This window comes from Lygodium microphyllum, chromosome 3 (assembly GCF_053477565.2).
Source record: "Lygodium microphyllum isolate KBCC chromosome 3, Lygodium_microphyllum_v1.1.10, whole genome shotgun sequence".
NCBI lineage: Eukaryota > Viridiplantae > Streptophyta > Polypodiopsida > Schizaeales > Lygodiaceae > Lygodium > Lygodium microphyllum.
Genome location: NC_141137.1, coordinates 131,443,725 through 131,587,903, shown reverse-complemented (window position 1 = coordinate 131,587,903; position 144,179 = coordinate 131,443,725).

Here is a 144,179-nt window from a genome sequence, read left to right as displayed (position 1 = left end):
ATACTTGGTAAGGTCCCCATAAGATCCCCTAATCTGTTGTCCGTCACCCTTCAGCATGGTGGAGATGGCATCTAGGTCGACTAGTGTAGTCTTTCAAGTTTCCATGTCTACTCTTACAGCCTCTATTCAATTGCCTAGGAAGATAAGATCATTGCCCCAGTCTTCTACGACTCTGGCATTGCGCATCTAGGGTAGGCCTAGTAGGATTTCGTAGTCCACTCCCTTCATGACTATAAAGTCAACCGAGAATTGGATTCCTACAATCTTCATTGGCCAATTTTTCAACACTCCGAATGGTTTCATCTTCATTTTGTTAGCCAATGTGATGTTGAGCCTAGCAGTCTCGATTGATGGGTTACCCCAAGTCTGGAGTACTGCATGGCTTAGTACACTCACTCCTACCCCTGTGTCTACAATCCCCTTTCTTGTGACATCCCCCAAGGCAGTACTGCATACATTTCCGTGCCTTCCCAAAAAGCATTGACATACATGGAATGCAGCATCAGACTCGGTATTTGAGTTTCTACATCGTGCTTAGGCAAGTCTGTGGTAATTGGCTCATTTGGTTCTTTGACGCGCTGTTTCAGCCCTAGCCATAGCATTGGATGCCGCCTAAGTAGGTCGCCCAAGCTTAGAGTTACAGGGGTGGTCACCAGTGTATTGAGGAGGTTGCTAGTCATTTGCCTCTTTCCTAAGTTTGGGGTTCTTGGTCAATGGCCTTGATTGTTTTGCTGGCTCAAAGCATTTAGCCTTTGTCTAGGCGGCTCTACTTGTGGTGTTATCTCATCCCTTGATTTTGGTCGTGGTAGAGAGATAAGCACACTTATGCTTGAGAGATCATCGATCTCATCTTCTAGTATGGGCTCGGTAACTTTTAGGTGCTCCTGGGGCCTCCTTCACCCAATCTTTCACCTTCTTAATGGCTTCAAATTGGCACTTTGGGTTGGGGTACTTCCCAACCTTAGCACTTCCCCTTTGAGCCATCCGTGGAGCTGACATTTCTTCCTCTATGTCAATGACTTTCCTTTCCACAGGTAGTGTTGTGGCACTTTCGATTTTGAGGCTGACCTTAGCATCTAGTCTTTTCTTCCTTCGTATCCGACTCTTCTTTCCAAATAAGGTTGCATCAAGGTTGCTAGGCCTTGGCAATGATATGCTGGCATGCTTCGTCTATGTATGGGTCATGACATGCAAAGGGATAGGAGTGGTCTCCCCATTAAGTGTCTCGACGCCAAAAAACCCCAATGGAACGGATGGTTTGTTCCCCAAACTAGAGGATGGTCTTCGCCTAGGGGAATTGACAAAGAGATGAGTGATTCTACACTCAGGTTAGTCTTAGCTCTATTTGCTTGCTTCCTCTCAGGGCAGCACGAAGAAATGTGTCCTAGGTGACCACAACTCCAACACTCGATTGGCTCTTGGGTTTGTGCTCCTAGGCCTCTGCCTCTCCCCCTCCCTAATGCCATCACAGGCACTCGTCGATAGTCCATAAGGATTGCATTGCCTTCCTCATCGTACGACACATATGGGTATACATAAGGCTCATCGTCGCTATGCTCGTCCACATAGTGGACTAGAGTATCACTCGGTGGGTGGGTCACATAGGGTTCAGGTGGTCTAGGGATACCTGTAGGATTTATTTCTATCCCAAGGATGGGCAGCTTAGCATCATTAGGTGCCAGGAGAGCCAATGGGGCTCCCCTTCCAAAGAAGTTTGGTGGTCTGTTTGCAAGATAGGGTTGATCGTAAGGTTGCGGGTATGGGAGTCTCTGAGGTAGTCATTGGACGTGTGGGCGCATTGGTCATCTCATCATCTCTAGTAGTTTGGTTATGTCCATCCTAATCTCGGCTAGCTCTTGTCCCAAGCCAGTGCCCTTCCCTATGTCTTGCAAGCTTGGGCTACTCTCTCACTCAGTATTGAGGCCCTCTTGTAACTCTTGGTGCTGAACTCTTCTCAATTCAAACATTTGGAGCTTCTTTCCTTGAGCTGGTCATCCACTCTAATAGCTTTCTCAAAGACCCCTGCCAGTGCATCTCGCTGCAAGCTTGAGTTACCAACCAAGGCTTTGTAGAGCTCTTCACTTTGTATTTTGCTGATGAATACCATGGATACCACTCTTTCGGTTGGTCTCTCGTACATTGGGATTCTCTTGAAGAGGCTCCTCACCTATGTCACGTAATCTCGAATATCCTCTTTCTCTCTCTGCTTGACATTCATAAGTCGCACTAGTAGGTTGTTAGAGTACCCAGGTTCAGAAAATCTCTTAATGAAGAGATTTTTCAAGCCACTAAAATTGGCATGCTCTGCAACATCCAAACTTGTGTACTAAGTTCAGTCCTTGTCACCTAATCATAGTCCAAAGGCTTGGGAGCGTTGAGTAGGATCAGTGAGGCCATTCGCCTCGCAAACCTGCTCAAATTGTTCCATAAAGTTGTATGGGTCTTCGTTAGCTTGGTATTTGTCTAGTCGCTTCGCCACCACATGAATTTTTGATTGGCTCTTAGAGCCTTGGTTAACCCCTAACCTTGCTAGCAATGATGTTGCTAATGCTTCAACACTTTGCTCTACTGCCGTGTTATCTAGTAGTCGCTTTGTCAAGAGTTCGCTCAGTGTGAGGTCTCCTTCTAGCGCCCTCTTGCTCTCCGACCGATTTCTACATGCTAGGGATAGTACTCTCTGAATCTCTCACATTTCTAAGCTCTGGCGCAAACTCCTAGTTTTCTGGTCCTAGTTGTACACAACTAGGCCTTGCAGAGCCCTACATGCCAGCTTCCTCTCCTCCTCAAGATATGCTAAGATGTCCTCTACAAGTCTATCGCGATACTCTAGCCGGGTTTGAGCATTGTATTTGCTCGCTAACTGCTAGACAGCCTCAGGAAAGCCTCCTAGGTTAAGCTCCTTGTTGCTTCTACGGCCTGAGCTGCCCTCTTCCATGTCTAAGACTTCCTATTTTGCCAAGTTGTTGAATAATTCGATAAGACCGGGTAGATCCACTTGCACATTATTGTATGTCCTTATTGCATTCAGATATTTGGATGTGTTCACCGCTTGGTCCTACTTTTGGGAATTTGATCACCCTTCTATGTCTTTGGGTCTTCTCTTACTGGTGGGTTCCTTCAAGTTCCTAAGTGTGGGTGTGTTCCTTGTTAATTACAACCAGTCCTGAACTTACCCTCTCTCGGTGCATGTGTGTGTGTGTGTGCTCTTTTCTGTGTACTATGCAAAATCAGGCTTTTAACTTTTCTCAATTGTGCTTTGAGGGCTAGAATTCAGAGTGAGTGAGAAGACAAGTGCCTAGACGACTCTAGAACTCTCGTCGTGGGTTTAGCCTGATAGGCTTGTATGCTCAATTTTTTGTCTCAATTTTTGGCCAACCCTGCTGGTTTATAGGGTTCTCTATTATACCCTCTGCTCAATCATAATTTATTAGTATCTTAAGACTCCAATCGATGTTGTTGTCAAGTTGGATCGCTAGATGGTCAACTAGTGTCACCTCTATGTCCGATTCTCGTTGATCTCTTTGTTCCTTGTGCCAGAAGGCCTTCTCGAGTATTTGTATGGTCTTCACATGTTCATACAGTCGGTGTCTAGGTGGTCTCGTCTAATTTTCAAAAACATTCTTGGAAATCAGACTCGGCCCAACAAGTTCAAATTGCAGGGGTTGAGTGACTGATTTGGACAGGCCGAGTGCAAGTTGGTTTGAGTGACATTCGGATGGGCCGAGCGGTTGGCATCTGAGTCGAGAGGACCGAGGGCCGAACACAGGCCGAGAGCTTAATTTCTACGAGTCTGAGTTGACTGGGCTGAATGGTTGAATGGGAGTGGGCCAAGGGCCGAATTTCTATGAGTCCAAGTCGAGTGGGCTGAGGGTCGATTTTGGGAATCCATGTAATTTTGATGGCCCAAACGTGACATTTTTTTTTCGAGTCAACGTCAAATTTGCTGCACTGAGTGATTGTGGCCTCCACAATACTAGCCGAGCACCTCCAGATCCTACCTATGCATGAAGGAGAAGGTGTGAGTATACCTATAGTGGGCAACAAACTCATCGGCGATGCAATTTAAGCGGATCCATGCAATGGATCTCACTCTCCCTCTCTCTCTCTCTCAAACAACTAGGGCTTCAAATGAGACCCCTCTTGGTCTCTTGGTTATTAAATCCATGTTTCACTAGGTTCTTGCCATTCCTACCCCTTCACTTGTCAACCTCAACCCCCTTCAGCACTCCTTCCCATTTTTCCCAGATCTTTGGCTTGTTTTACAGTAGCAAACCCTACACTTTTCCAACCAATTTCCTAACCTTAACCTACTCTAAATGTAATAAGAACCGAAAGGAAAGCACTGAATAGATTTCTCCTACTCAACTAACCATCCAAAATAAAAAATACTTACTTGTAGCATGGATTAAAGACCCAAAACCTCTTATCTATCTCAAGCTCTGGTTCGGCGATGAAACCCTTAGTTCAATGCTTGATTTGAAGTGCGCAAGTGCTCAAGATTGAATCCGTTGGTCCCAGAACAGAACCAAAATGTAGAGACAAGCACAAGCTCAACCACCAAGACCCACGGACCACTTATTGTTCAAGTGTTTCAAGCGAGCACTAGTGGCTACCTCTCACATAGCTGATACACTATCCCTCTCTATGAGTGTAGTGAGCTTACCTTGATGCCCCGATTAAGTTGATTCCTTTCTCAAGCACTCTGATAGCTCCACGATTCGTTATGCAAGTTCAAGCATCCTCAAGCCTCTTCCTCCAAGCTCCATCCTCCATAGCCACGTGCGATACAAGAGAATAGAAGAGAAGAAGAAGAGAGGAGATGATTGAGAGTTTCACCTCCAAGATCTCTCACTCTCACACACTCACTGCCTCACTCACTCACACTCCCTCCCTCAAGCACTCACAAGCAAGCAAGCGAAGAGAGGAAGAGTGTCACAACTCTATAGAAATAGAATTTGTATCCTTTTTCATTAATTTGTCTATATAATGATTTATTAAATTTATTTTCTTTGCACTAATTAGATATAAAGAAAAGTGCATTGGAGCTGGCCACTGATGAGTGGTCACAGGTTATGGTGGACCCACGCGGTGGATTAGAGAAATGATAGTTCACACTTCCATCTATATGACCCGATTGGGCACCTGTGACTAGAACTCACGCATATCAGGGTTAGACTCGCACACAGAAAGGATTGATGCCTTGAAGTGTGGGCTAGATCCACTAGAACAAACAGTTACAATCAACAAGATGGCATGATCATGAAATGCTTGTATAATGTGCATGTGTGGGCTGAAAGCTTGAAATGCACATCTCTTTGCATAGGAAAGTCACATGAAGATTCGAATACCATTTTTGCGATGTACACGGAAAAATCTTTCATATGACACCCATATTGGGGGGGTCCCTAAAATTTAGGAGATCCCTAAATTTTAGGAGGTCCCTAAAATTTAGGAGCCTCGAATTAGCCTAAAAATACTAGTCCTAAAAAATAGGGATGTCATTCTAAAAATAGTAAGTTCTGTACTCTGACTGTGCTTACTAAATTTGGTTGTTTCTATTCTTGACAGTATTCAACCCAAAAAGGAAGGCCATAGAGAAGAGACAAGTGTCAAGACACTTGTCACACAAGTTTCCAAGTGTCCCACCACTTGTCACATCTCATGACATGTGGCTGGACACTTGTCTTGTGCTACTCCACTTTCCCCTTTTGTACTAGCTCTCCCCTCTCCTATAAATAAGAGCTCGTTTTTCTTCATTCAACATCATTTTTCTTTGCTGTAAACTCATGTACAGCACCCACAGATAGCCAGAAACTGGCCCCATCCATCCCCATCATCATCCCCCACTTCTCCATTATCAAATTCCTCCATATTCCCTCTTCTATCACTGCTGTTTTACAAGACAGCAAGCTTGTAAATTCATTACAACACCTCCTTCTCGAGCTCTTTCTTCCATTTTAGCTACAAGAAGCAAGCCCTATCCATGTACTGCTGATCAACGATGGAGAAAGGCTGAATTCCCCTTTTTCTTCTCTCATACTGTAAAGAAATAAGTTCTTATCATTGCATAATAGATAATGCATGTGTGTTTGTACATCTTTGTATGATCTTGTGAGAGTGAGAATTACTTCTTCTCACTCTCAGGTTGATTGTAACTGAGCTCTTCCCTAAGGGACTTGGGTTGAGCAGAAATACATTCCTTCGGGGGGGGGGGGGGGGGGGGGGGGTTGCCCATCTTCAACCCTCAATCTTGTCTCCATTACTTTTACATTTTCATGGCTGTAATTTTGTGAGTAATTTTCATTTTCAGCTTTACATGTTCATTCTCTTTTATATTAAATCTTGAAAACAAGCGAATATCATAATTGTTAAGCATACTACGTTGTTCGGGGCGTTTACAGTGGTATCAGAGCTTTGGCTCGGTCCTCACCCCCAACACTGGTAGTGCTTACAACTATAAGTTTGTTTGTTTTAGCCCTTGCATTGAGTGCTTGAGCATATTTTTTTTCTTTAGTCTCAATGGATCAATCGAGTGCTATCCTTCAAGCCATTCAAAGTCTTAGAGAGGAGAATCAGCAAATTCGTGAGCAACTTCTCAAACTAGAAAAAATTGAGAATCCCAAAGAATTCAAGGAAATAAGCCCATCTACTTCAAGGAGACAAAGCCATACCAATGAAAGGAGCCGATCAAGAAGTCCAACTACTTCTAAGAGGTAGTCCCATTCTACTTCAATACAAAGAAAGAGATCGCGTCGAAGCTCATCCTCTTCTTCAAAGTCATCTGGCGCCTATTCTGATGGATCCTCTTCTAGTAATGAAGAGTCACACCCTTCTCGTGGAAGACCTCATCATCGTCAAAGGCATCGACATTCTTCACCCTCGTCTCCATCTTCATCCCCATCAAGCACTTCATCATCTTCAACCTCAAGATCCGAGCATGGACGAAGGCATAAGAAGAAGAAGAAGACTAAGTCACTATCTCAACTTGAAAAGAAGATCAAGTTCAGTATGTATGATGGTTCCCGAAATCCTGATCTTCTTCTGAAGTTTATGTCAGGATTGTGGGAGAGAAGGAAGGAGTCTCACTTGTAGCTTTCTTGCTTGCACAATGGGGGAAGACACACAAGGGTGGAGGCTGAAGACTGTTTTTCTCTTCTTAGTTGTGTAAGCCAAAAGAACTCAAGTACAAAGAAATAGAAGAACCCTATATATGGGTCTCAAACCAAACTCAACTAACTAAGGTCGCATACTAACTGAGCCACGAACTAGAGTAGATAAGGATAGCTATCATGTAGCTATTATTCATGGGCGGTGTACCAACCGCGTCTGCAACTGACAAGTCGGTGACATAAATACACAACGGTCACCCTGGCGTATCATGAGTGGAGCTCGATATCTCAACACTCCCCCTCGAGCTCAATCCCAATTCCTGCACACCAAGCAGGTCTCTGAACTTGCGCAGCTTCTCTGCGCCCAATGCCTTCGTGAATATGTCAGCTACCTGATCCTCTGTGCTGACATAAACTAGATCAATAAGACCTAGTAAAACCCTCTCCCGCACATAGTGATAATGCACCTCAATGTGCTTTGTTCTAGCATGATAGACTAGGTTATTTGCCAAGTGTATACTACTCATGTTGTCACAATAAATGATAACTGGCCCATCTGTAGACTGATGCATATCATAAAGTAGCTTATGCAACCAAGCTACCTCACATGCAGCCATTGCTGCACCCCTGTACTCAGCCTCTGTGCTCGACAAGGCAACTGTAGGCTGTTTCTTGCTGCTCCAAAAGACTGCAGCACTCCCAAAAGAGAACACATATCCACTGGTAGATCGTCTATCAGAAATACTACCAGCCCAATCAGCATCAGTGTATCCATGCAGCTGTATCTGAACCCCAGTCTCATAAAATAGTCCATACTGCAATGTGGACTTCACATACCTGAGTATGCGTCTAGCCGTATCCAAATGCGATTTCCTTGGAGCCTGCATAAACTGACTTACCAATCCAATAGCATAGCTCAAATCTGGCCTCGTAATAGTCATATAAATCAAGCTTCCTACTATGCGTCTATACATAGTAGGGTCTTCCAGAAGCTCACCTGCATCTGTGCTCAGCTTCACATTCTGCTCCAAAGGAACTGAAATAGGTTTATAGCCTGTCATCCCATATTTGGACAGCATGTCCAATCCATACTGCCTCTGCAAGAGCTGTATCCCACTTGGTGATCTAATCATCTCAATGCCCAAGAAATAACGCAGCTCTCCCAAATCCTTCATCTCAAACTTCTGCTTCAATAGCATTTTCACATGAAGGATATCTTCATCACTGTCACCTGTCATAATAAAATCATCAACATAAATGACAAGTAGCATAATACCTTTCTCTGTTTTTCTCACATAAAGTGAGAAATCTGCCTTGGAAATCTGAAAGCCAATAGTGACAAGATACTGTCCTATCTTGTCAAACCATGCTCTAGGTGCTTGCTTCAAGCCATACAAGGCTTTCTTCAACCTGCAAACAAACTCAGGATGAACAGCATGCACATAACCTGGTGGCTACTCCATATAGACCTCTTCTTGCAAATCACCATGCAAGAAGGCATTCTTTACATCCATCTGATGTAAAGACCATACCTTTGATGCAGCCATAGCAATAACTGCTCTTACGGTTGCCATCCTTGCAACCGGACTGAATGTTTCTTCATAGTCAATGCCATATGTTTGTGCATATCCCTTGACTACTAATCTTGCCTTGTATCTGTTCACAGAACCATCTGCATTGTGCTTCACCTTATAAACCCACTTACAGCCAATTGCATTTTTACCTTTAGGCAAAGGTACCAATTCCCATGTAGCATTTACTTCCAAGGCATCCATTTCTTCATCCATGGCTTTCTCCCATTTTTCTTTTCCCATGGCTTCCTCAAAAGAAGTGGGTTCTGGTTCCTGTATCACTTTAACCATATATGCATAGTGAATGGCTGTAAATCCATCATATTTCAGCCTATCCACAAGATACCTAGCTCTCGTAGACCTGCGCAAAGTAGGTTCACTCCCAGGTGCTCTCAAAACATCCCTGGTCTTCCTTACTCCAGGTGTAACAATAGAAGGAATACCCAACTCATCATCAATGCTCTGTTCTGAGCCACTGGATTCACCATCCACATAAGAGTGACCTGCATTCACATCAAACATGGGCTGATCAACCTTCTCTTTTCCTTTTTGTGATACCTGCATACCACTATCTGCATTGCTTTGAGAAGATTCTCCTGATCTCAATCTGCCTGTCCATGGCGAAGAATGTGAACCACTGCTAGAGGACGCTCCAGGTCCACTAATATTTTGTGACTGCTGCTGTGAATTCTGTGCAGCATTACCATTTTGTGCATCTACATCATCAATCACATTTACTGGTTTATACCAGCTACTCATCTCATCAAAAACAACATCTGTGCTCACTGTAAACTTACGAGTAGAAGGGTTATAGCATCTATACCCTTTTTGCTGCAGAGAGTAACCAATAAAGATGCACTTCTCAGCTTTTGGATCCAACTTGGATCTCAGCTCATCTGGCACATGTACATAGGCAATGCAACCAAAAAATTTCAAATGAGAAATATCTGGTTTCCTACCAGTATACCTCTCCTCTGGAGTCATTCCATGTATTGCTGCAGTGGGAGTCCTGTTCATTATGTAGACTGCTGTAGCAACTGCTTCAGCCCAATAAAAATCTGGCAAGTCTTTTTCATTGAGCATGGCACGAGATACCTCTCCAATATGCCTATTTTTCCTTTCTGCAATTCCATTTTGTTGTGGGGTATAACTGCATGAATATTGCTGCTTTATGCCATGCTCCTGCAAGAACTTTGCAAACTCATTTGAGAGGTACTCTCCCCCTCCATCTGACCTTAGGCATTTTATTTGCAGGCATGTTTCTTTTTCAACCATAGCTTTAAGGGTTTTGAAATGCCCAAAAACTTCACTTTTCTTTTTCATAAAATACACCCAAACTTTTCTGCTATAGTCATCAATAAAACTGACAAAATAATGACAGCCTCCAAGAGATGCAGCTTGAGTAGTCCACACATCAGAGTGGATTAATTCCAGTGGCTTCTCACTCTCTTGAACATGTCTAGGAAATGGTTTCCTTGCCTGTTTTCCAAACTGACAGGCTTCACATACCTTATGCATTTCTGCAACCTTGAATTTCGGCAAACCTGCCACAATATTTTGGGCCTGCATTGATTTAAGTCGTTGTACATTAACATGACCAATGCGTTTATGCCAGATATCAATATCTGCAACTACACCGGTCCCATGTGCAAACATTGCTGCACTCAATTCAGACATGTCTGCATCCAACGTAAACATTCTGCCCTTCTTCTTTCCTTTTGCTATCAAGCGACCTTTATTTTTCATATCCTCAACAAAGCATCCATGAGGATTAAATATGACCTGCAAGCCCTGCTCAACCATTTGACCGACAGAAACCAGATTCTTGGTGATATTCGGGACATGAAATACATCGGACAGGTATTTCTTTTTCCCATCCTGCATAGACAAGGGAATTTTTCCAATCTGCACAATAGGATGTGCAGTATCATCACCAGTCTCCACAAATCCTGGTTTTTCCATTTTCCTTGCATCCTCCATCCATTCTGCATGACCTGTCATGTGGTTTGATGCACCTGAGTCAACATACCATACATCGTTGCTTTCTTCTGCACTTGTCATAGAATTGTTCATGTGCTGCACCATAAACAGATGCTCATTTCTGACATCACCCTGTCTACTAGAGGATGCATAATTTTCTTGTTGCAGTTTTCCATTCATGATGTCATTCTGCTTTTTATAGCAGTCTTTAGTCATATGACCCATTTTACCACAATAGTAGCATTCAACATTACTATTTGCATTTTGGCCTCTTTGCCATCCATCACGACCTCTTTGGCTCCCCCTGCCTCTAGAGTTACCACGTCCTCCTCCATAGGACTGGTTTTCTTGAGTTTGCTGCATATTCTGATTTCTACCACGACCTCCATATCGGCCTCCTGTACCTTTGCCTCTACCTCTTCCAGCATTTGAGTAGAAGACAGCTTCTTTTGAAGTTCCTCCTGAAGAAGATGCACCACCATTTCTTTGCTCCTCAGAAATTAGAAGAGCAATCAGCTCCTCAAAATCAGGAAATCTTTCACGAACTGAAATGGATGTCCGAAACTGTGCATAATCCTTTCCTAGACCATTCAAGGTCACAGAAACTAAATCATCATCTTCCACTGGCGATCCAATGAAAGCAAGTGCATCTGCAATCTTCTTCACCTTCATGTGGTAGTCATTGATGCTCATATTTTCTCTTTGCACATTGTGCAACTCTTGCTTGAGCTGCATTTTCCTGGCTTGCGTATTTGTGCTATACATCTTTGACAGAGTATCCCATGCCTCCTTTGGCGTACTTGCATCCTGAATATGCACAATCATAGAGTCTGAAATGTTGATAGACAGCCAGTACATAACTTTCCTGGCTCTCTCATGCCATGCTTTGAATGCCTGCATTTGCTGTTGATTGGGAACATCAGGAAGAACTGGTTCTTCTTCATTTCCTGCAACAAATTTCCAATATCCTTTTCCCATAAGGAAATTCGTCATTCTAAACTTCCATGCTTGGAAGTTGTTCTTGTCAAGCTTTTTAGTGACAATCTGTGAAAGAGAATCAGATGCCATTATAGAACACTGCAAAAAATTCTGTCACTACAAAAAACACAGCTTCACCCTCACAAGGGAAAATCTGCAAAACTGACGAAAGTGGTATTTGACCACACAGTCACTTCCTAGTGACAATTTTGCATCAACAGGCAACAGGGATGATTCTGTAACTCCCAATGTCTCTGCGCACAAGCATACGATGCAATTTCTACAGTAACTTTTCACCGACATGTAGAACAGTGGCTGCACAGCATAAAACTGGGCCTTTTTCTGAGTGCGTGCAGAGAACTTCCGCCTCCAAAACAGGCCCCAAAATGGCCTCAAATAAAAAAAACAAGGATGCCAAGGGCTAAATCCCTTTCCCGCAGCATATACTGCCCTCTTGCTTCACCACGAAGGGCGTCTCAACCTGAGACAATACACTCCTGCACTTTCCGGCTGTGCTACCTGCAGAGATCTGCTCCCAAAACAGAAAATGAAAGCAACACTGCTCCTCTTACCAGAACACTGCGAGCTTGGCTTGCTTTCTTGAGCTCCTTACCACGAACAAGGCTCTGATACCATGTCAGGATTGTGGGAGAGAAGGAAGGAGTCTCACTTGTAGCTTTCTTGCTTGCACAATGGGGGAAGACACACAAGGGTGGAGGCTGAAGACTGTTTTTCTCTTCTTAGTTGTGTAAGCCAAAAGAACTCAAGTACAAAGAAATAGAAGAACCCTATATATGGGTCTCAAACCAAACTCAACTAACTAAGGTGGCATACTAACTGAACCACGAACTAGAGTAGATAAGGATAGCTATCATGTAGCTATTATTCATGGGCGGTGTACCAACCGCATCTGCAACTGACAAGTCGGTGACATAAATACACAACGGTCACCCTGGCGTATCACGAGTGGAGCTCGATATCTCAACAGTTTATTCGTCAATTTCAAATTTTGTATGGTCGTGACAAGTATAAAGAAAAAGAAAAGATTAAGTTTGCAGCTTTACATTTAACCGACTTAGCCCATACTTGGTGGACGGGGTTGGAATATGATCATGCTGCCCCAAAATCATGGCGGTCCTTTGTTTGCCTGATACAAAGCCAATTTCTTCCTATTCATTTCAAAAGAGATGTAAAAATGGAATGGGATCGGCTTTGGCAAAGGAAAAATGAGTCACTTGGTGACTATGCCAAGAGATTTTGGGAGCTACTTTTGAAGGTCCAACATTTCAAGAAGATCAGCAGTTCGGAAAAGCTTAGGAAGTTTCAAGGAGGTTTGCATTTTAAACTTCGTACTGCTCTTAATCATTATCATTGTTCTAGTCTCAGGGAACTCATTGACCATGCTGAGACATGGGAAATGGAGCATAATGGCAACAAATCATTCCAAAAGAATGATAAGAAGAGAGTAGCTGATGATGAGGAGTATTCAGCCCCAAATGAAGGACAAAAATAGTGGCAAAAGCAGCCATCAAATCAAAAGAAGATGAAGCCCTATGGACCTCCTAATGCTCCTCAATTTCGCTCCAATCTATACCCACAAGCAAAGCAATTTTCTGAAGAAGAAAAGCAACGCTTCATGAAAGAAGGGAAGTGCTTTAAATGTGGACAAACAGGCCACATAGCGAAGCAATGTCCAAACAAGGGACAAAGCAAGGTTTCTGATAACAAGCCTAAGTCGCCAGTGAAAATCAATGCTATCAGTGATGTAGTTGCAAACACAACTCACACTCCAGAGACGCGCAAATTATTAAAAGCTTGGAGACAGTTGCAAGGTAAGCAAGCACTATTCTTGATAGATCTTGGGGCGAATGAAAATATCATTTCCTTGCAATTAGCTAAAGAGCTTGGATTAAAGAATGAAGAGATGGACACTCCAGCAGAAGTTCGCCAAGCTTTAAATGCTGATGAAGGTGATACAGTGAAGACTGTGATACCCTACATTGGCAAGCTCAAGTTTCAAATTCAAGGCTACAGTGACGAAGATACCTTCTGTATCGGAGACCTTGATGGTTGCGATGTGATTCTTGGCATGCCCTGGAATCATAGAGTAGATTCAACCATCTTCTCTCAGAAAAAGAAGGTAGAACTCACCAACAAAGGCAAGAAGTACGAGATCCAAGCTGGAGTTTCTGGAGACACCATACCTATGGTAAGCCATATGCAAGTCTCTAGAGCAATTAAGGATTGTGTTCAATGTTGTCTGCTTTATGTCACTGATGTAAAAGATAATATGAATGCTGAAAACCAAGAGCGACTTCAGCTCTTGGAAAAGTATAAAGATTGTTTTTCGGAAGATCTTCCTTATCAACTTCCCCCAAAAAGGCCAGAAGACCATCATATTGATATTATTCCAGGCAGTTCTCCTCCTAATATAGCACCATACCGTGTGAGCCGTCCTCAACAAGAAGAAATCAGAAAGCAAGTCGAAGACCTACTCAACCGTGGGCTAATTAGGCCAAGTAGCTCACCATTTTGTTCACCGGTTCTTCTTGTTCAAAAGAAAGATGGCACATTCAGGATGTGCATTGATTATCGAGCCCTCAACAAAATCACTGTGAAGAATCAGTTTCCTATTCCCAGAATTGACAACATTTTGGATCGTCTAGGAGGCTCAAAGGTTTTCAGCCGCATTGATCTAAAGAGTGGTTATCATCAAATTAGGGTAATACCACAAGATGTACACAAAACTGCTTTCCGCACTTCATACGGTCTTTATGAATTCTTGGTGGTTCCTTTCGGATTAACCAATGCACCAGCCACCTTTAATCGAATGATGGAGCGCATCTTTAGAGAGCATCGACAATATGTCGGTACTTTCTTTGATGATATTCTTGTCTTTAGCAAGAATGAAGAGGATCATCATCAACACTTGGAAATTGTTCTACAATTACTACAACAAAATCAACTCTTGGTAAATGGTAAAAAGAGTGAATTTTTCATGCATAAAATAAATTACCTTGGGCATGTCATCTCTTCTGAAGGGATTCAGATGGGTCCTGAAAAGATCAGGATAATCCAAGAATGGCCTCATCTTCGTGATGTACATGAGGTGCGATCGTTTCTTGGCTTATGTTCTTATTACCGCCGCTTCATCAAGCATTTTGCACATATGGCTTCTCCACTTCATGACCTTACAAAGAAGAAGATCTCTTTCCAATGGAAGGAAAAAGAGAAGGCAGCCTTCACAAGGCTGAAAACAGCTCTTACTTCTGGACCTGTTCTTATCATTCCAGATCTGGTAAAACCATTTGTGGTGGAAGCAGATGCTTGCGGTGATTGTATTGGTGCAGTGCTAAATCAAGAAGGCCATGCCGTAGCCTTTGAAAGCCGCCATCTAAATGATGTGGAGAAAAGGTATGACATTTATGAAAATGAGCTCTTAGCAGTGGTTCATGCTTTAAAGATATGGAAACATTATCTTTTAGGCAATGAATTCCTTATTAAAACCGATCATCAAAGCTTGAAGTATTTCAAGACTCAAAAGCATTTGCAGGAGAAACATGCAAGATGGGAAAATTTCTTGTCTATGTTTCATTTTCAAATTATGTACACTCCAGGGAAACAAAATGTAGTTGCTGATGCACTTTCTAGAGTGCCTCGCATTGCAACTATTACAGTGGCTCATCATGAAGATTTTCAAACAATGAAGAATACTTATGATGAAGATACTGATTTTGCAGCAATTTGGTCAAATTTACAGCAAGGAGGTTCTCATCCAGATTATTCCATCAAGGACGGTTACCTTCTCATGAACAATCGCCTTTGTGTCACTCTTCCTGTTCGACAAAAGGTGCTTAAAGAAAGTCATGAACCCCCTTATGCATGGCATAGAGGAAGGGCAGCCACTCTAAGTGCAATTGAGCGCTACTTTTATTGGCCAACATTACGAAAAGATACACATAACTTCATTGAGGCTTGTCTGGTATGCCAAAAATCCAAATATGATAGGCAGAAGATTCCAGGATTGTTACAACCTCTTCCAGTGCCCAAAGATCCATGGGAATCTATCACAATGGATTTCATCTCAGGTATTCCAAGAACACCTCAAGGTCATGATATGATTTGGGTCATAATTGATAGATTCAGCAAACAATCACATTTTATTCCATGTCATAAAACATTGAAATCCGCACAAGCTGCAAGACTTTTCATTCAACATATCTTTAGATTACATGGTATGCCTTCTGAGATCATTTCAGATAGAGACTCCAAATTCACAAGTAACTTTTGGCGTGCTTTATTTGAGAATTTGGGAACCACTTTAAAGTTCTCCTCATCTTTTCATCCTCAAACTGACGGCCAAACAGAGGTGATGAATCTCACTCTTTTGGATATGTTGAAAGCTTATGTTAGTGAACATAAGTCACAATGGGAGAAATATCTTCCATTATTGGAGTTTTCTTACAACAATACAGTGCACTCATCCACAGGGAAAGCTCCAAATGAAATAGTACAGGGGAAAGTGATTCCTCCTCCAATTATTCGCACTAAAGATAAGATTTTTGTTGCTGATGAGTTTGCTTCAGATTTAAAAACCGCAATGGATCAAGTTCGAGCCACTATCAAAGTTGCCCAAGAGCGACAAAAGAAGCAAGCAGATAAACGAAGAAGACCTTTGGCTTTTGAAAAAGGTCAATATGTCTTGCTAAAGTTTGATAAAAGCAGGCTCAAACAAGGTTCTGGTCAAAATTCATCTTTTCCAAAGCTCTCTAGTAGATACTTTGGACCCTTCAAAGTGATTGAGAAAATAAATGAAGTTTCTTATCGACTTGAGCTTCCTGCTCATTGGAAAATACACAATGCTTTTCATGTAAGTTTGCTAAAACCTTACATAGGACCAGAACCAAAGGAACCCATTACTGAAGATCCCCCAGAAGTTGAAGAAACAGAGCAACTCTTGGAACCTGAAAAGATTTTGTTTCTCAAGGATCGAACCACGAGAAGTGGCCTTGTGACACGAAAATTCTTACTAAAATTCAAGAATCTACCCACAACAGATGCACAATGGGTAGATGAAAGATTCATGAAGGATTACCCAAATATTCTACAGCAATATCAACAAGCTTTTCAGCTGAGGACAGCTGAATAAAAGCCAGAGGGCTGTCACAACTCTATAGAAACAGAATTTGTATCCTTTTTCATTAATTTGTCTATATAATGATTTATTAAATTTATTTTCTTTGCACTAATTAGATATAAAGAAAAGTGCATTGGAGCTGGCCACTGATGAGTGGTCACAGGTTATGGTGGACCCACGCGGTGGGTTAGAGAAAAGATAGTTCACACTTCCATCTATATGACCCGATTGGGCACCTGTGACTAGAACTCACACATATCAGGGTTAGACTCGCACACAGAAAGGATTGATGCCTTGAAGTGTGGGCTAGATCCACCAGAACAAATAGTTACAATCAACAAGATGGCATGATCATGAAATGCTTGTATAATGTGCATGTGTGGGCTGAAAGCTTGAAATGCACATCTCTTTGCATAGGAAAGTCACATGAAGATTCGAATACCATTTTTGCGATGTACATGGAAAAAGCTTTCATATGACACCCATATTGGGGGGGTCCCTAAAATTTAGGAGATCCCTAAATTTTAGGAGGTCCCTAAAATTTAGGAGCCTCGAATTAGCCTAAAAATACTAGTCCTAAAAAATAGGGATGTCATTCTAAAAATAGTAAGTTCTGTACTCTGACTGTGCTTACTAAATTTGGTTGTTTCTATTCTTGACAGTATTCAACCCAAAAAGGAAGGCCATAGAGAAGAGACAAGTGTCAAGACACTTGTCACACAAGTTTCCAAGTGTCCCACCACTTGTCACATCTCATGACATGTGGCTGGACACTTGTCTTGTGCTACTCCACTTTCCCCTTTTGTACTAGCTCTCCCCTCTCCTATAAATAAGAGCTCGTTTTTCTTCATTCAACATCATTTTTCTTTGCTGTAAACTCATGTACATCACCCACAGATAGCCAGAAATTGGCCCTATCCATCCCCATCATCATTCCCCACTTCTCCATTATCCAATTCCTCCATATTCCCTCTTCTATCACTGCTGTTTTACAAGACAGCAAGCTTGTAAATTCATTACAGCACCTCCTTCTCGAGCTCTTTCTTCCATTTTAGCTACAAGAAGCAAGCCCTATCCATGTACTGCTAATCAACGATGGAGAAAGGCTGAATTCCCCTTTTTCTTCTCTCATACTGTAAAGAAATCAGTTCTTATCATTGCATAATAGATAATGCATGTGTGTTTGTACATCTTTGCATGATCTTGTGAGAGTGAGAATTACTTCTTCTCACTCTCAGGTTGATTGTAACTGAGCTCTTCCCTAAGGGACTTGGGTTGAGCAGAAATACATTCCTTCGGGGGGGGGGGGGGGGGGGGGGGGGGTTGCCCATCTTCAACCCTCAATCTTGTCTCCATTACTTTTACATTTTCATGGCTGTAATTTTGTGAGTAATTTTCATTTTCAGCTTTACGTGTTCATTCTCTTTTATATTAAATCTCGAAAACAAGCGAATATCATAATTGTTAAGCATAGTACGTTGTTCGGGGCGTTTACAAAGAGAAGAAAAAGAAGAGTCTACTTTTCCACACACCAAAGAATGAGCTCTCATGCACTTTTTGAACTTTCTATACAAAACCCTCTTTCCCTTGTGTGGTCACCTCCTTTTTACATGGCCGGTCATAGCCTAGGCCCTTTTTTCCATTGTTCTCCTATCTTCCTAGCTTCCTTCCTACCACCCATCTACCTTTACAATTTGTATGGGTCAGAGCCAGTGCTCTTAAAATAAATCATGGTGCACCTTGCGCTCTTTTACAAAAGTATTGACTTGCACTTTTTCTTGTGTGCCTCTCCTTGATTTAGAACTTTTTACACTTATTGTGTTTTCCAATTTTTCTTGGCGTGCCTTCATCCTCCATTCTGCTTTTTCCTTAGCCTTGTCTTCTGGTTTAGATTTTTTAGATTTTTCACCTTGTTCATCTTAGGGTTAACAACATTCATCGGTCCATTCAAATATTATCATGAATTTGTATAGGGGCCTAGCAATTAATGCATAGTCCAACACAAATCGTCGATAGTACCCTATATGACCTAGGAAGCACTGAACTCCCTTGTAATCTGTTGGTGGTGGAAGATCAACAATAACCCTAAATTTTGAGAACTCGGTGGCAATGCCATTCTTTGAAACCACATGCCCTAGGATGCATCCATGCTTTACCCAGAACTAGCACTTCAAGGGGTTCAACAATAGTTTACATATTTCAAAGACTGCTCGGAGCTTGTCTAGGTGTTCCTTCCAATTAGAGTGAACACATAAATTGTCAAACAATGAATACTTCTAACTCTCACCTAAGCATGTCTTTGAAAATGGTACACATGAGCCTCTGGAATGTGGCTGGTGTGTTCGTCAACCCAAAGGGCATGACTATGTAGGCAAGCATGCCCCACTTGGTAGCGAATGATGTCTTGTGCCTATCATCAGGGTGCACTTGCACATGATTGTATCCAGAGAAGCTGTCCAAGAAATTGTAGGCCTCTTTACCAACTACCCTCTCGAGCATATGCTCAGTGTATGGTAGTGGATAATTGTCTCTCTTTGTAGTAGCATTGAATTTCTTGTAATTGATGCACACTTTGATCTTCCCATTCTTCAACTTATCGATTTCCTCTTTGACAACATGAGCATGTTTGGGATTCATCAGATATGATTGTTGCTTGACCAGCATTGCATCAGGTGTCATTAGGATGTTATGAGTCACTACACTCGGATCTTCCCCTTTTAGCTCATCAAGGGACCAAGTAAATATGTTTATGTACTCTCACAAGAGAGCAATGAGAGTTTCCTCCTCTTCCTCAGTCAAGTCATTGGCCATGAAAACAAGTCGAGATGTCTCCCCTTCCTTAGCTAGATTAACCTCCTTGACTTTGGCAGGTCCTTCTATAGGCTCACTTACTTGCCCTTGTCTTTTGGCTCCTAGCAAGTGTTAACCCCAAGCTGAGAAGGCAGAAGAACGAATGAAAACGTAGAAAGAAGATGGAAAAGGAGCAAGGACACGCAGGCAATCTCCAAAGCTAAGCTGGGGCCAAAAGCATAGTTTTAAATAAAAGGTGCCTCAAAAACTCCAAAAACTCTTGTAAAAGAGCGCCAGGCTCCCTCCTGTGCCACCTATAAAAGAATAGTCGAATATAGGCCTAGGGCATGAAGCAAAAAGAGGGAATTAGAAAAAGGGACCTTGCCACAATGGACGGTCATGTAAAAAAGGATGGGTGCCCATGGGGTTTTAGGGTTTGTATATATAAAGTTCAAAAAGTGAATGGAAGCTCATTCTTTGGTGTGTGCCCAACAAGAGCTCTTCTCTTCTTCTCCTCTCTTTGCTTATGTGTGCTCTTGAGAGAGGGAGTGATTGTGAGTGTGAGAGATCAAGAGGGTGAAGCTCTTCACCATCTCCTCTTCTCTTCTCTTCTCTTTCCTTCTCTTGCACGCGCGGCTATGGCGGTTGGAGCTTGGAGATGGAGGAGGCTTGAGTATGCTTGAGCTAGCATCTAGGATCGTAGAGCTATCGGAGTGTGCAAGAGAGGAGACAACTCATATCAGCATCAAGGTAATCTCACTACACTCGTAGGATCAAGGGCGTGTCGGCTATGTGAGAGGCAGCCATTAGAGCTCGCTTGGAATCCTTGAAACAATAAGTGGTCCATGGGTCTTGGCAGTTGAGTGAAAGCTCCCACATTTTGGTTCTGTTGCCGGGACAACGGATTCAAGCTTGAGCACTTGTGCGCCCCATATCAAGCATCGAAGTAAGGGATTTTTCTCCGAAACGTAGCTTGAGCTAGGTAGGAAGGTTGGGTGTTTTGATCTTCAAAACAAGTAAGTATTTTGGGTTAGTTAGTTTGTTTGATGATTGGAAAATAGGGAGAAATCATTTCAGTTTGTTGCTTTCGATTCTTGTTGCATTTAGTATAGGATAGCATTAGGAAATCGAATCCGAAAAGGGTAGGGTTTATTGTTGCAAACAGGGCAAAATAGGGCATAAAACATACAAAAAAATGGAAAAAAACTAGCTTGGGATGCTTAATGTTAGCAAGTGAGTGATTGAGAGTGTTAAAGACCTGCCCGAGAAGGGGTTTAAGGGCCAGGAGGCCAAGGGAGAGCTTATTTGCAATCGTTGCATTGAGAGAGAGAGAGAGAGAGAGAGAGAGAGAGAGAGAGAGAGAGAGAGAGAGAGAGAGAGAGAGAGCCCACAAAGATTCGATTCGATCGCGTCATCGGAGAGCTTGGCTCACCCTAGGTATACCAATCACTTCCCTTGGTGCCTTAGCCAGGATCTGGAAGTTTGTGCTGGGGATGATTGCCTGGCTAGGGAGATTCGATCAAAATCGTCATTGCACGGCATTCGTCGCACCGCGTTTAGCCCGTCCGAACAACCCTTGTTAGGCCGAGTCCCAGATTCGGTCCTCGGACCCGATACTCGATTCCGCCCGTCCGAGATACTCCACTCGGCCCTTTGACCAAACCGACACTCGGCTCGGGACCCGTCTCGACCCTCAGTCCAACATCTCGCTCGGCCCGTTCGAGTTACTCCACTCGGATCTCGGCCTATGAAAAACTTTTTGCACTCAGATAGGCGCGATTCCGCCCGTCCAAGTCACTTGCTCGGCCCCTACAATTCGGACCAGTTGGGCCAAGTGTGTGCCTAACTCAACCTCAGAGATTCGACTTGACCTAACTGGAGTTCAACAGTGCAACCTGTTGTAAGCTCTCCTGACGTTTAGAGCCTGATTTTGGCGCACTGAGTAGACAAAATCGTAAGGCATGGCCGCTTAACAGTTTCAGTGGGCTGTTGCAATACCTAGAAACCTAGAGACCTAAAGGTAACCCGCCGAGCCATAAAACCTTGATCGAGCCCAAAAAACGGCAAGACAACGTAGCCGAAAGGCCCTAAATCCTATCTAGACAGCTAGAGAATTGATCTACAAAGCCTATCAGGCCCAAGGGTGCATGAGACGCTTAGAGGCTATTTGCCACACTCACCTTGAATTTCCACACTTGAAGTGCACTTAAGAAAAACTGAAAGCCTGATTGAATACATGTGCACCAAAAAGAACACACGCACGGAGTGGAGATAACTTGAGGATTGTATTTAATAAGTCAAGGAACTCGCTCAGATAAGCCACTCAAGGAACCCATGAATAGGAGAGAACCCAGGAATAGAGACAAACCATCAACACGTAAAGTAGGACCAAGCAAGCAGAGCAAACAAAGGGGATTTGACAAACCCACTTAATTCGATTGATAGCTTGGCGAAGCACGAGAACTCGACTATGGCAGAGGAAAGCTCGGACTGCAGGTCTAACGAGGAACTCGACTTGGGTGTCTTCCCAGAGGCTATTCAGCAATTGTTCAGTAGCTACGATGTGCACGCCTGATATGAGCACCACGATTGGACAGCAGGTGCTATCATCGCATACTTAGAAGAAGAGAGAAAGCTAACCCATAAGGCATTGTAAGGCATAGCCACGTACAATAGAGACCAGCAGGCCAGGAGTCAAAGGCAAAGCACGGAGTTGCATGAGGTACAGTGAGCGCTAAACTTAGCTGGCAGAAACTGAACGGATCATGAGAGAGCCTTAGAAGGAGACTTAACGCATGCTGAGAAAACTTCTTATGAAGCGATTGTTAGACAACACCGCAGCAGAGCAAAGTGATGCAGAATTGGCAACCTCACTACTGGCAGGGTTAGGAGCAACCCAAGGCTCTAAGAGCCAGTCTAAAATCTCGATAGTCGCAAAGCAGCTCGATAAGTACCAACCCCATGACAGCCCATATAGCTTTGTAGAGTAGTTCGAGCAAGTTTGTGAAGCCAATGGCCTCAGTGACCTGACTCAGCATTCTCAAGAGTTTGGACTCTACTTAGGTGACAAGGGCATGACCTAGTACACAGGCTTAGATGCTGCAGAGGGGGCAAACTTCAATAACCTCAAGAATTTCTTCATTAAGAGATTTGTCGAGCTTGGAAACTCTGACAATCTGCTAGTATGACTGATGAATGTCAAGCAGAAAGAGAAGGAGGACATTCACAATTACGTAACCCACATAAGAAGCCTCTTCAAGAGAATCCCTATAGGTGAACGACTGACTGAAAGAGCAGTTTCAACTGTGTTCATCAACGAAATTCGAAACGAGGAATTTTATAAGGCTTTGGTAGCTGACTTGAGCTTGCAACGAGACACACTAGCTAGGGTTTTTGAGGAAGCTATTAGAGTTGATGATCAACTGAAAGAGAGGAGCTCCAGGAGCTCCAACTTAGAAGAAACCATATCGCGAGGTCTGGAAAGAGCACCAACCTCTGGTGAGTGACCAGCCCCATCATACCAACCTCTGGTGAGCAACCAACCCCATCATCCCAAGATAAGGGGAAGGCCATTGAGACAAACCACGACTTGGCTGATGTCAAGATGGAGATAGTCAAGCTGCAAGACCTGTGGAGACGACCAACATGGCCACACATCCAATGTGTGTACTATGGCAGAAATCATTTGCCAACCGAGTGTCAAGACCCTTGGTCGAGACCTTGTGCTAACTACGGCAGGTTCAGTCATGACGCTATGCACTACAGATTGTCCCAGAGACTTCTGCACTCCCAACCATATGGTTACCCTTACCTACCAAACAAACCATAGCCACTTTACGGAAGGGGAGCCCCATTGGCCCTTCCTGTGCCTAATGACATTAAGCTAGCTGTCCCCAGGATGGACATAAACCCTACAGGTATACCTAGGATGCCTGGTCCCTATGTGACCCATCCAGTGAGTGACATAAACCCTACAGGTATACCTAGGATGCCCGGTCCCTATATGACCCATCCACCGAGTGACGCTCTAGTCCACTACATGGAAGAGCCAAATGAGGAAGAGACTTACTTATACCCTTATGTCTCTCATGACGAAGAGGGCAACGCTGTCCTTATGGACTATCGACCAGTGCCAGTGATGGCGTTAGGAAGAGGACGAGGTAGAGGCCTAGGAGGGTAGACGCATGATAAAATCATCTGTTGGACCTGTGGTCACCCAGGCCATGTCTCATCACGTTGCCTCGAGAGGGAGTAGCAGAACCAAGACAAAGCTGACCTAAGGTGTGTTGAGTGTGGAATCACCCATCTCTTCGTCGATTGCCCAAAGCGAAAACCTTCTGCAAATTCAATCGAAGTACCATCTATCCCATTGGGACTGTTCAGCGTCGAGAACCTTGATGGGAAGGCCACATCCATCATGTTGCGGGTCATGACCCATGCCCAGACAAAGCAGGCCGGCATATCACTCCCAGGGCCCAACAACCTTGATGCAGCCTCGACAGGAAAAAAGAGCCGCAGGCGAAGGAAGAGGAGGCCGGAGGCTAAGATCGCACTAAAAGCTGAGAGTGCTACAACTTTGCATGTTGGAAAGAAAGTCGAGGACACAGAGATGGAAACTTCAGCCCCAAGTCAGTTGAAAAGGGAAGTGCCAAGGTACGGGAGTACCTGCATCCGAAGCGCCAGCTCGAGGTCATAGAGAAGGTGAAGGACTAGGTAAAAGAGGCCCAAGAGCACTTAAGAGATGCTGAGCCCATCCTAGAGGACAAGAGCAAGGATCTCATCAGCATGAGCATGGAAGACTCACCCCCTCGACCAAAGTCAGGAAAGGCAACCGCACTATAGACAGTACCCCTTAGGGCAAGCCTTGATGTTGTAGGCCCACAAATCAATCACGGCCATTGGCCACAACAATTCAGCATAGGAGAGGGACGAGCAGCTGACAGCCTCCTCACCAGGCTAGTGACCGCCCCATTGACATTAAGCCTAGGAGACCTGCTTAAGTAGCACCCCACCCTATGGCAAAACCTCAAGCAGTGGGTCAAGAAATCACGAGAACAAGCGTCGGATCTGCAGGATCAGGATGCAGAAACACAAATACTGAGTCTAACACTACACTCTGTTCCAAAATCCTTGCACATTAATGCTTTCTGGGAAGGCACCGAGATGCATGCAGTGTTACCAGTCCTAGCCTTAGGAGACACAACAAGAAAGGGGATCGTAGACACATGAGCCGGGTTTAGTGTGCTAAGCCATGTAGTACTGTAGACCTGGGGAAACCCACCTATTGAGACCGCTCGGTTTAATGTCACATTAGCAAACTGCATGAGGGTGAGGCCATTCGGGGTACTTAAAAACTGGCTAGTGAAAATCGCAGGTGTCCAGTTCTTTGTCGACTTTATAGTCATGAAGGGGGTGGACTATGATGTCCTCTTAGGCCAGCCCTGGATATGCAATGCCAGAGTTATTGAAGATTGGGGTAACTGCTTGATATTCTTAGGCAACAGGATGGAAGCTGTGAGGGTAGAGATGGACACTTGGAAAACCTCACCAGTCAACTTGGATGCCATCTCCTCGATGCTCAAGGGTGACAGTCAGTTCAAGAAGTCTTATGGGCCCTTGACTAAGTATATCCCATGTCCAGAAGATGAGCGGGATTGGATGCATGTCCTTGCTACAGTCGACCTGACATTCTCAGACCAATAGATGCATGAGCAAGCCATCAAGATGATGGGCACAATCGACAGCACGCCCTCTAACCAGTGTGCATGATGGAAGGAACCAAACTTGGGAGACCTAAGACCGTCACCTTTCGAGTGCCAGGCAACAAGACAGAACTCTAGGAGGCCCTGGAATACTTAACAGACAAGCTGGCTGACAACTCAGTAGCAAACCTCACAACACTCTAGGATCTCTTAGGTGAATCCGAGTGGCAATGGACTAGGGTGCATGACTTGAACCTTATGTACAACTGGGCCTTAGTCCCTGATCGGTGATAAGAGATGTACCAAGCCCTACGGGACGAAGAACCGGCTGGCGCAGAGGACTCTGACAACGAGTACAAAGACTGTCAACCCTTCAGTGATGGAAGTGAGGGCGAGGTGGATTCGGTAGAATACGACACGGAGGGACATGAAATAGAACAAATAAGGGCAGATTCCAAGCCACAAAAAAGAAGTGCCTACAAGACAGAGCGAGGACTCATGTACATCAATTGTGACCGTGCCTGGTTAGAACACATAGCAGCCATAGACCTTGAGCAAGCAGGCCTAGCTCAACTAGGAACGACACCAGTGCTTAGAGCAGAATCACCATCTGAACGGTGACCACTAGGGAAGACCCCCTCCTCTAGCGAAGATAGCAATTTTGACTTTGAGTCAGTGGTGAGCTCGGATAGCGACCCAGAAATACCTAGGCTGCCCAAGACCCGACGCACAACCAAGGACTTACATATCCACCTGAGGCGCAGATGATTGAAGCAAGGAAGAGCAAACCAACCCAGGGACACCCAAACAGACGAGCAACGAAAACCACGGGACCTTCCAAAATGATTTACAAAATTCAAGAAGGGAGATAGGGTAGTGATCTTGATGGGTGCCAAACGACAAGGGCAAATGAGCAAACCGATTGAGGAACTAGCCAGGGTCAAAGAGGTGAACTTAGCCTAGGAAGGGGAGATACCCCGACCAGTCTTCATTGCCGATGACTTGGCTGAGAAAGAGGAAGCGAGTTTGGTCGCTCTCTTGTGAGAGTATGTGGATGTGTTCGCATGGTCTTTGGAAGAGCTTAAAGGGGTAGATCTAAGTGTAGTGACTTATAACATACTCATGGTCCTTGGAAGAGCTTAAAGAGGTAGATTCAAGTGTAGTGACTCATAACATACCCATGATACCAGACGCAGTGTCGGTGAAGCAGCGACCGTACCCAATGAATCCTAAGCATGCTCATGTTGTCAAGGAAGAAATTGATAAGCTAATGAAAGCAGGATTCATCTACGAAATTGAGCACACGAATTGGGTATCAGCCATAGTCATTGTGATGAAGAAAAACGGAAATATTAGAGTGTGCGTCAATTATAAAAAGGTGAACACTACTACCAAAAGGGATAATTATCCATTGCCATAAACCAAGCACATGCTTGAAAGAGCGGTAGGCAAGGAGGCCTACAGTTTTCTGGATGGCTTCTCAAGATACAACTAGGTGCAAGTGCACCCTGTTGACAGGCATAAGATTGCCTTCGCCACCAAGTGGGGCGTCTTTGCATACATAGTCATGCCTTTTGGGTTGACTAATGCCCCTGCCACCTTCCAACATGTCATGTGCACCATATTTAAAGATATGCTTTGCAAGGAGTTAGAAGTCTTTGTCGATGACCTCTACATTCACTCGACCTAGATGGAACACTTGAACAAATTCCAAGCAGTTTTTGACCGGTGTCACCTATATCGTCTCTCCCTGAACCCCTTGAAATGCCAGTTTTGGGTGAAGCATGGATGCATCCTCGGCCATGTGGTGCCAAAGAACCAACTACAAGGGAGTTCAATGCTTCTTGGGCCATACGGGATACTATCGATGGTTTGTGTTGAATTATGCATTGATAGCAAGACCTCTATACAAGCTGTTGATTGTCTTCGAATCGAGTGAAGCATGCCAACGTGCATATGAAGAGTTGAAGAGGGCTCTAACCACAGCACCAATTCTACGAGCCTTGGATTGGACCATAACCTTCCACATGCATATCGATGCTTCTAAAATCACTATGGGGGCAGTGTTATGCCAACCTGGCGAGTACAACCTAGATTATCCAGTGAGCTTTGCTAGCAGACAACTCACGGAGATGGAAATGAATTACTCGACGACGGAAAGAGAGGGCCTGGCCATGGTATTTGCTGTGAATAAGTTCCGGCATTATTTATTGGCTACGCCCTTTACCTTCTTTGTAGACCATCAAACCTTGCTATACCTAGTGAACAAACCTTGTGCTACAGGATGCATAGCTTGGTGGCTCCTTTTGCTTTTGGAGCCTGACTTCTCTGTGGTTGTACGGAAGGGGAAACAACACTACATGGCTGATCATATGTCACGCATCCCCACAGGGGAATCCACTGGAGGAGAAGGTATTATCGATGAATTGCCAGACGCCTACCTCTTTAACCTCTCTAGCGGGAGGGATTTATTCAAGGCCGATCTAACACCATATTGGGCAGATGACATAGTCCAACTGCTTGAGCACGGACTGCCTGAACAACCAATAGAGAAGGCAAGACTGAGGTGACTTATTCTCAAAATCCAACCCTACCAGTTGATAGCAAGCCAGCTATATTGCTTAGAGCAAGATGGATTGCTGCGCAGATGCATGCGCAAACATGAGATGCATGACGTGCTCTCAGAGGCACACAGTGGGATTGTTGGTGGATACTTTTGCGGAGACACAATGGCCCGCAAGGTGTTGCAGTCTCAACTATGGTGGCCAACACTGTTTTGTGATGTTGCACGATTTGCTAAGCATTATGACAAATGTCAGCAGATGAAGGTCTCGATTCGCAAGGATCAGATGGAGTTGACCCCAGTCATTGCACAACAACCCTTCGAAAAATGGGGGATTGACTTTATGGGACCCATCAGCCCTGCTGCACAGTATTCTCATGCCAAATACATCATTGTGGCCACAGACTACCTAACGAAGTGGGCAGAGGCAAGAGCAACTTGAAAGAACGATGCTCAAACAATTGCCAAGTTCTTGTGGGAGCAGGTGATCTCATAATTCAGATGCCCCATCGAACTAGTCAGTGACCAGGAAACACACTTCATCAATGAAGTGATAACTCATCTCCTATCCACCTTCCTAATTGTCCACCGGAAATCCTCTCCATACTACCCTCAAGCAAACGACCAGGCAGAATCCACAAATAAGATTCTTGTCAACGTCCTAACCAAGGTAGTCTTGGCCTCACGCAGCGACGACTGGGATAACAAGCTGATGGCAGCCTTGTGGGCTTACCGCACAGCTTATAAAATGGCTGTCAGACAGACCCCCTTTAGGCCGACCTACAGAACCGAAGCAATTCTCCCCGTACTATTCTTCGTGCCTAGTCTACGAATTGCGCTTCAGGAGCAATGAGAAGGAAAGGAAGCATGGACGCAATGCCTAGTAGAGCTAGAATGCCTCTCTGAGACTCATCTTCTAGCCACTAATGCACTCATATACGAGAAGGCACGACGCAAGAGCTGGTTTGACAAGCATGTCAAGCAACGCGACTTCGAACAAGGCGACCTAGTGCTCCTATACTCAGCCAAGGGGCACAAGCAAAAAATGAAGTTTTGGGGTCTTGGACCTTTCAGGGTCCGTGCGATCAGCCAAACGAGCAACTCGAGCTCGAGACGTTAGCCGACGAAGGAATATGCTTCTTCAATGGCAGCCGTGTCAAGAAATACTATCCCCCTATGCATCCTTTGCATGAACCACCAATGTTGGAAAACACCAGTCAACGTTCAGTAGCTACCATCACCGAAATGAATGACGCGGATGAGGAAATCGTGGAACCTGCATACCTACACATCACGGTCACTGCCAAGTGAACATGCATATTCAATGCCTTAATTGACAAGGGAGCGGACTTCAATGTCTTGACTCATGATCACTGCCAAGCGAACATGCATCTTCAATGCCTTAATTGACGCGGATGAGGAAATCATGGAACCTGCATACCTACACATCACGGTCACTACCAAGCGAACATGCATCTTCAATGCCTTAATTGACGAGGGAGTGGACTTCAATATCTTGACTCATGATCATTGGACCCAACTTGGCAAACCACCACTACAACCCAATAATGCCAGGATAAATCCATATGGGGGCCGCTCCTATGCACTCCTTGGCAAGTGCCCTAAGCAACCTAAGATGTCAAGAGAACTTTAAAATAAAAGGCAAAAAGTTAAAGTTGAAAGGGAAGGCTCCACATTGGATAGGATTTTAAGGATTTCATTCAATAAACACATTCCTTTTTAGTCTATGATTTTTTTTGTGAATTGTTAATTTGGAAGCACTAATGGAAACTGGGGTTTATGACAGGAATGAAAGATGTCGCAAAAAAACTCTGCCTACCGACTTCCATTCACGGAAGAGGAAAGAGCGCAGTACAGCATCACTTTGGAGAGCCACGCTTACAACCAGCTAAAGTTCCGAACCATTCACAACATAGAAGGTTTGGTGGCCAAGGAGGAGGCGGCTAGGAGAGTCATTGAAGAATGCAACTTCACCAAGTACTTGGAAAAATTTACGCAAGAACCTGACCACACAAAGTGTGTGGAATTTCTCAGGTCTTACGACCCCGATAATGAGTGCGGCATCATCACAATAGGAAGGGGACAAAACGCCAAACAGGTGCAGGTTTGCTTAACCCCCGCCTTGGTGGAGAAGGCATTGGGAGGACTGAAGTCGAAAATAGAAAAGAAGAAGAAGAGAGATGTGTACGCCATGTGCTGAAGATGAGAAAGGAGGACGTGCTGACAAATGACAGCATCAGCATCTAGGATATCCCTGATGCGAAAACCAGATTGCAGGCAAAACTGGTACACACGCTCTTCTCCAGCCAGTGCTACAATGCATTGATGCACATAGCCTATGCTGAAGAACGTAGCAGCTCATACCTTGCACAAAGTTGACTGGAATGGCTATGTGCACAAAACTATCAACTAGGAAGCTAAAGCACTAGCTTTAGGAAGCACACCCGCACAAGGAGAGTCTCTAGCTTCTAGGGCCACAGAAAGAAAGAAGGCCTCATTCATTGCCTATGGAAGCATTTTAAATGCGCTCATGTAGGAGGCAGTGAAAGAGACGCAGAATGCAGAAGAAGGGGAAGGAGAAACGCCCGACAGGTCACCCCCTCATCAAGACCAAGAGAGGTCCAGCGAACAGGACTGAGACTGATAAGGAAGGACAGGGGAAAGAAGAGTAATCAAGCAAAAAGCAGGTCAAGGAACCCAAGAAGAAGATAGCACAGAAGAAAAAGAAACTGGGTGAAGGCCGTAGGAAGGAGAAAGAGGATTTGGAAAAAGCAAAAAAACAATTCCTCAAGGAGGTCGAGGAGAGGGAGAAGAAGAGGAAACAGGAAGAGGAAGAAACAACAGAACAATTCAAGAGGGCTAAAAAGGCGTCAAAATAGGAGGCTGAGAAGAGAAAAAGAGAAGAGCAGGAGGAAAAGGAGAAAGTGAAGGAAGAGTACAGGAAGGTCAAAAAAGAAAGGCAAAGAAGAGCTGCGGAGGAAGAAGAGGAACTAAGAAGGAAGGAGGAGGAGGACTTGGCCGAAGCCACATGCCGGTCCATTGAGCAACAGTGAAGGGCTGATGATCCAAGAGCCTGGAGCTAGCTGAGGGACAAAGGGCCTAGCTCTAGCACGCAGATACTAGAAGTCGCATCGCCTGCTGTCCCGGAAGGCAAAGGCAAGGCCCTCCTCCATCCTATCCCCACCCTCATAGCACCCTCCACCGAACCAACTATCCTCACCCCTAGCATCCCCACCAGCATGGAAGTTTCCAACTTCGTGGCCTAGATGCAATATTTTATCAGTAAAGAAATTGCTCAAGGAAAGAGCACAGAAACCACGGCCACGGGGTAAAAGAGACCAACCATAGATGCTGAGTCGAGGTAGGACCAAAAGCGTCCAAGAGTGGAGGCCTCGACCACCCCAACCCACACAACAATGACGCCACCAGCCAGTTACGACGAGTACGTCGCCGAGCTGCTCTCCCAATTGGAGAGGGCGAAGGAGGAAAAGAGAATGGCTGGCTGAGTTGGTGGCAGAAAAGGAGTCAGTAGCCTCCTTCCAGCTTGAGAAAACCCTCACAATAGCCATGCAACAACGACAAATCTTTGACCTCAAGTAGGAATTAAAGGCCAAGGAAGACATGGAAGAAAGCTACAAACAGCGGCTCGAGGAGGAAAATCAAGAACCAGTGCAGATGCAACAGGAATTCAAGCTCCTCTTGATGCAACATGGGAAACTGGAGGCGAAAACCGCCAACATCGAGCAAATGTTGGATGAACTAAATGCCAAAGAGGAGGAGAGAAGACAAGAGAGGAAGTAGCAGCGACAGGAGATCGAGTCTATGACCGATCAACTGCACCTGGGAAGGAAAGAGCACGAGAATATGAGCAGAGAACTCAGAGCCTAGGAGCAGAAGCTCGTAACCCTAGCACAGAAGCAGCAGGAGAGCATGGAAGGAATGAACAAAAGGATAGAGAAATGGGCCGCACAGAATGAGAAATGGGTGGACACTGGCATGGCACCTCGCTTTGGTGGAAAAAGAAAAACTCCTGGCAAAAAGTAAAGCAGACACCGCCTAGATAGCCTTCAGTGCCCAACAACAGGCCTTCCTCAACACATTACTGGACACGACCCAGCCAGAGGGAAAGGAGTCGTTGGAGGTGGTGCAGAAGAAACTGAGCATCGCACGCAGGACCCTGCATGTGGGGCTATAGATGCCACCCCAACCTACGGAGGTTAGGCTGAGCTTAGAAGAACAACGAAAGTACCTACTATTGGTCGGCCTAACTCCCCAGGAGTTGGGCGCACTCGGCTTTGAGGAAGGAGCGCAATTAGAAGACCGACAGGGGGAGGAGCCTGACATTGAATTCGTCATAAGGAGAACTAGTGAAGAGATAATCCGACAACCCCCCTCGCTGCATGATCAAGAATAGCAACAGATTGATTTTCCCTCAGAAAAACAAACTGCGCTCAGGGAGCGATGGAGGAAATTAGTTGAATAAACTAGGAGGCAGTTAAGAGCCAAACCACCGCACCCCTCCCACCGTTCCCCGATGACCTCCTTGCGGGATTCCATACAGAGCTGGTGATTTGGAAATGGCAAGAAAACAAAAAGGACCCTTTCACCTTTAGCTTCCTCATGCCTAACAACCTGCGCAGGATCCTCCACTAATGGAGGAGGTGATCACGACTAGCAGCCGACTGGGCCAAAAATGGCTGGAAGAAAGAGAGAAGACCCCCACTCTATGGGGCATAGAGGAAGCAGAGTTTTGGCAAGACAAGGTGTTTGAAACACCACATACTGTAGAGGGCTACAACTGCCAACCTCTTTGGAGGAGGCGAGTGTTCAATATTAGCATGCTCGCTTGGATGGTGTTTTACAACACCCTGTCCTATGAGAGGAACAACCCCACATTCATGGTGTATTCTCATAGGGTAGGTGTGGATTTTTTTGCCACCCTCCACGGGCGGCATGATTTCCCCATCATCTACAACTCCAACGCGGCCTCCTTCGAGTATGCCCTCCTTTTTTACTTAGGAAGCCTAAATAATTCCATGATGCGCTTTCTCATGGACTTCTCCTCTTGCCCTGATCCCACCTTTATAACTACCTGTAATTACCTTAGGCTACTTAAAGCTATTACTCAAGCAGGACCTGACCCCACAAGAGCGTGGCTTGCCTCCCCTCTTTTTTGATCCCAACACCATTGACAGCTACGCCATGGCACACCTAATGATGAGAGCTAGCCTCCTTCCCTCCTTTTGCCTCACTCTCCTAGAGGATATGAACGACAGTCAGTTTACTAGGTGCAACCATCCCTTCCTCTCCACTACCTCCCTTCACATCCGCATGAACCTCAAAGGGTACATACAAAGCCATCAATTTTTGAGCAAGTCCATTCGACCCCCTTCTCTGCCTCAATCAGACAAGGAAGATTAGGTACATGCTGTCGTTCTACTAGTGTAATACAAAAAAAAATGAAAGAAAGAAAGAATAGAGAAAAAACACGTAAGCAGATCCTTATGCATGGAATAACCAAAAGAACTCACTTACACAAGCACACAGCACCACATAAAGCACAATCACCGCACCTAGGGGTCCTCAAGTTAGGCGTGCCCGATGGCTTCGGTCGGCCGGCTCCGCTCCTAACCCCCTAGCCCTTTTTGCTCCCCCATTTCATGCTTAGGGCCCATCAAGGGCAGGACATACCTAGGGAGGCCACTCGCCTATGGTTAGACCTGTCGCCCTAAGCTACTTGCACTACACCTCTAGCACAAATGGGGCCCCCAAGTGTGAGATATCACCCAGGCTACCTTATGGTTAAACCCAACTCCCCATTCCACCAGCACGAGCACAATGCACTCCACACTATGATAGACACCCCCCTCCTTAGGTGGAGCACCACACCCTGTCTTTCCAAGCATCACCAATGTGCCCAACCACCAACTTCGGAGGCCCCCGTCAACCACTCCCTATTCGTTACTTCTCCAACCAACCTTACTACCACGCTTCCACGAGCACCCAAGTCTACACGTTGCCTTGCCTCCCTCACATGATTGCTCTACCAACTGCCTCTTAAAACACCAACAGTCGACAAGAGTGCCATGGGACTGGCACCCATCTTAGAGGGGGTAATGTTAGCCCCAAGCCGAGAAGGCGGAAGGACGAATGAAAAAGAAAAAAGAAGATGGAAAAGGATCAAGGACACGCAAGCGTCTCCAAAGCTAAGTCGGGGCCAAAAGTGTAGTTTTAAATAAAAGGCGCCTCAAAAACTCCTGTAAAAGAGTGCTAGGCTCCCTCCTCTGCCAGTTGTAAAAGAATAGTTGAATATAGGCCTAGGGCATGAAGCAAAAAGAGGGAATTAGAAAAAGGGACCTTGCCACAATGGCTGGTCATGTAAAAAAGGATGGGTGCCTATAGGGTTTTAGGGTTTGTATATATAAAGTTCAAAAAGTGAATGGCTCTTCTCTTCTTCTCCTCTCCTTGATTGTGTGTGCTCTTGAGAGAGGGAGTGATTGTGAGTGTAAGGGATCAAGGGGGTGAAGCTCTTCACCATCTCCTCTTCTCTTTCCTTCTCTTGTGTGCACGGCTATGGCGGTTGGAGCTTGGAGATGGAGGAGGCTTGTGCATGCTTGAGCTAGCATCTAGGATCGTGGAGCTACCGGAGTGCGCAAGAGAGGAGGCAACTGATATCAGCATCAAGGTAAGCTCATTACACTTGTAGGATCGAGGGCACATCGGCTATGTGAGAGGTAGCCATTAGAGCTTGCTTGAAACAATAAGCGGTTCGTGGGTCTTGGCGGTTGAGTGAAAGCTCCCACAGTAAGACCACTACCCTTATCACCTTTCTTAAATCTTGTGAATCATTTCGACAGGTCTTGTGGCTTCCTTTTCTCCTCAGCTTGCGAATCCCTAGATTTTTTCCTTCTTTCCTCCTTCAACCTTTGGTGCCTTAGGTGGACTAGTAGGTTTTGGTGCGTTTTGGTCTTAGGTGGTTAGGGTATCTGAGGATCACTGTATGAGCTTACTTCCAACTTGGAATCAAAATCTTCATCTTTCCTAGAAGAGGGAGTCTCTCTTGGAGGTCGTAGCTCAAATGGTGATTCTGTTGTTTTGAATACTAGTGTGGCACTTGGTTGGGCAAGATCCACTCGTTCATAATCAATCACTCATATGTGCTCCAACTAGGTGTGATCACAATCCATTCACATGACTCCTTTCTCAATTCTAAAGATGTTCTTCTTTTTGTGGTTTGGAGTCTACCCATATTTGTTCAATCACATGTCCCGCAGTGTCATACTCTATCGTGTCAATCTCTTCTTTGCTCTCATCATCACTAGAGGAACAGTAGTCTTTGTACTCATAATCTAAACTATCCTCATCCGACTGCTCGTCATCTCCTAAGTCTTGATACTACATTTCCTTGTCTCATCGTTGACTAAGGCTAATTGTACATCAAGTTTAGATCATGCATCTTGGTCCATCACCACTTGGGTTCATCCAAGAGATCCTTGAGTGGTTTAAGATTTGCGACTAGGTTACTAGCTAATTTGTTTGTCAGGTGCTCTAAGATCTTGCGGAGTTCTTGTTTGTTGTTCGGGACATGGAATGTGACAAAGGTGTGCCACCCCATGCGAGCTTCTAGGCATCATGCAAACTGATACTGAGAACGTGTCTCTAGGTTTACTGACTACCTTAGCAGCTTTCTCGTATTCTCCATTATCCAAGAATGGCAGATTGATTGTGGCTAGCACATGCATCCAATCTCGCTCATCCTTGGGTCAAGGGATATACTTGCTAAGTGGTGTGTAAGATTTTCTAACTTGCACATCACCCTTCAGCATGACTGAGATGGTGTCTAGGTCAGGTATAGCATAGTCTTCCAACAAGTCTCCATCTCTAATCTCACCACTTCCATTTCATTATCTAGGAAGATTAGACCATTCCCCCAGTCTTCTATAACTCGTGCACTGCACATCCAAGGTCTCGGCCAACCTAAAAGAATGTCGTAGTCCACTCCTTTCATGACTATGAAGTCCATAAAGAACTAGACTCATGTGATCTTCAATGGCGAATTTTTTAGCACTTTAGATGGCTTTACTTTCATTGTGTTATTCAATGTGATGTTGAACCTAGCATTCTTGACAAGTGGGTAACCCCAATCCTAGAGTACTATACGACTAAGCACACTGACTCCAGCCCCTGTATCTACAATCCCTTTCCTCGTGGTATCATCTAGAGCTAGGCATGGCAAGACTGTGTGCATCTCTATGAGTTTCCAAAAAGCATTAACATGAAAGGACTTGGGCATTGAGTGCACAGTCAAGCTTAGTATTTGTGTTACTATGTCATGGTCTTGCAAGTCAATTCTCATTTTCTCTAGCGATCCTTCCACCCATTGCTTGAACTCCTGCCATAGCGTTGGATGTTGCCTAAGCAGATATCCTAGGCTTAGATTTACAAGGGTGGCCACTAGCATTGTGAGAAGATTGCTAGCCACTTGCTTCTCTTCTAATTTTGTCCTCCTTGGCCAATGGCCTCGACTGATTTTCTTGCTCATAGTGTTCAAGCTTTGTCTAGGTGGCACAACTACAGTGCAGATGTGTCCCTTGGTCGTATGGGTGGGACTGGTGTACTTACACCAAAGAGATCATCAATCTTGTCTTCCAATATGGGCTATGTGTCCTTTAGGTGTTCTTGGGCTCCTTTGACCCACTCCTTGAACTTTTCTATGGGTTCGAATTAGCACTTCTGGTTGGGGTACTCCCCTACCTTAGCACTCTCTTTCTTAGCAGTCTTTGGAGCAAATGTTTCTACCTCAACATCAGTGACTTTCTTTCCAACAGGTACTGTAGTTGCATTCTCAGTTTTCAACGTGACCTTTGCTTTTCTTTTCTTCTTTCTTTGTCTACGACTTTTCTTTATAATTGAGGCTAGCTCTAGGTTACTAAACCTTGGTATGCAATGATATGCCAGCCTGCTTTATCTACGCACAAGTCATAACATGCAATGAGATGGGTGTAGCCTCTCTGTTGAGTCTTCGTTGAGTGTCTCAACATTGAATTGCCCCAATGGAACTAATGGTACAATTGCCAAACTAGAGGATAGTTTTTGCCTAGGGCAATCAGCAAAGAGGTGGGTGATTTCACACTCAATGCATTTGAGATCAGTCTTTTCTTGATTGGTTTGCTCCCTCTCGAGGAAGCTTGAAGAAATTGGCTCTTGGGTCTACCCTCCTAAGCCTCTATCTCTCCCTCTTCCTAATGTCATCACTGGCACTGGTCAATAGTCCATGAAAACTGGATTTCCCTCTTCATCGTACAAGACATAAGGATTTGTCAAAATATGCAGGATCTAGAGCATGGCAGATGCGAAAGCTATGGAGGTTGAAACTCATGAAGACATTGACCCTGACAAAGACAAATTGTCACATAAGTGAATTTGGTTCAAGATTGAGGCTTGGAATCAAACACAATCTTTTGTATTGATAATGACAAGGAACTTTACTGGAAAGAAAAGAGTACTATTATTGCATTAGAAAAAGAGTGCAAGTACAATGGTTTATAAGAATTGAGTGGTGGTACTTTCTGTTAGTGTGCATATGGGATTCTAGTCATGAGCCCTCACTGATCCTTACAAAGGGATTGAAGTAGGTGTGATTATAATCTCAACAAGGTTCACATAAGGCTCCTCATTGTTGGTTCCTCCATGTAGTGGACTGGAGTGTCGCTCATCAGTGGCTGGGTTACGTAAGGTCCAAGTGGCCTAGGTATTGCCTGTGGGATTGATTTCCATCCTAGGGATGACTAGCTTTGCATTGTTAGGTGTCGGAAGGGTCAATGGGGCTCCTCTCCCTAAGAGATTCAGAGGCCTATTCCCTAGGTAAGGTTAGTTGTAAGGCTATGAGTATGGGAGTCTCCTCGGCAGTTTGCAGTGCATGGCACCATGGCCACGAACCTATGCAATCCATACAAGGTCAGGACCTAGGGTTTCGACACTCAGTTGGAAGGTGGTTTCTACCACAATATGTGCATTGGACATGTGGGCATATAGGTCTTCTCATCATCTCTTGTAGTCTGGCTAGCTCCATTTTTATCTCTGCTATCTCCTGACAATCAACGCCCTTCCCTTTGTCTTGGTTACTAAATTTCTTAATGAAGAGACTCTTGAGGTTATTGAAATTGTTGCGCTCCTCTGCAGCGTCTAAGCTGGTGTACCACATCCTACCCTTATCGCCCAAGCATAGGCCAAAAGCTTGTGAGCGCTAAGCGAGATCGGTGAGGCCATTAGTCTCATAGACTTGCTCAAACTACTTCATGAAACTATATGGGTTGTTGCTCAGCTGGTATTTGTCCAGCTATTTCGCAATTGCAAGGATTTTTTATTGGCTCTTGGAGCCCTGGGTAACTCCTAATCTTGTAAGCAATGACATTGCTAGTGCAATTGCACTTTGTTTTGCTAACGTGTTGTCTACTAGTCGCATTGTGAGAAGCTCGCTCAGTGTTAAATCTGCCTTTGGTGCTCTTTTCCTCTTTGTGTTTGGTCCTATCGCAATCTCCTAGTCTATTGTTGCTGGTTGTATGCCGCTATGCTTTGCAAAGCTTTTTGCGCTAGCTTTCTTTTCTCCTCAAGGTTTGCTATGATGTCTTATGACGGTCTACCACCATGGTGGTTCCAACCTAGTTTGTGTGTCATATTTATTTGCCATCTACTGGATTTTGATTGGGAAATCCCCTAGATCGAGCTCTTTGTTTCGACGGTTTATCCTAGTTTCTACCATATCTACATTCTCTTGCTCCACCAAGTTGTCGATGAGGTTGATCAAGTCGGGTTGTGTTGCACTCCCAATGGTGTTGATCATTCTATATGTGTCTCGCTTTCTATGTTGCATCTCTCACTTGGTCCTACCAATTGGGGCTCTTGATCATCTATCTAGATTTAGGGTCGTCTCCTATTAGTGGGTTTGTTCTGTTTATTAAGTTTGAGTATGTTCCTTCTTATTTACAAACAACCTCAATTTATGTTCATTCAGTGTGTGCATGGTGCTCTTTTCCATGCACTATGTGAAATCAGGCTTTCAATTATTTTTTTCAAGTACACTTCAAGTGTTGAAAACAATGTGGGTGTGAACACGAGATGATAAATGTAGTTTCTCTACTCTGGTCTATGTTCTCGGCCAAATAGGGCTTTAGGCTCAGTCATTCGTTGCTCTCACTGGTCTCTAGGGTCTGTGCTAGGTCATTTAGCTTGATCAATGTCAATTAGAGCCTACATTGTTAGAATATCAAGCTCCCATTATTCTCTTGTTAGTATGTATGATCGACATTAGCTGTGTCCAGCTGTATCAGCAAGTGTGGGACATTAAATAAGTCGGTGGTCTTAGACCCAGTGTGAATGGTCCTACGGACCTTAATACTATTGTATACACTTATGTTATGTGTGTGGTCAATGTGATAATGAAAGTAGTAGAGAGCACTCAATTCTTCACTCTTGTCTATGTCTCTGATTGTTAACATGGTATCAGAGCACCCATGACTGGGCTCTGTGGAGTGCATATAGGAAGAAGACCTGAAGATTGACCTGCCAAGGTTGAAAAGAGAAGAGGGATGCCTGTCATTTCTCACCATTGCTCACACAGGGTATGCATTGTTTTCATTTGGTCTTGATCTTGCTCAAGAGTTGTTCCTGGCTTGGTTGGAGTCTTTCAAAGGCTCTATTGAACATCTTGGAGAAGGCATTGAACATCATTGGTGAAGAAGATTGTTGCTATGAACTTCGAAGGCTACCAGTGTGTTTGCGCCAGGTCAGAAGGTTGCCTCTGTTGGCTGAAAATCAAGCCACTGATCATCTACAAAGTGCTATAAAGCATGTTTGCACACTTTAGAAGGTACTTGAACACTACAAGAAGCTATTGCTTGGGTAGGATCTCTGTTATGAGCTGGAATCAGAGTATACAAATTTGCAAAACAGTCCTGATCATGGACACTTTGCTACGTCTAGTCAAGCAGATGATACTTCAAGAGATAGATTGTTTGCCATGCAATATGTAAAAGACAGAGTTGCTGAAAAATCCACTGATGATGCAGTTTGGTATATTGATTTAGGGGCATCGAACTGCATGACTCCTCATGGTGATTGGTTCACTGATATGGTGGCTGAAAAACATGGCTATGTCTGTACAGGTGATGACACGCAGCATAGCATTGAACATAAAGGCAAAGTGCCTCTTGTGGTTCATGATGGTAGAAAGAAAAATTTGCATGATGTATTGTATGTTCCATCGATTACAAAGAACTTATTGTTTGTTGGTCAGATTATGGAGCAGAACTTGCAAGTTAGATTCAATAAGCATGGCTGCTTTATTGAAGAGTTTGGCAATGGATGCAAGTTGATAGCTCTCGGTCACAAGAATGGCAGAATGTTTACTCTTGATGCTACCTTGCCATAGCTGAATTCAGCTATGTTTGCCCATGGTTCTGGCACTATCAGAGATTTGGAAATTTGGCACACGAGAGTGGGGCATGTGAATTTGCAAAGGTTCAAGTTATGCAGAAAAAACAGCTTCTTACAGGTTTACCCAAGTTCTAATATTCAGATATTGGTCATGTATGCGATGCTTGCCACTTTGGTAAGCAATCAAGGTTGCCATTTGTCTGGCATGTAAGGCAGAGTACACGTCCGTTGTAGTTAGTGCACTCTGATGTTTGGGGGCCATCCCATAATCCATCCATGGGAGGCTCGAAGTATTATGTGACATTCATTGATAATTACAGTCGCTATACTTGGGTTTACATTCTGAAGACAAAGGATGAGGTGTTTTCTATTTTTCAGTAGTTTAAAAAGTAGGTTAAAAAGAAATTTGATTGCTATATCTCTTGCTTGAGATCAGATAGCGGTGGGGAGTATGTGTCAAATGATTTTGACAACTTTCTGGCTGAAAAATGGCATACGCAGGCAGCTTCCCTGTAGCTACACTCAGCAGAATGGGGTAGCTGAAAGGAAGAATAGGGTCTTGATGGAAGCTGCTCATGCCATGATGAATGAGAAGATAATGCCGCTCTATTATTGGGCTGAGGCTGTTATGACAGCCATGTATATCTTGAATCGGACTCCCACTACAGGTATTCATGAGATGACACCGGATGTAAGTCACATGAGAAGTTGTATGACTATAAGCCGGATATAAGTCACATGAAAGGCAAACAACATGGACACTTTGCTACGTCTAGTCAGGCATATGATACTTCAGGAGATAGATTGTTTGCCATGCAGTATGTAAAAGACAGAGTTGCTGAAAAATCCACTGATGATGTAGTTTGGTATATTGATTCAGGGGCATCGAACTACATGACTCCTCATGATGATTGGTTCATTGATATGGTGGCTGAAAAACATGGCTATGTCTGTACAGGTGATGACACGCAGCATTGCATTGAACATAAAGGCAAAGTGCCTCTTGTGGTTCATGATGGCAGAAAGAAAATTTTGCATGATGTATTGCATGTTCCATCGATTACAAAGAACTTATTTTCTCTCGGTCAGATGATGGGGAGCAAAACTTGTAGGTTAGATTTAATAAGCATGGCTGCTTTATTGAAGAGTTTGGCAATGGATGCAAGTTGATAGCTCTCGGTCACAGGAATGGCAGAATGTTTACTCTTGATGCTACCTTGCCATAGCTGAATTCAGCTATGTTTGCCCATGGTTCTGGCACTATCAAAGATTTGGAAATTTGGCACAAGAGAGTGGGGCATGTGAATTTGCAAAGGTTGCAAGTTATGCAGAAAAAACAGCTTGTTACAGGTTTACCCAAGTTCCAATATTGAGATATTGGTCATGTATGCGATGCTTGCCACTTTGGTAAGCAGTCAAGGTTGCCATTTGTCAGGCCTGTAAGGCAGAGTATACGTCCGTTGTAGTTAGTGCACTCTGATGTTTGGGGGCCATCCCATAATGCATCCATGGGAGGCTCGAAGTATTATGTGACATTCATTGATGATTACAGTCGCTATACTTGGGTTTACATTCTGAAGACAAAGGATGAGGTGTTTTCTATTTTTCAGCAGTTTAAAAAGCAGGTTAAAAAGGAATTTGATTGCTATATCTCTTGCTTGAGATCAGATAGCGGTGGGGAGTATGTGTCAAATGATTTTGACAACTTTCTGGCTGAAAAATGGCATATGCAAGCAGCTTACCTGTAGCTACACTCAACAGAATGGGGTAGCTGAAAGGAAGAACAGGGTCTTGATGGAAGCTACTCATGCCATGATGAATGAGAAGATAATGCCGCTCTATTATTGGGCTGAGGCTGTTATGACAGCCATGTATATCTTGAATTGGACTCCCACTGCAGGTATTCATGAGATGACACCGGATGTAAGTCACATGAGAAGTTGTATGACTATAAGCCGGATATAAGTCACATGAAAGGCAAACAACATGGACACTTTGCTATGTCTAGTCAGGCATATGATACTTCAGGAGATAGATTGTTTGCCATGCAGTATGTAAAAGACAGAGTTGCTGAAAAATCCACTGATGATGTAGTTTGGTATATTGATTCAGGGGCATTGAACTACATGACTCCTCATGATGATTGGTTCACTGATATGTTGGCTGAAAAACATGGCTATGTCTGTACAGGTGATGACATGCAGCATTGCATTGAACATAAAGGCAAAGTGCCTCTTGTGGTTCATGATGGCAGAAAGAAAATTTTGCATGATGTATTGCATGTTCCATCGATTACAAAGAACTTATTTTCTGTCGGTCAGATGATGGAGCAGAACTTGTAGGTTAGATTTAATAAGCATGGCTGCTTTATTGAAGAGTTTGGCAATGGATGCAAGTTGATAGCTCTCGGTCACAGGAATGGCAGAATGTTTACTCTTGATGCTACCTTGCCATAGCTGAATTCAGCTATGTTTGCCCATGGTTCTGGCACTATCAAAGATTTGGAAATTTGGCACAAGAGAGTGGGGCATGTGAATTTGCAAAGGTTGCAAGTTATGCAGAAAAAACAGCTTGTTACAGGTTTACCCAAGTTCTAATATTCAGATATTGGTCATGCATGCGATGCTTGCCAATTTGGTAAGCAGTTAAGGTTGCCATTTGTCAGGCATGTAAGGTAGAGTACACATCCGTTGCAGTTAGTGCACTCTGATGTTTGGGGGCCATCCCATAATGCATCAATGGGAGGCTCGAAGTATTATGTGACATTCATTGATGATTACAATCGCTATACTTGGGTTTACATTCTGAATACAAAGGATGAGGTGTTTGCTATTTTTCAGTAGTTTAAAAAGCAGGTTGAAAAGGAATTTGATTGCTATATCTCTTGCTTGAGATCAGATAGCGGTGGGGAGTATGTGTCAAATGAGTTTGACAACTTTCTGGCTGAAAATGGCATACGCAAGCAGCTTACCTGTAGCTACACTCCTCAGCAGAATGGGATAGCTGACAGGAAGAACAGGGTCCTGGTGGAAGCTGCTCGTGCCATGATGAATGAGAAGAAGATGCCGCTCTATTATTGGTGAGAGCGGAATTTTGATGCCGAGAAGTGCTTAAAAATAGCTAAAAATTACGAATATCAAGGGAAAAATATTCAACATCGAAGGCGGCGGCTCGATCTAGGACGATTTTAAGCGTCAAAGTGCTCTAAGGACACATGTGTAACACTTGTGGATTTTTAGTAATTTTTCCGTGCGCCTGTGCAAGTGACAGAAGTTGCCAGTCAGTTCGTGGTCTCAAGATGGTCACGCAAGATTTTTCTAGGCTCGAATTGGACGCCGGACACAGGAGATATATGGCAAAACCCAGGAGGGTGCCCAAAAAAGGGCCAAGAATGAAGGGGTGGCCAAGTAGGGGCCCAAAGGGGGTGCCTCTTGGTACCCCCCACTCAAAAAAAAAAAAGTGAAAGGAGGAGGGTGACGGCGGCTGATTGGCCGCACGGAAAAAAAGCCGCCCCCCCCTGGATGAGTTTTTGGGTTGCAAGTAAGCCATATCAATGGCAGGCCAGGGTTAATCCACTCCTTCTCCGCTCCATATCGCCTCCTCTCGCAAAATGGTGGACTGTAGAGAGAGAGGGAAAATCAGTCTTTCTCTCTCCTCCCTCTCTCTCTTCTAAGGGCAGATTCATGTGGTGAAGAAGAAGAAGACGAATGGATGACGGATGCTTGTCCAATGAAGACCGGATTGCTCCGTGGTTCAAGAGGAATGAAGATTGCTGATTCCGGACTGTCATGAGCATTAATGGCTGCTGGAAATCAGTCCCGAGATATGGCAAATAAAAACCCGCAACCCGCAAAGAATGGTAATTTCATTTTTACAAAGGAAATTGATGTTTTATGCAATTTGCTTCATGAATATTTGTTCCCATGGGATGATTATGCATTATGATGTTTCTTGCTATGAGTTTGATCAGTTTATGCTCATAAAATCAGAAAATCATAAGTGTTGTTGACTGAAATTAATAGTGTAAAACCTGTAAAACACGCGAAATATGGGAAAATTGGGTGTTTTAGATATATAAATGGAAAATATAATAAGACACACCAACTAAATTTGTGTTTTTGCTGCAAATGAACCTAAGGGCCACATCCCGCAACTCATTTGTATTTTCAGTTATTTAATATAGCAAAAAATACAAGAAAAATAGGAAAAATAGGGAAAATTAAGGGAAAATGGATTTTGAGTGCCGAAAATTAAGGAAAAATAAGATTCATGTTTGTGGATGTATGGGGGATCTGAAGCATGAGATTTAGCCTCAGTTTAGCCCTACCTTTATGTTTTAGTGAGTTTTTATTGCTTTTCATACAATAAAAACATGGAAATGAACCCTAAACCGATCAATAATGCATAACCTAAACGGGTGAGGGGATAGAGTGTATAAAAGGTGTTTAAATGCTGAATGAAATGATGAAAAGCTTACTGGTTTTTATACATACCATTTAGGTTGGTCGATAATTAAAAATTAAGAACCTAGTAGCACAAGGGTTTCTCGGTGCTAGGTTCATGCAACGCTGCATATGAGCGATAGTCAAAATCATTGAAAGAAATGTTTTCCACATGTGCACAAATGCTGATTTTCTTAATTGTTTGAGCACATGGGCATTCACTACTTGCATAAATCATAAAGAAACTTAAAGATATCAGACAATACCTCCTGGATGCATGGTAATTGCTTTCTAGAGGAACATGATCAACGTTGAGTGAGTAAGGTTGCCCAAGCTGTAGGCTAGGCATTGGGTCCTAGGGGAAAGAAAGTGAGGAAAATGGTACATTCCTGGATACGATTAATTGGTACCTTGAGAGAACTATGTGCGAAGTGTTATATATGTTTAGTGACGCATTGAGGGGCCAATCCCCAAGATGTAGGAGAGTCACAGTGAGGTAGCGGCAGTTAGCCGTGGGAGGACCTCCTATGTTTGTACTTCGTGCCATTGGGCAATGTGCTAGGGACTCCCTCTGAGGAGTGTTAATTGGGTTAGAGTTGGACTACGATACGTGATATAAACGCAAGATATTTAGGAAGATGATGTATGTGTCATCAACGCTCCTGGCCACGAGGCCGTGGGGTTGTTGAGCGCATGATAGAGGTCCGGCTAGTGCATGAGCCAGTGCCAGCCCGTTTTAGGTCCCATCAGTGGTGCGTCTGCCAGGAGCCACTTATAAGTGGTGGTTTTTGGATCTAGGGTTTCTAGGGACCAAAAGGAAATTGGTTTATGTCCTCTGACAAGGACCGTCAAGCCGAAATTCAAAAAGCCGAACGTGTTGAGAGGGCTAGATGGTGGTTAGAGATCGTAAGCCATTATTCTCCTCAAAGGAGTAGTCCAGTACGTATACGAAGCAGTGGCCTTAGTCATTTAGCTACTCCACTTATTCCATTAGGGACAGGAGGAAGCATAAGTTCTTCCTCTTCTCCATCAAGTTTACCCACTTCAAGTGGGGGTGTGAATCCGCCACTTCAAGCTCCTATTGCTAATCCGATTGTCACCATGGCACAGCCTATTACGATTCCTGCGGACGCTAGATTTACCAACCTTAGGAGTTCCCTTGCCCATTTTTAATGGGTTAGCGGAAGAGGATGCAGAATTTCACATTTGTGAATTTCAGAGATTGATGTTCAATTATCGCATCCAAGACGAGGGACATCTCATGATGTTCTTCAATATGACGTTAAATGGAAGGGCTGCGGTATGGTATCACAGCATAGAGTTTGGAACCATAACCACCATTGATAAATTCTATGCAGCTTTCTAAGCGGAATATGCCCCTGAAAGAGGTGGCCAATATTGGTTGCGGGTCTTGAATGTAACACGCCAAGATCCTCATGAGAATGTAAAAGCATATGCTAAGAAGTTGAAGGAAGTATTCCGTAAGTTGCAAACTTATATTCCCATTCCACCAACTGTCCAATTGCAATGCTTTTTGCATGGGTTGGATTTTAATATCCAAGTACAATTGAGCAGTGTGGCCTTAGCAGATATAGACGCCGCTATTACACGGGCAGAGGGAGTAGAAGCACGATTACAAACGGCCTACTCTTCTCGAATGAATGTTAATGGGGGTTTAGTACCTAGTGGAAATCCATCATTGACGAATGGAAGTAAAGGGATGCCTATGACTAACCCTATTAGGAGAGGGAGTATGGTTTCGAATGTACCTTTATTATTGGCTCCTCCCAGTGTGACTATGCCCATGGCAAGTCAGTTGGCTCCATCAAATGTTGGAGGCCAATTTTCGAGTTCTAATGTTGTTCCTGTGGATCAACAGCCAATGCCAAATCAAATTGTTAGGACAATGGAACGACGGGTTGACGATCGAGGCCATTGGCAAAGTCAAGGACATGATGAAGCATTATACCGATATGATTTCCGAACAATATCGACAAATAGCTATCGACGTTAATTTCTTGAAGAAGCAACAAAATCTGATAGGGAGTCGACGCCCTGAAGAGGGTGGACCCTCTAGATTCGGTTGTAAATGGTGTGGTGGACAACACTTCCCCAGGAACTGTCCAAATGTGAAATGTGACATTTGTGGGAAGTCAGGTCATCTAGCTGCTACCTGTTGGAGTAAGATTAGCTCTCTCCAACAAGGGAGTAAACAACCGGGCCACGTGAATCATAGAGCGCAAGGAAATAACTTGCAACAGAATGATGCACCTAGGCAAATATTACAGAGGGGAAAAACAAATATAGAAGAGTTGCCACAAGGCAACGGAGTCAGCCTTATTGAGGCTGTACGAGTTAATGATGCTGAAACCTCTAACCTAAGAGCCATGACAAGAGGCCAAAAGGCTAAAGAGGTTGACAAAGATAAGGAAAAGCCGGTTGAGGTAAACCCTAAACAAGGGGATAAGGGGACGCAAGTCCAAAATCCTAGCATAGAAGGGGGACCTCTAAAGCCAGTTGACAGGAAAGGCGACCCTAAGAAGGATGAGGAAGTGCCCAGAAAGAAGGCAAGAGCCAAGAAAGAAGCACCAAAACCGGTCGAAAGACCAAAAGAGAGGATGGTTTGGCGAGAAAAGAGGGCTTTGGCTACTTATTACGACTTTGATTTAGCGATTTCTCTTTGTGAAGTTAAACCAGATGTGAACCTCTTGCAATTGATCAAATTATCTCCAGGAGTATGCAAGGAATTTAAGAAGATCTTGCATATCGGGTATATTGTGGAACCTCTGGGCATAGCGCGAGTAGGGGAAGATTGGTTTGACCACGTTGAAAAGAATTGCCCTAGGGTTCCAGCTTGTGTGGATGGAATATTAGTGGAACATGCCATTGTAGACACTGGATCCTCCATCAACATCATGAGTTCAGAGTTGATGGAGAGGCTAGGTCTAGGCATTCAGAAAGACAGCTCCACCCTTCTGAGAATGGCTGATGATAGTCTAAGACAACTAGAAGGTTGCGTTACTAAGGTCTATGTTACAGTTGCAAGTATAGAATGGTTCTTGGAATTTAGGGTGATAAGATTCGCAGGACACCCTAGCTATCGAGTTTTGGTAGGTAGACCTTGGATCTTACAAACAGACTGTCAAGTCGATATATCCGTTGGTCGAGTGGTTCTAGGTAGAGGTGCTAATTGAGTAATAGTCAATGCTTATCTTGAGTCTCCTCAAAGTGAGAGAGCTCCTTTTTCTTCCATTGAATTAGAGACAACAGACAATCCATCTGGTAGTGAGACATCATCCAGTGATGAATCTAAAGAGGGGTCCACTACGGAGGATATCTATCAGATAACTCTAAATGAGCCGATAGAGCCTCAAGATAGGATAAGAGACACGGATGTGATTGAGTTAGACCTTGGCATGCCGAATGATTCGCGGCCAATTAAATTAGGTTCCATGCTCAGTTCAGCAGAAAGGGAGGACTATGTGTCCTTAATTCAAGAATTCCGCGACATCTTTGCTTGGAGTTATGATGAGCTGAGAGGCATTCCTCCCAGCCTGGCTGTTCATACTATTCCTGTAAAAGAAGGTAATCGTCCTGTGCATCAGAAAGTAAGGCGTATGCCTTTTGAATTGAGGGACGGGATGTTTGAGGAGTTGCAGAAGTTAAGGAAAGCCGGTTTAATCTTCCCTGTACAACTCACAGAATAGTGTTCACCAGTTGTTATCAGGAAGAAGAAGAACAACCAAATCCGATTATGTGTAGATTTTAGAGAGTTGAATAAGCCGACAGTTAAGGATTACTACCCGTTGCCTTTTATTGACCAGATTTTGGATCAATTAGCGGGTAGGGAGATATATTCATTCATGGATTGCTTTGCAGGATTTAACTAGATGGCAAGTGCAGAAGAGGACAAGTTGAAAACGACTTTTATTACTATCTTTGGTACTTTTGCGTACCATGTGATGGCCTTTGGCTTATGCAATGCACCTGAATCGTGGCAACGAACAGCAGACAAGACATTTGGTGACATCTCTCCAGATGAGTTGAAAGTATTTATTGATGACCTGGGGGCAGCCATTGTAAGGGAAAGGTGTTAGAAATCAAGCTCATCGTCAGTGTGACTTCATCTATGACCGACATCTATGATAGCTAGTGTGTACAGCTGTCTACATGTGACTACATTAAATAAGTCGGGTTAGTAGTCAGTTAGTGACCTGACTAGAGTTAGTCAGTCTAGTTTACATTTACACTAGGTCACTTTATCTTGTAGTGTGTGTGCTTTTCAGTTTAGTGTGTGGAAATGAAGAAATGAGCTTGGGAGCCTGAAGGCTCATGGATATGGAGTTTCTCCCTTTCTCTCTCTCTCTCATCTTTGAACATGGTATCAGAGCATTGACAGGTTGAGCTCCTTGGAGCAGGAGGAAGTCAAGAAGACTTGAAGAAGTTGAAGAACAAGGTCTTTTGAAAAGAAGAACAGGCTGCCATTACTCTGTCAAGGTATGCATTTGCTCATCTTGGACTCCATGCTTTATCATTGTGGTTGAGGCCTTCCTGGGAGCCTTGGTGGGCATCTTTGAGCATCTGCAAGTGGTCATTGAGCCTCATGATGAGGAGGACGAGCTGGAAACAAGGCCAGGAATTCTGCGTGATTTGCGCCTGCTGATCTGGGTGGACAGCAACTTGTCAATCTTCAGTGGGGCACCTGGACAAGGTTCATAGAGCATGTATGCTCACTATTGAAGGTATTTGAAGTGTGCAAGAAGTAAATGCTTGTGTGGGAGCTCTGTTATGAGCTGGAGTAACAGACACAGACCTGTAATCAGTTCTGAACTGCTGTAAACATGAATGGACAGCATGGATTCAGTCATTACTGACACACAGGAACCTTGTACTACACTCAAAAGGCATCTTTGGAGCACAAGAATGTGTCAAAGCATGTATACATTGGATCAAATGTCTTGGAGCTGAGATCTTTTGCTCAGAATACTCAGATCTGAAAATCATTGACAGGCTGAAAACTGTCATACATAGTCAATGACAAGTACTGTGCATTACTGAAGCAATACAGGTCATCTTGGGGGTTCCATCATCTCTATGAACTGGCCTATACATGCTGAATGTATGGAGGATTGAAGCAAGTAATGAGCATCATTGAAAACTGAATTCTGAAGCTAAAGTAAATGCAATTACACTGCCCTGGTTAATTACAAACAGCTCATGAAGGTTATGTCATTGGTCAATGAAGACAGGTTGTCTATGCCTACTCAAATGCTCGTGTATTGAACTTGTCACTACAAAGTAAATGTATGACATGGTCGAAAGACATTTTGGAGCTGCTTGGAGCTTGCTACCTAGGAGATTTTGGAACATGTATGACATGATTACCACTCAGTTTTGAATTTGAAATTGCTGCTGGTTACTCACAGTTCACAGTTTTCAGACTGCATGTATGTACCCTGGCAGTGAGGTTACAGAAGCTTAAGCTGAAGCAAACACATAGCTTATGTATTGACAGTTATATCTACAGTTGAGACCACTTGGTTGTGGGTTGTTTTGGGGTGTCAGTGGGCTGAAATACCCTGGTTTTTTCTGCAATTTAGTGCAGAAAACTGTCATAAATTGTTACGGACTGAACTTAGTCAGTCATACTTATTGGACTACAGGGAGTCGGGCACTTGATAGATTGTCTATTGCATCATGGCTAATGCACATGGGACTGACAATATCACTCAGATAGTTGGAGAGAAGTTGGATAATAAGAACTTTGCATTATGGAAATTCAAAATGAAAAACTTTCTGGTTGGCAGAGGTTATTGGGATCTATGTACAGGAGATGAAGTTGCTCCTGAGTTGTCTGCACACAATCCAACAAATGAACAGAAAAGAGCCTATAGGCTATGGAACGAAAGAGCATGCAAGGTGCTGCATTGGTTTTCTTTATGTATATCTAATGCTATGGTAATTCAAATCACTGGATGTGAGACTCCGAAGGATGCTTGGGACATACTGATGAAAAATTATGGAACCATGACACATGCAAGAAAGATCCAGTTGAAACAGCAGTTCAAAAACATGTCTAGGATTGGAAAGAGCATCCAGACGTATACCACGGAGATTAAGACCATAGCTGATCAACTTGTTACTATTGGCTCAAGTGTATCAGAAGATGATATGATTGCTGTTGCTTTGAATGGCTTAGGCAAAGAGTACAAGGCTTTTGACACTTCCATTTCTGTCAAAGAAGAGCCCCCTAGTTGGGAAGAGCTAGTTGCTTTGTTGCTGCATGAGGAAGTCAAACTTGGTTTGAATACAGGTTCTAGTGCATCTCAGAGTAGAGACATTGTGTTATACTCTAGCCAGCGTGGCAGAGGATCTAGAGGTTGTGGTTCATTTCGAGGTCATGGTGACACTCGTAATACTTATGGCCAGCAGCAGCAGAGTAATTGGCATGGTGCAAATACACAAGGCCAGTGTGGATCTGGTGGATTTAGAGGCAGGGGGAGATCACCCCGAGGTAGAGGTGGTGGATCTGGTTCATGGCAGTCGTCTGATCAGTCCAACAGGGACAAGGACTGCCATTATTGTGGCCGGTATGGGCATATTGCAAAGGATTGTTACAAGAAGCAAGGAGATATGAAGGCAAAGGGCAGACAACATGGGCACTATGCATCTTCCAGTGGTGCTCATGATGAGTCAATTGATAGACTCTTTGCCATACAGCATGTATCTAAAAATGCATCGAGACATGATAGAGATGACAGATGGTACATTGACTCTGGAGCGTCAAACCACATGACCCTACATGGAGAGTGGTTTGATGAGATGGTTGCAGGTACACATGGTCATGTATGTACTGGGGATGACACCCAACATGACATAAAGCATAAAGGGATTGTTCCTCTTATGATGCTTGATGGAAAGAAGAAAGGCCTGCATGATGTATTACATGTACCAACCATAACAAAGAATCTATTGTCTGTGGGTCAAATGGCAGAACAGAATTTGCAAGTGAGGTTCAACAAAGATGGGTGTTTCATTGAGGAGTATGGAAATGGCTGCAAGTTAATTGCCAAGGGCAGAAGGGATGGCAGGATGTTTACATTGGATGCGACCATTCCGGGACTCAAGGCAGCCATGTTTGCACATGATGAAAGTGCCATTTGGGATGTGGAGATTTGGCACAAGTGGATTGGACATGTCAATGTACAAAAGCTGAAATCTATGCAGTAGAAAGAAGTAGTACTTGGATTACCTAAATTCAAGTATAATGATTTTGGTCATGTATGACCTGCATGTCAGTTTGGGAAGCAGGCACGGTTTCCTTTCATGAGACATGTAAAAAACAACACTAGGCCTTTATAGTTGGTACACTCTGATGTCTGGGGTCCTTCACATAATACTTCTTTTGGCGGTGCACGACATTATGTCTCATTTATTGATGATTTTAGCAGGTACACTTAGCTTTATATCTTGAAACATAAGGATGATGTGTTTGATGCATTCAAAGACTTCCAAAAACATGCTGAAAATGAATTGGCCTGTTACATATCATGTTTGAGATCAGATGGAGGAGGTGAATATGTCTCAAACTACTTTGACAGGTATCTTGCTAAACATGGGATCAGAAGACAGCTCACATGCAGTTATACACCGTAGCAAAACGGTGTTGCAGAGAGGAAAAACAGGGTTTTGATGGAGTCAGCTAGAGCTATGCTGAATGAAAAATGTCTGCCAAATGGTTATTGGGCTGAAGCAATGGTGACTACTGTATATGTGCTGAATCGAATCCCTATAGCAGGGATTCATGATGTCACTCTGTATGAATGGATGTATGTTCATACACCTGATATTTCACACTTAAAGGTATTTGACAGCATTGCATATGTGCATATACCGGATGAGAAGAGGAAGAAATTGGATCCTAAGGCAGTGAAAAGTGTGTTTATTGGATATGCACAGGAACGGAAAGCTTATAAGTGTTATGTACCTTCTACGCATGAGACACTTATAAGCAGAGATGTAGTATTTGATGAGTTAGCATCTTGGTATGGGAATCCTGTTGCAGTGCCTACTGATGGCTCACCCAGTATGAGTCATGCTGAAAATACTCCTGCAGAGAGTACTTCCATGACTGGTCAGACAGGTGATGTATCATCTACAGTGAGTCCTTGGACAGGACGATTACGGAGTCGCACTACTGCATCCACTGACACGGATATGTCAGTGAGGGGGAGAACAGATAAGGGAAAAGAAAAGGTTTTTGAAGATGTAACAGGTCCACTCACTGTAGGTTATGATTCATCTAGCAATGACAGCTTAGATAGTGAATTGGGGATTCCGTCTGTTATAACGCCAGGTGCTAGACAAAGTCGTTATGTGCCGCCTCATGAGAGGCAAGCTCACAGTGAGCCACAGCTCAGGAGATCAAAGAGGGTCAGACGACCTGTTGACAAGTATACTTACACTGGATATTCAGCCCGTCATTATGCTTATATGATGAAAGTAACAGGTTTTAGAGAACCAAGTAAGTTTGATGAGGCAGTTGCAGATGAGAATTGGCGTGCTGCTATGGATGAGGAATATTCAGCTTTGGCTGAAAATGGTACATGGGATTTGGTATAGTTGCCTGAGGACAAAACACCTATCGGATGCAAGTGGGTGTATAAGGTAAAATGTAAATCAGATGGCTCATTGGAAAGATATAAGGCCATGCTGGTTGCAAAAGGGTATGTGCAGCAATATGGTCTTGATTATGAGGAGACTTTCAGCCCTGTAGCAAAGATGGCTACAGTTAGAACTGTGATTGCTTTGGCAACAGCTAGAGGCTAGAAACTATGGCAGATGGATGTAAAGAATGCATTTCTCAATGGAGAATTACATGAAGAGGTTTACATGGAACAGCCTAAAGGCTATGTACATCCAGAATTTCCAGCACATGTATGTCGGCTGAAAAAGGCATTATATGGGCTGAAACAGGCACCCAGAGCATGGAATGCTCGCATCAGCAATTATTTACAGCAACATGGTTTTCGATTGGGAGATGCTGATCATAGTCTGTTTGTGAAAAAGACAGATAATGGCTATGTTTTCCTAGTTGTCTATGTTGATGACTTAATCATTACAGGAGATGATGAAAATGGGATTGCTGAAATAAAGACATGTTTACAGACTGAATTTAAGGTCAAGGATCTTGGAGAGTTGAAATACTTTTTGGGGATTGAGGTTGTCTCTACACCTCAAGGCATATGGCTGCTACAGAAGCAGTATGCTCATGACATGTTACAGAAATATGGTATGACTGATTGCAAGCCTATGGATACACCTTTGGAGCAGAATGTCAAGCTGCAGATTGATGTTGGGACAGAGATTGAGAATGTTACTATGTACAAATAGATGGTAGGCAGCTTGATCTATCTCACGATCACTAGACCTGACTTGAGTTATGCTGTGGGGCTCATCAGTCAGTTCATGCAGAAGCCTCGCAAACCACACTTGGATGCAGTCAGAAGAATTCTGAGATATGTAAAGAGTACCACAGATCATGGGCTGTTTTATGCATATGGGAAACCCCTTGACTTGATGGGGTACACTGATGCTGACTGGGCTGGTTGCACATATGACACGAGGTCAACCAGTGGCTATGCATTTGGATTGGATAGTAGCATGATCAGTTGGTAGAGTAAGAAACAGCCTACAGTTGCATTGTCTAGTACGGAAGCAGAGTATCGTGGTGCGGCCTTAGCGGCCTGTGAAGCTAAATGGTTACAGAAGTTGCTGAATGACTTGGGAGTATACTTGGACAGCAAAGTCAAGCTGTATTGTGATAATTTGAGCAGTGTTATGTTAGCAAGAAATCCTGTTTATCATGCAAGATCAAAACACATTGAGGTTCACTATCATTTCATCAGGGAAATGGTTTTAGCAAATCATATTAACTTGGAGCATGTGAAGACTGAAGACCAGGTAACAGACATCTTTACCAAATCACTTGGTAAAGATAAGTTCATTCACTTTAGACAGCTATTTGGAGTGATGCAGATGATTTGAGTTTTGTTTTTGAGCTTGAGGGGGAGTGTTAGAAATCAAGCTCACCATCAGTGTGACTTCATCTATGACCGACATCTATGACAGCTAGTGTGTACAGCTGTCTACATGTGACTACATTAAATAAGTCGGGTTAGTAGTCAGTTAGTGACCTGACTAGAGTTAGTCAGTCTAGTTTACATTTACACTAGGTCACTTTATCTTGTAGTGTGTGTGCTTTTCAGTTTAGTGTGTGGAAATGAAGAAATGAGCTTGGGAGCCTGAAGGCTCATGGATATGGAGTTTCTCCCTTTCTCTCTCTCTCCTCTTTGAACAAAAGGATGATGGTTATCTTAAGAAAATGCTTTGAGCGTTGCAAACAATTTTGTATCGCTCTTAACCCACGGAAGTGTGTCTTTGGAGTACCTTATGGGCTATTACTGGGCCATATGGTCAGTTCAATAGGGATAGCAATTGACCTTGGAAAGATCAAGGTCATAGTCGCTATGAGTCCGCCACATACTCCAAAAGAGGTTCATATATTTCTGTCATCGATAGGGTACTATCGAAGGTTTATCAATGCCTTGGCAGAAAGAACGTTGCCATTAACAAATTTATTATCCTATAACTGTCTATTTGCATGGAGTGATGCTTGCAAAGTATCATTTGAGGATGTGAAACAGGAGTTAGTGAAAGCACCCGTTTTAAAATCACCCAAAAGAGGCGAGGTGTTCTATATATTTTCAGCAACCACTATGCATAGTATCAGCGCTGTTTAGCCCAAATTTGGGAGGAAAAGTCGTATCATCCGATAGCTTTCGCTAGTCGAAAATTGGGCATTTCAGAGATCAATTATACATACATGGAGAAGTTGTGTCGTGCGATGGTCTTTGGGACTAAGAAATTTAGGCACTACATTCTCTATGAAAAGGTAGTGTTTTATACGAAGGTGGAAGGACTTAGATTGCTTATGAACAAGCTACACCCGCCCGATCGTTTGGCAGAGTGGTTAATCACTTTTCAGGAGTTCGATTATGAGATTAAGAGTAAGCCACTGAGGTTGCAGGGTATTGTGGAATGCCTTGTGGATTTTGGGGAGTCGAAAGAGACTTTGGCCGAAGGAAGCGATATTGAGGAAATGTTTAAAATTGATACAGCTTGTATTCCATCTTGGTATGCTGCTATTACGTATTTTTTATCAACAGGAGAGACGGGAGCTGGTTTGTCAAAGTCTGAAAAGAGGAAAATCAAACAACAGGCATTGAAGTTTTCTTTGATCGTAGGGACACTACATCGGCAAGGTGTTGATGATATCTACCGCCGATGTGTGATGCCTGACGAGGTTCCTTTTATCTTAGAAGAGTGCCATGACTCTGCATGTGGAGGGCACTTTGCGGGACGGTTGACGGCGCAGAAAGCTTTAAGAGCTGGATATTGGTGGCCGTCTATCTTCCAAGATTCTTTTGAGTATGTGAAGCGATGTGATACCTGTCAAAGGCATGACAGTAGAGAAAATAGGAAACACCCACTTACGCCTATCATGTGTCAAGAATCGCGTGGTGGGGGGACTTGCTCAAGATGCTGCGCCGAACACACACAGAATTCACAAGGAGAAGCTCACTCAAGAGACAAGAAGAGAGATGGATGCCAAAACGTTTTCTTGCTGGTCTCTTCTTCTTCTTCCACACTCTTTACAATTTTACACAAAGTATAGATAAGATACAACATAAAGGAAAGTGGCCTACTAAGTCAAACAATGCATAACCGACTAAACTAGTCGATTGGCGCTATAACTATGCCAGCTGTAAATAGGTGTAACAACCTGAATATAATAAGTAATGAGTCAGTGGTCATGTGAGAGTCGTAACGACCACCGACGTGCTAGTGTAGATGTGTGGACCAAGAGGTCCACCATCAATGTCCGCATGTGTTGAGCTTGTCATCTCAACATCATGGCTATCCTTCCATTTGAGAAGTGGGGCATTGATTTTGTGGGTCCTATTACTCCGTCGTCTACTATCCAAAAGAGGTATATTATAGTGGCCACTGATTATTTTACTAAATGGTCAGAAGCGCGGGTGACAAGGCAGGACACTACAAAAGAGACTGCAAGTTTCCTATTAGAGCAGATTATCTGCCGCTTTGGTCCACCAAGGGAATTAATGTCGGACCATGGAACCCATTTTCTGAATAAGGTAATCAAAAGCTTGACAGAGGCTTGGCAAATCAAGCATAATAAAACAACTCCTTATAATCCGCAAGCAAATGGGCAAGTTGAAGTACTAATAAACAGCTTGTGGGGATCTTGTCTAAGATAGTCTCTGAGAAGAAAAGAGACTGGGAGAGGAAGCTGTGTGTGGCAGTATGGGCATATAATACCACGTTCAAGCGAGCTACCGGCCATACTCCATTTAAATTGTTTTATGGGGAAGAGTGTGTGTTACCCCTCGAGATTGAGTTACCAACTATATGGTTTGCAATTAACCATTCTTTGGGAGATAAGGATTCTCTTTTTGAATGTTTCACGACTATAGCCCACCTGGATGAGCTAAAGTTGCGGAGCCTATTATACCAGGAGGTAGCCAAGCGTCAGATGAAGCAATTGCATGATCTTAGAGCGAAGAAATATACCTTTAAAAAATGGCAATTATTCCTATATTACGATGTGCGTAGGGAGCTGTTTCCAGGGAAGCTGGAACCTAAATGGGATGGCCCCTACAAGATTGTCAGGTTAGGGAAGAATAGGTCTGCGGCCCTATTAGCTAATCTGCAGGGAGTAGAGTTTAAGAATAAGGTTAATCTTAATAAGATTAAACCTTATTATTTCTAAGTATGCTAATACAAAAGAAATGCATTGCATGTCCATGCTAGGAATGATCTGAGACATGTGCAAAAGAGCTTAAAAGTTGGTTGATGGGTCGGTTAATCCCTTATTTGGAGCACCCATATCTGGAGCAAAGATACCATCAGGGGAAACTTATCTAGTGGATCAAAGGATATTAAGTGATTGAGCAAGAAGACGGAACCTTTGTGTGGGAGATCAAAGTCTTCTACCATCACTGCTTACGATTGTTGACAAGTATCCCTATTGAGTTCAATGAGGAAAGTGGGATGGAGCCATCAGTTCATCCTCTCAACATGCTAAACTTTGATTACCATAATTACGAATAGAGGAGTTCGTGATGGCCAACAGTGTAAACCCATTGTGGGCGTACACATTATATTTTGACGGAGCGTCCAGGGACCCTAATAAAAAGGGAAGTGTTGGAGTAGTAATCCGAGACCCCCGATGTAGAGTGACGATGAAGTTAGCTGCTTATCTCGGGGTAGGATTCACTAACAATATGGTGGAGTATAAAGCCTTGATTATGGGACTGCATATTGCCAAACAAGGTGTATTCGTCGGTTGTTAGTAAAAGGGGATTTCTAGTAGATCCTGAATCAGCTAGATGGGATGTACACAGTGCGGAATCCCATTCTTTGTATGTATCATCGGACTGCGATGACCCTACTTGAAGAGTTTGAGAGAGTGTCTTTTCAGCTAATTCCACGTTACTGGAATCAGTTTGCGGATTCATTGGCAAATCTTGCTTATGAAAAAGACCTCTTCTTTAATTGTGGTCCTAGTTTGGATATTGTGATCAATGATGAAACAGGACCCGGTCGCTTGTGGGGAATGTTATCAGAGCATGCAATATATGGCAGACGATGGTTAATATGGGTGATGAAAAAAGTAGCAGAGACTAATCTATCGTTATTATCCTGGACCCATAGGTTAATTAGACAACATGTGATGCGTATGCCTCTTGCTATATATGCAGGAGGGATGGGTCATAACCTTATGCATTTAGTTTAGGGCTGCGAGCCTGTTTTTCCTCCTTGGAAGGAGTCCATTATTGTATATCTGGATTCTTTCAGGGAGAGAAGTGTAGGTGCTATTTGGTTTTATTTCGTTAGGCCAAGAGGGCCTGTTTTGCGAGGTTTTACTGTTTTATTTCATTAGGCCAAGAGGGCCAATTAAGTTTTGTAGTGAAATGTTTTATTTCGTTAGGCCAAGAGGGCCAGTTTTCTGTTTAGTGCAGGTGCGGTTAATGGTTTCTTGTTTTAGTTCTGTGCTTGACAGATTCCATGGAGTTGAAGGGAGCCTTTGTCGCAGCATCGACGCTTCTTGTGGCCAGTCCAGGTGACATCTCTCCTTTATGAGTACTGTGGTTTTCATGCTATATGTGTGTGTGTACTTGTTAAGGGGATTTTCTTTTCTTATTGGGGACCGGCAACCAAGGCATGAAGTCCCAGGTTTAGGTTCAGTATGTTTGAGGGAGGTCGGAGTAGTCATTGCCTCCTGTAAAGACATTGCTTGACACCGAAAGACCTATTCTAGAAGGGAGTCCTAGTGACCCTGTTCTGCTAGCCTTCTAGGCAACTGTTCTAGGAGTTCTTGTTAGTTGTGAGGCCGTTAGGGAAGCCTTCCAAAGAAGAAAAATAATGATGATAAAGAAAAAGAAACCCTGAATATCTTAAAGACAATAAATATATACAAAGGTGTGTAAAAAGGGGTTCTAACGCCTATTAAAGAAAATAAAAGAAAGAAAAATCTAGAAGCAGTTGTTCATCGCCTTGCGAAGGACTTGGTAGGTTCCTGGGGATGAGTCAGACATGGGGCCGATGCCTTGTCTTCCTAGGGGTGGCATCTTACTAGGAAAGAAGAAATTAAGGAAGGTTGGAGCGAAAATAAAAGTGAGCGTTAGAAAAGGATTAAGTGTCACCTTGAGAGGGCTTGGTAGGTTCTTTGGTACCGAGATAGGACCTGAGGCCGATGCCCTGTTCTCCTTGGGTCACTACGCTCAGCTCCCTCCTTTTTACATGCCCAAGTATGGAAAAAATAAAAACCCTAAAAGAAGAAATGTGGTAAAAGCAAATACTTCTTGATCAGGCTATAGGAGTCCTCGCCTCGTAGGAACTCCTAGTTGTGTTGTCCTTATTTCGGTAGGTAGTTCAAACCACCACTTAGGGCAACTTCTTTGACAGTTCTTTTAGTTTGGCCATGTTGGAGCGGTTGGTTAGTGACTAGCTTCAGATCCTTTATCAAATTATGCTAGGCCTACTCCTTGTGGATGTCATGCCTTGGTTCTGTCAGGGGGTAGGGTGAGCATTGTGCTGTGTTTAATATGTATCTATTTTGTATCAGCTTGATACTTCCTTTGGCTGTGTTGTGCAGATATATTGTGGGATTCGACGGGCTGAGTCACCCTATCCCGTGGTCGCCAATGAGAGCGGAATTTTGATGCTAAGAAGTGCTTAAAAATAGCTAAAAATTACGAATATTAAGGGAAAAATATTCAACATTGAAGGCGGCAGCTCGATCTAGGACGATTTTAAGCGTCAAAGTGCTTTAAGGACGCCCATGCAACACTTGTAGATTTTTAGTAATTTTTTCGTGCACCTGTGCAAATGACGGAAGTTGTCGGTTTGTTCGTGGTCTCAAGATGGTCGCGCAGGATTTTTTCGGGCTCGAATCAGACGCCGGACACAGGAGATATGGCAAAACCCGGGAGGGTGCCCAAAAAAGGGCCAAGAATGAAGGGGTGGCCAAGTAGGGGCCAAAAGGGGGTGCCTCTTGGTACCCCCACTCAAAAAAAAAAACGTGAAAGGAGGAGGGCGGCGGCTGACCAGCCGCGCGAAAACCCCCCCCCCCCCCCCCACACATGGATGAGTTTTTGGGCTGCAAGTAAGCCATATCAATGGTAGGCCAGGGTTAATCCACTCCTTCTCTGCTCCATATCGCCTCCTCTCGCGTGAAGAATGGTGGACTGTAGAGAGAGAGAGAGAGAGAGAGAAAATTAGTCTGTCTCTCTCCTCCCTCTCTCTCTTCTAAGGGCAAATTCATGTGGTGAAGAAGAAGAAGAAGAATGGATGACGGATGCTTGTCCAATGAAGACGGGATTGCTCCGTGGTTCAAGAGGAATGAAGATTGTTGATTCCGGACTGTCACGAGCATTAATGGCTATTGGAAATCAGTCCCGAGACATGGCAAATAAAAACCCGCAACCTGCAAAGAACGGTAATTTAATTTTTACAAAGGAAATTGATGTTTTATGTAATTTGCTTCATGAATATTTGTTCACATGGGATGATTATGCATTATGATGTTGCTTGCTATGAGTTTGATTAGTTTATGCTCAGAAAATCAGAAAATCATAAGTGTTGTGACTAAAATTAATAGTGTAAAACCCGTAAAACACACGAAATATGGGAAAATTGGGTGTTTTTTATATATAAATGAAAAAATATAATAAGACACACCAACTAAATTTGTGTTTCTGGTGACATGAAGGCAACAATGATGAAAAATCAAATCGCAACAATGATTTTGGTCATGCAAGCATGCACTGAGCTCCAAAATACAAGAATGGACATAGAGAAAAGTTTCTATATACCTGGTATGCGCAAAAAATGCATGTAAAAAATGATCGATCTACGTGAAGCTCAAGCTCTCTCTCTCTCTCATTGTTGAAGGTGAAAATGAGCTTCCCTCTTGCTCTCTGGGGTCTTTAACCCTTGTTCCACTCAGCCTTGACCTCTCTAATCACTCCCCTTGTGGCATTAACACATTCAAGTGCTCTTTTTCCCCGTTTTTGCCTTGTTTGTGCCTTGTTTGGGCCTATTTTATAGCAGCAACCCTAGGGCATTTCGGTTAGATCTCTCGATCCTATCCTACTCTAAATGCAATAAAAATCAAAACCCAAATATTGAAATGTTTTATCCTACTTCCCTACTCATCAAAAACCCAAGATACTTGTTTTGAAGATTAAAAACCCCAAATCTCCTACCTATATCAAGCACCGGTTCAAGGATGAAACCCTATTTCAACGCTCAATTTGAGGCACGCAAGTGCTCAAACTTGAGTCTATTGGTCCCAGCAATGGAACCAAAATGTAGTGGAAGCTCACCCTCATCCACCAAGACCCACAGACTACTTATTGCTTCAATCATTTCAAGCAAACACAAATGGCTATCTCTCACCTAGTCAACGTGCCTTCAATCCCACATGGGTATAGTGAGCTTACCTTGATGCCCGAATGATTAGCATCCTCCCTCAAGCAAAATGGTAGCTCCACGATTTGAGATGCGAGCTCAAGCAACCTCAAGATTCCACCTCCAAGCTCCATCCTCCATAGCCATGTGTGAGACAAGAGAAGAGAAGAGAAAAGAAAAATAAGAGAGGAGAAGATGGAGAGCTTCTCCACCATGGTCCCTCACCCTCACACACTCACTCCTTCACCCTCACACACTCCCTCTCTCAAGAACACACAAGAAAGCAAGAAGGAGAGAAGAAGAGAAAAAGAGAAGAAGAAGAGACCACTTTAGCCACACACCAAAGATAGCATGCTCCTCACATGGAAAACACACTCTTCGTGGGATTAAGGCTAAGACTAACCTCCCAACATTGGGTAAGACAGATACGTAGATCATCAAGGTGTATGTGCACAATTTTGAATACGCTAAAATCACCCAAGAATAGCCTCATAAATATGTGAGATACAAAGAAAATATTTATTGCATATCTCACTAAAAAGACACTAGAGTGTTCTTGAGGCTAAACCACATGACTATGCAAACAAAAATGCCCCATGCCATAATATAAGCTATCTTGGATTGATCTTTTGGGAAAATTTAGACCTGATTGTATCTAGTAAATCCATCCAAGAAGAAATACATTTCATCACTAACGACTTTATCCAAAATGCTATCCAGATAGGGCAAATAAAAAGGGTCGATAATGGTTGCTTCATTCATCTTTCAGTAATCCAACTAGATTTTGAGTTTCTTATTCTTTTTGGAAACAATAACTATAGGAGAAATCCATTGTACTCAATCCACTAGAGTAATAAACCCTACCCATAGTAATTGGTCTAATTATTCCTTCACCATCTTTTCCATATGCAATTCATCATGTACTGTTGCATACAAACTGGAAATGCATCTAGTTTAAGTGGAATCTAATGTTGGTAGAAATGTGGATCCAAGCCTTTCATATCAGAATAATCCCAAGCAATGACATCTTTCAATTCTTGGAATAAGGAGACCAGCTGCTCCCAAAACTCCTAACCCAAGTGGGCACTAATTTTGATAGGGTTAGTATCATCCGGACCCAAATAGACTATAGCAAGTTCATCTTCAGTTACTCTTGTTACTTCTACAATTGGGCCTGATTTTGAAAGGCTTAATATAATTTGGACTCAAATAAAGTGTAGCAAGTCATTTTCAATGTCTCTTGTCACCTTTTATAACTAGGCCTCAAATTCTCTTTCTTACCACAATATTTTTGCCACATCAAAATTGGAAATTTTTGTAGCTTCAACATCATCTTCACTCGAGTCTAAAGTAGTTGATTCCTCTAGTTGTCCTAATGGTGCTACTATAATTTTATAAATGGTGAACAAACCATGGGCTACTCTTATAGCTTGATTGATTCTACCACTAGTACAATTAAATTTTACAACAATCGTGCAAAGAGGTAAGTAACAAACAGATATGGTCAATCACATGGTTTGAGTAACAAGTGGTGAGAAAGTAATGGGGATCAATGAGAATCTATTTGACTTTTACCTGTTCAAATGATACACTAAATTCTTAGCTAGATGATGAAGGCCACTTACTAAGGCTATCATAGTAGATGATAACCTTCTTGTCCTCCTATACTCCCAACTCATCAAGTAGCTTTCATAGCTAAGCTACCTCACATGTTGTAGCTACAATACCCCTATACTCTACCTTAATACTAGATAATGCAATTGAATATTGTTTTTTACAACTCAAAGTAATAGCACTACTCCAAAAGGAAAACATAAACCCACTTGTAGACCTCTTATATAAAATACTACCAACACAATCTCCATACATGTAAACATGCAAGTCTAATCTACCAACCTAATTAGCATCCGTGTAGCCATGCAAGTCCGATGGTACACATGTAACATGTAGCATATAACAAGGTATAGTTAAAAGTGTAGACCTGACATAGCACAATATACGGTGCAATGCATCCAAATATAACTTCCATGGAAGTTGCATAAACTAACTCTTCAAACGATTGTGTAGTTTAGACGTGGCATAGTGATCATCAAATAAATAAGGTTGTCCATAATATTTCTATACATAAGGACATCCTCAATCTTATCATGCTCCTATATACTAAGATTTTTCGGCTAACTAATGTAGCAGCAACCTTCCAATGGCTCATGTGCACTATCTTTAAGGACATACTACAGAAGTGGCTCAAGGTATTTGTTGATGATATGTGTGTCCACTCTAACTAGGAAAAACATGTTGACAAGCTCTGCCTAGTCTTTGAAAGATGCAGGTAGAACAGTCTCTCCTTGAATCCCCTCAAGTGTCAATTTTGGATCAAGCATGGTATAACCTTAGGCCATGTCATGTCCACAAACAAGATGGCACTGACACCACTAAAATTAAAGTTCTCATGAATATCTCCCCACCCACCAACCCAAAGGTATTGTAGTGCTTCCTTGATCATATTGGATATTATTTGTGTTTGTGCTAAACTATGTTGCTATTGAACGATCACTCTATCAGCTAATGATTACTTGGGCCTTTATAGAGTAATACTAATCTTTCTACAAAGAATTAAAAGAGGATCTCATTATTTCTCCTATCTTAAGAGCCCCAAATTGGATAATACATTTCATATTCATATCAATGCCCCCAAAATTACATTGGACTAGTGTTATGCCAACCCGATAATATGGATTTCCAGTGAGCTTTGTTAGACAATAACTCACCAAAGTGAAAATAAACTATTCTACCACCAAAATAGAGGGGTTAGTGATGGTTTATGCTATGAAAAAGTTTCGTTATTATCTCATCGATATGCCTTTCACTTTCTTTGTTGACCATCAAGCATTGTTGTACCTTATAAATAAACCCAATGCCATAGGATGCATCATAGATGGCCCTTATTACTATTGGAGTTTTGTTTCTTGAATTTTGTGCACAAAGGGAAACAACACTTCATTACCAATTACTTATCGTGTGAGTGACCAATGGTAAAAAGATGACATGAGTTAATGAGATCAACTCCTTAATACTCATTTGTTCCATGTTAACCAAGAAGCTCAACATTTAAGGCTGACCTTGTATCTCATTGGGTTGATGATATTAAGCATATTCTCGAACAATGCCTACTAAAACACCCAATTGAAAAAGCTCAACTAACATGCCTTGTGATCAAGATGCGACCCTACAAATTGATCACTGGTAAGTAATATTACCTAGGGCATGACAATCTTCTTTGATGATGCATCTATGAGCATGAAATTGAGGATATGTTGCAAGAGGCATGCGGTGGCATTGTAGGAGGACACTTCAATGCAAAACCACAGGCTGAAAAATGCTCCAAGCAAGATTGTGGTGCCCCACTCTCTTTAAAGATATAGCTCAATCTTTCAAACACTTTGATGAGTGCTAATGAACAAAGTTATCTATTTGGAAATGATAAAATAGAATTGACATTGATAATGGCTCACCAACCTTTTGGAAAATGGCGTATAGACTTCATGGGACCCATTAGTCATGCCACAATACTCAAAATCTCGATATATCATGGTCACCACAAATTACATGACTAAATGGAATGAGGCCAAGGCAATCTATAAGAACAATGCACAAACCACTACACAGTTTGTTTGGGAGCAAGTCATCTCATGTTTTGATTGCCCCATTGAAATCATCATAATAGGAAACCTACTCCTTATTATCCCCAAGTAAATAGCCAAGAAAAAGACATTAAAAAAGTTCTTATTAGTGAATTGAACAAAACAATCTCAATGTTGCATTCAAACTAGGATCATAAGCTTATGGCATCTATATTTGTAGTCATCCATAGGAAGTCTAGTCCTTATTATCCCTAAGATCATGACCAACCAAAAGCCACGACCAAAGTCCTCATTAATGCATTGACCAAAATTGTCTCAACATTTCATTCAAACTAGAATCGTAAGCTCATGGTAGCACTATGGACCTATCGAGAGCTTACAAGACTACCACGAGACAAAAACACCATTCTAACTTAGATGTTGAAAGATGAGAAGGTTCGAAGCTTGCTTGTAAGAGCTATGGTGGGAGAGCAAGAGTAAGAAAGAGAGAGAGACCAAATGGGAACTCCAATAGTCACAATGTGTGACCGTGTCTTCCTTTATTCAAATTGTCAATAAGAATAAAGAATAAAGTGGCGATGATGGGCATCTGCCACCTATAGTGTGCAGTGGCAGGTACTGTTAGTGTAGTAATACACTGGCGGCAAGTGAGAAGGATCGAAGCTTGCTTGGAAGAGCTACGGTGGGAGAGCAAGAACAAGAAAGAGAGAGAGACCAAATGGGACCTCCAACACTCACAATGTGTGGTGCGCAGATCAGACGTTGTATGCTCGCGTAGTGAATGCCGGAAGGTCCCCAAGAACAATGAACTCTACTTTTTGCACAAGTTACAAGGTAAAAAGCATGAACGACAAGAGCAAGAGACCAATTGGGTGCAATCTCCCCCCATGCCTTGTATGAGCGCTTCACAAAGCATGTATTTTTTGTATATTTCTTCTTCATGCTCAATAATAGCCCAATTTACAAAAATATATCAAGCTTTTAGCTTTTGAGTTTGCTTTTAAAAAAATAGGAATAAAGCTAATGGACGGTGCCCATAGAGTCTGGCACACCCAATACAATGTCCAAATAGAAATAACATAACCGTGCGCCCATGCGCATACAAAATAATAATAAATAATCGATGCCTCAATAAATAGGCATGACAAAATATAGGCGTGGCGCCTATCAAAATATAATCCATAGATCGAATACTCGCTATCCTCCAATGCTTTCCTCCGCCACTGCTGCTATCTCTACACATCAACTGAAGCATTCACAATCGTTAGTAAAATAATACAATTAAACCGACAAAAGTGAATACCTAGCAGTCTTCAGCTACATAAATAAATCAACTGGTTAGAAATAAATCCTAACCTTAATTTATTACCAGTGCGCACTCTAAACTCATAAACGTTTATTAATTTAATATGCATTTTGCGAAATCACCCGCTATGGAATCACCCATGTACACACTAAATTAATGAAACGCCCGAAAAGGACAGGCGTTCCCATCAACTTCTCGCACAAAGAATCCACTTTGTGTATGAGCCCCGGTCATCAAAGTTTACGGAATCCACTGTAAAACCTCACGGAATCCACCGTGGCATGGAATCCACCGTGAAATATGCCTCTTGGCATCATACCCCCGGGGTGGGATAGCAATTGACCTCAATTGCTATTAGCTCAATGTGGAGCTAACAGAGTGGGGAAAGCATTTAAGTCTCTAGCGTGCATCCATTGTGCTTCCTCTATAGGATGGTTCTTAAATTTAACTAGATATCTAGAATACCTGCGGCTAGTTCTAGTGGTCATAAAGTCAGTGTCTATAATAGCTTCTGGTTCAAGTATTTCAGTCTCTTCCTCTAATAAAGGTGGGTTTTCATAAATAGGGTGTACAGGTAATTGGCCTCTAAATGGTCTCAATAAACTAATGTGAAATGTGTCGTGTATTTTCCAATGAGGTGGTAATTCTAACTTGAATGCATTATCATTAATTTTATGAATGATCCTAAATGGTCCATAGAATCTAGGGGCTAATTTGACAATTGGATGTCTATCTACACTTTGCAGTCTACGTTTTTCTATTCTCAGCCAAACATAATCATCAACTTTAAAATTCATTGCTTGTCTTTTCTTGTTGGCTTGTTTGGTATATGATTGCTGGGCTTTAGCAATCATATCTTTAACCTCATCAAAAATAGTATTATGTATACTAGCAATATCATCATCACTTTGAATTCTATTTGACAAAGATGCAACAGGTATAGATAATCTATATCCATAAATCACTTCAAACAGTGCTTTCTTTGTAGATATGTGTGGTGTATTGTTATATGCAAACTGTAATAAATGCAAATGTGTGTCCCATGTCTGTGGTTTAGAAATAGTATATGCACGTAAAAGATCTAGAATTGTGTTGTTAGTGGCTTCTGTTTGTCCATTAGTTTCTGGATGAAATGCAGATGAGAAATCAATCTTTGTGCCTAGGTTAGCAAACAGAGTAATCCAAAAATTGTTACAAAATCTAGAATCACGATCTGAAATAATAACTTTTGGCAATCCATGGTTAGTAAAAACAGTTTTCAAAAATAACTGTGTTGCTTGTGATGCTGTTAAAGTTTTCTTACATGGAATGAAATATGCTTGTTTACTAAATCTATCTACAACTATCCAAATCATATCTTGGTTAGATTTAGTATTAGGTAAACCAGTAATGAAATCCATAGAAATTTGTTCCCAAGGTTTAGATGGAATAGACAAAGGCATAAGTAATCCATACTGTTTACCATGATGTCTCTTAACTCTTTGACAAATCAAACATTCAGAAACAAAGTTAGATACATCAGCATCCATATGCGGCCAATAAAAATCTTCAGTTAATATACGTAAGGTAGATATGATACCTCTATGACCTTGATATGGGGGACAATGAATTTCATTCAAAACAAAAGATCGGAATGGAATTGTAACACACAATCTCTTTTCATAAAACATAAATCCATCATTATATGACAATGAATCAATAGGAATGAAATTATTTTGAACTAATTTATTCCAATCAGCATGAAAAGTAATATCCTGATGATATGTATCTTTCATAGCAATCAAAGAATCAAAAGATATGACAGAAATATTATGAATGACAGGTCTTCTACTCAATGCATGAGCCACTACATTTTCTTTTCCAGGTTGGTATTGAATGATAGGATGAAAACTTTGAATAAAGGAGGCCCATTTGATATGACGGTCAGAGATTTGAGGTTGGCTAAGTAAATGTCTAATTCTTTGCTGATCGGTCTTAAACATAAATTCTGAACCCATTAAGTAGTGTTTCCACTGTCTTAATGCTTGTACAACTGCTAATAGTTCTTTGTCATATGTGGAATATTTCAGCTCAAAGGGTTTCAGCTTACAACTAGAATAGGCTATAGGATGATTGTCTTGGAATAGGCTTAGGGTTTTGATTGACATTGGATGGTAATGCAGGTGGTTTTGCCCAATTTTTGCGGAAAGATAATGAAGAGAAATGACCTGGATTAAATCTTCTAAAATTGGAATTGAATTGTTTAGATCCATAGTTACCATTGGCTTGGAATTGCTGTGGTCGTCTGTCTCTGCCTCGTAGCTTATCTTCAGTGTCGTGAGCTAGTGAAATGGCGTCTTCAAGAGTAGCAGGCTTGAACATGTTAACTTCAGCGTAGTAATGCCCAAGAAGTCCAGACATATACTTGCGCTTATGTGTCACTTCTAGTACGTCTTCAAGCATGCGTAACTGGAGTAATGCATTCCAAAAACGCTCTGTATACTGAGGAATAGGCTCACGATCTCATTGCTGGAGAAGATCCCATTGCTTAATAGCTTTCTTGTGAAATTGTGGAGGAAGGAAATTCTGCATGAACTTCTTCTTGAAATCTTCCCTAGTAGCAGGACAATCTATGCTCTTGCGTACTACAGTCCACCAAAGAGATGCTCTATCTACTAAATGATTAGTAACACACTTGATTTTATCTTTTTCTGCATAGGTTTCCTCATGGAAATAGTCATCAAACTGACTAATGAATGCTAGAACAGTTTTTCCTTCTCGTATGCCATTGAAAATATGGAATTTGAAACTTCTTTTACTTATCTTTGATTCCTTGTGGATAGTTTGAGCTTCAAGAGTTGTGTCAATGGTACGTCGAATAAGATCTTCAGCTTGAGGTTCTTCTTTGTCGGTAGACGCTCTTTGTAAATTTGCCAGTTGAGCTTGCAATGATTGCCTAGCCCTTCGTTCTTCTTCCAATTACATCATGATTAAGTCCAGCTTTTGCTCCATCGTAGGCTCTCAGCTAGGTCGCCTTCAACCATAAGATCATCCATATGTGGTTTCGTCATCCTGCAAAACTCAAAAGGCCTTTCTCACTCAAAATCAGGTTAGCAGGATGAGCGTAGCTCAAGTTCGGGGTTACAAGGCTTATGTATTTTTGGGTATAGCTTTCTCAATCTTCAGAAAATCTGTGATTTATCCTTCTTCGTATGTTGAAAATGCTTCAGCAAACCTGCGTATGGGTAGAATACCTTCCAACGAACAACTTTGCAGTTCGAAGTTTCTGTGCAGGAACAGTCCTTCTAGGAGTTTTGAGCACAAGTCAGTTTTGACTCCAGTTGACTTGTCTGACTTGCAGAGTTGAAGACTTATGTGACTTGCAGAGTTGCAAACTTGCAGAACTTAGTCGATTTATGGAACTTGCAGGACTTGATCAGAAAATACTTGCTGAACTTGATTTTTGTGGTGTGGCCTGGAGTTTGTGACTTGCAGGATTGATAACTTAGGTAACTAAGCTTAATTGATTAAGCTTAGAGCTTAATGAAGTGAAAACGGCGCAGATCGTGGGGGGGGGGGGGGGCCGTTTTTTTTCGCCGTCGCGCAAATTTTGGAGGTCTTTCGATACCTCACGATTAAGTTCGAAGCTGAAAGCTTCTGCTAAGGTCTCTAAGCTTTAAAGCTTAAAGCTTCAAAAGTGGGAAATTGATGACTTATCTCTCTGTGTAGCCACGACTTGATGAAGGAGATGAAGGAGTGGTCCTCCGTCGTTGTAGCCCGGTCCTTCGCGATCTAATGACAGAAACAGGGGTTCTTGATCGCCAGAAGTCTGCCTGTATCGATAGTTCGCGACGAGATTGACCGTAGAGCCCGATCGTTCCAGGAGCTCCGCCTTCGCAAGAGATGGGTAGCGATTAGAAACTCTTGATCTCAGCTCCGCTCTGATACCACTGGTGCGCAGATCGGACGCTATATGCTTGTGTAGTGAATGCCGAAAGGTCCCCAAGAACAATGAACTCTACTTTTTGCACAAGTTACAAGGTAAAAAGCATGAACAACAAGAGCAAGAGACCAATTGGGTGCAATCTCCCCCCATGTCTTGTGTGAGCGCTTCACAAAGCATGTATTTTTTGTATATTTCTTCTTCATGCTCAATAATAGCTCAATTTACAAAAATATATTAAGTTTTTAGCTTTTGAGTTTGCTTTTACAAAAATAGGAATAAAGCTAATGGACGGTGCCCATAGAGTCTGGCACGCTCAATACAATGTCCAAATAGAAATAACATAACCGTGCGCCCATGCGCATACAAAATAATAATAAATAATCGATGCCTCAATAAATAGGCATGACAAAATATAGGCGTGGCGCCTATCAAAATATAATCCATAGATCGAATACTCGCTATCCTCCAATGCTTTCCTCCGCCACTGCTGCTATCTCTACACATCAACTGAAGCATTCACAATCGTTAGTAAAATAATACAATTAAACCGACAAAAATGAATACCTAGCAGTCTTCAGCTACATAAATAAATCAACTGGTTAGAAATAAATCCTAACCTTAATTTATTATGAGTGCGCACTCTAAACTCATAAACGTTTATTAATTTAATATGCATTTTGCGGAATCACCCGCTATGGAATCACCCATGTACACACTAAATTAATGAAACGCCCGAAAAGGACAGGCGTCCCCATCAACTTCTCGCACAAAGAATCCACTTTGTGTATGAGCCCCGGTCATCAAAGTTTACGAAATCCACCGTAAAACCTCATGGAATCCACCGTGGCACGGAATCCACCGTGAAATATGCCTCCTGGCATCAATGTGTGACCAAGCCTTCCTTTATTCAAATTGTCACTAAAAGAATAAAGAATAAAATGACAGTGACGGACACCCACCGTCACTTGCAGTGTCCATTGGCGAGTACTATCAATGTAGTAATACACAAGCGGCTAGGTAGAGGCACCTTTGCCCCCAACAATCTCCCACTTAAAGGTGAATCTATCCTAGTGAGAAGTGAAAAAGAAAAAAAAGAAAAGACAGTACAATATACACATGTACAATAGGATGAGGAAAAACGTCACCTCATCCAATGCCCATCAATCTCCTAAGGAAGGCAAAGCTCTCAATAGTGAGGCTTTTCATGATCAGATCGGCAGGATTTTTGTCAGTGGAGATCTTGACAAGGTCAACAAACTTGTCCTCCATGACCCCATGTATGAAGTGATACCTCATGTAAGGTGCCCGCCCATCGGCTTTCCAGGCACTCTTTTAGCGGTCTATCGAGAAACAAATCTAAGCGTCGCTGCCCGGCACTCCCAAGGAATGTTCCGAGTTTTGTCGCCTAGGGTTTCCTGAATCCGCCTCGCAACGGAACGTTCACGACCGAACCCACTAGGATCGACCTGAAATTCGGGTTCCTAGTTGTCAAGGTCTCCTGTTAGCATTCTAGCGTCGGGTATTGGATATCCTACTTTACGCAGAGATACCCAACCCGAAGCAGATCTATGCCGCACTTGGTTCAAAGAGAATGGGAAACGAGAGGGATGCGCTGCTCAACTTCTCTGCCCATAGGGCATAGTCCCATTCCGGTCCCCTAAAACGGCATGAATCGGGTTCTAACCTATCAATACCTAAAGGTCGAATGACGATAAAAACTTGTGAGAAGCCTCCCAGTTCTCTGGGACCACCCTGCCATAGGACGGACCCGTCGGGGGTTCCGCCCACCCGCTTCCCTTAATAGCTTTAGTTTTCTAATTAAGTCCTACCACATTTATGTGTGACACTTAAAATCAGCTTCATTAATTAAGCCTTTTAGGGAACAAGGTTCGTTCACGTAAATTATAGCACAGACAAGAAAATAGAGCAAAGCAATCTATTGACAAACAAGATCAAACAAGTTCCTTAACTTATCTTCAAGTTAATCTTTGTCTCCCGCCCATACAGGAGAAATTATGTTTCGCTTCTGTCCAACAGAAGTATCCCTTCTGCCCTGTAGAAGTAACTGGTCCAATTCACATGGCACCAAAACTCAATCCTTTATCTAGAATAGGATCTCCCAACATGCCCAGATGTTGGGGGCCACGGAGGTCTTCAACTCCATTCTTGACCTAGCAAGGGGTGTCCAGAGCTCCAACTGACCCACAAGCTATCTAGGAGCGAAACATCATTCCCGTGGTTGGCCTTTTCACCACTCGACCTTCGGCCCGTGAATCAAGCAGTGCCCTTTCGGGTTAATACGCGGTGCGACCATGGAGGTGATCCACCCGTACAATATATCCTTCCTTAATTAAACCCTTTAAGAATCAAGCAGAAACAAGGCAATCAGCCTAATATCATTTTCCAAGAAAACATTCCTTTAATCCCATGGCGACTTGTCATCACAGACCCTTGCCATGCATTTACCATAAATCACAAGCACTTGGAATAATCATCCAAACAATAACTAACAACCAATTGAATGTTAAAACATTTAGGATGTTGTTCGATCAATCAACAAAACCAATTGCATTCTTTCCAAACAATGCAAGAATAGACGATATAACATTTCCATCGTATATTTGCTCTGTCCCTTGGGATCTAAGAGCAATACCATGCAAACATGTTCTTAACACTTCCTTCCTTCGGCTAGGGCATATGTCAAGGGTTCAAACACTATTCATGATGTAAGTTCTATAGGTCACTTACCTTGATTGATAACCCAACCCTGAGTTTGGATTAGCAAAAGTCATCGTTATCCGACGGATCTCAAGATATCTTAGATTTAATCCTTATGATTAATTTCTTGTACTAGCTCTTAGTCAAGTCATGAGGCAAATAGAAATTTATCCTCAAATATCAAACATGTTATAGGCATAACATATAAATACTTGATAAGATAAGTGCGAGATGATCTCAAGTAATTAGACTCCTAGGCTCTTAGGCTAAGTACTTTTGAAGTATCTAAACTTTAAACTAGTACTTCTCTATTCATGATTCTTAACGTCATATTCTTTTAGCAATCAGGCTAGTTATAACCCTTGACTATACTTTAATCTAGCACTTGTATGCCCAATCTTTTAATGTCGTTCTTTTGACGACTATGCCATTCACAACGCTTGACTGATTCTTCCTTGTAATTGCTCTACTAGCAAATAAGTCATATGTAACTAGGTGCAATTATCTTCCCTTGATATATGCACTTCACAAACTCCATCTTCCGAGTAGGCGAGATGAAATTTATCCTTTCCCATGACCTATTCTCATGCAATAGTATGGGGCCTAACGTATCTCATATGAGAATCAAAGCAAGCATCTATCAATTTGAAAATACATTACTTACGATCGAAACCATAGTTGGATTGACAGTGATGCCTTTGCTCGAAGCCTTGTTGCTGGTTGCAGGATTGTCATCCACACGCGACATTCTTTGCTTGGAGGCCATCGTCCGCAGGTAGACTCAAGAGATTAAGAAGGTGGAGTAGATTCAAGATGGGAGAGCGTAAGAGAAGATGGTTAAGTGAAGGATCGAGATAGAGGGAAATTGAGCCAATTCTCTTCCTTGCAGCCTCTCGGGGTGACTCTTCTCTCTCTCTCTCTCTCTCTCAAGCTCTCTTTCAAGCTCTTTCTCACAATCTCTTGGAGGAGTATCCTCCTCTCTACCTCTCTCTTGCAGCCTCTCGGGGTCTCCTTCTACTTCCTTATGCCTCTCCCATGCCTCATATTTATAGTGAATTAGAGAAGAGGGCTTGTGGTTGAGAAGTAGAAGGAGACCCCGAGAGGCTGCAAGAGAGAGGTAGAGAGGAGGATACTCCTCCAAGAGATTGTGAGAAAGGGCTTGAAAGAGAGCTTGAGAGAGAGAGAGAGAGAGAGAGAGAGAAGAGTCACCCCGAGAGGCTGCAAGGAAGAGAATTGGCTCAATTTCCCTCTATCTCGATCCTTCACTTAACCATCTTCTCTTACGCTCTCCCATCTTGAATCTACTCCACCTTCTTAATCTCTTGAGTCTACCTGCGGACGATGGCCTCCAAGCAAAGAATGTCGCGTGTGGATGACAATCCTGCAACCAGCAACAAGGCTTCGAGCAAAGGCATCACTGTCAATCCAACTATGGTTTCGATCGTAAGTAATGTATTTTCAAATTGATAGATGCTTGCTTTGATTCTCATATGAGATACGTTAGGCCCCATACTATTGCATGAGAATAGGTCATGGGAAAGGATAAATTTCATCTCGCCTACTCGGAAGATGGAGTTTGTGAAGTGCATATATCAAGGGAAGATAATTGCACCTAGTTACATATGACATATTTGCTAGTAGAGCAATTACAAGGAAGAATCAGTCAAGCGTTGTGAATGGCATAGTCGTCAAAAGAACGACATTAAAAGATTGGGCATACAAGTGCTAGATTAAAGTATAGTCAAGGGTTATAACTAGCCTGATTGCTAAAAGAATATGACGTTAAGAATCATGAATAGAGAAGTACTAGTTTAAAGTTTAGATACTTCAAAAGTACTTAGCCTAAGAGCCTAGGAGTCTAATTACTTGAGATCATCTCGCACTTATCTTATCAAGTATTTATATGTTATGCCTATAACATGTTTGATATTTGAGGATAAATTTCTATTTGCCTCATGACTTGACTAAGAGCTAGTACAAGAAATTAATCATAAGGATTAAATCTAAGATATCTTGAGATCCGTCGGATAACGATGACTTTTGCTAATCCAAACTCAGGGTTGGGTTATCAATCAAGGTAAGTGACCTATAGAACTTACATCATGAATAGTGTTTGAACCCTTGACATATGCCCTAGCCGAAGGAAGGAAGTGTTAAGAACATGTTTGCATGGTATTGCTCTTAGATCCCAAGGGACAGAGCAAATATACGATGGAAATGTTATATCGTCTATTCTTGCATTGTTTGGAAAGAATGCAATTGGTTTTGTTGATTGATCGAACAACATCCTAAATGTTTTAACATTCAATTGGTTGTTAGTTATTGTTTGGATGATTATTCCAAGTGCTTGTGATTTATGGTAAATGCATGGCAAGGGTCTGTGATGACAAGTCGCCATGGGATTAAAGGAATGTTTTCTTGGAAAATGATATTAGGCTGATTGCCTTGTTTCTGCTTGATTCTTAAAGGATTTAATTAAGGAAGGATATATTGTACGGGTGGATCACCTCCATGGTCGCACCGCGTATTAACCCGAAAGGGCACTGCTTGATTCACGGGCCGAAGGTCGAGTGGTGAAAAGGCCAACCACGGGAATGATGTTTCGCTCCTAGATAGCTTGTGGGTCAGTTGGAGCTCTGGACACCCCTTGCTAGGTCAAGAATGGAGTTGAAGACCTCCGTGGCCCCCAACATCTGGGCATGTTGGGAGATCCTATTCTAGATAAAGGATTGAGTTTTGGTGCCATGTGAATTGGACCAGTTACTTCTACAGGGCAGAAGGGATACTTCTGTTGGACAGAAGCGAAACATAATTTCTCCTGTATGGGCGGGAGACAAAGATTAACTTGAAGATAAGTTAAGGAACTTGTTTGATCTTGTTTGTCAATAGATTGCTTTGCTCTATTTTCTTGTCTGTGCTATAATTTACGCGAACGAACCTTGTTCCCTAAAAGGCTTAATTAATGAAGCTGATTTTAAGTGTCACACATAAATGTGGTAGGACTTAATTAGAAAACTAAAGCTATTAAGGGAAGCGGGTGGGCGGAACCCCCGACGGGTCCGTCCTATGGCAGGGTGGTCCCAGAGAACTGGGAGGCTTCTCACAAGTTTTTATCGTCATTCGACCTTTAGGTATTGATAGGTTAGAACCCGATTCATGCCGTTTTAGGGGACCGGAATGGGACTATGCCCTATGGACAGAGAAGTTGAGCAGCGCATCCCTCTCGTTTTCCATTCTCTTTGAACCAAGTGCGGCATAGATCTGCTTCGGGTTGGGTATCTCTGCGTAAAGTAGGATGTCCAATACCCGACGCTAGAATGCTAACAGGAGACCTTGACAACTAGGAACCCGAATTTCAGGTCGATCTTAGTGGGTTCGGTCGTGAACGTTCCGTTGCGAGGCGGATTCGAGAAACCCTAGGCGACAAAACTCGGAACATTCCTTGGGAGTGCCGGGCAGCGACGCTTAGATTGTTTCTCGATAGACCGCTAAAAGAGTGCCTGGAAAGCCGATGGGCGGGCACCTTACAGTTGGTATCAGAGCGGAAGTTTTGTAATGATACGTGATTGATTAATGTATGGGTTGTAGACATATCCTAAACAAAATAATCTAAGCAGTATGGCTTGATTGTTAGGCACCTTCTGCACCCACGAATGTTGACATGCAAGAGAAGAAATTCCTTCTCAAGCAAATTGAGGTACCCGAGTTTGATGGAGAAGGGATAGACATTGCAGCAGAGGCAGAGATATGGATTGAGTCGATGGATGACTATTTCTTTGCTTCGGGAACTGCCTCTGCCAATCAAGCAATGATAGCCAAACTTAAGTTAGTTGGCCAGGCTCGATTATGGTGGAAGCAATGGTGCAAAGATGAAGGTGTTTCTGAAGCCGCTGTTACTTGGGTTCAGCTGAAAGATGCTGTACACAGACGATACCTTCCGCCAACCTACCAAACTTTGAAGATGAGTGAATTCTTCAGGCTAAAGCAACTAGAATTAACTTTGGAAGCTTACTACTCAAAGTTTGTAACCCTACTAAAATACGCACCACCTATGGATATTGCGCAGCAAGTATCCAAGTTTTGCCATGGCCTAAACACTCCTCTGAACCACCGTCTTGAAGCAATGCGTCCAATAGACTTGCAAGATGCATTACTCCGAGCGAATCCAATCGCCCAAGAATTTAAATCGGAAAATTTTAGTAAAGATGACTCCCGAGATCTGGGTAAGAGATGCCATACATGTGGAGAGATAGGGCACATCCATAGGAGATATCCCTACCGTCAATGTTTCCATTGCAATGAGCTAGGACATGTCCAAGTAGACTGCCCTGATTTAAGTCCAAAAGATACGGAGTCTCCAAGAAAACGAAGTTACACAAGTGCAGTCTTCGGATATATAGAGGAAACAGATGAAGATGAATACTTAGAACCTACTACACCACTTTAGGATTATTAGAAATCCTAGAAATTTTGTCGACATGAAATACAACTTGTATTGGAATAAACTTTACTCTTGTAACTATAGTTAACTTGAGTAATATGAGTTGCAACTATTTTGAGCCTAGAACTTGCAAGCAAGGAATGATAGTTATAATGTGCAATGAATTTCTCTTAAGTCATTTCTTCTCAACTAATATAGATTGGGTCTTACCAGAATGTCGAAGCTTGGAAGTATTCTTTAGTATTACAAGTAAAGCCAATTGTCCATGGAGCTCAGTCCCGAACTAAGGGCAGGACAATCTGGAAATGTAGTTTCCAAGATAAAGGATCACTCCAATCTGCTAAAAAAATCCTAGGACACTTTGGTCTAAAGAAGAAAATCCTACCAAGGACAACCAAGAATCTTGTGACCACAAGTGATAAAGCTCCACGCTGTTTCTATTGCAGGGAGTTAGGTCATTTCAAAAGGGAATGTCCAAAGCACCCTAAACACCGATGCTCTGAGTGCCACAACATTGGACATAACTATAACAATTGTCCCAATGGAACTCGAAGAAAACTTGAGCTTACAAGAAATAAGCCATACAAGCTCCAGTGATCTAGAATATACCAAGTGCTTAGGAAAAACCTAGAAAGATATCCATGAGATGTAATTACAATAAATTCTCTATTGTATCCAAGATTTGAATATATCAAATACCATAGGTTGTTTTTTTCAAAAAGACCATATGTCTATGTGAGATCACAGTAGCGCAGCAAAAGCGTGGTGTTCCATAACCCACATATTCCAAGATGATACCCCCTGTTTCTCTCGAGATGAGGACATCTCGATTTCTCTAAGGGGAGGAGGATGTAATATCTCCGCACAATAAAAGTTAGTTGATGTAATATCTCCGCACAATAAAAGTTAGTTAGTTAGTTTTTACCTTAGTTAGTCTTTAGTTAGTAATCTTACTAACTTATTAATTGACTAACTAACTTACGAACCAACCAACTAACTTTTATTGTGCGGAGATATTACACCTCACCTCAATGTGTTTCATCTTTGCATGGAAGACCTAATTCTTGGCTAGCTGAATAGCACTCATAGAATCCAAATGCAATGTAGGTATAGATTCAATCCCAAGGTCATGAACCAAATGGCCCAACCATATGGCCTCCTTGCAAGCCTTAGTGGTAGAGAGAGCCATACACTTGTAAACCCTGGACATCTAAGAAACATCACCTCCAACATAGGTGAATACATAGCCAGAAGTGGACTTCCTACTATCTGCATGTCCTACATAATCAGAGTCTATGTACCCCACAACTATTGTATCCTCGCTGCCATAGCAAATACACATATATGCTGTGTTTTTCAAGTATCTCATGATACCCTTTACAACATCCCAATCCTTCTTGCCAAGTGTAGCCATATAGCGTGCCACAACACCAACTGCAAATGCAATATCTGAACGAGTGACTACCATGGCATACATCAAACTGCCCATGGCTGATGCATAAGGGATCTTGGCCATCTCAGCCCTCTGCTCATCTATATGTGGACAATTGACCTGTGAAACCTTCATATAAGAAGGTAATGGACGGTCAATAGGCTTGACGTCCTGCATGCAGAAACGCTCTAGGAATTTATGAATGTACTCTCTCTGTGAGAGGTAGATTAGTCCCTGATGCCTGTTGCGCTTCATGCACATACCAAGAATGTCAGAGGAATGTCCCAAATCCTTCATCTCAAAGTTCTTCTTCAGCTGAGATTTAAGAGCATCCAGCTCATCATGAGCTTTCTCTGCTACTATCAGCATATGATCCACATAAAGTATCAAAATAAGAAATAAGCCATCATGGGCTTTCTTCGTGTAAAGACGCGGATCCATAGCACTCCTAGTGTAGCCCTATGACTACATAAAGGCATCAAAATTATGATACCACTCCCTAGGTGCCTACTTCAAGCCATAAAGACTTTTCTTCAACTTGCACACTAGGTGCTCCCTGCCAGGTTGTGCAAAGCCCTTAGGCTGCTCCATGTAAATCTCATCATGAAAATCCCCATGCAAGAATGTAATCTGGAAATCCATCTGATACATGTCCAAGTCAAGCTATGCGACTAAGGGTAAAAACAAGCATAGGGTGGTCATCTTGACCATAGGAGAAAAGACTTCATCGAAGTTAACTCCATGCTCCTGCCTAAAACCCTTAGCAACAAGTCTTGCCTTATAAGGCGGCTTGGGGTACCTAGGGGTGCTTTTCATCTTGTACACCCAATTGCATGGCAAAGCCTTCTTGCCGTTAGGCAATGCAACTAAATCCCAAGTCATATTCTTATGCAAGGAGTCCATCTCAGATTGCATAGCCCTCTCCCAGGAGTGACTGTCACCCCTGTGCATAGCCTCATCATAGGTGAGAGGGTCTCCTACATCTATAACCAAGACATAATGCATCGAGGGATCAAATCTATCAGGTGGACGTCTAGCTCTAATAGACCGTCTCACTGCAAGCTCTGTTGCATGTCTAGTATCATGTCCAAGCTCTATTGCATGTCTAGTATCATGTCCAACACCTTGACCATGTGTACCAACGGTTGCTGCACGCTATCCAATTGGCTGTGTAGGAGCACGTGGTTGCTCCTAGAATATAACCCTGTGTATCTCTATCACCTTCTCAGGTTGCCTATGCATCTTGTCTTCATGGAAGACTACATCATGGCTGCAAATGACTTTCCGCACCTATGGATCCCAGAGGTGGTAACCCATCTCGCCTACATCTCCATAGCCAAGGAAAATGCATTTGACACTCTTAGGATCCAACTTAGTCAGCTTGTCCTTAGGCACATGGCAAAATGCCTCACATCCAAAGACACGTAGATGCGCATAAGACAGAGGTTTCCCAGTCCATACCTCCTCTGTAACCTGGAAATCCAAACCACTGGAAGGTGATCTATTGATGACATGCACAACTGTACTAACTGGCTCAGCCCAAAAGCTCTATGGTCGGCCTACATATGGCTAAGCATACTGCATACACGCTCCTAGATGGTTCTATTCATCTGCTTAGCCAAACCATTCTAGGGTGAGGTATAGGGGGCGGTCAACTGACGCTTAATACCCCTTTCGTCACATAGCTTCTCAAAGGCACGTGACACATATTCTCCCCCATTGTCAGCCCTAAGGTATTTTAGTCTATGCCTAGTCTAGTTCTAAACCAATGCAAGTCATCTCTGAAACACAGCCAAGACATTGACTTAAGCTTAATGGGATAAGCCCAGACTTTACGTGAAAAATTGTTAATGAATGTCACAAAATACTTTGCATCATCCATAGAGTGACAAGTCATGGGCCCACAAACATTCGAATGTACTAATGCCAGGGGCTCACTCATGTGTGTTCTACTAGACTTCTTATGCATATTTCTAGTTTGTTGTCTGCCATAAAGACAATGCTCACATGAATCAAAACATGCACAGTCAAGGGGTGGTAAGTACTACAACCAAAAAGCATTTTCATTTCCTTCAAGGACATATGGCCCAAATGGGCATACCAAAGAGATACATGTGGGATGGAACTGACTAACAAAACATGCTCAACAGAGGACCCATCAACTACAAGAGGATAGAGGCTACCAGCCTTGGCACCTCTAGCAAGCACAAGTCTACCATGGGTGATCTTCCATGTAGAATTCCCAAATGAAACATGAAATCTAGCATCATCAAGCTTCCATGCAGACATAAGACTACATTAAGCACATGTACATGATGTACATCCTATAACAAAAAAGTACTGCCAATAGAGAACTGCAGTCGTACATCCCCAATGCCAACACTAGCAAGTGACCTGTCATCACCGAAGAAAATTGAACTAAAGACAGTGCGGTAGGAGTGAAACCATTCACAACATGGTGTAACATGAAATGAAGCACCAAAATCCAAAAGGCAGCACTGTGCATACATAGAGCAAACCTCGGTCAACGGCGTAGCATCACAAGAACTAGCTGCAAGTATGTACTCCCCATCAAAGTCGTACATCTGCATGACATCTATCTCCTCTATTTTCACACTGGATTTCACAAGTACCATGATGCGATCAGAGGACTTTTCTTGTACTTTGTCTTTCCCCTTCTCTTTGCACTTCTCATTGTGCAACTCATGACACTCTAGGTGTATATGGCCCTTCTTGCCGCAATGATGACATGCCACATTAGCATTTCTCCCATGAGACTTGCTGCATGACTTACCACGCGACTTAGACCCAGACTTCTACTAGAATCTCTGCCACGACCATTCCCACGGTCATTATTTCCATTACCATCTCTGCCTCTAATAGTCAAAGCATGCGATACATGAGAGGCACCCAAGTTCTTACGATTGATCTCTTCCTATAGAAGAGCACTCTCTACATCAGGCAAGTTCAAAATAGTAACAAGAGCACATAAGGCAGTGCGGAATACATCCCATGACTCACTCAGAGTTCCAAGCAAAAACAATGGAGTAATCTCATCATTGAAGGTAATGCCCTAATAAGTCAAGTTCTTCAGAATAGCATGGAACTGGCTCAAATGAGTAGACATTGTCATATTCTGACTTTATGCGCAGGTCCATAAGCTTGATGTATTGGCTGAAGCATAATTTGTACCATCAAGCTTAGTGATGTTGAAGATAGTACTATTAGTGGAAGAAGATGCCATACTATAGTCCAAAAACGGTGCAGACAGTTTAAAACTACTTGTTGTTTTCTATTATAAACAGTCAAAATACCACCAAAACCAAGGCAAAATGACCACAAACTGATAGCTAATGATGCTGCCCACCAAGTACCATCAAAATTATATAAAATTGAGATGATTCAGCATGAAAATTCCACGTCAGTCCATGCACCAAGCCAACCACTGACTGTCAAAGCATAACCAGCATCAAGCGGGCATAAATCAGTATGTGACTGTCATACGAGCAAACACCCAAGCATGTCAAATGAATTCGTGAGTAAGCCGTCACACCCCCTGTGTAATAGGATAAATTGTACACAACACTGGAAAGACCTAATACAAAGAGGTGTATGCTCAGGGAGTGCAAATCCCAAATCAGCCCAAGTACATCTATGAGAACCATGGCATATCAACCATGCAATATCCAAGTGAAGATCCTTATTTCAAGTATCCAAATTCTCAAGTAGCATGAACTGCCTACTCAATGTCTGTCAAGCATATCATGATACTCCCACTCACATAAAAGCTGTAAATATCAAGCAAAGAAGCTCAAAAAGGGCATATGATAACACTAGTGGCAGAAGACCCAAGATCAAGCATTAATAAGACCTCACAAGCATATAGGCCATGTAGTATCCATACATAACATCCATAGACATCAAGTACATCCAAACTATAATTCTTGCAAGCTGAAAAATAGCCAAAGTAAGCCTCGGGCAATCAAATCTCAAGCCAAAGCAAGGCTTAGTAGCATCCAACTCCAAATAATGTAAAGAGCATGTAGTAGTAGCATAGGCCAAGCATGTCAAGATCGGTTTGACATAAGGAAAGTACATGACATAAGTACATTAGAGATGAAGATCCCAATGCTATGTGAAGCAAGCTCAATATCAACCAATGATTTGAGAGTAAATCCAAGCTCTATGTCGATCCCCAAGAGTCACTACATCAATGTATACATCCAAGATATAGCCCGAATCCAACAAGCATATCCAAACATAAGCAAATAAGCTTCAACCCTGAATATTCTAGTAGCAAATAAATGTCTAAAACTAATTAAATAGTGGCTCAATCCAAGCTCAAAACCATAGGCATACTTTCCCATATGTATAGGCACCAACCGGGCATAATCGGGTACCAAATGACTATGTAGCATGAGCATAAAATGTAATGACAGGAGATTGCCCTATTTTGGGCTACCTATGGATTGTGTAAAATAGTCAATGACTGAGAAAATTCAGCCCCAAAAGCATCTCATATCATAGGCATACATTCTCCTAGCATTCAGGCAACCGGGCAACCAATGTCAATGCCAAAGTGGTCCAGACATAAAATGCTAATGTAGCACTGTTGTGGACTGCTTGTAAACTATGTATAATAGTCCCAAACCTGAATTAAATCAATCAATGCTCAATGCCAAGGCTCAAGATCAAATTCCAAGCATAAGCCAAGTGTATAGTGCCCAAATGACATGTTTTCAAGCTGCCAATGAGTGCCAAGGGAGGACTGAAGTAAAAAACGAATTTTTTTGCAGGTCTTCAAGCTCACCCAAATTGATCTGGGGCCTATGAAAGGGTTGGGCAAGGTCAAGGCAAGGTTGGGGGAGTAGTAAAGGACCCCCAAGAGCTCCCTCTTGAAGGGAAATATCACCAGTAGAGAATAGGCATCACAAGAAGCAAGTAGACATGGCTGGCTTGCTTCAGAAAACATATGGACTGAATTAAAATAACAAAAGAGAGCTCCAATACCTCTGAAGGAATGCATTGAGGGTGCCCAAACGGGCCGGGTAGGTGCTCGAGAAGCTGGGGAGTGATGAGAGCTCAAGAGAGTCAGCTATGGCTGTCGAGAAGGAGACCCAATGAGTGTAGGTAATCAGTAAGAAGCTGAAGGAGTCACGAACCAAGTTGGAATGCTTGAATAACCATGATCTGATACCAATTGAAAGGTGAGAAGGATTGAATATTGCTTGGAAGAGCTATGGCGGGAGAGCAAGAGCAAGAAAGAGAGAGAGACCAAATGGGAACTCCAACAATCACAATGTGTGACCAGGCCTTCCTTTATTCAAACTTTCACTAAAAGAATAAAGAATAAAGTGATGGTGACGGGCATCCACCACCTAAGTGTGTAGTGGTGGATACTATTAGTGTAGTAATACACAGGCGGCTAGGCAAAGAAGCCTTTACCCCCAACAGATATGGCACAAATGCCATTATGCCCATAGAGTTTTTAGTCCCTAGTCTATGCATTGCTAATCAAGAATACTGGGAAGGTACTAAATCTTGGTAGCATCATCTAAAAGAGCTTGAAATTCTAATTGAAATATGCCTACTAGCCACTTATGCCTTGCTTGTTGAAAAAGCTCAATGAAAGTCCTGGTTTGACAAGCATGTCAAGTAACAACCCTTCAATAAGGGGGATCTTGTATTTCTCTATTAGATTAAAGGACACAAGAAAAAGCTAAAACTCTAAGGCCTCAAATCCTTCTGTATCCATGTAATCAACAAGATAAGGAATGTAGAACTTGAAACATTAGATGGCTAGCCCATCAAACACTTTAATGATAGTAGTAGAATCAAGAAGCAATATCCACCTGGACACCTTTTAATGGACCACCCATGGCAAATGAAGACAGCTTTAAGACAACCCCCTCCTATGAATAGAACATAACTTCTATGAAAAGTTTGAGCAATAGCAGCAACACATTCCTACACCACACTCTTGACCCAATCCAACTAGCCATGTCATAAATATTTGAGCCATTACTTTAGAAATTAAATATAAGCCCCTGATTTTGGCCACATACCTTCATATTGATTTTACAACAACTAAGTCAATCTTGGATAATGTACTTATTGATGAGGGGCCAGATTATAATACACGTCCTTACTACCACTGGAAAAGCTAAGACTATTCTTAACTACAACCCACGGATGTAAAGCTAAATCCTACAAAGGAAAACCTTACTCCTTGCTAGGCAAGTGTATATTGATAGTCACCATTAATATTGAGATCATTCCACTCCTCTTCTATACTCTCTCGATCTTTGAAGGGAGTGGCACACTAAGATTCTTTTGGGATGAACATTCAAGTTCTTTACCAATTGTAATATTAACTATGTCAATAAGCACATCCATCTACAATTAGCAAATGTGCATGTGATTACAACCTTTAGTTCCAAAAAGGTGCAATCTAGGCCTACTCATATCACTCCTATGTCTCAATCCAACCCATCACCTAAGACCACAACACTCTAGATCCATCTCTTAAATGACTTAGCCTGCAAGAAGTCACGTGTCAGCTTCACCATTTAGTGGAATTGGTAGTTAACAACCTCCTCATGCAACTCTTCACCGCGTAGCCATGAAAATAGAAGAAAAAATAAGATCATCAATGCTACTAGTCCCATATAACCTCACCTACCCACTCGATGGGCTCCAATTTCCTTCTTGACACGAAAGGGTATTATAAAGGTTGTCACAAAATCTAGCTCCCAAAATTATCCACAAGTATACACATGGCTACTTGCCAAACACAAACCATCATAGCCACTCTGATGGCATCACTAAAGTCAAAGAAATGAGCCACTAACACCATGCCTACTAATAAGCAAGTCCCCCATTGAGCCTTCATTGTAACGTGCTCGCCTATGGGTTGTCTAGGCATGTTTTTAGTGGTCCACCATCGAGAGACGAGTCTAAGCGATGGCGCTCGGCACTCCCATGGAATATCACAAGTTTTGTCACCTAGGGTTTCCCAATTCTGCCTCGCAATGGAACATTCGCAGTTGAACCCACTAGGATCGACCTGAAACTTAAGTCCCTAGTGGTCAATGTCTCCAAAAAACATTCTAGTGTCATGTCCTGCATATCCTGCATAATGCAGAGATACCCAAGCCCAAGCAAACCCATGCTGCACTTGGTTTAAAGAGAGTGGGAAATGAGAGGGATGCGCCACTCAACCTCTCTGCCTGTAGGGCATAGTCCCATTCTAGTCTCCTAAAATGGCATGAATTGGGTTCTAACCTAGCAATGCCTAAAAATCAAAGAACCCTGTGAGAAGCCTCCCAGTTCTCTGGGACCACTCTGTCGTAGGACAAACCCGTCAGGGGTTCCACTCACCCGCTTCCCTTGATAGCTTTAGTTTTCTAATTAGGTCATATCACATTTATGTGTGACATTCAAAATCAGCTTCCTTAATTAGGCCTTTTAGGGAACAGGGTTCATTCGCGTAATTTACAGCATCGACACAAAAACAAAACAAGCAATCCTTTTGACAAATAAGTTTCTTGACTTATCTTCAAGTTAATCTTCGTGTCCTGTCCATACAAGAAAATTATGTATCCCTTCTATCAAACAGAAGTCCAAATCACATGGCACCATAATTTCTATCCATGATCTACAATAGGATCTTCCAACGCCCAAACATTGGGCTCATGGCACTCTTCCACTCAGTCCTCGACTTGGCAAGGGGTGTCTAGAGCTCCATTGACCCCAAGCGATCTAGGAGTGAGACACAATTTTTGTGGTTGGCCTTTTTACTACTCAACCTTTGGCCCGTGAATCGAGTAGTGCCCTCTCGGGTTGTGAAATGTGGTGTGACCTTGGAGAGACAATCCACCCACACAAAATATCCTTCCTTAATTAATCCAATTAAGAATCAAGCACAATCAAGGCCATCAGCCTAATATCATCTTCCAAGAAAACATTCATTTATTTCCATGGCAACTTGTCATCACAGACCCTTGCCATGCATTTATTATCAAACATGAGCACTTCAAATAATCATCCAAACCACATCCCAACAATCAGTTTAATACAAAAGTGTTGTTTGATCAATCAACAAAAACAATGGTATCCTTTTCTGAACATTGCAAGAATAGTCGGGATAACCTTTCCATCGTGTATTTACTCTCCCCCTTGGGATCAGGAGGAGCGGTTCTATGTAAAATCACTTAACATACCCTTCTTTTGGCTAAGGCATATGTTAGGGTTTCAAATACTATGCAAGACATAAGCCTTAGTAGTCACTTATGTCCAGCCTTCTTCCCAACAAGTACAAAAGCATCAATCTTTCCTTCAGCTTAGGGTTTCCTAATCCATGAGCTCTTCGATTTCCCTAGAGTTGCTGTTGCATCTAGCCCAACCCCAAATAGGATTGATAAACATAGTAGCTATTGAGTGAATCTCAACGCATCTCAGTTTTAGTCCCTATGATCGACATTTGTGCTAACCATGCACAACATCAAGACTCCCAATCTATCAAACATAAGCTATTAACGAGAGCTTGGACAAAGGTCTAGAGCTTTGATATAATGAAACTTTTCTAGACTAAGCTATTTTCCATGCAATCTTTCAGGCATGCAAGTTGCAGCATATACCTTCAAAGCGAGGAAAACGCACATACTATTGTGAGGGCATGCTTGGAGCCTTAAATGTTATTTATGAATTCATCGCATAGCATCTAAATACAATTAACTCCTCTTGATACATGATTTGGGAAATTCAATCCTTCGAATACTAGCAATGTAGTTTATCCTTTTCAATGTCCTATTCTTGCATGGCATAATACGGGTCTAATGCTCCTCATGCGGAAATCAAAGTAAGCATCTATTAATTTGGAAATACGTCACTTACAACTGGTACCACAGTTAGATTGGCAGTTATGTCCTCCCCTGAGGCTCCATTACTCATTGAGGGATTGCTGTTCGAGCGTGCTAATTTCCGCTTGGGGGCCATTCTCAAACTTCGTCTCCCTTAGACGCGAGTGGCACAAACTTTCGCACCTTGTGCTCGATCAGTGGGACTAATTGGGGGGAAAGAATTAGGCTTGCAGGTGGACGATAGTCTCACGGAAAGAGGTATACTGATACATGACAAAGGGGAAGAAGGATGCCCACCCTCTTAGGAGGGGAAGAGAAATGGGATCCCTCGGAGAGTCCTCTCTCTCCCTCTCTCTTCTTCTCCCTCTCTCTCCCTCCTCATCTTCTTCTTCTTCTCTTCTTCTCTTCTCCTTCTCTCTCTCTCTCTTCTTCATCTTCTCTTCTTCTTCTCTTCTTCTTATCCTCTCTCCCTCCCTCTCTATTCTTCTCCCTCTCTCTTCCTCTTACCTCAAGCCGACAGCAAGGAGGGGGTCTCTCTTGTTGAGATGGCAAGCTCAACACGTTCGGACATTGATGATGGACCTCGTGGCTAGATGGGTCCGCACGTCTACACTTAGCATGTTGGTAGTCATTATGATACTCACATGGCCACTGACTTATCACTTATTATATTTAGTTTGTTACACCTACCTACAGTTGGCAAAGACATAGCTGTGGGAGCTTTCACTCAACCGCCAAGACCCTCGGACCGCTTATTGTTTCAAGCGTTCCAAGCCGAGCACTAATGGCTACCTCTCACATAGCCGACGCGCCATCCATATCTACGGGTGTAGTGAGCTTACCTTGATGCCGTTCGAGTTACCTCCTCTCCCGCGCACTCCGGTAGCTCCACGATCCAAGTGCAAGCTTCAAGCAAGCTCCATCCTCAAGCTCCACGCTCCAAGCTCCATTGCCGCGAGCAAGACAAGAGAAGAGGAGAGAAGAGAAGAAGAAGAGAGGAGACGATGGAGAGCTTCTCCTCCTCGGTCCCTCACCCTCACACACTCACTCCCTCACACTCTCACACTCCCTCTCTCAAGCACAAGCTCAAGCAAGCAAGAACAAGAAGAAGAAGAAGAAGAGGAGAGCTACTTTTGGCCACATACAAGAATGAGCTTCTCATTCACTTTTTCAACTTTATATACAAAACCCTAAATCCCTTTTGGGCGGTCATCCCCTTTTTCCCTTTTTACATGGCCGGCCATAGCCTAGGCCATTTTTCCCATTATCCTTCTATCTTCCTAACTTCCTTTCCACCGCCCGTCTACATTTACAAATTGCACGGGTGAGAGCCCGGCGCTCTTTTACAAGATTTCAGGATGCGCCTTTTCATTTTAAAATGCGCCTTTCCCCTTTTGCCTTTGCCTTGGACTTTTAAGGTTGCCCTTACGCTTTTGGCTTTTCCTCCTTTTCTTTCTTCAGTCGGGCTTCCTTTTTTCCGCCTTTGCCCTACACCTTTTCCACTTCCTTTTGCTTTCTTCATGCTGGGGTTAACATTACCCCCCTCCTAGACGAGTGCCAGTCCCATGGCACTCACCGTCGTAGGTAGCAAGCTGTAGCATGCACCGAAGACGTAGGTGACAAGGACGCATGTGATTTCCGTGGAGGAGTGTTGGTGGTGGTGTGGGAGAAGGTCGTCCTGGGGGCCTGTTGGTGGTCAAGGTGGCAGGTGGAAGGTTGTTGGAGTTGGTGGTAGGGCTATGCTGTGTTGGGAATTGCATTGATGGCCAGCACAAGTGTTGGTTTGTTGGGGATTCTACGCATGACGATTCCTTGCGGGCTTGTCAGATGGTAAGGGACAAGCATTCAGAGTTGAGTGTTGATGAAGAGCAAACGACACTTGCGTTGGAGTCTTCAACACCTGCAATTGAAAACCTCTCCTGTGGTCTCTTCCTAAGGGGTAGTGCTAGTCTTCTTATCGTGCACAAGACATATTTTGATTAGTTTGGGAGACAGGTCGAACTCTAAGTAATCTTGGAGTATTGTCCTGCACTTGAGGACCCAAACCGTGTATATGCATTGGTGCAATTAGTATGTGAGTGCTCGTGAGTATTTAGGTTATACTTAGTTAGAAGACTGTCGACCTGGTTCCTTGTATAGCAATGGGTTAGTGTAGCAAGGGGCTAAGTTGATGGAAAAATTTGTCGATGAAGATGGGAAAAGTACACTTGAATATTGCTTGAGACATCATTATGGTCTTGTCAAGGCCATGTAGCATAATTGAGCTCCTTGATGTCTTAGCTTTTGGTAGCTAGTGGCTACTCGTAGAAAAGTATGTTGTACTTGTCCGGTGTCTTTCATACCTTGCTTACCACTATTGATTGTAATGGCATTGAGATGAGTGCGAGAGAATTGTGCAAGTGGTTCAGGGTGACAAGTCTAACCATAGGCGAGGCGAGCTCCCAAGGTATGTCTTGCCCTTGATGTGCCCTGAACAATTGTGGGGGATGTACAAAGGGCTAGGGGATTAGGGACGGAGCCAGCCAACCAAGGTCACTGGACGTATCTAATTTGAGGACCCCTAGGTGCGGTGCTATGATTGTGTGTGTTTTTTTTTTCTTTTCTTTTTCTTTTTCTTTTTCTTTTATATTTTTCTTTCTTTCTTTCTTTCTTCTTCTTTCTCTTTTTTTTTTGGTTTTCCTTTTTCCCTCTCTTTTTTTTTTGTGGGAAAAATGAATTCAATCAATGCCATACATTGAGGCTGTTAGCCTTTCATTTGGATTTGAGAAATGTTGGGATCCAAAGGCTATGAAGAATGGATATTACAAAGATGATTGTGTCACCAGCCTTGATGCTAAAGGAACTGTTATTGAGATGAAGAGATACACTTGAGATTTTGCAAACCTCTTTGTAACATGTGAGACATCGAACAATTGAGGTAGCACTTGGAGTGAGTTGTGCATGGACAAGGGTAGAGCATCTTGCGAATTGAATCTTGGATGATGAAGAGACGTTCGCCCTTGTTGAGAGTGTGGCTCCTGCCTGAAGATAGAGTTGGCCGTCTAGGAGGAGGTAATCGATGATTATGCCTTGGCCATGCTCAATTGCAATATGTGTTTTTTCTGCAAAGGTGTCCTTGGGTTCCCATCCAGTGGCGTTTCCGTCATGGCTTTTGTTTTTTTGGTATCCTGTCACTTCCTCCATAATGGTTCTTTGTGGGGTTGGTGGTCTTGTGGTGACTTGGATATTAAACACTTCTAGCCCTTGACTTGCGTCATTCTGCATCCACTTGTCACTTTGTGAGAGTATATGCTCACTTGCGTTAAGTACATCGGATCAATGCAATCATGTTAAGACATAATTTTTCTGAATGCTATGATGCCTATCCCATTACTTGTTAAGGTCGCATACATTAACGGTAGGTGAAGGAAGTGTGTACAAGTGGGGATCTTGCCCCTTTACTCATCAAAAACAAAAAGTTCTGGCATGATGACTTGCCAAGTTACTTGTACATCATAGGGGCTTAGTCGATAGGTACCAGGCGGGGTGAGTCCGGTTGGCTAGGTGACCGGGGCGGTGCTAGTGCAGGGCTCCTGTGAGGCTGGGCAAGGAACATGTCGACCGGGACATAAATGGTGTAGTCCCGGGCCGCTACCATTTCCAGAATGTCTTTAAACAATTCATTAAATTCTGCCCTATCCCTGGCCGCCTTGTCACTTCGTGAGCACCTGGTACCTGAGCGTGCGTTGGGGGTCTGTACAACTGGCATTGCCACCTTTTGTGTGCCTCCCTGAGCGTCCGCTCCCCTGGCCTGCAGATTCTTCGGCCTTCGTCCGGGGTGGTGTCGCTTGGGGCTGCGTTTCTTGGCATACCTTTTAAGAGTGGGCACATAGTGCTCTGGGCGGTGTTGCTTGGGGCCATGTTTCTTGGCATACCTTTTAAGAGTGGGCACATAGTGCTCCGGTGGAGAGGCGCGTGCCACATGCTCCCGTCTTTTGCGAAGGGCGTCTTTGCATGCTAGCTCTCCATGATTCTCCATGCGTTCTGCCACAAAGGGAAGCCTGCAAGATGCAATCCCAGGGTCAGACCTGGACATAGGATACAACTGTTTGCATGGAGGGGATTTTAGTGTGGTTTATAAAGCGCATGTGACAAGAAGGGGAGGGGTGAGGCATGCAGTGTTTTGTCATAACGGGATGGCCCCCATGATGATGTTTGTTTTGCCTCCAGCCACTAGCCAATATTGGCTCATGCTAAGTTGTGTGGACTGGTTGTCATGGAGTGGGATAGGGCACATCCTCGGAAGGATAGACCAAAAAGGGAAGAAGGTGTATAGAAAGGGACTACACCCTGTCTACACCATCAGAGTTGTTGGTCAAGGCCTCCTATGGTGGCAATATGGGTTGCAGTTGCATGCCCTTCACTTGGAGGTGGGAGTAGTCACATGGCTTTTAAATGTGTGATGAGAAGAGGACTTGAGGAGGTTAGCCTGTTAGAACCAACTCTTCTCCCTGCGCTTGACTATCATTGCTTGTGTGTGTTGATAGTATCTACACAGGGTAACACAAAAATCATTGTTTATATCTACATTTATATATATACGAATCCATGTCACCTCACGAGGATAGAAACCAATTGTAGAACTCAGGATTGTACTGGAGTGTGGCACACGCATCTAGTATTCGTGGCAGCTTACTCAATACCGATAGATATTTTGCCACATTGAGTAGCATGGAACCTTGTCCGAGTCTACTGGCAATATGTAACTCCTCCTCAATGAGAACCTTATCAGACAAAGCGTTATCTTGGCTAGTTCTAGCTAAGTCCATACCCCGAATGTCAGCGAGCACTCGAAGGGAAGTTGGTGCAACGTAGGTTGGGTCTCTTTGAGACCGCCATTTGGCCAACCACTCTTCTGAGACCGTCATGATCTGAGGCCCTAGTTCGGCCATTACGACGCGGCTTTCGCACCAACGCTGCTCAAATTGACTCTGGCCTGCTGACAGTCGCTTTAGTAGCTCTATGTCTACGAGATTCGGTCGAGAGAGCACTTCATTGAACGTGACGGATAAGCGCAGTTCATCAGCCTCCTCGTCAGGGATGAGTCGCATGCGTTCATGCAGGAACCTGTCGTAGTGCCCATCAAGATGTTCTTGTTCTTCCCATGTTAGAGGAAAGGTCAAGTAATCTCCGAGCTGCTCTTTGGGGATTGTGCCCATGTCCGCAAGGACGTAGACTCGCACGACCACTTTGAGCTTAACCTCCAACTCAGTTAAGCATTCTGTGACACTTCTATGTTCAATGAGGGCTTGCTCGGTTGCTATCTCATGCAAAGTTCTAAGAGTTTCCTTAGGCTTTAGCATGGCTGGGGGCTCAGGCCTGGATGAGCAAGATTGGTCAACGCTAGGATTTCTCATGCTCGTGGGGTTCTCACATTGCTCCTGAGGTTTTGTTGCTATTTTGTCATGGTTCTTTCCGGGTGTGACTGGTATGACCTTGTCACCCTGTTGTGACAGCGTTGTATCCACTCTTGATTGATCAATGTGAGTTCTATTGTCAGTGGATAGAGTGTTGCAAGCAACTGTTGATGGCAACGGTTCCTTTGGTTTCTCAGAACACACGGATGTGTCTGGGGTTTCACCGCTATTAAGAGAGGCATCAGTGGGTTCATTGGTGGGTGGACTCGACGCTTCATTCATCAGCTCTCCAGTGCCCTTCGTCTCAATGTTCTTGGGGTTCACAACCTCATGCAACTGTTGTTGTCTTCGTTGTTTTCTCCTCTTTTTCTTGGTCAGTGCAGGTGCATCTAATGGCTCAGGACCTTGGGCTAGGTTGACTGTTGATGTGCTTGGTTGAGCCTTAGCATTTCCCTTCTCTAGTGTGTCCTCATGGGACCTAGTTGTGGTCTGCGGAACAGCCTCACTAGGTTGTGAGAGCACAACTGCCTCCCTTTTTGGAGAGTCTAGCCCTTCAACCAACTCCCTTGTGTTTAACTCCTCCAACCTAGGCTTTAGGCACTTTGAAAGTGCTGGAGTTGTCGAGGGATTTGGTTGCGACACCTCCTCCACAGGTAAACTACTAAGGACACGTTCCATAAGGGGCATTGTCACAGCCAAGGGCTGTGACTGCTGTGATCCCTGATTAGAAGTAGTGGCAGCTAGTTTAGTGGGCTGGCCATCCTTGGTGGATTGTGGTGTCAAGTCCCTAGGGCGATCGGTAGTGGCTGTGTTTTTTGTTGCCCTCAGAGCATTCACTTGCGTAGATCGAGTATCCGTTGATCTAGCCACGGTGGATTGCACAGACACATCCTTAGATTCAGGGCTAAGGGTGGTGTCGTGTCCTGCCTCTTGGACATTTGGAAGCTTTGATGTAGGTTGAGATTGGGATTGAGTAGCCGCACTTGACGAGTGCTGTGCTTCATGTGTCCGTTTAGGGGAAGAGGGTGTAGGAGACTTGGGACTCCTAAGTGGCTTTGACACTGGCTTGGAGATTTGCTCATGGCTGTTAGATGATTTTGCTATTTGCTTTGTTGAGCATTTAACCTTGCCATGAGCAATGTTGTGCCTATGATGCATGCTATCCTCTTGGGGAATCAAAGGCTCCTTGGGCACTAGTGGCTTTTGCACATCCTCAATGATTACATCTGATCTCTGCTTGTCAAGCACACTAGGCTGAGGATCTACCCTCCAATTGGTCCCGTTGGGTTTCTTGATTTCGACCATGAGGGGCTCGGTCACTTCACTGTTTTTGACTTGGGGCTTGGTTTTTCGTTTAGATCTCCTCCTACGCTTTTTTGCTCTTGAGACGTCCTGGCCTTCGGTCGACAAAGGAGGTCTAACAGGAGGTTTTGGTACCCAAATCCATCGGTTGCCTGCATAATACCCTTGAGCATGTAGCAACGCCTTGGATATCCATCGTGGCGTTGTGCTAGCTCTCCATCGACGCCTCCGTCTATAAGGCTTGGGCTTCTTTTGAGGTCTTCTACGATATTTGTAAGTCCAAAGCTTGTCCTTGGCATTATCACTGGACCTCCTTGTTTTGGGCATGGCCTCACTCACTGGTTCTCGATGTTCAACCTGTGCTTGTATTAACTCTTCCAACAAGTCCTTGCTCTCATCAGCAGGCTTGGTTGTTATGTCAACACCTTCCTTGCCTTTCCCTCGAAGTTCGATGAGGTCACCTTTGCTAAAGGTTGTGACTATCCTCACACCTAGTAGTGTTAGGTGTATCCTCTGTGCTACATAGTCAGCCTCACATTTGGTCGCCCTTTTGAAGGGTCTTCCCAGGAGGGTTTCTTTCCTGCAGCTAGCACTTTTTGGAGGAACATGAAATAGGATAGGCAAGCTTTCCGTTTCAATCATCGCAAGGATTTTGCACTTCCCTTTGAGTGCTTGTGGGTGTCCCCCATAAGGGCTAAGAGTTGCACTAGTCGATGTGAGCTCTGGTTGGCCTAGTAGGGTCCATGATTCATATGTCAAGATATTAAAATCTACTCCTTCATCAATTAGAGCATCGATAGTATGCTCTCTCTTCGCGGTGAGTTTGACCCTAAGATAAGCAGGTGGTACTATGTCTTCATCTTCCGGGTCTTGGCTTGTAAATTTAAGCCTTCCAATAGATGCCCTCGAGTTCTCGACTGCACGACCGGATGTGGATTCTCCACTGCTGTCTTGGATCGTCAGTGCAGTGCTATTCAAGGTACATCTCTCGTCAAGAGTGTTATGTCTAGTCATATTCGCATTTGTAGCTTGCTGAAGTTGCATTTTGCTCTGACTAGACACGGTCTGAACACAATGTCTTTGTGTTCTCGTGGTATGGCCTTTTTGCCCTTGATGGCTAGATTGGCCCATTGAGGTTCTAGGGTCTCTGTTTCTCTCTATTCGAGTATGGGCTTTTGGTTGCTCTTTTGCAAGAGAGAATCCATGCTCGTGTAGAGCCATTACTTCACTGGAATCCAATTTGGAGGACCTATCATGGCGCGTGTTTTCTCTCCAACCTACTCGGGGGAGGTGCGGAGGGGGCAGAGCCCTCTCTGCGGGGGTCCGAGGGGGGCAGTCCCCCCCGGCCCGCATGGCCGGTACGGTAGACGCCATATGCAATTTGGAGGACCGTTTATAGCCAAATTTTGAACTACGCGCTCTAAATTTTAGCCCGGTTATGGATCTCTGATGTGCCTTCAGCTCTACGTAGCCTTAGGGGTCAATCTCGGGGTTTAGATGTATCAGAATTTGTGTTCTAGGCACGTGTCCGATTTTGACAATTTTCTGTCCGATTCTCAGACGTCCGATTTTTAGGAGTCCGATTATCAAAATCGGACGTTCGATTTTGGATGGGTCCGATCGGACCAGTGGTCCGATTTTAGTCACGTCCGATTCTAGGAGTCGGATCAAAAAGTGGTCTGATTTTCAGAGTGGTCCGATTCTGGGAATCGGATCGGACAGGGTGGTCCGATTTTGACTGGTTCGATTCTGACTGGTCCGATTCTGAGCTTGGTCCGATTCTGGGCTTGGTCCGATTCTCGGACTTGGACGGCTTGGTCCGACGGCGCAGACGACGGCCTGCGAGTTACACGCGATGCCTCTAGGCTGACATCTACTACACAAAATCGTCCAGCGCCTTCCAGATAGGTGCAGGACACTACAAGGGAATGCCAGACATGCCTAGAACCACTGTGGTGCTCGAATCGAATGGCACTCCAAGTATCTGTGCCCCTATTTCCCTGTTTTAGCCTGTTATACAGCAACAGAGAACCCTACTGTTTGTTTCTTTTTCTTTGTTTTTTTTCCTATCCTAATGCATCCAATCACAAAGTAAATTCCTACACTACTTCATTCCACAACATAAATCACAGAAAGCAAAAAACCTACTTGCCAAGGAGATCGAATACCATCTTCAACCCCCTCGCTTCCTACCTATCTCAAGCACCAGTTCAGGGAAACCCTTACTTTGATACTCTATTCGAAGCGCGCAAGCACTCAAGGCTTGAATCCATTGGTCCCGGCAACGGAACCAAAATCTGGGAGCTTTCACTCAACCGCCAAGACCCTCGGACCGCTTATTGTTTCAAGCATTCCAAGCCGAGCACTAATGGCTACCTCTCACATAGCCGACGCGCCATCCATATCTAAAGGGTGTAGTGAGCTTACCTTGATGCCGTTCGAGTTACCTCCTCTCCCGCGCACTCCGGTAGCTCCACGATCCAAGTGCAAGCTTCAAGCAAGCTCTATCCTCAAGCTCCACGCTCCAAGCTCCATTGCCGCGAGCAAGACAAGAGAAGAGGAGAGAAGAGAATAAGAAGAGAGGAGACGATGGAGAGCTTCTCCTCCTCAGTCCCTCACCCTCACACACTCACTCCCTCACACTCTCACACTCCCTCTCTCAAGCACAAGCTCAAGCAAGCAAGAACAAGAAGAAGAAGAAGAAGAGGAGAGCTACTTTTGGCCACACACAAGAATGAGCTTCTCATTCACTTTTTCAACTTTATATACAAAACCCTAAATCCCTTTTGGGCGGTCATCCCCTTTTTCCCTTTTTACATGGCCGGCCATAGCCTAGGCCATTTTTCCCATTATCCTTCTATCTTCCTAGCTTCCTTTCCACCGCCCGTCTCCATTTACAAATTGCACGGGTGAGAGCCCGGCGCTCTTTTACAAGATTTCAGGGTGCGCCTTTTCATTTTAAAATGCGCCTTTCCCCTTTTGCCTTTGCCTTGGACTTTTAAGGTTGCCCTTGCGCTTTTGGCTTTTCCTCCTTTTCTTTCTTCAGTCGGGCTTCCTTTTTTCCGCCTTTGCCCTGCGCCTTTTCCACTTCCTTTTTCTTTCTTCGTGTTGGGGTTAACAATAGCGCTTGTCGATTAGTGTAGTCGGTTATGCACTGTTTGTCTTAGTAGGCCACTTTCCTTTATGTTGTATCTTATCTATACTTTGTGTACATTGTATAGTGTGTGGAAGAAGAAGAAGAACCAGCAAGAAAACGTTTTGGCCTCCATCTATCTTCTTGTGTTCTTGAGTGAGCTTCCTCTTGTGTATATAGTGTGTGTTCATCGCCGCAGCTCAAGCAAGTCCCCCCACCACGCGATTCTTGACATCTCTCTCTATCCCACGGTAGAAAAGGGGGGCAAGGGGTGGTATATCATTCGTTTGCTTAAGGGGGGGCAAAGGAGTAGTGTCCCTTCTCTTTTCTTTTAAGGATGGAAGGGGGGGGGGATTTTATAAGGGTAAGGAGGTATTATTTAGGGGGGTAACGTGGAAAGGGTTGAGTGGTGCAAGGAGTCCACAGCAGTGGAGTGGTCGAGATGGCATGGAGGGGTGTTAGGCCTGTGGCCTCCCCCTCAACTTCATCGTCTTCTTCCACTCCCACTCTTGGTCATCGTTGATATCCTCCATGTCATTTTCTTCCTTCCATTCACCGACTCCACTCCCTCTTCTTGTCGGTGACAACAGGGGAGGGGTGGTAAAAAAATTTCGATTACTTTATAAAAATTGGGGGGGGGGGGGGGGGAGGGGGTCTTATGGCTGTGGTGATATGGCTGCGGCGAAACGTTACATCCTCTCCCCCTTAGAGAACTCGAGATGTCCTCATCTTAGAAGAACTGGGGAAGACAAGCATTAATGGGCCTAAAAACCTATGGGTTAGGACCCACCATGCATCTGCTATGCTATCTAGTCACTCATAAGAATGTGGTCTTGTGAAACAACATCTTATTGCATTAGATCTATCCGAGTCTAGATTACAAGTGAAGAGCTTATTTAGATACATCTCATGGATATCCTCTAGGTTTTTCCTAAGTATCTGGTATATTCTAGATCACTAAAGCTTGTATATCTTCATTCCCAGTAAGTTCAAGAGAGTCTTCTTGGGACAATTGACGTAGTTATGTCCAATGTTGTGGCACTCAGAGCATCGATATTTAGGGTGCTTTGAACATTCCATTTTCAAATGACCTAACTCCCTGCAATAGAAACAGAGCAGGGTTTTATCACTTGGAGCCGCAAAGTTGTTAACTGTCCTTAACAGGAGTTTCTTCTTTAGACCAAATTATCCTAGGATCCCTTTAGCAAATCAAAGTGGTCCTTTATCTCGGAAACTATGTTTCCAGATTTTCCTCTTCTTAGTTTAGGACTAAGCTCCATGGACAATCGGCTTTGCTTGTAATACTAAAGAATACTTCCAAGCTTTGACATTCTGGTAAGACCCAATCATATTAGATGAGAAAGAATGACTTATGAGAAATTTATTGCAAGTTATAATTATCATTACTTATTGAGTATCTCTAATCATTTGCAAGTTCTAGGCTCAAAATAGATGCAATTCATATTACTCAGGTTAACTGTAGTTACAAGAGTAAAGTTTATTCCAAAACAAGTTGGGTTACATGTTAATAAAATTTCTAGGATTTCTAATCATCCTGAAGAGGTATAGTAGGCTCTAGGTCTTCGTCTTCATCTCACTCTTCTATATATCCATAGACTGCACTTGTATAGCTTCGTTTCCTTGGGGGTTCAATGTCTTACTGAAGTCAAGACTTAAGTTAGGGCAATCTGCTTGGACGTGTCCCAACTCATTGTGGTGGAAGCATTGACGGTAGGGACATCTCCTACGGATATTCCCTATCTCTCTGCACATGTGGCATCTCTTGCCCTGATCTCAGAAATCATCTTTGCCACAATTTTCTAAATTAAGTTCTTGGACGATTGGCTTTGCTCGAAGTAATGCATCTTGCAAGTCCATTGGATGTATTGCTTCAAGAAGGTGGTTTAGAGGAGTGTTCAGGCCATGGCAAAACTTGGATACTTACTGTGCAATATCCATAGATGGCACATATTTTAGTAGGGTTAATTCTAGCTGCTTGAGCTTGAAGAATTCATTTATCCTCAAAGTCTAGTAGGTTGGCGGAAGGTATCATCCGCGTATAGCATCTTTCAGCTAAGCCCAAGTAACAATCGCTTTAGAAACACCTTGATCCTTGCACCATTGCTTCCACCATATCCGAGCCTGGCCAACTAACTTCAGTTTGCCAATCATTGCTTGATTGTTAGTAGTAGTTCCCGAAGTAGAGAAATAATTGTCCATCAACTCACTCCATATCTCCGCCTCTGCTGCAACGTCTATCCCTTCTCCATCAAACTAGAGTCCCTTAATTTGCTTGAGAAGGAATATCTTCTCTTGCATGTCAACATACGTGGGTGTAGAAGGTGTTTGACAATCAAGTTATACCACTTAGGTTATTTTTTACTTAGGATATGCCTACAAACCATACATTAATCAATCACATTATGAAGTTTTTTGCTCTGATACCAACTGTAGCATGCCCGCCTATTGGCTGTCTAAGAACGTTTTTAGCAGTCCATTGATGGACGAGTTTGTGACGTCGCCCAGCACTCCCATGGAATGTCACAAGGTTTGTCACCTAGGGTTTCCTGAGTCCGCCTTGCAACGGAATGTTCGCGGTCGAACCCACTAGGATCGACCTGAAAATTTAAGCCCCTATTGGTTAAGGTCTCCACACAACATTCTAGCATTGGGTCTTTGACATCCTACTTTATGCAGAGATACCCAAGCCCAAGCACACCCATGCCGCACTTGGTTCAAAGAGAGTGGGAAACGAGAGGGATGCGTCGCTCAACCTCTCTGCCCGTAGGGCATAGTCCCATTCTGGTCCCCTAAAATGGCATGAATTGGGTTCTAACCTAGCAATGCCTAAAGATCAAAGAACCCTGTGAGAAGCCTCCAAGTTCTCTAGGACCACCCTGCCGTAGGGCAGACCCATCGGGGGTTCCGCCCACCCGCTTCCCTTGATAGCTTTAGATTTCTAATTAGGTCCTATCACATTTATGTGTGACATTCAAAAACAACTTCCTTAATTAGGCCTTTTAGGAAACAGGGTTCATTTGTGTAATTTACAGCATTGACACAAAAACAAAACAAGTAGTCCTTTTGACAAATAAGCTTCTTAACTTATCTTCAAGTTAATCTTTGTCTCCCGCCCATATAAGAGAATTACGTATCCCTTCTGACCGATAGAAGTACCCGATCCAAATCACATGGCACCATAATTTCTATCCATTATCTATAATGGGATCTTCCAATGCCCAGATGTCGAGCTCATGGCAGTCTTTCACTCTATCCTGGACTCGGCAAGGGAAGTTTAGAGCTCCACTAACCCCAAGCAATCTAGGAGTGAGACACAATTTCTATGGTTGGCATTTTCACTACTCAACCTTCGACCCATCAATCGAGCAGCTCCCTCTCGGGTTGTGAAATGCGGTGTGGCCTTGGAGACAATCCACCCGCACAAAATATCCTTTCTTAATTAATCCAATTAAGAATCAAGAACAATCAAGGCCATCAGCCTAATATCGTCTTCCAACAAAACATTCCTTTATTCCCAGTCAAGATTGTGGGAGAGAAGGAAGGAGTCTCACTTGTAGCTTTCTTGCTTGCACAATGGGGGAATACACACAAGGGTGGAGGCTGAAAACAGTTTTCCTCTTCTTAGTTGTGTAAGCCAAAAGAACTCAAGTACATAGAAATAGAAGAACCCTATATATGGGTCTCAAACCAAACTCAACTAACTAAGGTGGCATACTAACTGAGCCATGAACTAGAGTAGATAAGGATAGCTGTCATCTGGCTATTATTCATGGGCGGTGTACCAACCGCATCTGCAACTGACAAGTCGGTGACATAAATGCACAACGGTCACCCTGGCATATCACGAGTGGAGCTCGATATCTCAACACTCCCCCTCGAGCTCAATCCCAATTCCTGCACACCAAGCAGGTCTCTGAACTTGCGCAGCTTCTCTACGCCCAATGCCTTCATAAATATGTCAGCTACCTGATCCTCTGTGCTGACATAAACTAGATCAATAAGACCTAGTAAAACCCTCTCCTGCACATAGTGATAATGCACCTCAATGTGCTTTGTTCTAGCATGATAGACTGGGTTATTTGCCAAGTGTATACTACTCATGTTGTCACAATAAATGACAACTGGCCCATCTATAGACTGATGCATATCATAAAGTAGCTTATGCAACCAAGCTACCTCACATGCAGCCATTGCTGCACCCCTGTACTCAACCTCTGTGCTCGACAAGGCAACTGTAGGTTGTTTCTTGCTGCTCCAAGTGACTGCAGCACTCCCAAAAGAGAACACATATCCACTGGTAGATCGTCTATTAGAAATACTACCAGCCCAATCAGCATCAGTGTATCCATGCAACTGTATCTGAACCCCAGTCTCATAAAATAGTCCATACTGCAATGTGGACTTCACATACCGGAGTATGTGTCTAGCCGCATCCAAATGCGGTTTCCTTGGAGCCTGCATAAACTGACTTACCAATCCAACAACATAGCTCAAATCTGGCCTGGTAATAGTCATATAAATCAAACTTCCTACTATGCGTCTGTACATAGTAGGGTCTTCCAGAATCTCACCTGCATCTGCGCTCAGCTTCACATTCTGCTCCAAAGGAACTGAAATAGGCTTACAGCCTGTCATCCCATATTTGGACAGCATGTCCAATCCATACTGCCTCTGCAAGAGCCGTATTCCACTTGGTGATCTAATCACCTCAATGCCCAAGAAATAACGCAGCTCTCCCAAATCCTTCATCTCAAACTTCTACTTCAATAGCATTTTCACATGAAGGATATCTTCATCACTGTCACCTGTCATAATCAAATCATCAACATAAATGACAAGTAGCATAATACCTTTCTCTGTTTTTCTCACATAAAGTGAGAAATCTGCCTTGGAAATCTGAAAGCCAATAGTGACAAGATACTGTCCTATCTTGTCAGACCATGCTCTAGGTGCTTGCTTCAAGCCATACAAGGCTTTCTTCAACCTGCAAACAAACTCAGGATGAACGGCATGCACATAACCTGGTGGCTGCTCCATATATACCTCTTCTTGCAAATCACCATGCAAGAAGGCATTCTTTACATCCATCTGATGTAAAGACCATCCCTTTGATGCAGCCATAGCAATGACTGCTCTTACAATTGCCATCCTTGCAACCAGACTGAATGTTTCTTCATAATCAATGTCATATGTTTGTGCATACCCCTTGACTACTAATCTTGCCTTATATCTATTCACAGAACCATCTGCATTGTGTTTCACCTTATAAACCCACTTACAGCCAATTGCATTTTTACCTTTAGGCAAAGGTACCAATTCCCATGTAGCATTTGCTTCCAAGGCATCCATTTCTTCATCCATGGCTTTCTCCCATTTTTCTTTTCCCATGGCTTGCTCAAAAGAAGTGGGTTCTGGTTTCTGTATCACTTTGACCATATATGCATAGTGAATGCCTGTAAATCCATCATATTTCAGCCTATCCACAAGATACCTAGCTCTGGTAGACCTGCGCAAAGTAGGTTCACTCCCAGGTGCTCTCAAAACATCCCTGGTCTTCCTTACTCCAGGTGTAACAATAGAAGGAATACCCAACTCATCATCAATGCTCTGTTCTGAGCTACTGGATTCACCATCCACATAAGAGTGACCTGCATTCACATCAAACATGGGCTGATCTACCTTCTCTTTTCCTTTTGGTGATACCTGAATACCACTATCTGCATTGCTTTGAGAAGATTCTCCTGATCTCAATCTGCCTGTCCATGGCAAAGAATGTGAACCACTGCTAGAGGACACTCCAGGTCCACTAATATCTTGTGACTGCTGTTGTGAATTCTGTGCAGCATTACCATTTTGTGCATCTACATTATCAATCACATTTACTGGTTTATACCAACTACTCATCTCATCAAAAACAACATCTCTGCTCACTGTAAACTTACGAGTAGAAGGGTTATAGCATCTATACTCTTTTTGCTGCAGAGAATAACCAATAAAGATGCACTTCTCAGCTTTTGGATCCAACTTGGATCTCAATTCATCTGGCACATGAACATAGGCAATGCAACCAAAAATCTTCAAATGAGAAATATCTGGTTTCCTACCAGTATACCTCTCCTCTGGAGTCATCCCATGTATTGCTGTAGTGGAAGTCCTATTCATTATGTAGACTGCTATAGCAACTGCTTCAGCCCAGTAAAAATCTGGCAAGTCTTTTTCGTTCAGCATGGCACGAGATACCTCTCCAATATGCCTATTTTTTCTTTCTGCAATTCCATTTTGTTATGGGGTATGACTGCATGAATATTGCTGCTTTATGCCATGCTCCTGCAAGAACCTTGCAAACTCATTTGAGAGGTACTCTCCCCCTCCATTTGACCTTAGGCATTTTATTTGCAGGCCTGTTTCTTTTTCAACCACAGCTTTAAGAGTTTTGAAATGCCCAAAAACTTCACTTTTCTTTTTCATAAAATACACCCAAACTTTTCTGCTATAGTCATCAATAAAAGTGACAAAATAATGACAGCCTCCAAGAGATGCAGCTTTAGTAGTCTACACATCAGAGTGGATTAATTCCAATGGCTTCTTACTCTCTTGAACATATCTAGGAAATGGTTTCCTTGCCTGTTTTCCAAACTGAAAGGCTTCACATACCTTATGCATTTCTACAACCTTGAATTTTGGTAATCCTGCAACAATATTTTGGGCCTGCATTGATTTAAGTCGCTGTACATTAACATGACCAATGCGTTTATGCCAGATATCAATATCTGCAACTACACCGGTCCCATGTGCAAACATTGCTGCACTCAATTCAGGCATGTCTGCATCCAATGTAAACATTCTGCCCTTCTTCTTTCCTTTTGCTATCAAGCGACCTTTATTTTTCATATCCTCAACAAAGCATCATGGGAATTAAATCTGACCTGCAAGCCTTGCTCAACCATTTGACCAACTGAAACCAGATTCTTGGTGATATTCGAGACATGAAATACATCGGACAGGTATTTCTTTTTCCCATCCTGCATAGACAAAGGAATATTTCCAATCTGCACAATAGGATGTGCAGTATCATCACCAGTCTCCACAAATCCTGGTTTTTCCATTTTCCTTGCATCCTGCATCCATTCTGCATGACCTATCATGTGGTTTGATGCACCTGAGTCAACGTACCACACATCGTTACTTTCTTCTGCACTTGTCACAGAATTGGTGATGTGCTGCACCATAAACAAATGCTCATTTCTGTCATCACCCTGTCTACTAGAAGATGCATAATTCCCTTGTTGCAGTTTTCCATTCATGATGTCATTCTGCTTTTTATAGCAGTCTTTAGCCATATGACCCATTTTACCACAGTTGTAGCATTCAACATTGCTGTTTGCATTTTTCCCTCTTTGCCATCCACCACGACCTCTTTGGCTCCCCTTGCCTCTAGAGTTACCACGTCCTCCTCCATAGGACTGGTTTTCTTGAGTTTGCTGCATATTCTGATTTCTACCACGGCCTCCAGATCGGCCTCCTCTACCTCTACCTCTACCTCTACCTCTTCCAGCATTTGAGTAGAAGACAGCTTCTTTTGAAGTTCCTCCTCAAGAAGATGCACCACCATTTCTCTGCTCCTCAGAAATTAGAAGAGCAATCAACTCCTCAAAATCAGGAAATCTTTCACGGACGGAAATGGATGTTCGAAACTGTGCATAATCCTTTCCTAGACCATTCAAGGTCACAGAAACTAAATCATCATCTTCCAATGGCGACCCAATGGAAGCAAGTGCATCTGCGATCTTCTTCACCTTCATGTGGTAGTCATTAATGCTCATACCTTCTCTTTGCACATTGTGCAACTCTTGCTTGAGCTGCATTTTCCTGGCTTGCATATTTGTGCTATACATTTTTGACAGAGTATCCCATGCCTCCTTTGGCGTACTTGCATCTTGAATATGCACAATCATAGAGTCTGAAATGCTGATAGACAGCCAGTACATAACTTTCCTGGCTCTCTCATGCCATGCTTTAAATGCCTGCATTGCTGTTGATTGGGAACATCAGGAAGAACTGGTTCTTCTTCATTTCCTGCAACAAATTCCCAATATCCTTTTTCCATAAGGAAATTCTTCATTCTAAACTTCCATGCTTGGAAGTTGTTCTTGTCAAGATTTTCAGTGACAATCTGTGAAAGAGAATCAAATGCCATTACAGAACACTGTAAAAAAATTCTGTCACTACAAAGAACACAGCTTCAGCCTCACAAGGGCAAATCTGCAAAGCTGACAAAAGTGGTATTTGACCACACAGTCACTTCCTAGTGACGATTTTGCATCAACAGGCAACAAGGATGATTCTGTAACTCCCAATGTCTCTGCGCACAGGCATACGATGCAATTTCTATAGTAACTTTTCACCGACCTGTAGAACAGTGATCGCACAGTATAAAACTGGGCCTTTCCCTGAGTGCATGCAGAAAACTTCCGCCTCCAAAACAGGCCCCGAAATGGCCTCAAATCAAAAAAACAAGGTCTCAACCGCGAAGGGCGTCTCAACCTGAGACAATGCACTCTTGCAATTTTCGGTTGTGCTACTTGCACAGATCTGCTTCCAAAACAGAAAATGAAAGCAACACTGCTCCTCTTACCAGAACACCACGAACTTGGTTTGCTTTCTTGAGCTCCTTACCACGAACAAGGCTCTAATACCATGTCAAGATTGTGGGAGAGAAGGAAGGAGTCTCACTTGTAGCTTTCTTGCTTGCACAATGGGGGAATACACATAAGGGTGGAGGCTGAAAACAGTTTTCCTCTTCTTAGTTATGTAAGCCAAAAGAACTCAAGTACATAGAAATAGAAGAACCCTATATATGGGTCTCAAACCAAACTCAACTAACTAAGGTGGCATACTAACTAAGCCACGAACTAGAGTAGATAAGGATAGCTGTCATCTGGCTATTATTCATGGGCGGTGTACCAACCGCATCTGCAACTAACAAGTCGGTGACATAAATGCACAACGATCACCCTGGCATATCACGAGTGGAGCTCGATATCTCAACATTCCCATGGCAACATTTCATCACAAACCCTTGCCATGCATTTACCATCAAACACGAGCACTTAGAATAATCATCCAAATCACATCTCAACAATCAATTTAATGCAAAAACATTGTTTGATCAATCAACAAAAACAATAGTATCCTTTCCTGAACATTGTAGGAATAGTCGTGATAACCTTTCCATTGCATATTTTCTCTCCCCCTTGGGATCAGGAGTAGTTCTATGTAGAATTTACTTGACACACCCTTCTTTTGGCTAAGGTATATGTTAGGGTTTCAAATACTATGCAAGACATAAGCCCTAGTAGTCACTTATGTCCAGCCTTCTTCCCAACAAGTACAAAAGCATCGATCTTTGCTTCAGCTTAGGGTTTCCTAATCCATGAGCTCTTCGCTTGCCCTAGAGTTGTTGTTGCATCTAGCCCAACCCAAAATAGGATTGATAAACATAGTAGCTATTGGGAAAATCTCAAGGCATCTCAGTTTTAGTCCCTATGATCGCAATTTGTACTAACCACGCACAACATCAAGACTACCAATCTATCAAACATAAGCTATTAATGAGAGCTTGGACAAAGGTCTAGAGCTTTGATATAACGAATCTTTTCTAGACTAAGTTGTTTTCCATGCAATCTTTTAGGCATGCAAGTTGCAACATATACCTTCAAAGCGAGGAAGACGCACCTACTATTGTGAGGGCATGCTTGGAGCCTTAAATGTTGTTTATGAATTCATCACATAGCATCTAAATACAATTAACTCCTCTTGATACATGATTTGGGGAATTCAATCCTTTGAACACTTGTGATGTAACTTATCCTTTTCAATGTCCTATTCTTGCAAGGCATAATACGGGTCTAATGCTCCTTATGCGAAAAATCAAAGTAAGCATCTATTAATTTGGAAATACGTCACTTATGACTGTGGTATCACAGTTGGATTGGCAGTGATGTCCTCGCCTGAGGCTCTATTACTCATTGAGGGATTGCCATTTGAGCGTGCTAATTTCTACTTGGGAGCCATTCTTGAACTTCGTCTCCCTTAGACGCGAGTCGCACAAGAATTTTGCACCTTGTGCTCAATCAATGGGGCTAATTAGGGGGGGGGGGGAATTTAGGCTTGTAGGTGGATGATAGTCTCGCGGAAAGAGGTATAGTGATTCATGACAAAGGGGAAGAAGGACACCCACCCTCTTAGAAGGGGAAGAGAAATGGGATCCCTTGGAGAGTCCTCTCTCTCTCCCTCTCTATTCTTCTCCCTCTCTCTCTTCCTCCTCCTCTTCTTCTTCTTCTCTTCTTCTCTTTTTCTCTTCTCCTTCTCTCTCTCTCTCTCTTCTTCTTCCTCTTCTCTTCTTCTTCTCCTCTCTCCCTCCCTCTCTCCTCCTCTCCCTCTCTCTTCCTCTTACCTTAGGCCGATAGCAAGGAGGGGGTCTGTCTCGCTGTCCCACGGTAGAAAAGGGGGGCAAGAGGTGGTATTTCATTCCTTCACTTAGGGGGCGAAGGGGGGGGGAGGGTGGGGGGGCAAAGGAGTAGTGTCCCTTCTCTTACTATTCTTTATTCTTACTATGACAACATAATATGGGAAGGCAAGTCACACATTGTGACTATTGGAGTTTCTACACATGATCTTACTCTTTCTTATTGCTCCAACCTACATATGTCTTACTTCTTGCTTCTGCTTGTACTCTCATTCTTGCTCAACCTTTCCATCTTTCAACTACTATTAGAGTGGGCATTTGAGGAGCTTCACCAACATTTATTTTCAATCGAGAAGAGAGCTTCACTCGCAAATTCCATGGCAACCCCACTTCAATCCATTTGAGATAAAGTGAGCTTTGTCTGCTTCTCAACTTGTTCCAACTTGTCTCAAGGCCCTCCCATGACTATTCAAGCCTTGCTAAGTACCTCATTGAGGCGAATATCACCATCACTACCCTTCAAGAAACCCTTGTTTTTTTAACACTTTTTTTTCGCCAATTTGCCCACTTGACTTGCAACTCATATGTACTACTCCAATCATTGCTCAGATAATTTGGCAACCTACTAGGCACCTTCCTTCGACACTTGGACTCTATCTTACACATTCTTTGAAGAGATATAGCTCAACCATTGCTTCAAAATTGTGGGTAGACTATTGTTTATTATTTTGAACAATAACTATATGATTATTTAATGCTTCACTAAGCTTATCAAGTCACTTTCTAATTCTCAGGTGATGTATTGATGCTTGGAAAAGCCTTTTGGATCCATTATAGCTCATATAGCTCCACCATTTGAGGGTTTATTGATGTAATACCTTATAAATAGTAAGCGTGCAACTTGAATGCCTATGTATTTGATGCTACATGCTTCCCGGGGATGCTACATGGATATATGGATGCTTCTAAAGTGTCAAGAAGAAGCACCCTAAGTAGAGGAAGATATCTCTATAAGGAACCACTGGAAGATATGGCCTGTAGAGAGAAATCTAGAAGCTCCAATTGAGGTATGTCCTGCTGGCTATGGCTGCCATGGAAGGTCAATTGGAAATAGAGATGGAAACTGAGCTCATGAGCTAACACTGAGCTAACCAGAGATGGAGAGGAATTGGAAGAGTAGAGAAGGGAGCTAAGCCATGCTCACCATGGATCTCATACCATGTTGAAATGCATGGATCTGAGCATTGATATGGTGGTTTGAAGGTATAGAGTGAACTCATGAAGACATAGAGTTGAAGGTAGAATGTCATGCAAGTGAATTAGGTTCCAAGATTGAGACTTGGACTCATAAACATAGTCTTGTGTGGTTGGACAATGACTCAGACACTTAACTAAAAGGAAAAAAGTACCATCATATTGCATTGAAAATGAGAGGCAAGTAAAATGATTTATAGCTTAAGGATAGGTGGTTTTTTCTTGCTTTGTGCATATGGGATTTTGGATAGCTTGTATATCCTTTATCTAGATTGTTCCAAGTTCAAGTGGGCATAGGACAATTTGAAGAGGCACTTTTCCAAAAGGTCTAAAAAGGCATGATTAGATGAAACTAATCATGAAGAGAGAGAAAGAAGAAGAAGAAGAAGAAGAAGAAGCAAATCTACAACCCATGCCATGATGGTGTCTCCTTCCTTGCTCTTCATCTCCATGATGATGAGCATATGCTTCTTTAGATCACATATTTGAAGCCTATTCATTGATCCCTATGCAATGATACTAATCTTGTACGATGGTTTGAAGAAATAAGAATGCTAACATTTCAGTGTATCCCTCTCCTCTTCATTCTAGTCTTTCTCTCTCCTCCCTCTATACACATAATGTCCGTTCTATGAGAGAAAGGGGATGGGAGTTCGAGTGAGAGAGATGAAGGGCATGTGATAAAGAACGAGATATCTCAATACCAAGCCCTCAAAAAATGGCTGGCTAATCACCTCCTATAGCAAAAGCAGAGTTGCCCCCACAAGTCAAAGCAGGCTAACCGATAATGGCTCATCCTTCTTGAGGAAGTGGTATGCTCTCAGACTCCAATGGGAACAAGAAGGCTACCAAATCATGACCAATGTTGAGTAGTGACATGCCATTAAGACCTCCAAGTATGATCCCACTTATGTAGTTCCAACCTTCTATAGGGTGTTGACCACCATTCCTGATCGACCCTTAGAAGAGCACATCATGACCCACCCATACTTAGACCAGATTCTGACTAAGGCGGAGGTACACGTTGCTGGTAGCAGGATCAACTCTGGTGACCTCCTCACGGATGTTCTCACCTACATCACTCAAGTCGACATCCGTCCTTTCGATATGGACTACTATGCCAATCTAGAATATAATCTGAACTTCTATGATTGGCCCAGGCAAAAGTAAAACACTGCAAGCCAGTGATGAATGCCCTTGACCTCTCAAACCTTAACGCTAGGGAGGATTCTGGGGTAAGGTGAAACCAAACATGTAAACATGTAAAGTGTATGAAACACACAGATAAAACATCCCTCAATGTCCAAAGGCAGAAGAGAGCACATAGAGATCAACTTGTGACTGATGGAAAGTCATAGATTTTTTGAAAAGAATGGACTGCTTGAAGTAAAAAAATGTTCTTCTTTGTAATTAAGCATGAAAACATCCCTCAATGTCCAAAGGTAGAAGAGAGCACATAGAGATCAACTTGTGACTGATGGAAAGTCATAGATTTTTTGAAAAGAATGGACTGCTTGAAGTAAAAAATGTTCTTCTTTGTAATTAAGCATGTTATTTTTCCCTAGAAAGCATAATTAATTCCTACTCACCTTTTTGTAGGAAATTACATTGAGGACACTAATGGTGAACTATGGCGTTATGATGGGTACCCACTATGGCAAGTCAAGATAAAAGCATCCAACTTCCATTCTCAGAAGAGGTCATGCCTCTTGTTGGAGACAAGGGCTTATAATCAATTCAAGTTTAGGTCTATCTTGAATCTAGAAGACATAGTCGTGGAAGAACTAGCCAACCAACAATTGGTGAAGCAGTGCAGGCTATAGCAGTATGTGCAGAAGGTGGGCCAAGCCATTGACTATGAGAAGTGCACCGAGTTCCTTTATACCTTCAACAAAAACCGGGGCACTGTCACGGTGCATCTAGAAAATGAAGCCCGCTAAGTAGAAATTGAGCTGAGCCCTGATCTTGTATAGAAAGAAATGGGCCTACCAAACAAAGTGGAAAAATGACCAAAATGAGATGTGTACAACATGCTGGGGATGGACAAAGTGATAGTCCACACCAACGATGACATCAGCCTATAGTCAACATCCCCAACCTTGAGATTCAAATCTAGGCCAAAATGGTGCATGGTCTATTCTCTAGTCAATGATATAATGCATTGATGAATAGAATCAACGTACCAATGCTAGAGAGCATTGCTGCTGGGTCCTTCAACAAGGAAAACCTCAATGGCTTTATAAGCAAGATGATAGAGACATCGGAAAAAGCATTAGCCACTAGTGGAAGACCCACGAGGGGAGAGTCCTCAGCCTCTAAAGCCAGGAAATTGTCATCCTCAAAGGCCTCCACCATTGGTTTCGAAGGAATCTTGTTAGCCATCATAAGAGAAGCACTAGGGAAAGCACAAGATGGCGAGTAGTTGGACACGCCCCCTCCGCACCAAGGACAGGAGTAGTCCAGCGAAAGGACCGTGAGTAGGACAAATGAGAGCAAGAAGCACAATCTAGCCAAGGAAGGGCCAAGAAGTCAAAGAAAGAGACCCTGCAAAAGAAGGCCAAAGAAGAGAAGGGGAAGAAGGGGAAAACAGACCTACACAAAGCACAAAGTGAGTCCAAAAGCACGAAAGAATGAAAAAAGAAAGAAGAAAGGGACGAGGCAAAGAGAAGAAAAGAGGAATCCAGAAGAGTTGAGGATGAGAGAAAGAGAAGAGGTGATGAGGAAGAGGTGAAGCTCAGGAAAAAGGATGAAGAAGACATAGCTCTCGCTATTCACCTCTCAATGGAGCAACCTTCAAGACAAGAAGAGTTGGCAGCCATGAGCCCACCTCGACAGGAAGGTCCAAGCACCAGCTCCAAGACACCCAAAATCCTGCCGCCCCTGGTGATGAGCTTGCTGCCCCCAGTGATGATTGAGGGAAAAGGCAAGGGTTTGATTCACCCTATCCCACTCGTCCTACTGCCTGCTACCCCAGTCACTACACCCACCCAAGACTCCTGTACCACTGTAAATGCTAGAAATCTTGTGGCATGGGTGCAATTCTTGGTGAGCAAGGAGGCAACTCAAGGCACGAGTGCAGGAACCCCTGTGAAAAGAGCAAGAAAACACGCAGCTGTGCAGACACAAAATCCAGATGGAACCTCAAACAGCCAAAGATAGAGGCATCTGTAACCACTGGCCCCTCTGCACTATCGTTGTCCACAACCTATGATGCCTATGTGTAGGAACTCATGTCATAGCTGGAATGGGCAAAGGAAGACAATAAGATAACTATAGTTGAGCTTGAGGTTGAAAAGGAGACAATGGCAGCCTCACAATTAGAGAGAACCCATCAAGTGGCCATCTATCAAAGAGAGATCAAGAAGCTAAAAGAGAAGCTCGAGGCCAAGGGAGGAGAAGATGAGAGATGGCAAGCAAAACTCATGGCATAAACACATAGCCTCATGAGCCTACAACAAAATTTTGATGAGCTAATGGCATTGTACAAAGATCTGCAAAAAGAAAATGAAAAAATCCAAGATGCTACAGAGTAGCTATTAGCAGTAGAAGAAGAGAGAAGCTGACAACACCAAAAGCATACAACCAATCTGGAACAAAGGCTAGCCTTGGATCTTGATCAACAATAGCACTTGGAAAGAGAAATCGAAGAACAAGAGAGGAGGCTAAGAGCATAAGCCTGCAGGCACAATGAAAGCTTGGAAGATATGAAGAAAAAAGCAGATGACTAGGTGAACAGGAGCAAAGAAAGAGTGAGTGCCTTAGTGCATCGACTAGCCCTTGTAGAAGGCAACAAGGTGCTAGTAGAGAGCATGTCAAAGGCTGCACATGTGACCCTGGAAGCCCAACAACGTGCCTTCCTTTGCACTCTCTTGGATGCTACACAGAATGAGGAAGAGGAGGCTGTTGCATCCTTAAAGAAAAAGTTGTGTATCACCCGCAGGGCTTTAAGGCATGGGCTACATGTCCAAACACAAATTGCAGGGCCCACAAAAGAAGAGTCACTAGAGCATAGGGGAGAAGAGAGGTGAAGGCCAATTAAAGACGCAGGGCCAAGTTTTGAAAGGGGGCAGCAAGTCGTGGCTCCTTAGAGGGAGGTTTTTACAACAAAGATGTCTCCACCCCTCTTTTTGACCTCAAATGCCAGCAGAGATATCTATGCTATAGCTGGATCAATGTGTGGAAAAAAAAAAGCAACTAAAATGGAAAGAGAAGAACATGATAAGGAAAAGCAGCTAGCTCCACATTGACCACAATCACTGCACCTAGGGGTTCTCAAGTTAGGCACATTTGGTGGCCTCGGTTGGCCGGCCCGTCCCTAGCCCCCTAGCCCATTTATGCTTCCCCATTCCACGCTTAGGGCACCCCAAGGCCAGGACTTCCAAACTTGTCTCCCTAAGTTACACCCACAACACCTTCTTTATGCACAAACTAGGTCCTCAAGTGTGGGACAACACCTAAGCTTGTTCGACCCAACTCCCAATTCCCTAGCATGAGCACAATGTGCCACACGATGAGGTAGACACACCCCTAGATAGTGCACTCTCTTTTCTTTTTAGGTAAATACAAATGATGTAGCCCACCAACTTTGGAGACCCCATCATCCACTCAATTCACTATTGGCCCCCAAGACCAATCCCCATGAAACCCTATCATCATTGACTCCCACGGTTACTATTGCTCGATATGTCACCATGCAGCAGAAAGAAAGCAAAGAAAGACCATGAAAGCCCAAGTCAAAAAGTGAACAAAGACGCTCATTTTGCTCAGGCAGGAAAAGTGCAGGATGTGGCAACTTGAGAAAAAATGTGGGGGAGCTCCGACTACTTTGAAGGGGTTCTCTCAAAGGATGAGGGAGGTCCTCTCAAGGATGAGCGAGGCCTTATCAAGGATGAAGGATGCTCTCTCAAGGATGATGGAAAGCACCAAAGATTCTAGCAAGGTGCTCCGAAAGGATGGAGGTAAGCACCGAATATTCTAGCAAGGCTCTCTCAAGGATGAGAGAGAACTTCTGAAGGCTCTTGGAAGGAAAGCACGAGGCACAATGTAAATCATTGTATAAAAAGTGCAAGTTTCCTCCTATACAAGTGGTAACTCAACACAGACATAGGTGAAGGGATAAAGCCACTTGAAGGGAATAGGGAAAAGACAAGTTCTGCCCATCATCTATAACCTCGGAGGGCAAGAGGGGGATCCGTTCAACACCATCATAAATTTCAAAGACCGATCCACCCACTATCAACGTTATTACAATTGAGAGAGAGAGATGAACAAAAGGCACACGATCTAAGGGAAGCATGTTGAGATATCGAGCTCCACTCGTGATATGCCAGGGTGACCGTTGTGCATTTATGTCACTGACGTGTTAGTTGCAGATGCGGTTGGTACACCGCCCATGAATAATAGCTACATGATAGCTATCCTTATCTACTCTAGTTCGTGGCTCAGTTAGTATGCCACCTTAGTTAGTTGAGTTTGGTTTGAGACCCATATATAGGGTTCTTCTATTTCTTTGTATAAGAGTTCTTTTGGCTTACACAACTAAGAAGAGGAAAACTGTTTTCAGCCTCCACCCTTGTGTGTATTCCCCCATTGTGCAAGCAAGAAAGCTACAAGTGAGACTCCTTCCTTCTCTCCCACAATCTTGACATGGTATTAGAGCCTTGTTCGTGATAAGGAGCTCAAGAAAGCAAGCCAAGCTCGCGGTGTTCTGGTAAGAGGAGTAGTGTTGCTTTCATTTTCTGTTTTGGGAGCAGATCTCTGCAGGTAGCACAGCCGAAAATTGCAGGAGTGCATTGTCTCAGGTTGAGACGCCCTTCGCGGTGAAGCAAGAGGGCAGTATATGCCAGGTTGAGACCCTGTTTTTTTTATTTGAGGTCATTTCAGGGCCTGTTTTGGAGGCGGAAGTTTTTTGCACGCACTTAGGAAAAGGCCCTGTTTTATGCTGTGCGACCACTGTTCTACAAGTCGGTGAAAAGTTATTGTAGAAATTGCATCGTATGCTTGTGCGCAGAGACATTGGGAGTTTCAGAATCATCCTTGGTTCATGTTTATGCAAAATCGTCACTAGGAAGTGACTGTGTGGTCAAATACCACTTTCGCCAGTTTTGCAGATTTGCCCTTGTGAGGGTGAAGCTGAGTTTTTGTAGTGACAGAATTTTTCGCAGTGTTCTGTAATGGCGTCTGATTCTCTTTCACAGATTGTCACTGGAAAGCTTGACAAGAACAACTTCCAGGCATGGAAGTTTAGAATGACGAATTTCCTTATGGGAAAAGGATATTGGGAATTTGTTGCAGGAAATAAAGAAGAACCAGTTCTTCCTGATGTTCCCAACCAACAGCAAATGCAGGCATTCAAAGCATGGCATGAGAGAGCCAGGAAAGTTATGTACTGGCTGTCTATCAGCATTTCAGACTCTATGATTGTGCATATTCATGATGCAAGTACGCCAAAGGAGGCATGGGATACTCTGTCAAAGATGTATAGCACAAATACGCAAGCCAGGAAAATGCAGCTCAAGCAAGAGTTGCACAATGTGCAAAGAGAAAATATGAGTATCAATGACTACCACATGAAGGTGAAGAAGATTGCAGATGCACTTGCTTCCATTGGATCGTCAGTGGAAGATGATGATTTAGTTTCTGTGACCTTGAATGGTCTAGGAAAGGATTATGCACAGTTTCGGACATCCATTTCAGTTCGTGAAAGATTTCCTGATTTTGAGGAGTTGATTGCTCTTCTAATTTCTGAGGAGCAGAGAAATGGTGGTGCATCTTCTTCAGGAGGAACTTCAAAAGAAATTGTATTCTACTCAAATGCTGGAAGAGGTAGAGGCAGAGGTAGAGGAGGCCGATTTGGAGGCCTTGGTAGAAATCAGAATATGTAGCAAACTCAAGAAAACTAGTCCTATGGAGGAGGACGTGGTAACTCTAGAGGCAGGGGGAGCCAAAGAGGTCGTGGTGGATGACAAAGAGGCCAAAATGCAAACAGTAATGTTGAATGCTACTATTGTGGTAAAATGGGTCATATGGCTAAAGACTGCTATAAAAAGCAGAATGACATCATGAATGGAAAACTGCAACAAGGAAATTATGCATCTTCTAGTAGACAGGGTGATGACAGAAATGAGCATTTGTTTATGGTGCAGCACATGAACAATTCCGTGACAAGTGCAGAAGAAAGCAATGATGTATGGTATGTTGACTCAAGTGCATCAAACCACATGACAGGTCATGCAGAATGGATGGAGGATGCAAGGAAAATGGAAAAACCAGGATTTGTCGAGACTGGTAATGATACTACACATCCGATTGTGCAGATTGGAAAAATTCCCTTGTCTATGCAGGATGGGAAAAAGAAATACATGTCCGATGTATTTCATGTCCCGAATATCACCAAGAATCTGGTTTCTGTTGGTCAAATGGTTGAGCAGGGCTTGCAGGTCAGATTTAATCCTCATGGATGCTTTGTTGAGGATATGAAAAATAAAGGTCGCTTGATAGCAAAAGGAAAGAAGAAGGGCAGAATGTTTACGTTGGATGCAGACATGTCTGAATTGAGTGCAGCAATGTTTGCACATGGGACCGGTGTAGTTGCAGATATTGATATCTGGCATAAACGCATTGGTCATGTTAATGTACAGCGACTTAAATCAATGCAGGCCCAAAATATTGTTGCAGGATTGCCTAAATTCAAGGTTGCAGAAATGCATAAGGTATGTGAAGCCTGTCAGTTTGGAAAACAGGCAAGGAAACCATTTCCTAGACATGTTCAAGAGAGTAAGAAGCCATTGGAATTAATCCACTCTGATGTGTGGACTACTAAAGCTGCATCTCTTGGAGGCTGTCCTTATTTTGTCAATTTTATTGATGACTATAGCAGAAAAGTTTGGGTGTATTTTATGAAAAATAAAAGTAAAGTTTTTGGGTATTTCAAAACTCTTAAAGCTATGGCTGAAAAAGAAACAGGCCTGCAAGTAAAATGCCTAAGGTCAGATGGAGGGGGAGAGTACCTCTCAAATGAGTTTGCAAGGTTCCTGCAGGAGCATGGCATAAAGCAGCAATATTCATGCAGTCATACCCCACAACAAAATGGAATTGCAGAAAGAAAAAACAGGCATATTGGAGAGGTATCTCGTCCCATGCTTAATGAAAAAGACCTGTCAGATTTTTATTGGGCTGAAGTAGTTGCTACAGCAGTCTACATAATGAACAGGACTCCCACTGCAGCAATACATGGAATGACTCCAAAGGAGAGGTATACTGGTAGGAAACCAGATATTTCTCATTTGAAAATTTTTGGTTGCATTGCCTATGTACATGTGCCAGATGAGTTGAGATCCAAGTTGGATCCAAAAGCTAAGAAGTGCATCTTTATTGGTTACTCTCTGCAACAAAAAAGGGTATAGATGCTATAACCCTTCTACTCGTAAGTTTACAGTGAGCAGAGATGTTGTTTTTGATGAGATGAGTAGCTGGTATAAACCAGTAAATGTGATTGATGATGTAGATGCACAAAATGGTAATGCTGCACAGAATTCACAGCAGCAGTCACAAAATATTAGTGGACCTGGAGCGTCCTCTAGCAGTGGTTCACATTCTTCGCCATGGACAAGCAGATTGAGATCAGGAGAATCTTCTCAAAGTAATGTAGATAGTGGTATGCAGGTATCACGAAAAGGAAAAGAGAAGGTTGATCAGCCCATGTTTGATGTGAATGCAGGTCACTCTTATGTGGATGGTGAATCTAGTGGCTCAGAACAGAGCATTGATGATGAGTTGGGTATTCCTTCTATTGTTACACCTGGAGTAAGGAAGACCAAGGATGTTTTGAGAGCACCTGGGAGTGAACCCACTTTGCGCAGGTCTACCAGAGTTAGGTATCCTGTGGATAGGCTGAAATATGATGGATTTACAGCCATTCACTATGCATATATGGTCAAGGTGATACAGGAACCAGAACCCACTTCTTTTGAGCAAGCCATGGGAAAAGAAAAATGGGAGAAAGCCATGGATGAAGAAATGGATGCCTTGGAAGCAAATGCTACATGGGAATTGGTACCTTTGCCTAAAGGTAAAAATGCAATTAGCTGTAAGTGGGTTTATAAGGTGAAGCACAATGCAGATGGTTTTGTGAACAGATACAAGGCAAGATTAGTAGTCAAGGGGTATGCACAAACATATGGCATTGATTATGAAGAAACATTCAGTCCGGTTGCAAGCATGGCAACCGTAAGAGCAGTCATTGCTATGGCTGCATCAAAGGGATGGTCTTTACATCAGATGGATGTAAAGAATGCCTTCTTGCATGGTGATTTGCAAGAAGAGGTCTATATGGAGCAGCCACCAGGTTATGTGCATGCTGTTCATCCTGAGTTTGTTTGTCGGTTGAAGAAAGCCTTGTATGGCTTGAAGCAAGCACCTAGAGCATGGTCTGACAAGATAGGACAGTATCTTGTCACTATTGGCTTTCAGATTTCCAAGGCAGATTTCTCACTTTATGTGAGAAAAACAGAGAAAGGTATTATGCTACTTGTCATTTATGTTGATGATTTGATTATGACAGGTGACAGTGATGAAGATATCCTTCATGTGAAAATGCTATTGAAGCCGAAGTTTGAGATGAAGGATTTGGGAGAGCTGCGTTATTTCTTGGGCATTGAGGTGATTAGATCACCAAGTGGGATACAGCTCTTGCAGAGGCAATATGGATTGGACATGCTGTCCAAATATGGGATGACAAGCTGTAAGCCTATTTCAGTTCCTTTGGAGCAGAATGTGAAGCTGAGCACAGATGCAGGTGAGCTTCTGGAAGACCCTACTATGTACAGACGCATAGTAGGAAGTTTGATTTATATGACTATTACCAGGCCAGATTTGAGCTATGCTGTTGGATTGGTAAGTCAGTTTATGCAGGCTCCAAGAAAACCGCATTTGGATGCGGCTAGACGCATACTCAGGTATGTGAAGTCCACATTGGAGTATGGACTATTTTATGAGACTGGGATTCAGATACAGTTGCATGGATACACTGATGCTGATTGGGCTGGTAGCATTTCTGATAGACGATCTACCAGTGGATATGTGTTCTCTTTTGGGAGTGCTGCAGTCACTTGGAGCAGCAAGAAACAGCCTACAGTTGCCTTGTCGAGCACAGAGGCTGAGTACAGGGGTGAAGCAATGGCTGCATGTGAGGTAGCTTGGTTGCATAAGCTACTTTATGATATGCATTAGTCTACAGATGGGCCAGTTGTCATTTATTGTGACAACATGAGTAGTATACACTTGGCAAATAACCCAGTCTATCATGCCAGAACAAAGCACATTGAGGTGCATTATCACTATGTGCGGGAGAGGGTTTTACTAGGTCTTATTGATCTAGTTTATGTCAGCACAGAGGATCAGGTAGCTGACATATTTACGAAGGCATTGGGCGCAGAGAAGCTGCGCAAGTTCAGAGACCTGCTTGGTGTGCAGGAATTGGGATTGAGCTCGAGGGGGAGTGTTGAGATATCGAGCTCCACTCGTGATATGCCAGGGTGACCGTTGTGCATTTATGTCACCGACGTGTTAGTTGCAGATGCGGTTGGTACACCGCCCATGAATAATAGCTACATGATAGCTATCCTTATCTACTCTAGTTCGTGGCTCAGTTAGTATGCCACCTTAGTTAGTTGAGTTTGGTTTGAGACCCATATATAGGGTTCCTCTATTTCTTTGTATAAGAGTTCTTTTGGCTTACACAACTAAGAAGAGGAAAATTGTTTTCAGCCTCTACCCTTGTGTGTATTCCCCCATTGTGCAAGCAAGAAAGCTACAAGTGAGACTCCTTCCTTCTCTCCCACAATCTTGACAAAGCAGACATGCTCCCTATCATTCCATTTCTTTAACACAGTCACTAAAGTCAACTGTGTGTACTACACATAAAAGATCAATAGACCTAGATCTAATCATGGTTAAGTCAGTGTGACTTAACCTTATTCAAGTAAGGTAGACAACTGTGAGCTTGAATATCAACACTCCCCCTCAAGCTCAACTGGGGTACTTCACTCCAAGTAGCTCTCTAAAGTGCACAAACTTATCTTTACCCAATGACTTGGTAAACATATTTGCAACTTGGTCTTCTATCCTCACATGGACCAAATCAATGTCACCTGCAATCACTTTTTCTCTGATAAAGTGATAGTGTACCTCAATGTGCTTAGTCCTAGCATGATAGACATGATTACTGGCTAGGAGCACACTACTCATGTTGTCACAATAAAGTGTGATAGGCTTGACTTCCTGCATGCCAAAATCATCAAGAAGCTTCACGAGCCATGCTGCCTCACATACAGCTAATGCATCACCTCTATACTCTACCTCAGTACTAGAGAGAGCAACTGTAGGTTGCTTCTTACTACTCCAACTAACCATACTACTACCAAGGGAAAATGCATACCCACTAGTAGACCTCCTGCCATAGGTACTTTTTGCCTAGTCAGCAGCTCCAAAGGCTTACCATGCTCATAGAATAGACCATAATCTGATGTAGGCTTCACATATCTCAAGATTCTCCTCATTGCATCCAATCATGCCTTCATAGGCTTCTGCATGAATTGGTTAATCAGTCCAACTGAATAGCCAAGATTCGGTCTAGTAATGGTAAGGTAGATCAGGCTACCCACCATTTGTCCATACATAATGACATTCTCAATCTCATGTCCAACATCTGCAAGTAACTTAATATTTTGCTCTGATGGTGTGCTCAATGCTTTGCAATCCAACATACCATACTTGGTTAACATGCCTTGTGCGTACTGCTTTTGCAACAACCAAGTACCATGAGGTGTAGAGACAATCTCAATCATAAGGAAATACTTCAATTCACTCAAATCTTTGACCTGAAATTCAACGTGTAACATTTCCTTGATCTCTCCAATTCCTGTGACATCATCACTTGTAATGATCAAGTCATCCACATAGATGACTAATACCACCCTTTTCTTCTTTGTGAATAGGCTATGATCAGTCTTTCCCATAGTAAAACTAAGTTTCCGTAAGCATGCACTTATCTTCTAATTCTAAGCTCTAGGTGCTTGTTTCAGCCCATACAATGCTTTCTTCAATCTACACACGTGTAGGAAAATCTGGATGTACACAGCTCTCAGGCTGATCCATGTATACTTCCTCAAACCAAATCACCATTGAGAAAAGCATTCTTCACATCCATTTGATACATACTCCATCCTTTAGATGCTGCCAAAGCAATCACCATCCTCACGATTGCCATTTTAGCAACCTGACTAAATGTTTCCTCATAATCAAGACCATATTGTTGTGCATCCCCTTTTGCCACAAGTCTTGCCTTGTATCTTTCCAATGTGCCATCTAATTTGCACTTCACTTTATATACCCATTTGCAACCAATAACCATTTTTTCTTCAAGAAAATCAACCAAATCCCAAGTGTCATTTTTAGCCAATGCTGAATATTCCTCATCCATTGCCTTACACCAATGATCATCCAAAATAGCTTCAGAAAACTTTGTGGGTTCCTTGAAGCTAGTGACTTTTGCCATATATGCATCGTGACTCACTATATAACCACTATATGTAAGCCTATCCACATGCTTCTTGACTCTTTTTTATCTCCTCAACTAAGGTGCAGTATGAGACTCTCCTCTCTCATGAGGTGGTATGTATCTATGTCTGACACTGGGAGTCACAACTGATGGAATACCAAACTCACTATCCAAGCTGTCAGTGCTAGGTGAATCATAACCACAAGTGAGTGGCCCTGTAACATCATCAAGTTTGCCTTTTCCTTTATCCACATTTCTCCCCCTAACTAACATACCCATATCAGTGGACAAAGACGTTAAGTCCTCAATCTACCTGTCTAAGGACTTACTGATGTAGTAGCATCTTTAAAATTTTCTACACTTTCATTTGTACCTGCATGTACATAAGTCTCTTGACAAACATCATCATCATTGATCAAGGTGATCTTCTTCTCATGCCATGATTTCAACTCATCAAATACCACATCTCTTGAGACCAATGTCTCATGAGTATAAGGATTTTAGCATTTGTATGCTTTCCTATCTTGTGTATACCCAATAAAGATGGCCTTTTTTGCATTTGGATCAAGCTTCTTCCTCTTTTCATCTGGAACATGTACATATGCCGAGCATCGAAAAATATTAACATGGCTAATGTACGGCTTTATCCCATAAATTCTCTCATGAGGAGTCACCTCATGTATACCAGCTATTGGTGTACAATTCATGACATACACTGCAGTCATTACAGCCTCTACCCAATATGCATTTGGTAGGCTTTTCTCATTCAACATGGCTCTTGTCGATTCCATGATCACCCTATTTTTCCTTTTTTCCACACCATTTTGTTGTGGTGTGTAACTACATGTCAATTGCCTTTTAATCCCATGAGTTGCCAAGAAGTGATCAAAGTCTTTAGAAACATATTCTCCACCACTATCAGATCTCAAGCATAAGATGTAGCAAGACAATTCTTTCTCCGTATGTCTCTTGAAGTCCTAAAAAGTATCAATGACATCACTCTTATGCTTCAGCACATACAACCATGTATACCCACTATAGTCATCTATGAATGACACATAGTAACGTGATCCTCCAAGAGATGCATTCTGTGAAGGTCCCCATACATCACAATGTACAAGCTGTAATGGTCTAGTAGTAGTGCTTACATGCCTCATAAATGGAAGCCTTGATTGCTTTCCAAATTGACAAGACTGACATACATGTCCCAATTCCACATGCTTGAACTTAGGGAGTCCAAGTACAACTTGCTTATGCGGCATATTCTTCAGCTTTTGAACATTTACATGACCCATCCTTTTATGCCATATCTCAATATCCCTTATTGCAACATTGTCATGTGAGTACATAGTAGCATTCAATGCTAGAATTTTCATTTCCAATGTAAACATCTTGCCATTTCTTTTGCCTTTAGCAATGAGTTTGCATCCTTGACCATACTCTTCAATGTAGCATCCATCTCTATTGAGTCTAACTTGTAGATTCTGTTTAGCCATTTGTCCCACAAAAAGCAAGTTTTTAGTTATGGAGAATACATGTAACACATCATAGAGTCTCTTTTTCCTATCATCATGCATCATCAAGGGAACAAAACCTGTATGCATAATGTCATGCTGCGTATCATCCCCTATGCAAACATATCCATGAGCACCTTCTACCAATGTATCAAACCACTCTCCATGAGGAGTCATGTGATTAGATGCCCCTGAGTCTATATACCATACATCATCTGCTTTGCCTTGTGTAGGCGACCCTTTCTTCACATGTTGCATAGCAGACAACCTATCATCCTCTTGCATAGACAAGAAGGAGCATAATTACCATGTTGCTTCCCACTTTCTCTCTGATCATTCTACTTCTTGTAGCAATCCTTAGCTACATGCCCATATTTTCCACAATAATGGCAATCCTTATTTGCATTTGATTGCTGTCCATGACTCATTTGAGGCTACTGCCAAGTGCCTCTTCCTCTAGCTAAATAACCCCCTCTTCCACGAGAATTTGAAACACCTCTATTTGCTTGAGGTTGCCTATTTTTCCATCCATTAGCTTGTGTGTCCATGGGCTACATATGCATTTCGAGCACCTCTTCCTCTAAATTTTGATCTTCCTCTTCCACCTCTACCCCTTTGATTGGAGTGAAAGACACTTTCCATGCTTTTTTTAGACCCACTAGAACTTGTATTGAGTCCAAGTTTCACTTCTTCATGCAATAGAAGTGCCACAAGTTCATCAAAGTCAGGCTATCCCTCACACGTTGAAATGGAAGTATCAAATTGCTTATACTCATGTCCAAGTCCATGGAGGGTAGTAGCCACCAAATCATCATTCTCAACTTCAGCTCCAATTGAGCCTAGTTGTTATGCAATGGTTCTTATCTCACTGACATAGTCTTCAATAGACCTTCCATTCTTGGATATGTGGCTGAAATTTTGCTTCAGTTGTGTCTTTCTCGCATGAGTGACATGCCCATAATTCTTCATCAATAAGTCCCAAGCAACTTTTGGGGAAGTACAGTTTGCAATTTGCATAGCCTTTGTGTCGGCGGACACACATAATGATAGCGAATGCAAGACCTTGCTAGCATTTTCCAACAAAGTATGTGTGACTTTAACTAATCCTGTGTTGGAGGTCTATCCTCTGGTAGCTTGGGCTCATCTTCAAGACCTATAACTAGGTCCTAATAGGCTCTTCCAATTAAGAAATTAGACATCCTGAATTTCCATAGAACAAAATCATTGTAATCTACCTTCTCATCAACTATCTGAGTGATAGTGTCCTTCTGTTTGTGTTTGCCATCCCCAAGTTTTAGCTTTACAAAACCAATCAATTTCTCAAAATGCCAGCAGACAATGTTCTTCAATACCCTGTAGTGCAACTAGTTTTTACTAAAAATTTTCAGCAATGACCACTATTTCATTCTCAGCCAGTACATGTGCTTCTGTTCCCATTCAACTACAGTTTCAATGCATCAACAACTTTGCATTCCAATTTTATATCATGATTGCATAAGATCCAATACATGCAGGAAATAGATACACAATATTCCTTCAACTGACTACTCAGACACATTCATATTTGTCATAACATTTTTGACCTATCCATGAGAGCTTTACTCAACAGTCATCATACTCTCCACAAATATGCCACTAATCAACAATGGGATGCCATTAATCACTGCCAATGCATAAGAAAGAATCAAGTACATATCTTCAAAGTTACTTGATGCATTCACTGCTGCTCTTATTTTTGCTCTCTCCAATTCAACATCACAGTCTGAATGTACATGAGAATGAAGCTTATACATGGAGCCAAGAATTTGACCTTGAACAAACCCATCAGCAGCCAGGATGGCCAATGTCTGCAAAAAAGGAACTTGATACCTCAACACAAGAACATTGGAAAGGATCTCGTATGCAAGTGTAGCATAATCAAAGGCGTCTAGTCATTTGAGAATCTTCTGTGCAGTTCTGTGCTATGATGTGGGGGTTCATAAAAGTTATTTAAAATTTTTACTAGCTTTTAGAACTCCTAACTAATCATTGCATTTTACCTTAATACATCATAAATGGTCATTTGAGTAAGCATTGAAATTGGCTCTGCAATTGACTTTCTGCATGGTAAGAGATGGCTGCTGCATTGGACTGGCTCATCAGTTATGACAATAGCATATCTGACTTTGCCATGAGAGCCACAACCATATGCTTAAGCTCTTCGTGGCCGATGTACCCAGTCTACTTCGAATCATGTAATTTGAATGCAACAATAAATGACGTCTCTGCTACATGGTCTAGAGGGTTTTCATGTGCTGGAGGCTTCTTTGCAAGCTTGGATTTGAAGCAGCTCATGTAAAACATAACAGCATGATCCAGCAAATTTCCACTGTATACTTCTTAGCTCACAAAGTCCCATTGCCAGATTTTTCTTGTAAGAGAAGGAGGAGGTCTGATATGATGGTGGCCATGATGCCCGTTCTTGTATCAGCATGACATGCTCTATGCTACTCGCGCTCTTGATGTCCACGATGTGGGAGATTGCCAACAGATTGCTCGATTCTTGGAGCAAGAATTTGACAAGTGCTATGGGCCAGGATGGCAATGCATGGTTGGGATGAACTTCACCTCCTTTGTGACCCACATGCACGACAAATTCATCTACTTCTATGTCAAGAAGCTGGCCTTCTTGCTCCTCATGTTCAACCCCCACAACTGCTACTTCAGAGCACTCTAGATGGGAAACAAGAGATGATTCGACTTCCGCAATCCCAATACGATGTCCACTACAATAACAACATCATCCACTTGGCCAGTTAGCTAGTAATAACCGTCCACATTCCTATGACATTATCCAGTTCTCAGCAAGCTGCACAATCGCAGGTCCCTCTGCTCATTGCTTTGAAATTTTCTTCATCTTGAAGAAATCGCACCATCGCCTCTCGCTGCGAAAGAATAGCAGCCACTCGCTAAGTCTTCTCCCACAGATTCACCATTGCTCGTCAGTAACACCTGATGTGGATAATGTCAACCATGTATCAACTGAGAAGTTGACATTACGAGGGGTAACATATCCGTCTTCAAACACAAAAAATGGGGCAACATTGCAGGCGTTTACTACGGTTGAAGCGGCTTCACAAAGCTCTAATACCATATTACAATTGAGAGAGAGAGATGGACAAAAGGCACAGGCTCTAAGGGTAGCAAACATGCTCCTTGTCATTCCATTTCTTTAACACAGTCACTAAAGTCAACTGTGTGTACTACACATAAAAGATCAATAGACCTAGATCTAATCATGGTTAACTCAATGTGACTTAACCTTATTCAACTAAGGTAGACAACTGTGAGCTTGAATCTCAGCAAATGTCAAGGTGGGATCAGCCCCAACACCATATTCAATTTTAAGGGCGGATCCATCCAACACCATCCCGCGCTGCAAGTGCTTGTATACAAACTCAGAAAAGCCATCTGGCTATACCCATCCCACCTTCCAACTAATACCCCCATCAGTGCTATGGGATTGCTAGTTGGCTAGGAGGGGGGTAATGTTAATTGCAGTACAAGAAAAAGTGGAAAAAGTGAAAAAGCGCAAGTCAGGACTTAAAAGAGGCACGCCAGAAGGAAATTAGACACAATGGAAGAAGCAGGAAGGGAAACAGTCGAAAGCGCATGGGCAGTCTCAAAACTAAGGCAAAGGTAAAAGCACACTCTTAAGTGCAAGACACCCCTAAATTATTTTGTAAAAGAGCACCAAGCTCCCTCTTGTGCAAACTGTAAAGGTAAATGGGTGGTAGGAAGGAAGCTAGGAAGATAGGAGGACAATGGGAAAAAGGGCATGGCCAGCCATGTAAAAAAGGGGATAAGGGAATGACTGCCCAAAAGGGATTTAGGGTTTTGTATAGAAAGTTGAAAAGTGAATGAGGAGATCATTCTTTGGTGTGTGGCAAAGTGGACTCATCTTCTTCTCTCCTTCTTGCTTGCTTGTGTGTCCTTGAGAGAGGGAGCATGAGAGTGTGAGGAAGTGAGTGTGCGAGGGTGAGGAAACAAGGAGAAGCAGTTCTTCATCATCTCCTCTCTTCTTCTCTTCTCTTCTCTTCTCTTGTCTCCCGTGCAGATATTGGAGGATGGAGCTTGAAGGTGGAGGCTTGAGGTTGCTTGAGCTCGCATCATGAATCGTGGAGCTGCAAGTGTGGTTGAGGGAGGAGGCAACTCATTTGGGCATTAAGGTAAGCTCACTACACCCCGGTAGGATCAAAGGTGTGTCAGCTAGGTGAGAGATAGCCATAGGTGTTCTCTTGGAATGCTTGAAAAATAAGCGGTTAGTGGGTCTCGGTGGTTGAGCTCGCCTCTACAAGTATGATAAAGGCAAGGAAAAAGTGCAAGATATTAGATGATCGTAGCATCACAAAGTCTACTATTGAGATTAAGGAGATAAATGCATTGGAGTATAGTTTTGATGAGTACATTCTAGTTGCTTTTTCATCTAATGCCGAGTTGATTGACACTCAATTCTCTTTCTCTTAGTGTTCATTGATTAATTTGGGGGACTTCCTTTCATGTGACATTGGATCAAACTTGACTCTATATCTATTGTCCTATGACAGGTTCTATGAGACTAGAAGATGATCATGTTTGCGATATTTTTGGCATCGATGATGTTCCTTGAGAATTTGCTACTAGTACTTTATTTGTTTTGCATAATGTATATCATATGATGGCTTTAACCAAAAGCTTTATCTCTGTAAGATAATTGGATGATGCTAGGTATCATGTTTCTTTTGGTGATTTTGTATAGAAAATCACTAATGGCAATCTTATTTTGGCTAAAGGTGCCAAGACTAGTAGTCTTTATCTCTTACTTGTATATGGTACTATTGATCATGTTTTGACTGTGATCAATCTTTCACATGTGTCTCTTTGGCATTGCCATCTTGGGCATATGTCCCTCAAATGAATGAAAGTCTTGACTCATTTGTAGTTTCTCTCATCCCTAGACTTTTCATATTTTGATTCATGTGATCATGGTTTATATGGCAGGAAGACTCGTAACATGTATAACAAGTTCAGGTCTATATGCATGGGTGGGCCTTTGGCTCTTGTTAATTTGAATGTTTATGGTTCCATGCCTTATCAGTGCTTGGGTGGTGCTAAGTATTTTGTCACATCAGTTGATGATTATTTTTATAAAGTCTCGGCACATCCCATAAAGCAAAAGTCTAAAGTTTTACATAATTTTTAGTGCTTTTTTGTTATGATTAAGAACCAGTTTAGGCATAATCTAAAATGCCTAAGATCTGAAAGTGGAGGTGAATCTGTCTTGCATGCGTTTTGAGCAATTTTGTGATGAGAGGGGTATTAAGCATTAGTTGACTATCCTATATACCCCACCCCTTAGAATAGTGTTCCAAGGTGAATGAATAGGACTATTCAAGAAAGAATTCACACTATGCTTAGTTAGGTAGGCTTACCATATACATTTTAGACTAAGGTAGTTAGTGTATTGCAATTCACTTGATTAATAGATATCCTATACATTGCTCTTGGTGATAGAGTTGTAGAGGAAGTATGGTCTAGTAAACCTCCCTTATATGCTCATTTGAAATTTTTTGGATGTGAGGCATTCTACCATATTCCTAAGAACAAATGCAACAAGCTAGATCTAAAGTCTGTTAAATGCATCTTTCTTGGATATGGTGATGCAGGTGAGATGGGCCATCACCTTTGGGATTTGCAGACTCAAAAGATGATCTACAGTCATGATATTGTATTTCATGAGTGAAAGATTCATAATCAACCAAAGCAAGTGATTGAGGTGTGTAGGGTGATCTTTGAGGAGAAGTCTCCTGTTATTATACAACTAGTCCTAGTTAGATAGCTTGCAACTACTAACGATGTAGTGGCCCAGGATCCACCTATTGTGTTGGATCATGATATTGGATAGAGAGAATAGGATGTACAACCCCCCTAGCTAGTCTTGTGGAATAATTTTAAGAACCATAATTTACCGAAACCTAATTATTATCATGGGCTATCCATTGTTTTGTGGAATCAATAAAACTTTGGGTTGGCATACAACCATTATAACTTTGGATTACATGGGTTGGACTTTAGCATCAGAGTGAGCCTTAGCTTTATCAATAGGTTTGTTGATGATGGGAGCATGAGCATTCTTCCTACATCTCTTTGGGGCTTAGTTCACAAACAAAAGTGGGCAACCTCTAAAACTTGTGTCCATTGTTGCTCAAGAACGAGTAGGGGTACGGTAGCACTCACCATTTTTTTGAGTAAATTTGAAGTTATTTTAACCTTCAAATCATATTTAGGGCTTAGTTCACAAAAACAAGGACAAGAATTAGCAGAAAGAAGTTGTAGGATAGTAAAGGGACTTTACACAAGAGATGTAGCATTGATTTTTGTTGGATATAAAGGGACACATCAACAAAATAGGTGCCAACATCTTGAGATGTTAAATGAGATTTCTCTTAGCACAACTCACTTCATAAAGAATAGATAACATGGCTAGAATCCTTATGTTCTAAAGATTAAGATTCTTCAAGGGTTCAGCCTCTCTTGCAAAGATTTGAATCCATGGTTTTTTTCCAAATAGGGAAGGATTTTGGGAAAGAAAAGCATGACATGTTTTTCTCTCTTACTTTTCGGCCTCTTTGAGTGTTGGTTTCTCCTAAAAAGTGTGCCTTTGTTTAGCCTTTCTATTTTTTTACCACAAAATCAATATTCAAATTTAATTTACCACTCTAAATGATTTTCCTTTCTTCCATTATGTTTTGTTTTAAAAGCAATTGTCCTCCCTATTTCTTGTTTTGGTGGATAAGGCCTAGTGTGCTCTTGGCGTTAGATTAATGTGCTGTGAAATTGTAGCATGACTAGTTTTTGAGATGAACTTTTCTATACCATTTGTTTTTCTAAATTTTGATGTTAAATAGTACATTTTGAAATGTGCAAGTTTTTCGTTAAATTTTTTCAATTTTGTTTACATTTAGCTATATATAACTGTGCAAATGTGTCAAGATTTCACATTTCATTGATGAGAGTACATCAATTGCATAGCTATCAATTCCTCTACTCTAGTGGCATTATAGAGAGTATGAACTCATGCTTCTCCCAAGAACATGGAAGAACTTAAATTGATTCACTCATATTTTTATCTAGAAGACCTAAATCCATTGGATCATAGCTCCAAAAAGAACATACTAAAAGTATTATTGAGTTGTATGGGACACATGAAATAGTCTCATCCATGTTAGCAAGCATCCATGTCAGGACGACTAGTTCCAAGATTGATTGCACATACCTAGAGGGGGTTTAGATTTCATTGTGCATACCTAATGGTTATAGATACTTGACATCTGTGGAGGTGTTGATGATGGATTCTTGATTGGATATACCTCTTTGTGATTGTCATCTCCTCTGGTTCTGGTTAGTAGACAAGGATGTTATAGTAATGTTGCTATATCTTGATGTTAAAGTGTAGCATTGGTGATTGGTCAAAAATCTTTGGTGATGGAGTAGCCTTTGGCAATTACTATTTTGGTGAACTAAGGCTTTCAAAGGAAGTGATTGTTGATAAGTGTATATTGTAAGGGGAACTAGTAGTAGTTTTTGGTTCCTCATAGATCTTCTCTTTGTTTTTGGATTTGATGGTTGGTATCATGGCAACAATCATCAGTGGTGTCTTTTTCTACAAGGCTTTGATAGAAACTAGAGGCTGCTATGGCAATGAATTCTTTTTAATTGATGCTTGTGGTTGGAGTACTTACTTTTGTTTATGCATCGAGGTAGAAGGTATCAAACTAGAGGCTACTATGGCATCAAGTTCTTTTTTATTGATGCTTGTGGTTGGAATACCTACTTTTGTTTAGGCATTGAGGTAGAAGGTAGCTACGGTAAGGCATTTGTTGTTGGAACTATGTATTCCTTTGTGTTGTAAAGCATCACATGTGACTTATTTTTTTGACATATGTGATTTTTTATTGAACCATTTGAGCCATTATTGAAGATTTCTTGGTAGGCTGACAAGGATAATATTTTTTGGGTGAGATATTGATGGTTTAGGGCCATTTGAGCCATTGTTAAAGATTTCTTGGTAGATTGACAAGGAGCACATGACCATTAAACCTTTCGTATAGCTAGATCTCTTTGTTTTTGGTGTAGTAACCTTGGGCATGCAAGACACATGCAAAGATGGTCTTGGGAACCATTGGTGCCGATCCTCCTATTATATCAACATGGTGCATTGTTATTGGATTGTTGGATGTAGATGCACTTTCTTGTTTCATAAGAGATATAACCTCATTACTAGTTCCTTTTACCTTAAGAATCTGCTTCTTTGGGGTTTCTTTGGGATTAGATACCTTACTCACTGGTTTTTGTTTGCCCTCTTGTGCTTTTAGTAGGTTTTCAAGTAGTGTGAAAGAAATTGCAATTGGCTCCCTTGTTAATGAGAGCACCAAGGATGTTCTCTCTTTTTGCAATGACTTTGATCTAGATATAATAAATTTGTGGTAGTAGCATGGGTGGTTTGTGTAGTGACTATGTAAACATGAATATTTCTTGATGTAACTTCCATTGAAGTAGCCAATCTCCTCACCTTTTAAGGTTTCTAACTCCATGTTGCTAGGCCTCTTCATTTGGCATGCACAAGAAGGGCTAAGATATATAACTTTCACCTTTTTCATATGTCCTTTAATGGAATAAAATAACACTAGGTCACCTTTCTCAAAGTCTCTTTGTTTGACATGCTTATCAAACTACACTTTCCTACAAGTCTTTTCACAAATGGGTGGATTGGTAACCAAGAGTCAAAATTCTAATCAAGTATTCAAGCTTGAGGAGTCACTTGGTCCAAGAATTCTTTCCCTCGTGTTCTTGCACTGCTATTTCACATAAACTAGGAACAAGTAACTCATCTAATATGATTGCAAACTTGAGGGTGGTTGATCTAGTTGTTTGTAGACTATGTGATACACCTAGAATGATAAAAAATTTATTAGTCACTTTAGCTTGGCCATTCACTTGTGGTGGATAGTAGAGAGACGAGTTCCTACAAATAACCATGAAAGTAGACAACATATCCTCAATCACCTTTTTGAATGAAATGAGTGCCTTGGCTACTCATTATCTCAATGGAGTAGCCAAATTGAAAAATATTATGCTACCATAATAACTTAAACATTTTCCTATAATCATTATTTTGAGTGACCCTTGCTTTAATACACTTCATTAGATAACTCATAGCTACAATTAAATACATTACTTTATGAGTACTTGGCTACTAGGTTGATAGGTCAAATGGAATCAATTCCTTACTATTTAAAGGGTTGATGGGCTATAAAAAAAGCTAACTCCATTTCATCTTTTTTGATTAGTACTTTCATGCACCAACATTCATCACTATGCTTTACAAAGCAAGCAATGTCATGGAATTAGGTAGGCCACCATAATAGAGATTGAAGGATTTTTCTTACTATCATATCTCTTTCATAGTATTATCTTGCAATTCCCTCATGTTCTTTGATCAACACGTCATGCATCTCATGTTTGCATACACACCTTCTCATAAAACAATCCTGACATAACCAATGCAATTATCTCGCAATTAGTTGGTCAGGTTGTATCCTATGGAGAAGATGTTTAAGTTTTTCCTTCTTGATTGTAACATTAGGAATTTATTTCTTAGTAACTTTAGTAATATCATTATCCCAATATTGAGGAAGATTTACTTTGTACAACTCCTCTTCTTGAGGTATTAAAAAAAAGAGTATCTAGAAGGTTATCCATGATTCCTTTTTCTATTGTTTCCCCATTCATGACTTTTTACATATGATTTGTCATGTAATGTTGTGTGCCTTTTCAAACAATGATAAAAATTCAAATTCTAATAAAAGAAGTAACCATATTGCTACATGTTTGGTTTTGCATGGCTTGTTAGCATGATAAAGAACAATGTGACATCACACAAAATTCTTATTGTTTTAGGGGCTTCAACCTCCTTAGATAAACTATCTCTCACCTAGTTGTCTCACACTCTGAATTGAAACCAACCGTGCACCCTTTCTCTCTACCTTAAGAAAGAAAATAATATGAGACTAGCTTTGAGTTGTAATGAACTCACCAACTTACCTTCTTGTATTGTAACTGGAAGCTTGAAGGCTAGAAGATGGCTTCATAATCCAAGTGTTAGGCTCTCCACAATCAATTGCCTCAACTCCTTTTCATCCACATCAAGCATGACCACTATTGAGAGAAGAAGATAGAAAAGAAGAAGGAGAAGAATGAGAGGAAGAAGAACTAGTAAAAAGCTTCTCCTTGCCATGTCGCTCACTCTCTCACAAACTTTCCCACACACACAACTCCAAGTGTAACCTCTTACCAAGATGGAAACAAGATAAGAGAAGTCAGAGATGATGCATAGCTATATTTCACAGTTTCTCTCACTCATACATGCACTCTCACTCTATCTCCCTCACTCTCAAGAAATGGTTGCAACATGAGAGAATAGAAGCAAAATGAATAGTCGCTTAAAGTTTATACGCACATGAATATGGTTCTCCATTCCAATTTTTGCTTTTATACATGAAAATTAGGGTTAGGCTTAGATTTTACACCCCTATCAATTAAGATTAGTGTTTCCACCCTAGTTGTGTGTCCTACCCACTCTTAGGGCTCATGAGACTGATCCCTATCTTGATTAATGCTTTCACTTTAATTTAAATGGACCTTGTCTAGGCTAAAGTGAATAGACTTACATGGCTACAACCTTCAGATCCATTATGGGTTGTCTAATCCATCTATAAGGAAAATACAATTGCATAACAGTGAGCGGAGCTCTCATATGATAAAACTTGGAAAAATAATCCTTCTTCCAAAAATAAATTTGGGCACTTTGTATTTTTCTTAGACATCACTCTATCATTCTTGACTTTTCCTTTCACATATTTTGTTAACATTATTCCCCTCTCTTAGACAAGTATCAAATCCTTGGTGATAAGTGTTACAAATAGCATGTTGGACCTTGCACCATAAATGTTGAATGCTTTGATACTCATGGTATTATGTTGTTGGGAAAGTAGCAATTGTCTTTGATGATGAAGGTGTTTCTTTTGGTACTCGGGTAGATAGTTGAAGGTAAGAATGATGACATGGTTCGTAGTGACCAAAATTTTATAAGCACCAAGAGAAGAGGCCACCCCCTCTTTTAACTAGTTGGTGAAAGGGAAAGCTATGGGGACCCATTCTCCCCATCATTCCAATGTCGAAGGGGAGGGAGCACCCACACTAATTCATGGAAGAAGGTATTGAAGGATTGGGTGGTTGAATAGTTTGGTCAAGATGTCTGCAAAATTATCTAATGATGGTACAAACTCTAGGCATGTAGTGCCAAGATTCATCTACTCTCAATGCTACCAATCAGGTTGTGGAGTGCCATGGGACTGAGAGGTAGGTAATATTAGCTACTCTTCTTTGTGCATGGAAATGGAGAAATGTAGATGCACTCTACACCATCATTGCTAATGTACTTGAATTTTTTTCTTACTTTGATTCAATATATATCTAAAACTACCTGAGCCTTACTGAGATGTCATATAAGATACAAAACTAGACTAATACTCAAAACCTATAGAATTAGCTTGTAACAAAAAAGGCTTCTAATGGAGAAGCAATGTACAATACCAAATAAAAACACAAATTGCACACCATTCATACATGAATTTATATACCTCAACATACCTGGATTGATGATGCCTTCTATTGTTGGCTTATCCCACCTTTGTGAGTTTGGGGTGTTTGTTGTTGTGCTCTATTACACTTTCTTGTTTTTAGCATTGATCCCTAGTGTCTCCTCTATTAGCTTCAAGATAAGTTCAATTCTTGTCTCTAGATCTTCATAGCATTGGCCAAAATGTAGTATAATAGGTGAATATATTGGTCTTGGTAAAATTGGATTATAAATTTTAATGAGATTTGTGCATGCCATAAAATGAATCCGATTTATTGTGGTTCAAACATAGTCAACTAACCTACATTTGGCTATGAGCTCCTGAGTGGATTGATACTTATGAACTAGGCTTTCAATGTTGGTTAAGATTTAGAATTGTAGAGGACCCACTCCCCACATACTTACTTCCATATTAAAATCTTGTTTTTGCTACGTAGTAAACATTAGTTTATCTTCATTCAAGGGGTCTTTGATTAATATTAGAAAGTTTTGGGCCTCAATGGAGGGGCTTGTTGAGCTATCATTTAATACAAATTAGCAAAAAAAAGTGTCATTAGAATTATCCAATGAGAAAAAATGAAATTTAATGCACTTACCTCCTCTTTACATCTTTACTCTTTTAGCACAAAAATTTTTATTTTGAGTGGGTGGTCAAGATCTGTAAGGTGGTCAAGGTCTTCATGTATGGAGGAGTTGGAAGATTTGGAGTTTTGGAGGATGGAGATTTGAATATCTTTTAGCTTTCCTCCCCTTGAAGAAAAGAATGTAATATTAAAGTATGTGTATGATTTTTTGGATAGTTTTGGTTGGATTAAGGATAACTATTTTATTAGTATTTATAGTCAATAGTTGGTTATTTATGTACAATATTGTCTTAGGGACCCACTAATTATATAATTCATGGTTATACTCAAGCTCAATAGATTGTGTCTAGATATGAAGGTTGAACCATGAGTACACATAGGCAAGACATGACGTCATTGAGCAACGAGGGGCTGTTAAAGTGATTTGGTGAGGTGTTGCTTCTCTTTAATCAAAATCTTATCTAGGTATGGGTGATAAAACAATTCTTTAGGGACATCTAGTTTATGAGATCCAATGATGGATTGTAGTGAAGTAGATTCATAATATGTGGGGGTCACATTTTAGCAAATTGACTGCATGACATCGTTTGGCCAAGGTAATGAGGCAATTACCTCTAGTGGTAACACCATATCGTAGCAGGTACCAACTCCTTGCAAAGCAACTCGAGTACATGATATGATAATCGAAGACAAGTTTACAAGCAAGAAGCCAAATCTGCCCCATCTAAAAGTATTGTGATGTATTACTTATGTGCATATTCCTAACAAGTTGCATAGTAAATTGGATTCTGATGGGACCTCAAATGGGCCGGCACTGGCTATGGCACTAGCTGAACCTCATGCTCATGATAGACAAGCACACCCACACGGCCTCGTGGGCCAAGAACGTCTATCTGCTACTAAAGGATGAACTGTCCTAAAGTCTAATCTATGCGTTTATAGTTTTGTAGTCCAACATTTCCCTTTTTATAAACTCCACAGAGGGAGAACCCTTACACATTGGCAATAAATACCATGATAATCACATACATGGGAGGCAATCTCTTGCTGGAATCAGCGCGGCCTCACTGCAGCTCTCCTACACCGTAGGGATTGGCCCCTTGATGCGCTGCTCAACATATAGAACAAACGAACAAACTCCACTCTTTCATTTTTTAAAGTACTCCAGGAGATACCATGTGTCCTTACCAAATAATCCCCCAAGAAACAAACGTCTATCCTACGGCTTAAGATGCCTTTCCCACACTCAAGCGTGGGTCATTGTCATTGAAAACAGGTGCTATGTATCCAATTCTTTTGTATTCTGATACCATGGTTGACATGCACAGGCAAAAGTGGATGATCCTAAAGTGCTCAAACATAATTTTCAATCAGAAACACGTGGTGCACAACTAGGCTTTCCAATGCTCATTCACTAACCCGTTGTGGCGATGTAAGAATAGCACCAAGACAACACTCGTGCTACTATCCTCTTAATTAAAATACAAAAACCTCTATGTCATGATATGCATCAGAAATCCAGCAATAATCAGCACACAAATCACACCATTCAAACATCCCAACCCCCTATGTTTAGGTATTGCTTTCCGTTGCATAGGTGTAGAGGTTCATTTTGTCATGTTTTGATGTATAAAAAGTGATAAATCACAAAATTTACCAAAGAGATAGGGCAAACTGAGGCTAAACCTCATGGCTTTCCACTACCATACATCCACAAACAATCATTATATTTTTTCTTATTTTTGTGAGCCGTATTTCTATTTTTTCCCTTTATTTTTCCTATTCTCTTGATTTATTTGTAAATAAAATATGCTATTTTTTTATTTTTCTTGTTCCAATCACTTCAGCATACTAATAGTCAATTTATCTTTCATTTTCTCCCCATGGGAACACCTTTCACCCACCCGAAACGAAAAAACTATCATTTTACCACTTAAAAATCGCATTTCGGCTTTACAGGAATTAAATAGCACATGTAAATCATTGCAAAAGCAAAATTTTCTGATACACAGCAATGAATCATGATGCAACCAACCCTCAAACAAATTTTCATTCAATAAAAACATCATTATCATCATAAACTATAAAAAAACCTTCATTTTTCTTCATAAAAATGGTCATACCGTGTTTTTACGAAACCCAAGATGCCTTAAATGACTCCACAACTAGTAGACAGAGCCTCCATTGCTCTCAATCCAATGCTGCACATCAATCTTCAGCATCTCCATCACCATTTCCTTCAATCTCCCTCCCGATTCTTTCTTCAAGATGGTGTATATGAACAGCCCATAGAGGGGAGAGAGAGGGAGGAGAGAGAAACTAGATTCTGATCTCTTCATCCAGACATCCATATCTCGCGCGAAGACAGGCGATAGAATTAGGAAAGAGGGAGAAGCTACCGGGTATTGTCGGTTCCATGGGGTACTTTCAGCCTTCAATCATGATTTGTGGGGGGGGGGGGGGGGGGGGGGGGCAAAATTTGCACCGCCTGCTGCTCATGCCATCTTCACAAAAAATTAGGGGAGGGGGGTTCAAAGTCTCAAAGGGCACCCCCCTTTGTCTTAAATATTGTCCACCCTTTCAAATCTTGGCCAATTTTTGGTGTTTTCCTCGTTCCGGCTCTGTTTCAGCCTCTGAAAAATCCTGCACGTCCATCTCGACATCCTGCACTGACTGGCAACTCTCAGCATCCCGTACGGCAATCGAAAAAATTATCAAAAATCCACAAGTGTCGCTTGGGCACCTTTTAAAAGCCATCTTTCACTTGGTGCTTAAAATCGTCCTAGCTGCAGCCGTCGCCTTCGATGTCGAATATTTTTTCTCTGAATTCCTGATTTTTTGGCAAATTTTAGGCACATCTCGGGCTCAAAACTCCGCTCTCATTGGCAACCACGGGATAGGGTGACTCAGCCCGTCGAATCCCACAACAGATCTGCACAAAACAACCAAAGAAAGCATCAAGCTGATACAGAATAGCTACACATTAAAACACAGCACAATGCTCATCCTACCCCCTGACAAAACCAAGGTATGAAATCCACGAGGAGTAGGCCTAGCATAATCTGATAGAAGGTCCGAAGCTAGTCACTAACCGACTGCTCCAACATGGCCAAACTAAAAAGAACTATCAAAGAGGTTGCCCTAAGTGGTGGTTTGGACTACCTACCTAACTAAGGACAACACACCCAGGAGATCCTACTAGGTGAGGACTCCTATAGCCTGATCAAGAAGTATTTTCTTTTAGCACATTTCTTCTTCCATACTCGGGCGTGTAAAAAGAAGGGAGCTGAGCGTAGTGACCCAAGGATAACAGGGCATTGACCTCATGTCCTGTCTCGGTACCTAAGAACCTACCAAGCCGTCGCGAGGTAACACTTAATTCTTTTCTGATGCTCACTTTTATTTTTGCTCCAACCTTCCTTCCTTTCTTCTTTTCCAGCGAGGCGCCACCCCTAGGAAGACAAGGCATTGGCCCCGGGTCTGACTCATCCCCAAGAACCTACCAAGCCTTCGCAAGAGGCGATGAACAACTGCTTATAAATTTTCCTTTCTTTGCTTTTTTATTTTTATAGGGATTAGAACCCCTTTTTACACACCTTTGTATATATTTATTTTCTTTGAGATAATCAGGGTTTTTTTCCTCTATATCATCATCATTTTTCCTTCTAACAGGCTTCTCTAACTGCCTCACAACTAACAAGAACTCCTAGAACGGCTGCCTAGTATGCTAGCAGAACAGGGTCACTATAACTACCTTATAAAAATAGGTATTTCGGTGCCTGGCAATGTCTTTATAGGAGGCAATGACTATTCACACCTCCCTCAGACATACCTAATCTAAACCTGGGACTTCATGCCTTGGACGCCGGTCCCCAACAAGAAAAGAAAATCCCGTACAAGTACACAGACACATATAGCATAAAAACACGGTACTCGTAAAGGAGAGATATCACCTGGATAGGACCACAAGAAGTCTCCACTGACATAGGCTCCTTCCAAGCTCTTCTTTGAACCTGTCTAGCATAGGACTAAAACAAGAAACCATTAGCCGCACCCTTACTAAACAGACAATTGGCCCTCTTGGCCTAATGAAATAAAACATTTAAAACCTCGCAAAACTGGCCCTCTTGGCCTAACGAAATAAAACAACATAGCACCTACACATCCCTCCCCAAAATAGTACAGATATACAATAATATGCTCCTTCCAAGGAGGAAAAATAGGGCTCGCAGCCCTAAGCTAAATGCATAAGATTATGACCCATCCCTCCTGCATATATAGCAAGAGGCGTACACATAACATGTTGTCTAATCAACCGATGGGTCCAGGATAACAATGGTAGATGGGTTTTGGCTACTCTTTGCATCACCCATATCAACCAGCGCCTGCCATATATTGCATGCTCTGATAACATTCCCAGCAAGTGACCGTGTTTTGTCTCATTATTGATAGCAATATCCAAACTAGGACCACAGTTGAAGAAAATGTCTTCTTCTTAAGCAAGGTTTGCCAGTGAATCCGCAAACTGATTCCAATAACGTGGAATCAACTGAAGAGACACTCCCTCAAACTCCTCAAGTAGGGTCATGGCAGTTCGATGATACATACAAAGGATGGGATTCCGCACTGTGTATGTCCCATCTAGCTGATTCAAGATCAACTAGGAATCCCCTTTTACTAACAATCGCTAAATACCACCTTGATTGGCAATATGCAGTCCCATAATCAAGGCTTTATACTCCGCCATGTTGTTAGTGAATCCTACCCTGAGATAAGCAGCTAACTTCATCGTAACTCTACGTCGGGGATCTCGAATTACTACTCAAACACTCCCCTTTTTATTAGGGCCCCTGGACGCTCCATCAAAATATAATGTGTATGTCCACAATGGGTTTACACAGCCTACCATCACGAACTCCTCTATTCGTAATTATGATAGTCAAAATTTAACATGTTTAGAGGATGAATTGACGGCTCCATCCCACCTTCTTCATTAAAATCAACAGGGATACTTGTCAATATTCGTAAGCAGTGATGGCAGAAGACTTTGATCTCCCACACAAAGGTTCTGTCTTCTTGCTCAATCACTTTGTATCCTTTGCTCCACCAGATAAGTTTCCCCTGATGGTATCTCTGCTCCAGATATGGGTGCTCCAAATAAGGAATTAACCGCCCCATCAACCAGCTTTAAGCTCTTTTGCAGGTGTCAAATCAGCCCCAACATGGACCTGCAATGCATTTTTCTATATTAGCATACTTAGAAATAATAACGTTTAATCTTATTAAGATTAACCTTATTTTTAAATTCTACTCCCTGCAAATCAGCTAGTAGAGCCATAGACCTATTTTTCCCTATCCTAACAATCTTGTAGGGTCCATCCCATCTAGGTTGCAGCTTCCCTGGAAACAGCTCCCTACGCGCATCATAGTACAGAACTAATTGCCCTTTTTTAAAGGTATACTTCTTTGCTTTAAGGTCATGCAACTGCTTCATCCGACATTTAGCTACCTCTTGGTGTAATAAGCTCTGCAATTTCAGTTCATCCAGGTGGACTATGGTCGTGAAACGTTCAAAGAGTGCATCCTCATCTCCCAAAGAGTGGTTAATTGCAAACTGTATGGTTGGCAACTCAATTTCGAGGGGTAACACACACTCTTCCCCATAAAATAATTTAAATGGAGTATGACCGGTAGCTCTCTTGAACATTGTATTGTATGCCCATACTGCCACATACAACTTCCTGTCCCAGTCTCGTTTCTTCTCAGAGACTATTTTAGACAAGATACCCACAAGCTGCTTATTAGTACTTTCGACTTGCCCGTTGGCTTGTGGATTATAGGGGGTCGTTTTGTTATGCTTGATTTGCCAAGCTTCAGTCAAGCTTTTGATCACTTTATTCAAAAAGTGGGTTCCACGGTCCGACACTAGTTCCTTCGGTGGACCGAAACGACAGATAATCTGCTCTAAGAGAAAATTTGTAGTCTCTTTTGCATTGTCCTGCCTCGTCGCCCGCGCTTCTGACCATTTTGTGAAATAATCAATTGCTACTATAATGTACCTCTCTGAGTAGTAGACGACGGGGTGATAGGACCCACAAAGTCAATGCCCCACTTCTCAAATGGAAGGATAGCCATAATAGGCGTAAGTGGTCGTTTCCTATTCTCTCTGCTGTCATGTCTTTGACAGGTATCACATCTCTTAACGTACTCAAAGGAATCTTGGAAGATGGACGGCCACCAATATCCAGCTCTTAAAGCTTTCTATGCCGTCAAGTCCAATGAAGTGCCCTCCACACGTAGAGTCATGGCACTCTTCCAAGATGAAAGGAACCTTGTCAGGCATCACACATCGGTGATAGATATCATCAACACCTTGCCGATATAGTGTTCCTGCGATTAAGGAAAACTTCAAAGCCTGTTGTTTGATTTTCCTCTTTTCTGATTTTGATAAACCAGCTCCAATCTCTCCCGTTGATAGATAATGTGTGATAGCAGCATACCAAGATGGGATAGAAGCTGTATCAATTTTAAACATTTCTTCGATATCACTTCCTTCAGCCAAAGTCTCTTTCGGTTCCCCGAAATCTACAAGGCATTCCACAATACCTTGCAACCTCGGTGGTTTACTCTTAATCTCATAATCGAACTCCTGCAAAGTGATTAACCACTTTGCCAGACGATCAGGTGGTTGTAGCTTGTTCATAAGCAATCTAAGCCCTTCCGCCTTCGTATAGAAAACTACCTTCTCATAGAGGATGTAGTGCCTGAATTTTTTAGTCGCAAAGACCATCGCAAGGCACAACTTCTCCATGTAGGTGTAGTTAATTTCTTATATGCCCAATTTTTGACTAGCGAAAGCTATCGGATGATACCACTTTTCCTCCTATACTATGCATGGTGGTTGCTAAAAATATGTAAAATACCTCGCCTCTTTTAGGTGCTTTTACTAGCTCCTGTTTCACATACTTGAAAGCTACCTTACAAGGATCGCTCCATACAAATAGACAGCTAAAGGATAATAAGTTCGTTAGTGGCAACATCCTTTCTACCAAGGCGTTTATAAACCTCCGATAGTACCGTATCGATAATAGAAAGCTATGTATCTCTTTCGGAGTGCATGGTGGACTCATAGCAACTATAACCTTGATCTTTTCAGGGTCAGTTGCAATCCTTACTGAATTGACCACATGGCCTAGCAATAGCCCATAAGGCACTCCAAAGACACACTTCCGTGGGTTAAGAGCGATACAAAATTGTCTGCAGTGCTCAAAGCACTTTCTTAAGATAATCAACATCATTTCCCTTACAGTGGCTGCCCCCAGGTCATTAAAAAATACTTTGAACTCATCTGGGGAGATGTCACCAAAGGTCTTGTCTGTTGTTCGTTGCCATGATCCCGATGCATTGCACAAACCAAAGGCCATCACATGGTACACAAAAGCTTCAAAGACAGTAATGAAAGTCGTTTTCAACTTGTCTTATTCTGCAATTGCTATCTGGTTGTATCCTGCAAAGAAATCCATAAACGAATATATTTTTCTACCCGCTAATTGATCCAAAATCTGGTCAATAAATGGCAATGGGTAGTAATCCTTAACCGTCTGCTTATTCAGCTCTCTAAAATCTACACATAGTCGGATCTAGTTGTTTTTCTTCTTTCTGATGACAACTGGTGAACACCATTCTGTGTGCTGTATAGGGAAGATTAAACCAGCTTTCCGTAACTTCTGTAACTCCTCAAACAGCCCGTCCCTCAATTCAAAAGGCATACACCTTACCTTATGATGCACAGGACGACAGCCTTCTTTTACAGGAATAGTATGAACAGCCAGGCTGGGAGGAATGCCTCTCAGCTCGTCATAACTCCAAGCAAAGATGTCGCGGAATTCTTGAATCAAGGACACATAGTCCTTGCTTTCTGCACAACTGAGCATGGAACCTAATGTAATTGGCCGCAAATCATTCGGCGTTCCAAGGTCCAATTCAATCACATCTGTGTCTCTTATCCTGTCTTATGGCTCTATCGGCTCATTTAGAGTTATCTGATAAATATCCTCTGTAGTGGACCCCTCTTTAGATTCATCGATGGATGATGTCTCACTACCAGATGGATCATCTG